This window comes from Panthera onca, chromosome E2, assembly GCF_046562875.1.
Source record: "Panthera onca isolate mPanOnc1 chromosome E2, mPanOnc1 haplotype 2, whole genome shotgun sequence".
NCBI lineage: Eukaryota > Metazoa > Chordata > Mammalia > Carnivora > Felidae > Panthera > Panthera onca.
This window is the reverse complement of record NC_138353.1, coordinates 32,734,576-32,863,700: the sequence shown is the minus strand read 5'-3', so window position 1 is coordinate 32,863,700 and position 129,125 is coordinate 32,734,576. Positions and strand designations below refer to the sequence as shown.

The 129,125-nt window shown below is 50.5% G+C and overlaps 2 protein-coding genes and 1 long non-coding RNA gene across 10 annotated transcripts; 2 read left to right on the top strand and 1 right to left on the bottom strand.

Moving 5' to 3' along the window:
• Positions 1-7,708: 7,708 nt before the first annotated feature.
• CES1 (carboxylesterase 1) lies at positions 7,709-38,737 on the top strand. The gene is given in 14 exon segments (XM_081791542.1): positions 7,709-7,842; positions 10,931-11,138; positions 14,803-14,947; positions 17,728-17,879; positions 20,263-20,416; positions 21,973-22,077; positions 23,050-23,154; positions 25,961-25,999; positions 30,441-30,581; positions 32,171-32,251; positions 32,497-32,644; positions 36,696-36,827; positions 38,035-38,107; positions 38,371-38,737. Coding segments are annotated over 14 exon segments (1,722 nt in total). The 5' UTR covers positions 7,709-7,787; the 3' UTR covers positions 38,555-38,737.
• Positions 38,738-39,551: 814 nt separating this feature from the next.
• Positions 39,552-49,670, top strand: LOC144614602 (uncharacterized). Of its 2 annotated transcripts, none has more exons than XR_013552464.2 (4): positions 39,552-41,507; positions 43,331-43,491; positions 44,721-44,824; positions 49,506-49,670. It is a non-coding gene; the product is annotated as an uncharacterized LOC144614602 (long non-coding RNA). The 2 variants fall into 2 exon arrangements; XR_014136242.1 differs by having other exon boundaries at positions 44,694-44,824.
• A 946-nt stretch (positions 49,671-50,616) lies between these two features.
• SLC6A2 (solute carrier family 6 member 2) lies at positions 50,617-109,035 on the bottom strand. 7 transcript variants are annotated; one of them, XM_060651910.3, is made up of 15 exons: positions 108,751-109,035; positions 98,238-98,562; positions 85,774-85,905; positions 83,607-83,844; positions 71,666-71,804; positions 63,804-63,938; positions 62,050-62,153; positions 60,157-60,281; positions 59,296-59,408; positions 58,039-58,167; positions 57,448-57,547; positions 55,512-55,612; positions 54,874-55,041; positions 53,383-53,454; positions 50,617-52,784 (listed from the first exon to the last, which is right to left on the bottom strand). In XM_060651910.3, the coding sequence occupies exons 2-15, from the start codon at positions 98,509-98,511 to the stop codon at positions 52,761-52,763; spliced, it is 1,854 nt and encodes a 617-aa protein (XP_060507893.2). In that variant the 5' UTR covers positions 98,512-98,562; positions 108,751-109,035; the 3' UTR covers positions 50,617-52,760. The 7 variants fall into 7 exon arrangements, with proteins under 7 accessions (XP_060507893.2, XP_060507892.2, XP_060507890.2 ...); XM_060651909.3 differs by lacking the exon at positions 108,751-109,035 and adding an exon at positions 99,610-99,859; XM_060651907.3 differs by lacking the exon at positions 108,751-109,035 and adding an exon at positions 98,978-99,574.
• Between the last annotated feature and the right edge of the window lie 20,090 nt (positions 109,036-129,125).

Here is a 129,125-nt window from a genome sequence, read left to right as displayed (position 1 = left end):
TCTCAGAGGGGACAGCCGCACCTCCATGTGCATGGGGGGGGGGGGGGGTGTATCTGCATTCCCGCTCTCACAGATACACAGTAGCTCTAAATCCAGAGGGTTTATCTACTGCTACATTTTAAATGTGTTTGTCCAGCTGGGGGGAGGGTTCCTCCTCATGCATCAGGTTTCCCTTTCTCTTCTCTAAAAGCAGTCGTCACTCCTCTGTCTACCTTCCTACTTCTAAAATGTTGACTGATGTCATTGTCTCTCCTCTTCCATTCTGTTTGTACACATGCTTGTGGACGTTATTTTTTGACCTTTTAGAAGAATATTGGGAGGGAGTGGAAATAAATGCAGCCACTGATCCTTCTTTAGTAGGAAGGGGAAAAATGCTTTTTTAAAATTTTTAAAAATGTTTTTATTTATTTTTGAGAGACAGAGAGACAGACAGAACATGAGTGGGAAAGGGGCAGAGAGAGAGGAGACACAGAATCTGAAGCAGGCTCCAGGCTCTGAGCCGTCAGCACAGATCCTGACATGGGACTTGAACCTAGAACCATGAGATCGTGACCTGAGCTGAAGTCGGATGCTTAACAGACTGAGCCACCCAGGCACCCTGGCAAGATGCTTTTTTTATTAAACAATTAAAAATAGGTATGTTTCTACATTTTTGACAGCCACACGGCATCCCATAATAGGAATACTTGATAAATTATTTAAACACTCACTATAATTGGTCATTCAAGTTATTTCACAGGTTTTACTACTGTTAGTATTACAGAGGTGAACAATTTGATGCATTCTCCTTTGGGCTCATTCATAATTATTCCTTGTTAGTGAATAACAAGAACGTGGAGATGCCCCTTTGAAGTGTTTGGATAGATTTTTCCAAATTGCCCCGAATAAAGCTTGTACTAGTTTATCACTCATAACAATGGTTCCTGTTTTTCCACACTTTTGTCAATATTTGGCACAAGCACTAACATAGTAGTGGTAGAAATCCTTGCCAGTTTGATAGTGGCAATTTGAGTGTCTGCTTTTAATTTGCATGTCTTTTTTTAAGTTTATTTATTTATTTATTTGGAGCAAGACAGAGACAGTGCAAGTGGGGGAGGAGCAGAGAGAGAAGGATAGAGAGAATCCCAAGCAGGCTCCATGCTGCCAGTGCAGAGCCTGACAGGGGGCTTGAACTCATGAAACTGCGAGATCATGACCTGAGCTGAAACCGAGAGTTGGACACTCAACCGACTGAGCCACCCAGGTGCCAATTTCCATGTCTTGATGTTCGTGTTTATTGGTATGTGGAAATGACATCTTATAGGTGTATAGCTTCAAAGGCCCTTGGAATGTAGGTGATAAGATGAAGGGGGTTGACTCACTCATCCTTCCCTCCACCACAACCTTATGTTCACACCTGATGTGCTCCTGACCTGCTTCCATACAAAAACAAGTAGGCACAGAGCAGACAATGATTTGGGGATGGGGTTACATCTCCCCACCCCTAGCTGCCAACCAGCCCATTGGGCATCCTAAAGATTTCATGGACCCCTGGACCTTCTAAAGTGAGTGCTGAAGGCCAGCCTTGGTAGATCCTGAGATTCGGGCAAACCATTGTGCAGTCCAGCATTTTGAAGAAGCTTATGTCACTATTCTTGCTGAGGCCTGTGGGAGCCCAAAGGCCAAGCTTTCTCACGCATGCAGAGAACTTAGCCTTCTCTGGAGAGCAGAACTCTCCTCCCACCCTTCTCTCATGCATGCAGAGAACTTAGCCTTCTCTGGAGAGCAGAACTCTCCTCCCACCCTTCTCTCATGCATGCAGAGAACTTAGCCTTCTCTGGAGAGCAGAACTCTCCTCCCACCCTTCTCTCATGCATGCAGAGAACTTAGCCTTCTCTGGAGAGCAGAACTCTCCTCCCACCCTTCTCTCATGCATGCAGAGAACTTAGCCTTCTCTGGAGAGCAGAACTCTCCTCCCACCCTTCTCTCATGCATGCAGAGAACTTAGCCTGCTCTGGAGAGCAGAACTCTCCTCCCACCCTTCTCTCATGCATGCAGAGAACTTAGCCTGCTCTGGAGAGCAGAACTCTCCTCCCACCCTTCTCTCATGCATGCAGAGAACTTAGCCTTCTCTGGAGAGCAGAACTCACCTCCAGCCCCTCCAGTGAATATTTAGGAGGAACCCTCTTGACCTCTCCAGTGGTTTGCCTGCTTCTGCCAGATTCTACTTTCAGAAACACCTTTTTTTCCTTGTCACTCCCAGAATTAAAGACTTTTGGTGGCTTCCTGTTGTTCAAGGTGAAATCCAGTTCTCCTTAGCTTGCCATTCAAGCCTTGTGACCTCCATTCACCCTTCTGGCCCAAATGTTCTCCTCAAGAGGCCCCCAAGTCTACCTTGCACCAGTGACCACGTGCTCTCTTCTCTGATACAACAAATCCTGTTCACCTCTTAATGCCCTCTACAATCAGAAAATCGTGGATGGTTTGGGCATTAATATATATAAACTCTAACAGAGCTCAGAGTAAGAAAACACACAAAACCCTTCTCTCACTCAAGGTCACTGTATCACCCAGATGTCTATTAATACAATCTATAATAATTTGAGTTTGCTGGACCCTTTCCAGAAGAATTTAATTCAATCTTAACTTTCTGGGGCCTCAATTTTTATGTCTTTCTGATTCACCCTTTTTCTTTTTTTACTCTTAGAAGGCTGAAGGAAACCTTTATAGCATAGCCCTAGCAAGCAAGGACTAAGTTTACAATCTTTTATTTAGAATTTAAATAAAAGAAATACACAAGCTCCTTGTTTACCAAAGTATAGTACACTTATTCCTAGAGTTATGCAAGATTACTTCAGATGGTGCACAAACTTCAAAGCATTATAAAAATTCTTTTAATGTTTATTCATTTTTGAGAGACAGAGAGACAGAGTGCAAGTGGGGGTTGGGCAGAGAGAGAGAGGGAGACACAGAATCTGAAGCAGGTTCCAGGCTGTGAGCTGTCAGCACAGAGACCAACGTGGGGCTTGAACTCACAAACCGTGAGATCATGACCTGAACTGAAGTTGGACGCTTAACTGACTGAGCCACCCAGGCATCCCCAAAGCATTATATAATGGTTATGTATTTATTTTGCTATATATTAGAAAAAAGCTCTAATATCAAATCTGTGATTTAATGGATATTAGTATCTGGCAGGAACTACCATTAAAATCTGTCTGACCTTCTTTGGCACACAACCAGACCATATTTCCTAGACTTCCTTGCAATTAGTTTGGCTGTATGGCTAAATTATTTCCAGTGGAAATTCCAGTGGGAATATTTCCAGTGGAAATTCCAGTGTCACTGTGAGTGACATTGAGGTATGCCACATTCAGGCCTGGCCCACCCACCCTGTTCACTCCTCTGTGCTTGCCCTCATTCCAGCTGCCTAGAATTGGCACCCGTAACAACATTAGAAACTATGAATTAAAGGTAGTAAAGCTGCCATGTTCTAGGTCAGGAGTTAGCAAGCTGCCCATGGGCCAAATCTAGCTGGCCACCTGTTTTTTCAATAAAGTTTTATTAAAACCCAACCATGCCCATTTGCCTAGGTATTATCTATGGCTGCTTTGGCTGCAATGGCAGATTGGACAGTTGCCACAGAGACCATATGACCCTCAACGACAAAAGTATTTACTATCTGGCCCTTTACAGAGAAACTTTGCCGACCCCCCTGCTTAGATCACTGGAGGGCAGCCACCTTGTTGACCTAAACAGCACCACATTTCTTCACATATACATGAAATAAGCCACTGAAATTCTAGGACGATCTGCTACCATAGTTTACCCTGCTCTCAGTATATTCTTACTCACAATTGTCAAGCTAGGCAGTCCCATGAGATTGCCTGATGGAGACAGCATGAATGTCAGTTGCTTGTGCCTTGTGGGATGACCATTTATGTCCATGGTGAGTGAAGCACTCCCCTCCAGAGCACACCCCCAGGCCAAAACTTCCCACAGGTGCTCTGCCTCAGTCTATCCTAGGACATATTTCTGGCTCATATTTCTTCTGGTGTTTGTCCTAGTAGGTGCTTTCCATATGTCTGTTGAGTAATTTGATGGAGAGACTGAGGGGGGGATAATTTGGAGGCCTCAGAGTTGTCTTCCCTCCTAAGACCTGCCTAAATGCTTGAGAGTTAAGGCCAGTTTCTAGGACTTTACTCTTTAGACCATCTCGCTCCACAAGAGAAACCTTAGGGAGTTTCCCACAGGAAAAGCAATAATCCCAGTCAAATGCCAATGAAACAAGAAGAACTGTATTATTTACAGAGCTAATGTGGTGCAAGGAGAGCATAAACATTAAGCAAAATTGAGTTCTGGCATGAGCCTTTGTGAACTCCAGCCTCACTTGTGCAGAATCATCGTGAGCCAGAAATGGGCTTCCAGACTGCAGCCAGACATGGCAAGGTCTGGGAATGGCTTCCTCTGTTTGTAGAATTGGCCAGTGTCACAAGCAGGCATGTGATTAAGTGGGACTGGGAGAATAATTCATCCCCACCTTTTGTATTTTGCTAAGACAGCATCCTAGAATTTTTTTATGCTAAAAACCAGGGCTGTGTTCCAGGCTGCAAAGACCAGCTGGCCAGGTCAAAAGGCATAATGACTATGCCTTAACTGGTGTGTGTGTGTGTGTGTGTGTGTGTGTGTGTGTGTGTGTGCGTGTGTTCTGCTGATTAGAAAGAGGCTTATTGTCTGCTTAGGAAGACAACCCAGATTGTCCCATGTGGATAGAGATGGGGTCCTCTTTCTTAGGGTGGTCTTTAGGACTCAGGTTTCTTTCCTGGATGAAAGGGAGGAACCCCAGCCCAGGTCAGTCTTCAGAGAAGCAATCACCTCTGGGGACTGACTCTATTGCTGTCACAATGTTCTCACCCCTATCCCCACACTGTCCTGCCACGGTGACTAGAATGAGTGAAAATTAATATCCTTTTTTGAATTTGAGTCTCCCGAAACTTCATTTCAGCTATAACCTGTGGCCTTGGCCAAGAACCCATGAGCTTCCCTGAGTGTCATGTGCTTTATGGCTGCTGGTTGCCCAATTTTCTCAGATGTCAATACTGGTCTGGCCTGGACAAGGGCAGCCTTGCCAGATGACACCAGGAAAATAGTGTCAGCCTGGAGAAGGCACGGCTGCCCGTTCAAGGCACCAGCCGGAAGACAGCTGTCCTCCACATCTGTATCCTGTCCATTGACATCTCATGTCTCCAGTTCAATGCAGGGGGATCGGGGCATGCGATTTCTGGCTGGACAGCGACTTCTCAACAGCAAGTCAGAGCCAGCAGCAAACGCCTCCGCTGCCGGGCTACCTGTCCCAAGAGCCTGTTTCCACCGGTTTCAACCTGCCATCCCTCCAGGCAGCCTAAGGGCCCAGGAGGTGTCAGCAGGGAGTCATGGGTGCTTTGAAGGGTGGAGGTAGAGACGGTTCCAGGAGAGAGAAGCTACCGGAGCTTACCCACAGGCGAGTCAAGCATGTGCTTAGGGCACCAACACAGTCAGTCTGTCAACAAGGTTTTGACACCACAGCAGAATGGTTAAGAATAGGGGCTGTAACAGGGGTGCCTGGATGGCTCAGTCCGCTGGGCATCCGACTTCAGCTCAGGTCATGATCTCATGGTCCATGGGGTCGAGCCCCGCATAGGGTTCTGTGCTGACAGCTCAGAGCCTGGAGCCTGCTTCAGATTCTGTGTCTCCCTCTCTCTCTGCCCTCCCCCACTCGTGCTCTGTCTCTCTCTGTCTCAAGAATAAATAAATGTTTTAAAAAAATTTAAAAAAAATGAATATGGGCTGTAACATTATGCAGCTTTTGTTCAACCCTCAGCTCTTCCTGTACTTGATGTTCCTTGCCCTGCTGAGCCCCGGGATATCATAGAATCAATTCACGGGGTTAATTTTGAGAACTGAGTGAGGTACAGAATACAAAACGCTCAGCGCCTCGTTTGCCACACAGAGAGCTCTCAATAAATCTCTGTCGAATGAAGTCCTGAAAGAATAGAAGTGGAAAATATGAAGTAAAAACACGATACTGCAGCCAGGAAAATGGCTGTGGTAATACAAATTAGATGTATAACCTTCCAGAACTTTTCCCACGCAAAGATCTGTTTTTACTAAAATGGGATATTAGTATGGAAATAGAATTCATAGACCATACAATTCACCTTTTCCAAAGTGTGCAGCTCAGTGTTCTTTTAGTATATTCACACCCCACCCCCCATCTAAACCCAGAACATTTCGTCACTCCACAAAAAAGCCTCCTACCCATTCTGAGTCATTCCTTATGCCCTCCCTCCTCTGCCCCTAGCACCCTCTACTCTACTTTTTGTCTCGATGGATTTACCTATTCTGGAATTTTCCTATAAATAGACTTCTATAATATGTGGCCTACTGCTGTCCAGTTCTTGTTGCAACAAGAATCCGTGGTTCCTTTCTTTTCATGGCTGAATAATATTCCATTGTATGGAGAGATCAGACTTGGTTTATCCATTCATCAGTTGAATGGTCACTCGGGTTGTTCCCGCTTTGGGGTATTACAAATAATGCTTTTCTTTGTGTCTCATTTTGTATGGATATGTTTTCAATGATCTTGGGTATACCTAGGAGTGGAATCGCTGGGGGTATGGTAACTCTACGTTCGATTTCTGAGGAACTACTCAGTTATATCCTAAAGCAGCCGCAGCTATTTCATAACCTGATTTTGCCCCTTTTGCAATAGATCATGACTGTCTGTCCTTGTGTGCCTCACTAGTTTGAGTGAATGCATGCATAATATTTCCTTAGCCAGCTGTATCAGACTGTATTTAACGAATTCCCTTTTGTTGAACATTTAATAATCCTGTGAAAGAGTCATTGAGCGTCTAACTTGTGTCCCCAGCAGATACATGACACCTTCCCAGGTATATTCAGGGCACTTTGTATCCCCCTGTTGTAGTGCTTCCACAATGTGCAGTAATCCACTCTCCCCGACACCACGGTGTCGTATCTACTCCATGGTGAGGTCCTTGAGAAGGAACATCCCTTGAATTCATCTCTGTATCCATATCACCTGGCATAGCACCAGGCTTTTGGTAAATGGAGAATAAATGAATAGATGGAATAATGACTGAATGGAAGGAAGGATGAATGCATGATTAGAGCCAGGGAGTAGGGAGAGAAAGAGTTCACTTGTGGTAAGTGCTGTCTGCCCAAAGATCTCACCTGGAGATGTAGTGAGTTCCCTGACCCTGGAGATATGTGATAGGAAGCTGAGTCACTTGGAGAGAATATTGTAAAGTCAATTTAGACATCAGAAGGGAAACCGGATGAATTTAAGGTGCTTCCAAACTTGACAGCATAGAACCCCATAGAAAAGAAGCCCAGGCAGCTAAGAGGTTTGTCGTGAGTTCCTTAGCTGAGCGGCTGTGAGGCTGGCAGTTGCTCTAGAAGTTTTCAAGTTTGTTCTGAGGACTTTGGACTAAAGCCTCTCTCTCCTTCTCTACAGGCATCCAACTGTTCATGCCTGCTTGTGAAACCCAGAGTACACTGAGGTTAGAGTCCTGCAAGGCAGAAACCCTTATATAACAGGCTGCTGGACGAGTCCGTGGCTATCTGTAATCGGAGAGGCAGTCCTGGCAGTTTGGACGAAGAGGGTAAACTGAGCGGGTGTGGCTTAGAGGCCCTGCCACTTGTGGAGCCACAGAGCGGTGGGGGCGGGAGTGGGACCAGGGGGTGGTACCCGCACAGCCTCTATAAGCGTCGTGGACACCTTGAGGCTCTGCAGCTGCAGTCCTTCCATGATGTGGCTCTTAGGTCTGGTCTTGACCTCCCTCACCACTTCCATGACTTGGGGTGAGTCCTTCTGAAACAAAATAGCGAGGGGCGTTTGGAAATTCTTGTCCAGGCACGAGGTGGGGGAGATGCATGAGGGCAAGGGTGTGTGTGGCAGGACTGGTTCCGCAGCAGCGCATGCCCTCCAGACTTGGCGCGCTTGGGACCCAGCGGGTCCCCGCCAACCTGAGACGCAGGGGAGCATGAGCACCCTGAGACTGCAGCTGTGTGCACAGGAGGGCACCCAGCTAACCTCATGCCTCATGGATGAGGGTTTCAGAGACTCCGTTTATTTTCCGCTTGATTATTTGTCTGAGTATGGCTGAATCATAGAGGGTGGCTTGGAAGAGTAGTAAGAGTACCCGTGGCTTTCTGCAAGTTGCATTAAGCCACTTTGCTTTTAGGAAAGACCTATATTGGTACCTGTTATCGTAACCCAGAGAAATCCGAAGAGGCTCTTCACTGTTCCGTTACTGTACTCACGTAGGTCTTTTCAAAAAAGAAAGAGGCCTGATGCAACTTGCAGAAAAAGAGGTGGGCGGGGGGCGGGGCGGGGGGTTGCTCTTCACTTCATGCCATTTCGACTTCGGAAAGATTTCATAGGAATGCTCTACCTTTGGCTGGCACACAGAGAGCCTGGATGGACTGTATATCCAGAGTGCATGGGTTTGAATTACTAGCTGGGTGTCCTTAGACGCCCTGCTTTAGTTTTCTGTGCCTCGGTTTCCCCCTCTCTAAAATGGGAATGACAGTACCTACCTCATTAGGCTGTTGTGAAAGGTAAAACAGGTTGTTTCTAAAAAGTGCCTGCTATGGAGAGTGCAAATAAAGGATTCCTAAATAAAGAAGTTGTTTTCAAATGTAGTGCGGTTGTAGAAAACTTGAGGTATGTTAAGGCCAACAGATCAGGAGCCAGCCGCAATAGCTGGCTACTCACAGTTCCCAGGAGGGGGAGGCATGCCACCACCATGTCGCAGGGCAAGGTGATGCTCAGGGTGGGTGGGAGGAAGAGGGAGGAGGAAGGAATTTCGGGGAATTACCGTAGTTGCCAGGGGAAGGAAGAGGTAAGACAGGATAAGCAAGTTTAGGATTGGGAAACGAACCAATTTCAGGGAGTTCTCAGGCACAAGAGCGGCTGGCTGTTGTTGGGTACCTGGCCCTGGAGTGATTAGGGCAGGATGGTAATGGCTTGGCCTGGGAGAGCCCCATAAGAAGGTGGTAGGGGTACGGGTTCTGCTTGCCCAAAGGGAAGTTGGCTCCTGTCTCTAGAATTGGCTCCCTCTGAGAGGGGCAGTGCCTCCGGGGTCAGCAAGGCCCCAGATGTCAAGCATCAGCATACACAAAATAAAACGCGAGATAACACAAGAGTGTTGCACGGGACCCCGAATGCATCTGCGCCCGTTTACAGGCAGAGAAACAGACTCAAGGGAGGGAAACGTATTTGCTCAAGGTCAACGGGAAAATCATGCTCTGGAATCTGTCTGTGGTTCATGAATTGAGAGCCAGGGCTGTGACCATCAGAACTGTGAGGGTCCAGACCTCATCTGCATTTTATCTTCATTCTGATGGGGACACGGTGAGAAAACTGGAACTGCATATAAGGGCAGAGTAAGAACCCAATTAGGAATGGATCTATCCCTTCCTGCCGGTTACCCCCTGGCAAGGCCATCCCATTTCCATCCTCAGAAAGTCCATACTGGCTGCCTCCATTTCCTCAGCTTCCTCATCTGTAAAATGGGCATATTGTAAAGATAAATGGGAAATGGACCAGAATGCACACGTGGCACATAGTGAGCGCTCAGCATACAAACATTACATCTATACTTACGTCGTACATCGAGTGCACACTGCTCCTGTTACCATAACCCTTATGCCTCTCCCTCCATCCACCCCCTTTTTCATCCTCGCCGATTGTGCTTCTGTCCACTTCATCTGTCTTGAGGATTATCACTGGATATTCTCCTATAAGACCAAACCTGGATTCTCCTTTTCTGTTCTGCCCTCACATTTTGAGGGAGAAGTTGGCCTTTGGTCTATGCCTAAAAGGGAGCAATTGGAAGGATGCCAGGCTAGAAATGGTTTCAGATGAGAAATTTACACACACAGGCTGCTTGGGGGATGGGCCGTGATCAAGAGTCTGAGCAGCCACTTGCACATGCAAATCCAGAAAGAAACCAGGACTGGGGTGGAAGCTTCAGGGAGACGGGTGCAGCTGGGTGGGGAAGAACTGCCTGCCCAACAAGGGTGGAACAGGTAGGAATCGGACCCCCAGTCTCCCCTCTGGACGACCCTGTGCAGAGCCACCAGAAAAACCCCCTTCAAGCTGATTGGGTCACTCTGGCATATTCCTAGACTGTTCACTGCCTCTCATTTACCCACTAAATGAAGGCCCAACTGTTAGGCTGGCGCTGAGGCCCTCCCAGGACTGAACCTGACTCGTTACAGGCTGCCGCCGGCTCCCCAGCGACTCCCTTCGCTCTTCCTCAGGCTGGCCTTGCATTTTGCTCTCAGAGCCTTGCCTAGGCACGTTCTCTTCTCTGCTTTATACCTTTATCCCCACTCTCCCCTCTGCTGCTTGTTGGGTCCCCCTCTCCCACTGCCAGTCTCAGCTCCAAGTTCACTGTCCCCATGATGCCACCAATCAGAAGGTCCCCCTGCCTCTTCTGACTCCTGTAGGGCCTCACTGGGACCTCTCTCAGGACACCAACCCCCTTGCTTCCCTCTGAGTGGAGTCAGGTGTGTTTATGACTCATTCTCCCTACAAGGTTCAGAGACACTGAGAGGAGGGAGTGCCTCTTGTTCATCCTCTCGGCCAGCACGCAGCTCAGCGCCTGGCTCCTAATGGATACCTGTTTCTAGAGTCTTCTAAGGGTGGAATCAAAAGGCTTGATCCTCTCAGCAGCTCTTTTTCTTGCATTTCCTTTTTACTCGATGGTATTATACCTCCAATACCACTACCAATCCAGATAGCCCCGAGTAAGGGGCTGTTTACAAAGAAGAAACTGAGGCCCAGAGGGTTTCAGTGACTCATTCAAGGTCACATGCTGAAAGCGGAAAACCCACCTGCAGTCCAGGTCAAACTTTTCCTCTCTTTCCTCTGGATGTCCAGCAGGGCACCCGTCCTCACCCCCTGTGGTGGACACCTCTCAAGGCAAAGTCCTGGGCAAGCACGTCAGCGTGGAAGGATTTGCACAGCCTGTGGCCGTCTTCCTGGGAATCCCTTTTGCCAGGCCTCCTCTTGGATCCCTGAGGTTTGCTCTACCACAGCCTGCAGAGCCATGGAACTTCGTGAAGAATACCACCTCCGACCCTCCTATGTAAGCTGGCATCTTTTCAATGGGAATGTTTGCCTCAAAGTGATACAGGAAGGAGCCAAGGCGACACCCTGAGTGGCTTTGTTCTGAAATCTCTGAGCTGTTGTAGATCCTTAAAAACCTTGCAGAACTCACAGCATTCTAGAGCCCTTTATTCAACAAACGTTTATTGAGCATGGTCTGGGTTCCTAGGATCCATGCATGAAAATTATCCCTGTGTTCGTGGCGCTTGCATTCGAGCAGGGAGAGTTAGATAGCAAACAAAAAATATGCAAGTTAATAAATTATGTACTATGTTAGAATATGATAAATGTCTTGCGAAAGAATTAGAAGTTGAGTCAGTGAGGGAGATCAGCTGTAATGATTCTGTTTATTCTCTTGTCTCGAACTTTGCTAAAATGGGGGAGCAGGGTGGGTGAAGGAGGTTTGTGGGTGGGGAGTCCTGAGGGGAGTTGACTGGGAAAGTTCTCAACTCTCAGGTGTGTCTAAGTACCTAGTCATGAGCAGAGCAGTGGTTGGTGTGTCCCAATCACCCTGACCAAAGGTGCTCAGTCGGTTAAGCATCTGACTTTGACTCAGGTCATGATCTCGAGGTTCATGAATTCAAGTCCCGCGTCGGGCTCTGTGCTAACAGCTCAGAGCCTGGAGCCTGCTTTGGATTCTGTATCTCCATGTCTCTCTGCCCCTTCCCTGCTCACTCTCTCTCTCTCTCTCTCTCTCTCTCTCAAAGATAAATAAGCATTAAAGTATTTTTAAAATGTATGCATGTTTATTTCCTGATTGCAAAGGTAATAACATACTCAGTACAGAAAAGGGAGGAAGCACAGGTAAGTAAAGGTAAGACAATGAAAATCATACACAATTCCCCCATAGAGAGAACTGCTGTTCACATTCTAGATTCTGCTTTTCTGGTCTTTTATCTATTGCATATTTTCTCCATTAAAAATAGAATCCATAAGATTCTGCACTGAATTCCAACGCGTGGGTTTCTTTTCCCCCACATCAAGAAACAATTCTCTGACACCAGCTGTGTGTCCTACAATTCAACTCATTCTTACACTGTTCTGCCCGGAGATAGTGTCAGATCCCACAGGTTAAAGACTCAGCCCACAAGACTGCTGTCTGCTTCTGATGCCAATCACAAGTAGTCCAAGCTGTCAACTGTGCTTGTGACCTTGGCTCTAAATCACAGGTTCCCATGACCCCCTTCTTGGGTTCTATTAATTTGCTAGAGTGGTCACAGATCTCGGGAAACTGGTTTATTCACTAGATTACCAGTTTATTACAAGGTTTTTAAAGAGTATGTATCAACAGTTAAACGAAGAGATCCGTGGGGTGAGGTCCCAAACAAAGGAGATTCTGTGTCCTTCTAGAGTTTGGGTTCTGGCACGGTGGCCTTAAAACATTCTGATTCAACAACTTGGGAACTCTCTGAACCCTGTCCTGTGGGTATTTTGGGGAAGGCTTTGTTACGTAGGCATGATTGATGAAACCAGTGGCCACTGGCCAGGATTCCACCTCCAGCCCCTCCTGCCTCCCCAGAGGCCAGGGGGCAGGACTGAAAGTTCCAGGCCTTTAATAAGTGTTTCATTTACCTGACAACCAGCTCCCATCTGAAGTGTGATCAAAAGTCACCTTATTAACACAACAAAAATATCTTTGCTGTTTTCTTCACAGAGGAGATGCCAGAGGTTTTAGGGAGTCTGTTCCAGAAATAGGATGGAGGCCAGATAGATATTTCTTATGATAAAAAACAATATCACCTCACACGATAAAGGTAGTTTAGATGCCTGCTTTGCTCATTTATAAATATATCATGAACATTGTTCTATGTCATTAAATATCATAGCCTAACATAGAAATAGCTACATTACATTGAATATTGAATCATACTTTATTTACCCAATCTCTTATTTGGGGTCATTAAGTTGTTTTTGATAGTATAAATAACACTCTGATGAATATCCCGCAGCTAAATCTTTATGCACACCAATGAATATTTTTGGATAAGTTCGAAGAAATGACATTTCTGAGTAAAAGAGTATGCACCTCCGGTTAAATTCCTTTCCAGAAATGTTCCAACCACACTCCTCCTATTAATATATGAACACCTCCATTCACCAGAACTTTGGCAATGCGTGGGGTTATTAAAAAATACCTTTGGGCTGTTGGATAGGCAAAATAATAATAATTATTATTATCATTATAGTTATATATAATTTTGCTATTTATTCCCCATTAATTTGAACACTAGTGACGTTGAACTCTTTTCTCTCCTTTGACGTTTGATTTTCTTCTTTTATGACTATTAAGCTCCTTGTTCTGGTGATCAGGAGAAAGTTCCCTTACGGTGGAAATTAAGAAGTCACCGTTGGGGGCCCTGATTCTGCCACTTGATAGCTATGTCATCCGAGTGCCTCACGTACCTAATTTACATACGGGGGGCAGTGATACCTGCCTTCTGGTACCTTGAGATCCAGAAGCGTTGCTTATTATGTCCTTAGAAATATAATGCACTACATAGTATAGATCTTTCCGGCTGCGTGACCTTGGGTAGTTCTCTAACCTCTCTGTGCTTCAGTTTTCTCAACTGTAAAATGGGGATAGTAATAGAGTCTATGTTATGGGCTTGTCATGGGAGGATTAAAGGGGTTAGTACATAAGGAGTGCTTAAAACAGCACCTGGCATGCTGGGAGGGCCATGAATATTACCAGTTTTAATCTATGTTGGAGCTTTAAGATCTGTTATTAGGGAAACCAATAGTGCTTGTCTGGGTTGGATAGATTCTTAGCATGTCAGGGCTGCAAGACCTTTTTTTTCTTTTTTTTTAATGTTTATTTTATGTATTTTGAGAGAGAGACAGCACAAGCAGGGGAGGGGCAGAGAGAGAGGGACAGAGGGAGTCCCAAGCAGGCTCCGTGCTGTCAGTGCAGAGCCTTAACGCGGGGCTCCAACTCACGAAGAGCGAGATCATGACCTGATCTGAAATCAAGAGTCAGACAAGCTTAACCGACTGAACCCCCCAGGCGCCCCTGCAAGGCCCTTATAGAAATCCCTTCCCTCACAGAGACCTGGCAGAGTCAAGCCAAAGCAGGCAAGGGATTCACCCTGGGTCTCCCAGAAAATTAGTGAGGGAGGCAGGACCGGAATACAGTTCTCCTGATATGGCCCCACACACATTTCACCCCTGAGCTGTTGTGGTCCTTAAATGCCTGCCATGTGAGTGACTTTGCAGGGATTATGGAAGTCTACCATGAACTAGAACATGCTCACCTGGTGGAGGACACGTTTACCTGGAACACGGAGAGCTGGGATGCTTCTGGGACTGTTTCCTCTGGCATTGAAACAGTCCTCTCCCAGGCAGTCAGCATACTGGCAGCCTCCTCTCCTTGACCCAGGGCACCTCAAAGCCTCCAGGAAGGGCAGAGGTGCTTCTCACCGTACATGGTCCTGGGAGACCTTAGTGAGCCTCAGGCCCCCTACCCAGACTCTCCCTCACCGCCTCTCCTGAGAGAGTCTCCGAACCATTCCAATGTCTCCAGCCTAGTAAGAACAGCTTTACTTACCAGCCTAAACCCACCAGCCCAAGGCCTGGCCTGAGCGCAGAAGGCATTTGCTCGGCTCCGGGTGAACCTCACAAGCTCCTCTTTCTTGTCCTCTCCCTAGGTGTTCCCAGGATGCAGTGGGAGGGCAGGTGCTCTCCGACCTCTTTACCAACAGGAAGGAAAACATTCCTCTCAAGTTTTCCGAAGACTGCCTGTACCTAAATATTTACACTCCTGCTGACTTGAGGAAGAAGAACAGGCTGCCGGTAAGCAGAAGCTTCCAGCACTGCGGGTCTTCCGGTGTAGACCAGAAGAGCGAGAAGGCAGCTTGGGTGGGGGCTGTTTCAGGGACCCCCTGCTTCCCTTACCTCCCACGGTCAGACCTCATGACCCCAAGAAACACAAGCTCGCCACACCTCAGTCTCCCCTAGTGACAGACACGGGGCCTTTGGGGGAGTTTGCTGTGCCTCTGTCATGCACATTGTGATTTTTGCCAAATTGTTTCTTGCTGATAGAAGGACAAGAATGATTACTCTTAGAGTTAAGCCACCAGCCCAATCCTTCCTTTACAAGTAGAGAAACTGAGGTCCAGAATGGGGGAGGGGAGATCACGCTGTGGGATTGGCAGGATGAGAGCATAGGCCTTCTGAGTCTCAAACCAGTGCTCCCTGGCGCAGACTGAGAAAGTGAGCCTGGGTGGCCTTTCCTCAGCACTTAACATGCTCCTCTGTCAACTTGCAGGGTCCCCTGAGAGATGTTAGGGGAAGAGCCTGGGGCAACCCATGAAGCTCTTTCTTTTGCCTCTGGCCAAATTTCTGGGATTTTATTGTAGCTAATCTCCTTCCTTGATTGTCTTTGGCACCGACCTATGACCCCATGAGTCAGCATTTCCACAATAAAAGAGGCCTAGAGGTGGGGCAGCTTCCAAACTCAAGCTGAAGCTTGGAGGAAGGTCTCCTGGAAAAGGAGGTATTCCCTGGGGTGGAGAGGCGTGGGGATGTTAGCACCCAGCCATCTCCCAGAAGCACACCTGGCATGTTGCCCTGGAGTGGGGAGACGGCATCTGTGGACTTGTGAGCGAAACTAGCACTGTATATGCTCAGCTCAGTGAGATGGGACAATGTTTCACTCACTCATTCATTCATCCATTCTGTTACGTACTCCGTGCCCTCCCATGCATAGCTACACCTGGGGGTTAAGACAAAGGAGGGACAAAAAAGCCATCACCAGACAGCCATTACTGTGGAGGATGGCTCCATCTGCGATGCTCAAACATTGACCAGCTTCTTCAGCGAGTCACTACTGACCAGCCCTTGCCTCAGCCTTCACGCAGATGACTGCAAACTCAGTCCCTCTCCGCAGAGGCGGGCAGGGATCAGAGGTGTGGGAGGAACAGAGGGAGGACCCCTACTTATGGACACAGGACTACAGGGTCTGGTCTTAAGCCTCGGTTCTGCCTTTTACTAGCAGAGAGACCTGGCTCTGCTAGTAGAATAGCGTTAGTCGCATATTCGATGACACATGTCAAGCTTTGTCTCAGTGGCTGGTGAGTGTGCAAGGCAAGTCCTCCTGAAGCATTAGTTAGAGTTGAAGGGAAGATCTTACTCCTGTCCTAACGGCCAGCCCACTGCACCAGGCTGGGGGCCACACTGCGCTGGGTGGCTCAACAGATGGACTACAGAGCCAGACTGGGTGGGTCAAGTCCTGCTTCTGCTGCTTATTAGTTGTGTGACTTCAGGCGGGTTAAATGCCTCAGTTTTCTTGCCTGTTAACGGGACAGCATTAGTCCCTACTTCATGGAATGGTACTTGGCACTTAGTGTTACAAATTCTTTTTTTTTTTAAGTTTATTATTTTTGGGGACACCTGGGTGGCTTGGTCGGTTAAGTGTCCGACTTTGGCTCAGGCCACGATCTCCCAGTCCGTGGGTTCAAGCCCCACGTCGGGCTCCGTGCTGACAGCTCAGAGCCTGGAGCCCGCTTCGGATTCCGTGTCTCCCTCTCTCTCTCTGACCCTCCCCCACTCATGCTCTGTCTCTCTCTCTCAAAAATAAATAATCATTAAAAAATTTTAAGCTTATTATTTATTTTAAGAAAGAGAGAGACAGAGAGAGAGAGACAGTGGCGGAGGGGCAGAGAGAGAGAGAGGGAGAGAGAATTCCCAAGCAGGCTCCGTGCTGCCAGTGCAGAGCCCAATGCGAGCCTTCATCTCACCAACTGTGAGATCGTGACCTGAGCCGAGGTTGGATGCTTGACTGATTGAGCCACCCAGGTGCCCACCCCCAATTTTTTTTATTAATAAAACTATTACAATATTATTTTTCAAGCACTCTTACTCCCTGGCTGTGTGAGAGCCTACATGCCAGAGCCGAGCATTATGAAGGGCCGTGTCTACCCTCATCCTCAAGGCTTATCGTGGTCCCTGGCACATAGTAGGTTCTCACATCATATCGGTCAAACTTATGACGACTTACTGGAGGAGGTGGCTTTTAGGCTGGGCTTTGGAAGATGGGTGGGATTTGGGGTTGCAGAGGAGGCAGAAGGAAGGTGTATTTGAAAGAAATCCCACTGGGGGCACGTGTGCTTCTTGAGACAGTCATTCATGTGCCAGAGCCGTTTAATTCACCGCACACGAGGTAAGTAAGATGAGGCTGAAATACAGGGCTGCGGCAGGCAGGGCGTGCAGGGCTGTGGGAACAGTCCGAACCTGAGGACAATGGGAGTGTTGGGTGTTGGGGAGAATGTGGTACTCTCAACCTCGGCTGCTCCCATGATGAAGTTCTCAGCGTGAAGAGCCTGGTGACACTGGAGCTGGGGACCCAGGAAGGGACAGCCAGGGTGTACCGAGTAGGGTGGTGGCCCAGGCCCCGGTTGGGAGCACAGAGGAAAGAGCACCTGCCTGCTCCCACTTTGCTGGGGACTAGTGGACTTCAGGGATCGGCCGCCTTGGGTCACGGTCAAGAGGTAGGCGACCAAACCAGATAACCTGTTGAGGCCCTTCCCGGCTTTGCTTCCTCTAACCGGGACGGTTGCTTCCCTCCTGTCCAGGTGATGGTGTGGATCCACGGAGGGGGTCTGATGGTGGGCGGAGCATCAACCTATAGTGGACTCTATAGACTCTAGAGTGGACTCCTCTCTGCCCATGAAAATGTGGTGGTGGTGACCATTCAGTACTGCCTGGGCATCTGGGGATACTTCAGGTAAGATACATTGGCCCCCAAAGCAAGGATGCAAGGATTCAGCTCTGATCATGTCAGCCCTCAAGGGGATCTTGGCCAGGTTCCCTAGTGAAGCATCCAAGTCCCTTCATAGTTGGGCTCTACCTATCTTCTCCTTCCCCAGCCACACGGGTCCACTTGCTTCTGAGCTTTTTGTAGGTGTATCCTCTCTACCTAGAATGCCCGTTCTACCTGATGGACTTCTTCCTTTTTTTTTTTTAATGTTTGTTTATTTTTGGGGGGGAGGGGCAGAAAGAGGGGGACAGAGGATCTGAAGCAGGCTCTGTGCTGACAGCAGAGCCTGACGTGGGGCTCGAACTCACGAACCGTGAGATCATGACCTGACCCGAGGTTGGACACCTCAACCGACCGAGCCACCCAGGCACCGGTACCTGATGAACTTCTATTCATCCTGCAAGGCCCAACCCAAATGTTACACCCTCTGAAATACTCTTCTCTTTCTCACTTGTGCTGTCCCAGCACGTTGCACACATCTATCGAGACAGCATGCGGCGGGGCACTTAGAGGCTACCACACAAGAAAGGAAGGAAGGAACGTGGTCCGGGCAGGAACTCAGTGCATCCTTGTGGGTGAAGGAAAAGGAACGGGTGTCTGGAGCTGAAGGTTGTCGGTGCATCTGACTCCAGTGGACAGCCCCCCTGGGAGGAATGTCAGACCCACTCCTCCCGTTTCCTTTTTTGGAATTTGGCCCAAATGAGTGAAGGCAAGTGTCTTCCCGATTGAGTCTCCATGGGGCAGGGACCAGCTTCCCTGCAGGACACAGTTACCTCTGTGTTACACAGTCCCTCTGACCCTGAGATGGCTGAAGGGTGGGCCGGGGGTGGGCTGCTCCCAAGAAAGACCCCCAGGGCTGGAGGAGGGCTACCCCGGGTGAGTGCTGCCTCGGGATGAATCGCCATCATTGAGACCCCTCTCCTCTCTCAGCCGTGGCCCGTCTCTCTGCTCCCCGTTACAGTCAAACCGCTATATTAGCTATTTCTGCTGCTGCGGCCCCTCCCAGTCCGCCCTCTGCCCACCCCACCCCAGTCAGGGTTCCTCTCCAAACACACCACTGCGTTCTGGCCGAGGTCACCAGTGACCCAACAGCTCTTGGGCCAACCTCGGCAGCATCCACACACGACTCTTCACACGAGACCCTCTGACCTCCATGTGTATCTCTCTGTCTGCACTGGCCCCCTGGGTGACCTCAAAGCTCCCCGTTTCAGCCCCTGCCTCTCCTTGGAAATCCAGATGTGTAAGGCATTAACTAGTACCTGCACCTGCTGTCATCTCCACTGGACGTCTGAGGGGCCCCACACTCCACGGGGACACACGTAACCCTTGACCCCCACCGCTCCTTGCTCCGCACTTTCCTACTCTCCTGACAGTGCCTCCTGTTGGCTACTGGAAGCCCCTCCTTCCACCTGCTCCAGATAGAAGACTAGCGGGCACCCTTGACTTGTCTTCTTCTTACTCCCCACATCCAGTCGGGTCGGCAAATCCTCTCGGTTCCACCTTCGGAATATATTCAGAATCCAACCACTTCTCGCCTCCGCCCTTATGGCCCCTAACCAGCCCTCTGTGTCTCTCTCTTACTTAGAGGATTGTAATAACCACCTACTTTTATAACCCTGCTGCTTGGATGCTTACGTCTAATCCAGACAGTAGCCAGAGCGATCATTGAAGACATAAATGGAACCTCGTTGTTGCCCTGAAATGGATTCCCACATTGCTAACAATGACATCAAAGGTCTTACCAAGGCCCACAGAGCCCTCTAGCTGCATGTCCGACACTCCTACTTTTGTCCACTGGACCCCAGGGCCTTTGCACTGGCTGTTTTTTCAGCCTGGCATTCCCCTTCTTTGGATATGTGCAAGGCTTATGCGCTCATCCATTCAAGTATCTACTCAAACGCTACCACCTCAAAGAGGCCTTTCTTGATCATGTGATCTGAGATAGGACCCAGCTGTTCCACTCCTGCCTTTTCCCTCACCCTGTTTTATTTTTCCTGAGAATACTTTTACTATCTGACATCATATTCTCTGTTTATCTGTTTGTGTGTGATCTGTAGTGTGAGCTCTGTATAATCAGAGATTTTGCCTGCTTCGTTGTCAGATGTGCTCCTAGCTCTTAGAACAGGGTTTTGCATGAAGTAGACACTCAGTAAATAGATCCCAGCTGAATGACTGTAGAGCCCTACAACAGAACAAGGCTACAGAAATGAAGACGGGAGACGACCCTTGTGTCAGGGTTGTGGAAGCCCAGTCTTTTACTAGAAGACTCACCTAGGGCCCCAGCCCCATTTATGGTCCTGAGAGCCCTGCCATGAAGTCTGTGCTCCCGCCTCCACCCTGTTCTTAACAGCACAGGGGACGAACACAGCCGGGGAAACTGGGGTCAGTTGGACCAGGTGGCCGCACTTCGCTGGGTCCAGGAGAACATTGCCAACTTTGGAGGGAACCCGGGTTCTGTCACTATCTTTGGAGAGTCAGCAGGAGGTATCAGCGTCTCTATTCTCGTAAGTGTTCCTGGCCTCGGTACGGCTACTGATGAGACTCCTTGGAGCCTTTTGCCCTGTTGACACCTTTCCCTACGAGATCTGGATCTAGGGCTGCCCCTACTCTGCACGGCGTTAGATGGTGGGGAGGGCTAATGGTCAAACTCTCCTTGGCCCCCGGGAGGCTCAGAGCCTAGGCTAGTGTCCTGGGTCCTCGAGAGTCTCCAGCCCCAGCCACAGCGGCGACATTCCTCCTCTTCTAACGTGGCTGAGCTCCAGCTCTCTCTCTCCTTCCTACTCATCTTAGCATTAGGATTCACTGCACTTATCCCGGAAGGTAGGGGTGAGCATGGATTATGAATAAGAGTTGGACAGCGTCACTGTTTGGCCTGAAGCCAGGTCTGCCTGTCGGGGGATGTGAGCGCCCAGAGCAGGGCAGAGGTGGAGCCAGGATGGGGGGAGTGTGTGACCAGGGGAGGGGTGGTGGAAGTGGGGACGGGAAGGGATGGGGGAGCCGTGTGGGCTCCTGGGGCCCCTGGGGGCCAGGTGTGGGGAATGAGGCTGGGGAGCCGCTGAGAGAAGCAGGGATGGAAACCAGCTGACAAAGTGCTGGGAGCCGTAAAACACCCTCCAGCCCCTTCACTGTTGAGGGTCAGCACCATTACTGTATTTTGAACGTATGTATTGGTTTCCTTGTGGAACACTCAGAAGGAAATGTTTTTATATCTTATTAAGTGGAGAAATAGGAAAAGTACAGACAAACCCAAAGAAAAAGTCATCCATAGCCCCATTACCCAGGGAAGCTCACCATGGACATTTTGACACTTACTTTTCTAGTGTTTTCCTCCATGATTCGCTTACCCTGTTTCTCTCTCTCTCTCTCTCTCTCCCTCCCTCCCTCTCTCTCTCTCTCTCTCTCTCTCATCTATCTATCTATCTATCTATCTATCTATCTATCATCTATCTCTGATTGATCTATCTATCATTTATCTACCTAAGATTTTTTAAACAAAACCCTTCCTTAGCATATCTTATAATGGAAACATTTCCCTGAACATTAAACACTCTTCCACTAATATCATTTTGTTGTAGATTCCATGGTATTCCATGGTATAGATTTGCACAGTATTCTACGGTAAGAACGGAAAATGGTTTATTCACTCAACTGCATGATACTGGAAGCTTAGGTTATTCCCAATTATATTATAAACATTATGATCACTTTTCTTAGGATAAATCCTGAGTAATGGAAATGGGGAATCAGAACTGTGTCTTTAAATAGTTCTGATTGTTTAGTTTAGATTGTTTAGATAGTTCTGATTGTTATGATCAGTGCGATCATAACACTTCCCCTTCTCCCCTCATTCTGTGCTGCTGGCTCTCTCCAGCTAAGGTTCTCTTGGAGAAACCAGTCCCAGGATCGGCCTGGGACCAGGCCTGGCCAGGCAAGGACCTGCTGTGTCTACTGAGTGCCAGGGTCTTCAAGGGAATGGGCCAGAGTAGAGCTGTGGATGGGATAGCTCTTGAAAAGCCCTCCACACAAGCAGAAACTCTCTTTCCGTCCACTCTCCTGCCAGGTGTTATCTCCACTGGCCAAGAACCTCTTCCACCGGGCCATCTCCGAGAGTGGCGTGGCCCTCACTACTGCCCTGGTCAAGAAAGACATGAAGGATGCAGCTCAGGTGGGTCACCCTGGGTCACCTGACACCCTTTGCTCTGCTCCCCTGGAGTCTTCAGGGGACTTTCCTGCCAGGGCATCCAGAGTCATGAAACTGGAAGGGCGAGGAGACGTTGCAGCCAGCCTCCCAGTTTTACCACTGAGCAAACTGGGGCGGACAGTGGAAGCAGCTTGCCAGGGACCACGAGGGATCGGGGCAGAGCTGGGATTCGAGCACGTGGCTCTGGACTGCCAGCATGGTGCTCTGTCCACTGAGCACTCTTCCCAAAGTGTGCCAAGGCGGGCTGCCAGGCCACACAGTGGGCAGCGGACTGTCCCCACGTCTCGTCTCTCAGGGTCTCAGTTCTGGTGAACCCATTAGCAGGATGTGGGCCTGGAGTGGCTCCTCCTTAAGTGCCTCATGGCTGGGGTGGGTTCCTGGAGAATTTATTCATTCACTCATTCATTCATTCATCACATAATTTGGGGATAGCCAGACATCTAACAGCCACATGAATTTTGCATTGTAATGGAGGAGACAGATTAATGATTCCATAATCACACAGATTATAAAGTCTCAGCTGATAAGAGCAATAAAACAGAGGTGTCTGATGTCATAACGTAATCCAAAAGAAGCACCTAAGCTAGTGTGTAGGGTGTAAGGCTTCCTGAAAAGACATCTGAAACCAGGCAGTGTGGTTCTGGATTCCATGCTCTTACAGCCCCCCACCCCCCGCCCCGATCCCCTGCCCTGCACTCCCTCCCTCTAGACGCTCAGCTTGGAGATCGTTACGCCCATTTTAACAGAGACAGGGGAATAAGGGCAAAGCTTGTCTAATTGGCACGACGGGACCCAGGACCCCCACCTGCTGGTCTAGAGTATTCTCTGCTCCCCCACCGCTGTCTTTAAAAATGAAGGTCGGGGTAGAACAGCTCTTTATTGATGGAGGGAAGGGACATGGCTCTTGAATTCTGCTGTTCTTTGTGATCTCTGCAGCAAATTGCTTTCTTTGCTGGGTGTAAAACCACCACCTCGGCTGTCACTGTTCGCTGCCTGCGCCAGAAGACAGAAGAGGAGCTCTTGGAGATATCGCGGAAGATGGTAGGTGTATCCGTTCTCGTGGCCACGCGAGCACCCCACCCAGGCTTCATTATTGCAGCAGTCCCCTTGACCTAGAAACCTGCCTGGGACAGTGTGTCTCCCCTCGGGAACAGTGTCAGCCTCTGGATATGAATGGGAATTTCTTTCTTTTTTTTTTCTTTATTTAATTTGAGAGAGAGAGCGCGCATGCAAGCTGGGGAGAGGGGCAGAGGGAGAGAGAGAGAATCTTAAGCAGGCCCCATGCTCATGCCGAGCCCAACTCGGGCTTGATCCCATGACCCTGGGATCATAACCTGAGCCAAAATCTAGAGTCAGATGCTCACTCGGCTGAGCCACCCAGGCACCCCTCTTTTTTTTCTTTTTTATTATGAAATATCTCAAACATTTGCAAAGTTGAAAAACAGCACAATGAACAAATTGTATCATAATCTCTCACCTCTATCAAAACTTACTATTTTCCCATTCTTGTTTCCAAATGTATTTTTAAGAAATTAAGCATTACATATTCCCAGAGATAACTACTGTTCTGAATTTTGAGGATGGGATATTAAGAACAAAGATTTTAAGGAAGGTTGTCACAATTTATCTTGCTTGATTTAGAAATTACCTAGGGGCGCCTGGGTGGCTCAGTCGGTTGAGCGTCCGACTTGAGCTCAGGTCACGATCTCGCGGTCCGCGAGTTCGAGCCCCGCGTCGGGCTCTGGGCTGACGGCTCAGAGCCTGGAGCCTGCTTCCGATTCTGTGTCTCCCTCTCTCTCTGCCCCTCCCCCGTTCATGCTCTGTCTCTCTCTGTCTCAAAAATAAATAAACGTTTAAAAAAAAATTAAAAAAAAAAAAAAGAAATTACCTCAATTATATCCCGGTGGTGGCCCAATTTTCTGGCTTTTCTGAGACTCTGCCTCCATTGTGATTCTAGAACAACCATCCATCCATCCATTCATCCATCATCTCGTTTGTCTACTCATCCACCAGTCTGTCCAATTCATCAATGTTCTTTTATCAGTTTAATATCAGTCCATCCCTAACTTTCATTCATTTCAGTCACCTCTACATTATCCAGCCAGCACGTATCTTCACTTACCATTCACGTATCATCCCAAATCAATGATCCGTCCCTCACCTAGTTGTTGTTGATCTACCCACCAATCCGTCCGATTCACCCTTACGCCATTGTATTGACCGACTCCATCCATCATCTACATCCATCCATCTATCTATCTGTCCATCCATCCGTCCCTCCCTCCATCCATCCTAGGTGTATGGAGAAGGGTAATTGGGTGGGTGTTGGAGACATTAATCAGATACAGTCCTTGCTTATGAGGATCTGTCCAAGGAGAAACACACTCATATACTTCATGGGTTAAGGGTGATGGGAGTATACAGAGAGGAAACATTCATAATAGTCAGTAGGGATGCTTCACAGAGGAGGGACATTTGAGGACTGATGGATGGCTCTGACAGTGTCGTCACAAGGACGCCCAGAAAATACAGCATAAGCCCAATGGGAACTATTCCGTCTGTGGGAGCAGGGCATGGCCCCTGGACTCTCATCTGAACCCTCAGCCTCTAAGGATATTCCCGGACCCCCCAGGGCTAGGCCTCTGGCCCTGGACTCTGTTTTATTTCCTGGCTTAACCCCAACGTCCAAAGCCTTGGGGCTTGGATCTTGGTTTCTCAGTCTCAAATAAGGTGATCAGTGCATTCAAAGAATAAAAACACAATTATTTCTGATTCCTGGAAAGAGGTAGGTTTATTTCAGCAATTCTCCATTGACTTAAGAAGACTCAGTTCATAAGGAGAGACTTGGTGATTTTGAGAAAACCCAGAGAAATAAACAGCGCATGTTATGTTTCTGAGTTGATATAGACTGTCTCCCCAAAACACACCCACACACTCCCCCCCCACCCCCCCCCCCCACACACACAGGCACACAGACATACAACTCACTGACTGGTAGGGCTACAGCCCTAATAAAGAATACCTTACTGGTCACTTGCTACATTCTAGTGAGACCTGTTAGCTACAGTGTAGCAAATATACAGCAAAAAGGAGCATGGGTTGGGGTGAATTTCAGTGAGTTTGCTTAAGTCAAGACTTTCTTATACAAGAGGAGACTCCTCTCAAAATGCCTTGAGTGGAAAAAGAAATGTGTTGTAACAAAATCTTCATGAAACTAACTGAAAACTAAACCACAGTTGAGGAATACAAGGCTTCAGGCATGGCTGGATCCAGATGCACATATGATATTATTAAGAATATACCTGCCCTATCATTCAGCTTTTTTTTTTTTTTTCTCTCAGGCAAGTTTGTTCCCTGGGGAGGTTAAAGATAGCAACAGCATCTAGACTTACATTCCTATCCATTTAGAAACTTTCACAATAATTCCAGCAAAAACTTGGGGGGTAAAGTCTATTGGAGTAACATGGGCCTGTGCCCATACCTGAACTAATCTCTATGGTCAGGGAGATGGGGCACCCCAGGTCACATACAGATGCCTGGATTTATGGAGTGAGAGTGAGGAAGAGGGAGGTCCCCCAAAGGAATACTGGGGTCATGTTGCCTAGGGAAACAAGTAGGGGAAATGGATGGAGGGCAGGCACAAACAACAGACGTTTTCTCCAGCGCCTCCCTCCCCCATCCCACGCCTACACCTGTGCCCCTGCCCAGGGGAGCCAGTGTCCTGCCCACTTCCTCTCAGTCCAGCCAAGGTGGCACCAGGAGGGAGAACCTGACACCTTTGGCTCACCTCTCATGGCTTTTGTGCTGGAAGCCTTCTCACCCACACCCTCTGCCTTTGTCTTCACAGAAATTTTTCAGTATTGATTTATATGGAGACCCCAGAGAGGTAAGGACTTTTGGTTTCTTGATTACAGGTTTCTTGACACCTTTAAGCTCTAGTCAAATAGGAATGAATGAACCCTCCCTTGTGGGCTCTTGGTAACTCCTCGTGTTTATGTTGCCGAGGCTCAGAGAGGGGCAGTGACCTGCCTGGATAATGCAGCCAGGCAGACTAGTCATGGGACTGGAACAGGTTTCCCTGATTCCCAATCCAGAGCTCCCAGTTACCAACTCTGTGTCCCTTGGCCCCAGCCTACTGCCCACTTCTTGTTTACATTTCCTGCTCCCAGAAATTCCCCTCAGGAGAGGGCTGGGACTAGAAACTTCCACCATGGGGTCGTGGAGCTAGCTGGATGAAGCGTTTCTTAAGGAGCCTTCACTGAGGAGCTCACGCCTTTCCCAGGAGGCTGCTGGGTTGATTAGCTGTCCAAGCTACACTGTTGGAGGGGCCGTCCGGAAGGGGCTGAGAATCTCAGTCCTGAGGATATACCACCCTCCTCCCAGCCACACCAGAACTCCATAGTAGCCTCCCCATCTCCTTCCTCCTCCCCTCCTACTTTCCAGCACGTTGACAGGTTCTGAGACATTATCTCTGCAACATTTACAGTCCTGTGCTCTCTGCTCTCTTTTGGGGATGGGCACCAGCACCTGCCTTCAAAGGTGTTGTGAGCATTCAGGGAGATTGGTTCATTCATTCAGCAAAGATTTAAGTAGCACTTACTGTGTGAAAGGACCTGATTTAGGAGCTGGGGAAACAGCAATAAAACAGGCAAAGCAGATACAATGCCCTTGGAGTGAGGGAAGAGTACAGTAACAGAAAAGGGTCCTTGTTATGGGGGGAAAGAAAGTGAGAAATGGGTATAGAGTTTGCTGTGGTTTGAATCTGCATAGCAGAGTTAGGGAAGTCTCAAGAAGAAGAAGGTGACATCTGGGTCAAGTTCTGGAGGCAGAGAGGAAGGCAGCTGTCAGGTAAACTGGAGGAAGAGTATCCTAGGCAGAGAGAACAGCAGCTGCAAAGGTCCTGAGGCAGGAGGCCTGTGTGGCTGGTGTGGAGGGGGTCGGAGGAGAGAACAGGCTCGAAGCTAGAAAGGAAAGGGAGGTGGGGGTGGTCCCTTTAAAGGAATTGGATTTTGATTTCAAGTGAGATGAGGAAGTGTTGGGAGCGGTTTGAACAGAGGAGTGAGTTGACCTTGGGTTTTACAAAAGGGCTCTTTGATTGCTGCATTGAAATTGAAGGTAGGGAAGGGTAGGCAGCCCCGGGAGACCGTATGGGAGGCCACTGAGCTGCAGTAGTCAAGGCCAGAGGTCATGGCAGCCTGGGCTGGGCCCATAGCAGAGGGGGTGGTGAGACAGTGGGGTGGCATCTGGGTATTTTTGAAGTCGTGGCTGGTGGGATTTGCTAATGGACAGGATATGGGGCAGAAAAGAAAGAGGGGGGTGAAGCACGCCCCTAGGATTTTGACCCGAGCCTGGGAATGCCCGAGGCCCACACAGGGCAGCCACTGGGAAGCGATCGTGTTGTTCTTGGTGTCACTTGTCAGCCTCCGTGGGACGCCACCTCCGTCAGATCATGGCCCCTCTGTCCCTCTCCTGGACTTTGATTATCTTCCACGTTTATTTCCCCCCACCCTCGTCCCCCAGTGCCGCAGACTGACCCTTGTAAACACAGGTCAGGGCATGTCACTTCCTTCTTAAAAGGCTGACCTTTCTTACAAGACGAACGCCCTCGCCCCCATGGAGTTATCCCTTCAGAACACGTCCATGTGGGGGCGCCTGGGTGGCGCAGTCGGTTAAGCGTCCGACTTCAGCCAGGTCACGATCTCACGGTCCATGAGTTCGAGCCCCGCGTCAGGCTCTGGGCTGATGGCTCGGAGCCTGGAGCCTGTTTCCGATTCTGTGTCTCCCTCTCTCTCTGCCCCTCCCCCGTTCATGCTATGTCTCTCTCTGTCCCAAAAAAAAAAAAAAAACGTTGAAAAAAAAAAAAAAGAAAAAAAAAAAAGAACACGTCCATGTGACTGCTGTGTGCCAGGCATTGTGCAAAAAGTAGGCCGCAACATCCGACCCTCCCAGGCCGTGCCCGTTCTGGATTAGGCTTTGGGCGCCGGTCCCGCTGAGCCCCTTCTGTGGCTGCCAGAAATGGCCCGTCATCTCTTCATCGGCCCTTGCAGGGCAGATGCAGTTTCCTGGAGCCACAGGGGACTGTCCAACGCCGCCTGCCCTCCGGTGGGGGGAATCAGGCACATGGTGTGTGGAGCTGGAAATACGGCTCATGGAGCTGGCGAGGGCTCCGGAGCACGGCCAGCGAGTTTTAGGAGTGATCTCTAACGTGTATCGAGCTGCCTCCGGGACCAGGTACTGTGCCGAGCATTCTGCACCGGTTCGGTCACTTAATCCCTATTCCAACCCGTCTCACAGATGACAAAACCAAAGCGCAAACAGATGAAATAACTTTCCCAAGTTACCAGCCAGTAGGTGGCAGAGCCAGGATTCAAGTCCCGATAATCTGGCTCCAAAACCCACATTCTTAATAACGACTGTGGCCAAATATGCATTATAACCATGCCCAGAGCCGGCTCCCCGGATGGTGACACGGGGGTCAGGTGCTGCTGCTGAATCTGTGCCCATGTAACTGATCTTCATCAAAGGTAAAACCTCAAATGGAGACATTTTTTTCAATACAATGCGAGCCCATCCCTGATGATTTTATTCATGCTTTTTCTCTCTAAGAAGGAATCGGGTCTCTGTTTAGGCACCTTGAGTGATGGGGGGCTCATTACCTCCTCGAAGCGAACTGTTTATCAATAGCAGCTTGTGTTTAATTAAATATAGACTGATAAGTACAATTGATTCTTATTAATTGTGAATTCTGTGTTTGTGAATTCATCTACTCTCTAAAATTAATGTGTGACCCCAAAACTGATACTCCTGACACTGCTTTTTTTAACGTTTATTTATTTTTGAGAGAGAGACAGAGCATGAACAAGGGAGGGGCAGAGAGAGAGGGAGACACAGAATCTGAAGCAGGCTCCAGGCTCTGAGCTGTCAGCACAGAGCCCGATGCGGGGCTCGAACCCACGAACTGTGAGATCATGACCCGAGCCAAAGTTGGACGCTTAACCAATGGAGCCACCCAGGCGCCCTGATATTCCTGACACTTTTTACTGTCATTCATGCACATGGAGTGGTGAGAAGGCTGAGAGACCATGTGTAGGCTCCCGTTCGAGATGCAGCAAAGCCTCTGGCTTCTTGTCTCATGTCTCATACTCTTAACACGTGTCCTTTCCACTGTCTACTCAGTGCCACGTTTTCCGCATTTTTGTGCTTTCTGTTGATGGTTTCACTGTGGCAAGTGGCCCCTCAGGCACTGTCCCGTGCTCCCGAGGGAGGGCTTGTTCCAGGCTGTGATGCGCCTTCGTGTGTTAGTTAGATCAGCTTCTTCCAGGGCGGCTGACTGTGCTGTGGGCTGTGAGTTCAGCGGCAAGGGATCAATAGGGCAGCCCATCCAGGAACAGGAAGGGGCAACTTGCCGATCTGTCTGTGAGGCGGCTTGGGAAAGCGCTAAAATAACATCTAGTATGTGATGAAAGCTGTGGGAAATCGGGCACATCCGTGGTTTTGTGAGATGACCACGGATACGAAAGCCTAACAACCCTGCCGTGAGGCTGAAGGCGAGGAAGTTCCAGGCGTGTTCCCGAGGGCCCAGGAAGATGGTGAGGCCTCAGCTGGTGTTTTATTATAAATAAATACTACATACAATTAGTTATTTGTAAGCAACGCATATTCCATCAAGGTGTCTTTAAGCACACGGAAAACAGAGTTGATGAAAATGTGACCAGATAGTTGCAGGAACCTGACGTCGTATTTCCCCATGAGCAGTGGCCCCGCATTTGCTAGTTCAGAGCCCACGGTGCCTTTAGAGAACCGAACAGCCACGGATAACAGAATTGACTCCAGAGACCCACATAGGCAAATGTAAACTGCAAATTGAGAGATATAAATTTTTACATATACGTGCGGTGTATATATATGTGTGTGTATATATATATGTATATATTTTATGTATTTATATAAAGTTATATAAAATGTATATGTTTATAGATTTTAATACTAAAATATATTTGCATATTTATATATTTATATATTTAATATATTTATATTTAATAAATTTAATGTATGCTTATATGTACATAAATGTATGGACATATGTAGAGATATGTATACATGTATTTCAGTTTGAGTGAGTTTTGCCCCCCTCAGACTTCCCACTGCTAGTTCTGCCTCTGGGGTCGCATGCACTTGGCCCTGTTTGGAGGAGCCTGAGTTCTGTGGCCACCGCCTGTGGCCGTGCAAGTGTGGGGTGCTGGCCCCCTGCTCTGACAGGTGGAGAGGGGGATATGCGTGTGGCCTTGAGAGCAGAAGCCCAGACACCATGATGCCCTCCTTCCCAGAGCCATCCCTTCCTGCCCATCGTGGTGGACGGAGTACTGTTACCAAAGATGCCTGAAGAGATTCTGGCAGAAAAGAAATTCAACTTTGTTCCCTATATCATCGGAATCAACAAGCATGAGTTTGGTTGGCTTCTTCCAAAGGTGAGAATGTGGGGTCCCCTTAGGCTCCCCTCCCCCACCCATCACATCACCCCTCCCATCTCTGCTCACAGAGGCTCCTCCTTCTCGAGGCCCCCTCTGAATCCAGGGCAGCTGTCCCCTTCACATTTCCATGGGGGGTGCATTGACATTTCCGTGGGGAAACTTCTCCAGGATGGCCCCACTGCCACCTGGGGACCCTTTTCCCCAAGCAGTCTGACTGTCTTCCAATCTAAGAATCCCACAACGTGGGTGCCGGGGGAGTCTGTAGGGATAATCACTGAGCAGATGGGCAGACCGAGACTGGGAGAGGGACGGACTCCCAGTTAAGGAGTGAGGCCTGAGCCCCTGCGGCCCGTCCACCTGGGCTGGTGCTCTCCCTGTCCCTCCATAAATCCCGCACCTGCTCTTTCTTGGTCATCTAACTGGGGGAGTCAGTGGAGCTTTCTCCCTCTGGGGTGAAAGTTCGAAAAATCAGAAGTGCTCTCCCTCTGTCAGAAATAAACACAGCCAATGCCAGGTAAAGCGGTGAGGACCGTCTTATTTAGTTCTACCCCCGCAGCAGGGAGGAGAGACCAGCGTGAGCTGAACTCAGGTCCCTGCAACAAAAGGCTGGAGCCTGGTTAAAGGCCTGAATGTGCCAAGGAAAGACACTGTGGGGGTGTGACAGGGGCACGGAGGGCGGGGGAGTCTGTCCACGGGACTAGGCCACCTCGATTTGTTAAGTGCTGTTTTTCCAGAAACAAATTTCTGTCTCTTTGCCCAGAGGCAGTGGTTTTCAGGCTGCAGCAGGGTGCCCACCAGAGTCACAGGGACTGAGAGGGAGAAAGGAGACTTAGGGGCTGAATGTCTGCATTTCAAAAGGTGGCCCTAAGGTCCTGGAGGAAACAGTTTTGGGTGGTAGATTTACATCTCAAAGGGCAGAGAAAGAATTGTAATTGCAAGCTTTCTAAAGTAGCTGCTCTAAAAGGGGGTTCAGGGACCTATCAACCTATCACCAGGTTTGGGCCAGAATAAATAATACATTCCCCTGGTGTCCAGGGGCTCGTTAAGGGGAACTGGGATAATCCTAGGGACAAAATCTTAAGCTCTGGCAGTCAAGCCAGAGTTTGGTCAAGTTCTACAGTGCAGAGGTTTGGATGGAGCACAGAAATTTCAGAGGTCACTGACGGACCAAAGCCAGAATGGCGGGATTTGATGATTCCTTGGTCATCTGAGACAGTGGGGGTATTTGTGAGGTCGGTGTTCTTTGTCTCAGAGCCCTCTACTTCAACGCTAGCCGGGCATAAATCTCTCCTGTGTGTCTCCATGTCCAGGGTGGGGATTCTTGCCTATGATTGATACACACACACACACACACACACACACACACACACACACAGTACAAGGCCCTGGGACAGCTTCTCTTCACACTTACTTTATCCTTTTGCACCTGCTTGGATATAATAAGCTTGTTTGTCTCATTGATTTTGCCCAACTCATCAAGGACCCATGTCTGTCAAGTCATGACAAAGTGACCTTTGGTTGGTTGGTGAGTGTGGTTCTTTGTGCTAATTCTTGATGATCCACACTTGTGTCACTTGTTTTAACAGCTGATGGGTTACCCACTCTCTGAAGGCAAGCTGGACCAGAAGACAGCCATGTCACTCCTGTGGAAGTCTTACCCGCTTATTGTAAGAGTCTGGGGAACCATGGGAACTGGCTGAGACCCAAGGAGGGGCAGAGGCTTGCCCCAAATAGCTGAACAATTTGATGGCAGAATGCAGACTGGGGCTGGAGGGTTCTGCCCCCACTTTTCTGCCTTTCCCACCTCACCACGCAGGGTAGTGCTGGAGAGATTTACCACTAATGCAAGCCATTCTCTGTGTCATTCACTGGGGTGGGGGCCGGGGCCACTTTTACTTGTGCTCCATTTCAGGGCATCCCTGAGGAATTGATTCCACTGGCCGCTGAGAAGTATTTAGAAGGGACAGATGACCCTGTCAAAAAGAAAGACCTGTTCTTGGACGCAATTGGAGATGTGATATTTGGTGTCCCATCTGTGACTGTGGCCCGTTACCACAGAGGTGAGTCCCACAGGTTGGGCAGGAGAGGGACACTGAACCCACCAGCTTCACTGTCGGTCCTACTCACTTCTCAGCATAGACAGATATGTGGAAACCACCAATGGTCAAGCCTCCAAGGCCAATTCCTTATGGCCGGGGGTGGAACACTGTCTAACTTTGGGTCTGCCAGAAGCCAACTCTGAGAAAAGAATCTGAATGCAAGTAGCTTATTTGGGAGGTGACCCCAGAAAACACCAGCAGAAGAATGGAGATGTGGCCCCGAAAGGAGAAGGAAACCAATCAGACTTCCCTGGACACCTGGAGCTATCGTGTCTCCAGTCACGTCTCAGGGCTATTCCGTGTGAGTGGCAAGGGGCAGAGGTATTTATTCTTTCACTCTCATGAGCCATGAGTTGAAGGCTGTTCCCAAGGGGCTGGTAATTCCCTGGAGCTCTCACCTGCCTTACATACGGGCAGTGTGGTCTCTTGGTGGCCAAAGGGACGCCGGAGGTGGGAGTCAGGCTGGCACGTCCAGAAGTTGGATATGTGGTGAGGCACCAGCAGCACCTGCCACAGGGACCCCTCCCCTGAAGTTACAGTGGTCTGTGGGGCCAGAGGGCAGGTCTTGGAAGATATGCCTTGGCAGGTTTCCAAGGTCAGAGCTAGCTGCAAACTGGTTTGTTAACTGGTAGAGCTGGGGGTAGACTGAAGCCAAGCATATAATCAGGAGGCTTGTCTAGGACCAAAAGACAAACAAAGCAATACAAACAAACAAACAAGCCCAAAACAACAACAACAACAACAAAACAAAAGAAAACCAAACCAAAATAAAACAAAAGAAATGAGCAGTGGGAGGTGTGGGGGCGGGTGTTCCAGAGACTGTCCATGTACACAGCTGGCTTCTGTCCATCCCGATGTGTGCTGACTCTACCACAGGACCTTCCTGCACTGATCCAAGGCTGTGAGGTGGATCCAGGGTTGGATAAGCTCATCTAGAAAGGATGCATCCCTTCTGGGCGTCTTTACCAGGTCCTCATAGGACCCTTCCTTCACCTGGTCTGCGAGCCAGGAAATGGTTCTCTATCTAACCATGCCGGAGGGGTTTTAAAATTCAGGACTTTCTGTGCACGATAAAAAAGCAGCTAGAGCTGACCTACCCTGTCCCCAAGCCCTCGGTATAGTGATGTGCAGAAGCCAGTTACTGTTTCTTCCTCTCGGGGATCCTGATGAAACGCTTCAGCCAGGGGCCGCCTGGGGTCAAATTTGCTCTTTCATAACCTTGGTCTTGCCTCTGGATGCATGGCATCTTCTTCTGCTTCGTCTGCTGGTCCCAGCTATACTGGACTTGTGTTTTTTATCTGGTATCCTATGACTTTGAATTCGGGGTCTTCTTGCCGGGACCACACAGATTTTTGTCAACGTTATTCTCTCATTTTGTATTTGTCTCGATCTCTTTTTGATAAACAGAAAGTTTTCCAAATATAAAATTAATATCCTACACGTGTGGAAAATTTTTAAGATATGGAAACACATGAAGAAGGAAATTAGATATTACTCTAAATTCCTCCACCTAGAAACATCTGCTATACGTTCTCTTTTAAATTTTTTTTTAACATTTATTTTTATTTTGAGACAGAGAGAGACAGAGCAGAGCAGGGAGGGGCAGAGAGAGGGAAACACAGAATCTGAAGCAGGCTCCAGGCTCTGAGCTACCAGCACAGAGCCCGACACAGGGCTCGAACTCACAGACCTTGAGATCGTGACCTGAGCCAACGTTGGACACCCAACTGACTGAGCCACCTAGGCTCCCCTGCTATACATTTTTGATATACCTTCTTTGAATAATCTTTCCATGTCTTACATATAATTTAGAAATTAATTTGATATCGTATGCCATATTTTTGTTCATAGAACACTATTTTGTGTTCAAAAACAACCACTATTTCATGGAATGATGCATCAAAATTTACTTTAGTATCCCTGTCTCATTGGATATTTAGCCTTGCTGCTTATATTTCGATGCAAGAAAAATGTATTATGCTCAGCCTTTAAAGTCAGACTTTAACCAAGTCTCTAATAATTTTCTTAGGATCGGTTATTAGAAGTGAAGTTCCCAAGTGGGGCTGTTAGAGCATTTTAAAGTTCTTGATACATGGTGTGAAATTGCCTTCCAGTGCATGCCTGGGATTTCTTAATTCTCTCGCTTGCAAAACTCAGATCAAAAAATAAAGACAATGCTGCCAATTTCACAAGCTCTTCCTTAAAAAAAAAAAAAAAAAAGGGCCATCCCCATGCTTTAATGGCAAACTTAGATTACAAAATCTGTCCTTTCTGCTCCTCCTATTCTTCTTCTGCTATTGTCCTATCATCCTAATCTGTGCCCTACTTTCCTTTGAAAACATGTGTTGTGCTTGTAGGAATTTTATACCTCCTCTTGGTTTTAGGCAGAAAGTTAAAAGAGAGAGAGAGAATTCTCTTTTGTGCCGCATGCTGGCTGCCCCAAAGGAGTTCTCTCATTCACAGAAGGTCTTCCCTCTGTGGCAAAGAGCTCCTTTCTAAAACTCCCGAGTGGTGGAGGGACGTTACAGCCCCTTCCCTCAGTGAGTTCTGCTTGACCTTGAAGCAGCTGTTTAATATGTGGATTTAAAAACCACAGAAGGGTTCCTTCTTCCAGACAACACCTCTGGCTAAATCAAGGGTGCACTGTTGGGGGGTCGAGGAGGCATTCCAATAAATTATTCTACCTCCTCATGTGGGGATGGCATATAACGTTAAATCATTTGGGGACAAATATTTAATGATATGGAGAAATGATTTTAGTATATTACAAAATGACATATACACATCATCCCATTTGTATATGCATAGAAAGATATATGCTAAAATATTAACAGAGGTGTCTTCAAGTGGTGCTAGGATTATAAGTGATCCTTTTGGTCATTTTCCTTTTTTCTGCACTTTCCAAGTTTGTTTTGGCACCCAAAGGGGAAAAAAGCTGTATCATTTCTCCTCCAGCCAGACTAGGGACCCAACCCTTCCCCATCAGTCATTCTGCTGTGGGCATTGGGGTCCATGCAAAGTGCTAGTTCCAGGCACCACCCTAGACTGGTGGCCCCCAACTTAGCCCTGAAGGGGCAGGCAGAGTGGACAGCTCTGGATAAAGCTATCTGAGGGAAAATCGACACCTCCTGGGGGCTTGGAGAGGGGGTGCTGAGAGTGGGGGCTGGGAAAGCAGAAGAAAGGCACCGTTGTCCTCCCTCAGAGCCCTCTTTCTCTCTTCTGTCACCACCCCGGGCGCAGCAGGAAGCAAGATATGAGGTGACGAGGTGATGGATCAATAGAAAATGCTGAGTTTTCGGCTTCCCCAGATACAAGAGACAGATTATGCCCTTCCCCCATGTTTGTATAAATACCTGAGCTGTCAAGCCAGCAACTAGGATTTGCTTCCCTCTTCCCTAGGAATTAGCTGACAAGCACACTGGAAACTCTCCAAACTGGGTAGAATAAAAGGCACCTGTTGGGCTGCAGATAGTCTCCAAAGGGATCAAAACCAGCCCGTTTTTCAATGAAATACAGTAGCGTAAACAGTGTGTATAGAGATGTTCTTGCGCGTGAACCCATCAGTAGGCAACAGGATCTGTGTGTAGTTGGCCCAAGGCCCCTATAATGATACTATTTTGAATGGGTTTACTCAGAATTTCAACATTTCATTCATTCAGTCTTCATTCATTGACTCATTCAACAAATATCTGACGTAAAGCCAGTTTATCACCAGTTTATCACCAGTTGATCACCGCCAATATCACCTCCTCCAACTGTGCATCTTTAAGCAAATCGCAGAGCTTTCCCAAAGCTTTGTTTCTGTGTTGTGCTGGTAACCAAGGGTTGTCTGTAGGGCCACACAATGTCCAGTACACAGTTGGCTCTCACGATGGGCAGCTATTAACGTTGCTGCTGTTGTGTACCTAGGACCCAGGTGAGCCACCAATCCCCGGAGCGCTCAGGGCCCCCTGGGTGCCATCCAGGTGCGCATCTGGGGAAATGAACTGTGCACGAATCCATGTCCTTACAGATGCCGGAGCCCCCACGTACATGTATGAGTTCCAGTATCATCCAAGCTTCTCATCAGACATGAAACCCAAGACGTTGATAGGGGACCACGGCGATGAGCTGTTCTCAGTCTTCGGGGCACCATTTTTAAAAGGTGATGGCCCTTCGGCGATGACAAATTTGGAGTTAGAAGATCTGGGTTTAAGTCTCAGTTTGGTGGCCATGGGTCAAGTTCCCCCTTGTCTCTTGACCTTACTTACCCAAATACATCGGAGCAGGGCTGAACTATGAACATTTCCAACCTTTCTCCTACCCTGACACATCTGATGGAGAAGGTATATCCAAGTGCCCCCATTCATACTCTAAGAATTCAGGCCTGGGTATCAATAAGCCACATGGCAGGTCACCTGCTCAAGCGCTAGAGGGCCCTGCTCTAGCCCTCATCATGCAGGGCCCTGCTCAAGCGCTAGAATGTCACCACTCACTTCCCACTGTGAGTGAGGGTAAGGTTAGAATTGGTGTTGACCTTGAATCGGGGCTAATGTGCACGTGTGTGTCTGTCTGTCCAACCATCTACCCACCTAAAATTCCTAACTTTCTCAACTTAATATATTTAATAATATATATAATACTTTATTATTTTTTAATGTTTATTTTTTCAGAGAGAGAGAGAGAGACAGCGTGCAAGTGAGTGAGGGAGGGGCAGACAGAGAGGGAGGCACAGAATTCGAAGCAGGCTCCAGGCTCTGAGCTGTCAGCACAGACAAGCTGAGAGATCACGACCCAAGCCACAGTTGGACGCTTAACCGACTGAGCTCCCCAGGCACCTATATAATATAATACTTTAAAGAAGACCTTTCACAAATATCTCCAATGCCTTCACTATCACCAGTTACAGATGACTTGCGTGTGACCCACCTCAGGCTGTTTGTGGCCGACACAGCAGTGCCTCTGGGCATTTCCTGCTTGGCTGATTCATTAGGGCCACTGCACATCAATGATATTTCAGGTTTTATGAGAACGTGGGTGGGTGAAGGAGAGCGAGCAAAGGCCCAGATGGGAGCAGTCCCAAGGTGGGGTCTCTGTAGTGAACATTCTGGGGGTAGCCCTGGAGACCTTGATAGGTGCGGAGAGGCGTGGCTGTCTAGGCACTGAGGAGACTGCAGCCACCCCCGAGTCCCTCATCAGCAACGCCCAAGCTTAGAGTGCACACAAATTACCCAGATCTTCTTGAAATGCAGATTTTGACACAGTCGGTCTGAAGCAAGGGCTCAAATTCTGAGTTTCTAACAAGCTGTCCCGTGCTGCTGGCCATAAACCACACTTTGAGTAGCAAAGGCTTTTTTTCTTCTTCCCCATAGGAGGTGCCTCAGAAGAGGAGATCAGACTCAGCAAGATGATGATGAAATTTTGGGCCAATTTTGCTCGGAGTGGGTGAGGCTGGTGACAGAGATGGAGCAGGGTTGGGACAGGCGGGGGTGTTTACTGGGAAAGGTAGTTCCCAGCCCTGTAACCCTGACAAGGAGCAGTGAGAATTCTCTAAAAGTGGACAGGCTGCCTAGGATTCGGTGAGCTCCCTGCCTCTGGAGGTGAAGGAGCCTCCTGGGGGAAATGAAACCAAGAAGTCCTGCAAATCTCAAAGTGTTGTTGGGTCCCCACAGTCACTTTGGGCAATTCTCATTTGATTCTGTTCCTAGGAACCCCAATGGGGAAGGACTGCCCTCTTGGCCGGCATATGACCAGAAGGAAGGGTATCTGCAGATTGGAGCCACCACTCAGCCAGCCCAGAAGCTGAAAGACAAGGAAGTGGCTTTCTGGACCGAGCTCCTGGCCAAGGGGGCAGCAAAAAAGCCACCCCACAAAGAGCACGTTGAGCTGTGAATGGGTGGCCTGGCTGGCCATGGGCCCTGGGGGAGCCCAGACTGGGGTAGTCTATAGAAGGTGTTTATGAGCCAAAGACGGATCTTATTGGAGGAGGCTGGGAATATGTCTGGTGGGGGAGGGCAAAGGCCGGGGAAGAGGAATTGTGGCCAATTTAGGGAATAAATGTTCTCTCGGAGACCACGTCAGTGTCTGTGTCTTGGGCTCAGGGAAAGAAGATGAACAGGATGGGCATGATTGTCTGGAAGGTGCCTCCGGTGGGGATGGCTTGGCCCCAGGAGCTGCCAAGGATAATTGTGCATCTGCCCCATGTCTCTGGGCCCTCAACAACTTCCAGCAACAGGATGTGGGGTGGCCAGAACGTAATGTCTCTCTTGTCCATGTGGAGCCACCAGTCTACATATGTACCTGCAGTGGTGGAGAAAGGAGGTGTCGTGGTGACCCTGTGGCACCGTCATGTGGCCCTTACTGACCCTTCCAGAGATCCGCAGTTTTTCTTCAATGTACACAGCATCCTCCCGGGCCCTTCCCTGAGGTCATCTCATCCAGCAACTTGTCTGAACCCCTCCTATAGCCTGGATCACTTCAGGATTTATCGTTAGCATATCTGTGCTGGCTGCCCATTAGAATCACCTGAACAACTTTTTAAAAAATGCCGTTGCCCAGGCCCCATCCTGATTCTAATTCCTTTGTCCGGGGGAGGGTCCTGGACTGCAGGATTTTTTTTTTTTTTTAACTCCCTATGTTTAGCTGGTGTGCGGCTAGAGTTGAGAACCACTGACCTGGTCCGTGAGTTCTTCGAGGCAGGACTCTTTGTGCGAGTCTCTATGTCTCCTGGGCCCTGCACAGTGTGTGTGCTGAATATGTGCATGGAAGGATGGCATAAGCCAGCGAATAAAGGAGAGTTCCCAGGTTCCTGAAGATTGCTAAATAAATAAATAAATAAATAATTATAGGCCTTCCCAGGCAATGAGACCAGATGGACAGGTTGATAGATGGTGGTTGGATGGAACTTTACAAAGTGAAGGTGGGCGTCAGCCTTCAGGTATCTGATGATTATACCTTTGAATCCTATAATAATAACAGTAACTAGAAGTTATTGGATATTTATTATGTGCCTTCATAATAAAGTACTTTTTATATTAATTCAGATAATCTTCACAGACACCCTTTGAGGTGAATGCTTGCTATCAACCCCATGGAAGTTAACACAAGGCCCAAGAAAACTCAACTAGTGAGCGACAGACAAGACCACGTACATAATTTGCTGTGCAATTTTATTAACAATAAAAATGACTATTTATTTAAAAATTGTTAAGAATTTCAAGATGGCGACTGCAGAGTTTTAAAGCCACCGTGAGCCTAGAGTCCTGAGTGAAGGCACAGGTCTCGCACCTATGAAGCCCATCCTGGTGACGCAGCTGGAATGTGGCCCTTAGCAGTCTGGCTCTAGAGCTGGAGCCCGTAAGTGCGAAGCAATCCTTCCTTTGTAAGCAGGACACTTCAAAACTATTCTGGGCTTGTCTTGACCTCTCCAGTTCATCGGATTCGGCCAAAGGCACCCATTTGACTGGCGGTTCTTTGCTGCCCTCTGGTGGGCGGTGTCCAGATAGCCGCACTTGCTTCCGGGAGAGATCCAGGACTGTAAGGGGGCTGAGACTCCCAACTCTGTCCCCACCGCGGTGACTACGCCTGAGCTGACACGTTCAGGGGCAGCATTCGGATTGGTCTCTTGGCGCCTCCAGAGTCCTAACCACGCAGGGGCAGCTAGGGTAGGAGCTCCTCAAGTCTTATTCCTACTTCAAACTGAGATGAAATGTTTCCTGGCCCTGGTGGTCTCCCCAGCCTCCAACAGAACGAATCCAGTTCCGGGCACCTCAGAAGTGCTCGGAAAACTCCACTCGCACAGCACTTCTCTGCAAAGCGTCTGTCCTTTGCCTCTCATCCGGGCTGATGAAAGTCCTAACTAGCCTCCCTGCCTTTTTTCCTCTGTGCTATAGAGCCAGGGTGATCCATCTGAACGGCCACCCTGGTTTTCCCTTGCTATGCACATCCTTTGCCGTCTGATTTTGCAGCTCCACTCATAAAGAGTCTGGGTTGGCCTCTTCACTGGCCTTGACAATAAAATATGGCAGAAGTGATGCTGTGCCTCAAGAGGTCTTGCACGTGTTCACACACTGTCTTGACTGCCGTGTGAACGAGCCCAGGCCAGCCTGCCCAGGAATGAGGCAGCACACAGAGGGGAGTCAACCCAGGAGAGGCTATCGAAGACCAGTCGGCCTCCAGCCGACCCACAGCTTCAGATGCTTGGGTGAGCCCAGTCAGGATCAGCTGAGGTCGGCCAGATTCGCGGACCTTCCTGGGTGGTCCACAGACCCCTCGGCCGAATACACGGCTGTTGTTTTAAGCTTTGGGCCGGTTTGTTCCACAGCAGTCACTTCCTAATACACTATGTGACACCCAAGTATGGACATCCGCTCCACTCCTATCTAAAACTTACTAATGACTCCTCATTGCCCTCTGGAAAAAAGTTCCATCTCCCTATTGCAAGTTGGGAAGGCCCTCATCTTCTAGATTTTACTTGCCTCTGCAGCCCTTCTATTTGGAAATTTCCACTGCAAATTTCTTCAGATCCTTGTGTCCCCTGTAGTCCTGTGTGCATCTGTGCTGTCACTTTTGCTATTCTCATGACCTGGAATTTTCCTCCTGACTCAGCTCAAGTATCACCTGTTGCAGGGCACTCTATGATCTCCCCAGGTGGGGTTCTGTGCATGATTTCTCTGCCAGGTTTTGAGATGGCCTTGTCCCCCTCATCTCTGTAAACCCTACCACCTACTGAGGGCCGACCATGTGCCAGATACTCGTCTCAACACTGGAGAGATAGATATTGGAGGTTGCTGTCTTCTGTCCCCAAAGTTGCTGGCCCCCTGAAAATTCATTTCAACAAATTGTGGTAAGTTTGGTGAGAGGGGTGGGTTAGGAAAGGCTTTTTAGGGGCGATACCATGAGGGACAGGTAAGAGTTGGCCAGTTTCAGAGAGATGGGGAAAGGCCCAGGGATGAGGCCCAGGGGGACAGGGTGTCCTTGGGTACACATCTGCAGCTAGTATAGGGTGACCAGAACAGAGAGGGGGAATGAAATGAGGATAGTCTGGGTTTACTTTGAAGGCACTGGGGAGACCCCAGCGGGCTAAAAATAAGCACGCAGTAGGTGCTTAATATATGTTTCCTGATCAGCACACCATCTGCCTCCTCTATCAGACTGAGAGTTTCTCAGTGACAGGGTTATTCCTTCTTTGTATAGTCCAGTTCCTCCCTGGTATGCACTAGGACCAGGTAGGGTTTTCATCAGTGAATAAATGAATGAAAGAGTAAATAAATCCACCCGAGAGATAACGATACAAAACCAAATGGATCTTTTCATCCAGACAAAAACTACTCTCTGCTCCCCTGGTTCAGGGAAGTATGGAAGGTTCGGATGGGCTCTGAGGGGGGTCTAGAGAACAAAGACCCCCATCCTCCTGGCTTCTCTCAGCCTCTGCTCTGCAGGAGGAATGTGCATTGGTGCCATCTGGCGGCCACAGCGCCCATATTCTATTTTAATCCGCTTCCTCTGTTCCTAAGGTGTGGTCAGGCCAGAGAAGGTAAGCGGGAACCTGGGATGGGCAGAAACCTTCTGTCAGCAGACACACATCCCCACCTGCTCAGCCAGCCCCAGGTCTGCCTGTCCTCACCCTGCAAGACCTCAGCCCTGAGTCCAAGAGAGTAATTGATTTCAGCCCATGGGACAGAGAAGCCCTTATCTACGGCCACTCAGACCCTGGTGCTTTCCACAAGGGCCCCCACAGTTCTCAGCAGATGATGGATTCCAGGGGTGAAGAAGCCATGGGAAAGGAGGCAATGACCAGTGTTTTCCCAATATCCTTCGTGTCTTCTTCCTAAGAGAACACTGATTTTGTCCAGAGCAGCAATGTACCCAGTTACAAATTCCAGACACCCTGATAGCTAGAAATTGCCATAATGCATGGATCTGGCCCATGAGATACAGGCAGACATCCAGGTAGGGTTCTAGGAGACCCACGCTTCTGAGTAAAGAATCACAGACACAGCTGGCCTCTGCCTTTTGCCCCTTCTCTTTATTTCCCCTCCTCCTGCCTGAAAGGTGGGCAAGATGTCTGCAGGTGAATTTGCCTGCCCCCCTCCCCCGCCACCCATGAGCATGAGAACCACATGCTATGGATGTGGATGGTGAAACGGAAAGCTACAAATAGTCCACATCCTTGACGACTTTTCTTAAGTGTCTCCACAGTCATCCCAGGCTACTGGGCATGTCTGGGCAGAGACCCTCACTAAAGTTCTTCTCTGAGAGCAGACACTTCTCTTCTTCCTGCTGAAGAACATGTCTCTCCCTGACCCATTGCCTATCTGTCACAAGAGCATGAGAAAAATCTCATTTGTTAAGGGACCATACGTAGATTCCTGTTATATTGTCATCCTAACATATAGAGGATAAGGATAGGGAACCCAAGTGGAACCTGTATCCGACATAAAGAACCAGACAGCATGGGATTAAAGTGTGTTCAGAGAAAGCATAGGTATTTTCTCCGGGAGCCAGGAACTCCAGAGAGTTCAAGATGAACTCTCTTACTGTAGTGACCTTGGGCAAGTCTTTGCTTCCTAGCACATTGGAGGCACTTAAATGCATACATATTTAAATATGTTTGTGTGTATATATACATATATAATGTGTGTATATAAATTACATATGTGTGTACAGATTACAGATTGTTTGTAACGAAGAGGGTGTTGGAACTAGTTGAGGACCATGCCCCTACCGGCTGAATCATGTTATGCCTGTATGGCCAGGGCCCAGAGACAATGGCATACCAGAGTGGCTAAGAACACAAGACTCCCAGGGTGCCTGAGTGGCTCAGTCAGGTAAGCGTCTGACTTCAGCTCAGGTCATGATCTCACGGTTCGTGGGTTCGAGCCCCACATTGGGCTCTGTGCACACAGCTCAGAGCCTGGAGCCTCCTTAGGATTCTGTGTCTCCCTCTCTCTCTGTCCCCGCCCCTCCTTGTGCTCTGTCCCTCAAAATAAATAAACATTAAAAAAATTTTTAAAAAAAGACAAACACAAGACTCCCTGGGTTCAAACCCCAGTTTCACCAACTGGTAAGTTATTTCATCTCTTTGTGTCTCAGTTTCCCCCATTTGTAAATGGAGATAATCATACTACCTCCTAGCCTCATCAGGAGAATTCAATGAGATGAAATTTGCAAAGCACCTGGAACAGTAACTGGCACTGGATAAGCCAATGTTTGGCTGATTAGATGTCAACTCAGTGCATTGGCCTTGTCCAAGGTGCTGATGTTCCTAAGGTCACAGCACCTCAGGGGATCCATGGTGTGAGACCAGGAGGGCTCCATTCTCTCTTTAACAAACCCAGGGACTCCTTGTGCCCTGTTTCCCTTCTAATTCCATAACTTCAGTGGGGCCGCTCTAAACGTAACTAATTAACAATTCTAATCTTCGCTGTGATGCTCCCTGATCTGACTCTGCGGCTCATTTAAAATGTCGGAGTAGGGGGGCGCCTGGGTGGCGCAGTCGGTTAAGCGTCCGACTTCAGCCAGGTCACGATCTCGCGGTCCGTGAGTTCGAGCCCCGCGTCAGGCTCTGGGCTGATGGCTCGGAGCCTGGAGCCTGTTTCCGATTCTGTGTCTCCCTCTCTCTCTGCCCCTCCCCCGTTCATGCTCTGTCTCTCTCTGTCCCAAAAATAAATAAAAAAAAAAAAAAAAAAAAAAAAAAAAAACGTTGAAAAAAATAAAATGTCGGAGTAGGGGCGCCTGGGTGGCGCAGTCGGTTAAGCGTCCGACTTCAGCCAGGTCACGATCTCGCGGTCCGTGAGTTCGAGCCCCGCGTCAGGCTCTGGGCTGATGGCTCGGAGCCTAGAGCCTGTTTCCGATTCTGTGTCTCCCTCTCTCTCTGACCCTCCCCCGTTCATGCTCTGTCTCTCTCTGTCCCAAAATAAATAAAAAACGTTGAAAAAAAAAAATTTTAAAATGTCGGAGTTGCCTTGCCCTTCCTTACCTGTGAGCATGCCTCAGATACCACCCACCACCCACTCTTCTCTCCTGATAGGGTGTCATTACTGTCGTGTGACTGCAGATGGCGGATCAGGGCTTAATGGCAACTACCAGGGAGCCTGGGGGGCTGTGACGCAAGAAAAGAAGTTTAGCACGGACCTGGGAATATGCTCGGGTGGACAGCAGGTAGGTGCCCCGATGTTGGGCTGACCATGGCCTTCAAGTCTGCACCAGGCTTCCTGTGGCCAGGGGCTGGGGGTGTTTCAGGCCTCTCCTCTTCTGATTCTGAGTCTGCCCATTCTCAGCTGGTACTCTGGACTGGGGCCCGAAGCTGCAGGGTGTGTGGGGTCATTCTTGGCTACAGAAACGATCCATTTGTGGCCCCTGGGTATGTCCAGGCAATGGACTTTGCTTGGGCCTTCTCAGGGGACAGAGATGGTCTTCCTTGATTTCCTGCAGCCCACCCCCTTACCTCCATGCCCTGCTGGTCTGGCCCAGCTCAGCCCCTCCCAGGCCTGAGGCCGACAGAGCCAGGAGCTGAGAAGCAGGACGCCAGAAGTCACTTAGTTGCCAGCTCTTCCAGGAGTCTCTGGTCACCACACCTCTGTCTGCTCCTCCTCTGGGCTGGAGTTGAGGTCAAGGCTGCCCGAGCTGATGCCCGGCTGGGGGAGCCTCTCCCGTGCTATCAGTCTAATGGAGGCTGACAGCAGAGGGCTTGTGGGGCAGGCGGGTCCTGCAGAAGGCTGGCTGTTGGACGCTGGCATTTCCCGAAGCTTGAACTTCCTGCCCGGGGTGGGGGGGGGAGGGTCACATGCACTGGGGCCCAGGGAGAGAGACTTGGGTTTGGCTACCCAGACCCAGTTCAAACCTCAGAGGCAGCATCTGAAGGAGGGGGACAAAGGAACAGAGACCCTGTTTTGGCTGCAGGAAAACCCAACAGTAACTGGGCTGCCTTTGAAATGGGCAGAGGTGGGGGAGGGGGAGGAGATAGACGCTCATCATGGAGCTGATCTGCCCTGAACACAAGCTATGGAGCAGACACTATCCTGAACATAATACTAACGTCTAGTCCTCCCCACGGCCCCACCAAGTGGCCACTCAGGCAGAAATCACAAACCGAAGCAGAGGAGGCTAAGGAGACTCACTCTAGTTTTTTGCCCTATTGAGTGATGGGACCAGGGTTTGGATTCAGCCACTGCGGCTCCCGGGATGTCACTCTTAAGTGCACATTGTCTTGTCTGATCCTCCGGGCATAGCTCTCTTATGCACACTTATTCCTGCCCTTCAGGTACAAGAAAGCCTCACATATCTTATTTAACTTTCTCCAGCATTCCACGGCAGGAAGTAGTAGAGATGGGATTCAAACCCAGGTCCAGTTTGCTAAAGAAACCTTTTGTTCTTTCCACCAGACCCAAGCAGACTATAAACTGCAGGCCAAATCCAGCCCCCCAAATGTTTCATAAATAAAGCTACTTTTATGCTATAATAGCAGTTCAATAGTTGTGACAGAGACTTTTACAGAAAATGTTTGCTGACCCCTGCACTAAATCTGTAGGGTGAATGAAAGGCAGCAGCAAACACCTCTGTTTATTAGTGGCTGCCTAGAAAGGTAGTCATTCACATCTTAGTGTGAATTAGTCCATAGGCCCTGTGACAGCTTCTGGAGATATCTCGTAGAGTCAAAAACAGAAAGGACTTCAAAGTATCACCTAACCGAACCCTTTCTCTCTATTGATGGGGAAACCAGTGCTTAATGTTGACTTTTCTAATGTGACTCGGTCCTAACATCAGAGTAGCTGGTCCCTAGTGGGCTCTGAAACTTTTCCATAGCCTTGACTCCTAACAATACTGACCCATCCAGATACACCTTGACTACCCTACTAGAGACTGTGTGACAAAAAATCCTCTTCAGTCCCCTGCAACGTATCCTCAACCTGAATTTCAAGTCCTCATAGCCCCACTGTCTTTTCCCACAGCTCAAGGCACCTGTTGGAACTGATCCCTCCCCCACCTCAATTTCAGAGGACACCCCGTAATGCAGAGAGCAAACACTCACCCTTCAGTGGCTGTGTGTCCCTGGGTGGGTCACTTCTCAACCCGAGCCCTCAGTTTCCTCATCTGTCCAGTGGGTACATTGTTCTTTTTGCCCCTTACCTCACCTCACAGGGTCATTGTCAGGAAAACAAATGACATGTTGGATGGTGGGATGGATTATGTCATGCTCGCTTGGTTGGGGGTGGTGACCAGAGACCAACGCCGTGTATCATCAGAAGAGGGAGGCCCCCAAAGCTTATATGCACATATACCCATGAGTCTCAAACATCTGAGACTCTGAAGGACACGTGCATTCTGTCTCCCAGAGGAGTAGACACAAACTCATCGAAGACAAAATTTGCGTTTCATTTCAAAAGGTTCTGACATTTTTCAAGTCCATCCATAAACAGTTTTAATAACTCCTGACCCATTATACAGATGGAAAAATTGAGTCCCTGAGAGAGAGATGACACATATCAGTGCTTTTGGAAAGAGATAAAAATGAAGCTACGTCCCTCCCAAAGGCTGTGATTAAATTGGGGAAAATTTAAAAGACTAGCAGTTGCCCAAAGTGAGGCTCACCGGTGAGTCTTCTCCTACCACATTTGTCAGCCTAGGGCACAGGGTGGCAGCCAGGGTCGCCAGGTGCCCCACCGTCCCCAGAAGAGCTGTCCTTTCAGCTTCTGACCCAACCTCCCTCCACTCCACCCGCAGGGCTGCAGACGCTCGTTAAATGTCAGCATGCACAAAGGGAAGGCTGGAAGCATGACTGCCTTTTGTTTGATTCACTATAATAAACCCCAACTCTGATTTCGGAGTCAAAACCAAACGGTCAGAATCATAAAACCCTCCCTGGGATGTCCGCCCAGCTGCAATTCAACAGGGCAAACCAGTCCTCACCTCGAGACCCTTGGTATGTGTGTTTACCTGTCCTACCGCTGCTGCGTGAGGTTGGGCTCGTGCTTCTCCCAAAAGAAGCTCCACGGAGGGGCCTTTAGAGTTTGTGCACCCTCTCTCCCCCGCCCCTATGTGACACCGAGTCCCCTCCATAACCTACCCAAGAGACATTGCCTGCTTGCATGTCTCCAGTGATGGGGAGCTCACCACTTCCAGCAACAGCCCATTCTCCGTTCTGGTCTAATCTTCTGGTGAGTTGTTTACCACCCATCCCTGACTGCCTTTTACATATTTAAAGACATAGACTGGATTTTTTTTGTCAATACCTCATTTATATTGATGTCACTGTGTCTGCTTGTTGACTTGCATTGAAAATCCTAATGTGAGCTCACACCTTCCCCAATAATGACAGTACTTAGCAATAAGGACCTACGCGTTAATGTATCCTTCTCCCCAGGAAAGTGTAGCAATAGATTGTGCATTGAATTCAATCGAATTCAGCCCTAGAAATGGAATGCAAAACTAGATAACTCTGTGTCACTTGGACACAGAGTTATTCATTAAAAATATGTCTTAAGAAATAAAACCAATGGAGGCTCCTGGGTGGCTCATTTAGTTAAGTGTTCAACTTTGGCTCAGGCCGTGATCTCATGGTTCATGAGTTCGAGCCCCTCATTGGGCTTCCTGCTGTCAGCCTGTCAGCACAGAGCCCGCTTTGGATCTCCTGTCCCCCACTCTCTCTGCCCCCCCCCAACTCTCATGTGCTCTATCTCTCTCTCCAAAATAAATAAACATTAAAAAAAAAAAATAGGGGCGCCTGGGTGGCGCAGTCGGTTAAGCGTCCGACTTCAGCCAGGTCACGATCTCGCGGTCTGTGAGTTTGAGCCCCGCGTCGGGCTCTGGGCTGATGGCTCGGAGCCTGGAGCCTGTTTCCGATTCTGTGTCTCCCTCTCTCTCTGCCCCTCCCCCGTTCATGCTCTGTCTCTCTCTGTCCCAAAAATAAATAAAAACCGTTGAAAAAAAAAAAAATTAAAAAAATAAATAAATAAAAACAATGTAACTACGTTAGTGGCTTCAATTTCAATCAATCAAAAAAAATAAACATACGTGTCAATCTCAGAGCTGGGATTACATATTTAACCCCCTCCAGTCTCCTGTTCCATGGGTTATAAAAAGAGTTATTTGGGTGAAAAGTGGACCACTCTGACCAGAAGCTCTTCCTTACTAGCTGGAGGCTGATCACAGACACTCCCATCTGCCTTACATAATTCATAGCATTTTACCTTCGTGACCGAGAGAACCCACTACTAGATACACGGCACAGGAAATTCTCCTTTATTATTCTGTACACTGATTTTTCCATGAAGAGAACAGCTTTTAAAATAAATCCACACCAGACACAGACACCTGCATGACATGGGAACAGTCCGTGACACAGAGAGGGCACCACTGGGACAATCCTTATTTACACAGAAGTGGAGAAACAGAGGGCTGAGGGCGGGTACCCCAAAAGCAACTTCACGTTCACCAGTGTTTCGGTGGTTTCTGACATGGCGGCAATAAATATGCTGATACCCACACAGCTGTGGATCCTGGGACTCACCGGGGCCTCACATGTTACCCTCAAGATCTTGAGCACAAATGGGTTGGATTTATTTATTTATTTTTAAATACCAAGTGTTTCTGGCACCAGTGGGAGAAATACTGGAGAAGGAGGAACTACTGAATGTCCAGAAAAATCAAAGTTCTGGAGGCCAGAAACCTGACATTTCTCTACTCAGTAGGTTATTGGCCACCAGATCATTCTGGAAAGACTCACAGTCAGCGAGGTGCTTCCCTCGTTGTAAATTTAGCACAAGTACGTTGTCGTGGAGACCGGAACATTTTTTAACTGGATGGGACCTTTGATGATCTGATCTGACCCTTGCTTTTACAGACAAAGAAGCTGAAGCCCAGAGAGATGAAGAGACCCCTCCTTAGGAACCCCGCTGGGCAGCGGTAGACCCAGATCCCTGCAGACTCTGAAAGCTGTGCTGTTTCTACGCGCTTCCTCTCTGTTCTCCATCCCCTGGCTTTCAAAGGAAGTAAACATATGAAATGAGCTCCGTGGGCTTCTTTGCTAGGAAATGACGTCTTTGGTAAGAGTGCTTCGGTCTCACATCACCAGGGCCTCCGTATGGATCATACGGCCAGAGACAGCCTCCCCCCCACCGGGCAGGGGCGCCCTCTGAGAATTAAGGCAGCTTTGGGGACCTTTACTCAGCAGGATATTGGCAAGAGTTGGCGGCTCCCTTCTCCTTTGTCTCATCTGCATCTAGAATGACGATCCACTGACGGGTGGTCGCGAAATGACTAGACATCCAGTAGATGTGAAGGCGATGGTCTTAAACGGAGAGTTTACATTTCATGGAAAATAATAATTCTTTAAAAACCCGGTAAAATAGCAAAAGTGTCATATACAGTACACAGGAACACCCTTATCTCGGGTAACCTCTGCTATCAAAAAAAGGCCACAAAAAAGAAGTCAAACGTTACTCAGGATAAAGCACATACTCCTCCTCCGTTAAGTGTGGGTGGAAGGTGAGCCCAGAAGGCCTGCCAGCACCTCCATGAGAACTTCCAAGGGCTTCCTGGGGCCCCCATTCCCCCACCCCCGGGGGGGCCCGGGCTCGGGGCCAGACCCCCCTCACCCCAAGCTCAGGAGCTGACTCCCGACACAAGGCAGCACCATGGCGTTGGTTTGGTGTTGGGTCAGCTAGCACCGCGTCTCTGATTCACCCTCGGGACAGATGTCTGGAGGCAGAAGGGCCACATGCAGATGGAAAGAGAAAACTGCAGGTTCCCTCTGAAGCGTGCCCCTGTCCTGACACACACACAGGCTCTTTCTGCTTGCCCTCGTTTCAGCCAAGTAGACTCGCCTTTCGTGCCCTGCTGTTCCCCAGAGTGACTGAGTCCATCAAAAAGGGGACAGCTGTGAACAAATGACGCCCTCTCCCCTCTTCCCTTCTTCCGATACATTGCTCTTTTGCTAGGAAACACTCCCTGGCCACTTGACTGGGTTTTGTTTATTTTTTAACGACAGCCCTGGGTGGGGTAAACCATAGTGTGCTGGGGATTTCAAAGTGCTCTGGGCTAAGAGGCACGGGATCCGACTTGAGGGTCTGACTAGATCCCTTAGGAGCTGAGAAAACTTGAACAAGAGCGGCCGAAATACTGAGCCTTGGTGTTCCCACCTGGGAAATGGGACAGAAACCAGCCGTGCAATCCTTGCTGGGAAGATGGGAGGTGACAGGGATGAAGGGACTGTGTGTAAAACGACTAGAACACCTAGGGAGGAGTTACTCTTCACGGGAGGATTTGAAGTCGCTTATGGGACCAGATGCCACCTGTGATGGGTCGCCCTTCCCTCATCTCCCTCGCCCCCACCTTATTGTTCAGCTCCGTTGGATGCCCTCAGGCCCCGCCTTCCACAGCAGTCCAAGACACCTGCCACTTGGGCTTAGCCTTTGAACTGGCCTTTTTACATAAAAATATCAAAAGTCTTCTGATTCTCCCACTTTTCTCCAAAAAATGACCCAAGGACACTGACTTAGCAGGGAAATCTCAGGACCTTCAGAGAGAAGACCACCTCCCTGCCCCATCACCCCCCCCCCCCCGCCCCCAACATAACCCTCTTCCACAAACTGCATGATTGATTGATCGGGCTCAGGGACACCCCAGTCTTATGCAAAGTACCTTCTGGATGTGAGTCTTCCTACACTCCCAGTATGAGCAGCCTATTTATTTATTTATTTATTTATGGCCCAAGATTCCTCAATAGGGGCTTCCTCAGTCACAACAAGAACCTCTGAATCTAGATTTCCAAGGAAGGCACGAGAGACTCAAACCATGAACAGAAACCCCAAACAGATGCCACCAACTTCCCAAACTACAAATCTGTTCTCTGAATGAGCTGAAACTCACCACCACTACCACCACCAGAGGGCGCCACTTGCAAATGTGTATCAGAAGTCAACCTGCAAATTCTCTAAAACCATCATCCTGCTCCTTCAGCTCAGAATATTTTCCCCTCGACTTGACTGACCAGGTTGCTACCTGCTTGGCTCCACCATGCCCTCAGATGCCAAGTTAAGACCATCAGGAGAGACAAAGGGAGTTTTCAGGGCCAACTCCCCACCACTTGAGAGCCCTGGTCCGTGCTGGGTGGGATTCCCAGGGAAGACCTTTGCAGGTGTCTGCGGACAACAGATAAACAAACAGCCTATCAGGATGCCCTTGGGCATCCACCTGTCCCTGTGAGGACGGCAGAGAATTCCATAGTACAGACACACTTCTGGCCTCGCTGGGGTCCTGTCCCAAGTCCCCCAGAAAGATCTCAGAAGCCACAGATGGGTTTCTGGGCCCCATGTGCCCGACAGACAAAGACCTGCACGTGGCCTCTATGAGCTCATCTGGTACTTCTGCAAAACCTCCTCACTGCGGCTCATCTACATTTTGCCTCGTGACATCCATGGCTCTGGACCCTCTGACCACCAGAAGCTGGAAGAATGTTCCAGAACACGCACAAATCAGATTCAGCTTAGCCAGAGTGAAAACTAACCATGAAGGATTCTTCTCACAAGCCTCCAAAGCATCTATCCAGACTGATGACCGGAACAAACCAAGCCACGCTCCCTGATCAAGGTTCAGACACCAGAATGCTGACTGGGTGGCAAGAGAGAGAGAGGATCCCCTGCCCCAGACGCAGCCGGCCTTTTTGTTTGTGTTCGGTTTTATGGTATCTGGCCAAAAGCGACATCCTCTCTCTGATTTGGCGGGCGGGATTTCTCCTGTGGCCCCAAAGTGCAAGCAAGGTAGTGGTGAATTCTGCCCGAGCTGTGGATGGAGCTCAGCTTGGGCCAGATCCCAGGGTGGGTGAGGCTTTCCCAAAACAAAAGGGGCTCGATGGAAGTCACTTTTCCTGTTCCCTCCCCTCCTCCTCCCCCTCCAGACTTTCCAATCCAAGCTCAAAGCCTCCGGGCCAGATGAACAGAAGGTGAATAAAAATGAGGTCACTAAATCATTTGTAACTGGGGAAAGAGGGGTAGGGATGGAGAGAACATCTTTCGGGAGAGGAGTCCCAAGACTGTGTCCGGGGTGGCAGCAAAGCCTTGGACCTGGACGTCGGCACGGCAGGGTCCCTCCTTGGGGCTCAGATGGCCAGCCAGTGCTGCAGCTGCAGAGGAAGATGGCAGGGTCATGATGCCAAGGCCAGAGGCGGGTGGGGACGAGAGCACCCGGGGCCCAGAAGGACAGCGGAAGCACGGGGAGGCAGAGAACACAGCCCCTCCCTCCAAAGACCCCGGAGAACGTGCAGGCTGACTCCCTAACCGTCACTTGGGCCCAGAAAGGGCGAGGAAGCCTCGCAAAGTGGCACAGCAAGTCTGAAGCAGGGGGCTCACGAGGACCCTCCCCCAGCCCCCAACCCCCAGGGTTTTAAAGTTAAAGGACTTAGGCCATCCTGTGGCTCATCCTGCGAGATAAGAGATCCCCAGCCTAGGGTGACAACTTACAGAGAGGAAATAAAGCTTCGGAAAGACTGGACGTGTGGTTTCCCAGGACCAAGGAGCAGAGGGGCAGCTGGAAGCTGGTAGAAGCAGGGGACAGGCCCCCCTCCGCCATTCCTGACACCACACCCCTGGGACGATAGCCCCACAGCTGCTCAGGGTTTTGTAGCATGTGGTATGTGCAGCCAGCATACAGTGGGGGGCAGCTAGGGCCCCCCGCCCGGAACGGTCTGGCCTCCCGCCCAGAGCGGTCCGGCCTGCACCTACTTGGAACTGCCTGACATCCCTCTGGGCCACCAGGTGATGCTCGTTCTCCGGGGTGATGCCATAGGCCAGCCTCTGTGAGAAGACGGGGAGGGGGAGGAGGCCTCAGCCGGGCCCAGGAGCACCTCCCGGCAGCCCAGACACAGGCCACCTGCATTCTGGCCCTGAAGTCCCACAAGGACAGCGTGTGAGGTCCACACAAGACACACTGTCCTTGTTTGTGGCCCGGGTCGGTTCACACGGACTCATTGGTCTAGTCCGTGTTTATGGGGTCGACTACTGTGGTCAGACACGAGGTGAGGCCCTGGGGCTGCAGAGCTCAAGGAGATGCACACGGTCTGTGCTTTGGGGAACACACAAGCACACGGGCAATTTCGAAACCACAGCTGAAGTGTTGCAGAGGACAGGCTCGGAGCACAACGAGGGCCCAGAAGATGGAGTAGCGTTGCTGGGGATCAGGGCAGGCCCTCCCTGGGGTGCAGACACAGGGCGGGGACTCGGGAAGGCATCTGGATCAATGACTGATCCCTGCAAGGTGGGACGCCCTCCCTGCTCCCACAGTGTGACAAATAAAAAGCGCAAAGCAGATCGTGGTTCTCAGGCCCAGGATGCGCTGACAGAGCACAGACCCTCCCAGTGACCGGAGGCTCCTGGATGTGGGATTTCAAGGACAGAAAACGTGTCACAAGGAGCCGGGGGAGGGGACAGAGAAGCCCGGCCTGGGACCCTCTTCCCCCAGCCTTTGTGTGGCCCGCTTCCTGATGCCCTCATTTGTCTGTCTGTCCCCTCATTAGAATGTGAGCTCTGGGGAGTTGCATCTGGTGCCCAGCGGACTGCTGGGGCCGTGTAGACTCACACCAAATAGCTGGAAAGTCAGGGCATGAAGGGATGAAGGAATGAAACTTCATCTTCCGAAGTAAGGACATTAGGAAAAGACCGTCACCATTATTTATGAAAGAAAAGGCCTATCAACGAAATAGGACAGACATAATTTCAGAGTGAGGGCACCATTCCCTCAACCTTTCTCCGTGCACATGCACACACAATGCGTACAAGTAAGAGAGGAAGGTGTCGGGTTCAGGAAGGAGGCGGGTAAAAGCTTCGATGATCAGGTCACAGTGAGCTCAGACTGGGAGAGTGGGGGCATCTGGGACACGACAGACTTGAGTGTCACCTCCTCACATAAACATCGGTAGGGACTGAGTGCAGTCAGAGCATGTGTGCACCCGACACAGACGTAACAGTGGGCAGCAAGCCTTGAACGTGTCCTCTGTGCCCGGCACTGTGCTGAGCGCTTCCTGTGTCTTCTCAAGATCCATAGCGCTATCCCCAGGGTACCAGTGTGGAAACTGGGGGCGGGGGGCAGGAAACGACTTGGCCGTGGTGGCGGCTCTGGGGTCCGTGTCCTCGTGTCTGTCCTCTCCCGTTGCATCGGGGATGACCGGGGACATCCCTCCCGTCCTCCCCCGCACCGCCTGGCGGCCCCAAGCTTACCTCCCGAAGGGAGCCCCGCGTGCTGAAGAACTTGTAGACGCTGTAGGCAGGCACCAGGACCATGGAGGACAGCGCGATGCCCCATCCAACCCAGTTGGCCCAGAGCGGGAAGATGTAGTCATCGTAGGTGAGTGGCTTGAAGTTGACGACACTCATCACCACCACAAACTGCGGGACAGCGGGCAGTGGGAAGGGACAGGAGGAGGGACGTGAAGACAGAGCAGGACAGGGAGCCACGGGGAGAGGACAGAAGAAGCGGGTGGGAGAGAGGCAGTGGAAGATCCGTGGGAAGTGAGGGGCCAGGGGACGGAGACAAGAAAGCAAGAGAAAAAGAGAAAGGAGGTAGAGAAGGAGGAAGAATTCATTCAGCAAGCAAATGATGACCAAAGGGGACAAAGGGAGCCAGAAACAGAGAAAAGGAGTGGCAAGGTGACCCTGGAGCTGGGCCGAGTGGTGGTGCACACAGCCCCCCTGGAGCCCCTGCCACGGCGGGGCTGAGTGTCCTGAGTGTCCCCTCTGCATAACCCGGGCTCTGCTCCCCAGAACCTCCACCCGCAAAGCAAAGATCCCCGCGCCCCGCCCCCCCAGCCCAGACACAGCCCCCTCTCCCCAGGAAGGCCGGGCCACACGGTACGCACCAGGAGGAAGGCGGGGCTCACGAACTTCCAGCACAGTCTCCAGTACAGGCCTGGCTTGAACCCCATCATCTGCTGGATGTCGTTGCTGAACCTGTCCACACCTGTGCACACACAAGGCAGGCTGTTACACCGGTCCCTGAGGAGCGCTGGGCCGCGCCCTGCTGCCCTCCCCTGAGAGTCAGGCTGCCCAGGGGGCAGCGGGGCAAGGCTCGGACACGCTGGCACTTAGGAGCCCCGGGCGCCGGCAGTGGCTGGCGAAGAACAGGGAAGAAGAGACACCCAGCAAGTGCCATTTGTGACAACACGGACGGACCTAGAGGTCACCATGTCCGCCACAGAGACACAAAGGCCATATGACTTTGCTTCTATGTGGAATCTAAAACACAAACCAAAGGAACAAAGTAAAAAAGAAACAAAGAAAAACACACACACATTCTTGAATACACTGGTGGTTGCTGGAGGGGAGCCAGGCGGGAAAGGGATACAACACACAGACAGAAGGGATTAAGAGGTACAAACTTCCAGTTAGAAAATAAGTAAGTGGGGCGCCTGGGTGGCGCAGTCGGTTAAGCGTCCGACTTCAGCCAGGTCACGATCTCGCGGTCCGTGAGTTCGAGCCCCGCGTCAGGCTCTGGGCTGATGGCTCGGAGCCTGGAGCCTGTTTCCGATTCTGTGTCTCCCTCTCTCTCTGCCCCTCCCCCGTTCATGCTCTGTCTCTCTCTGTCCCAAAAATAAGATAAAAAACGTTGAAAAAAAAATTAAAAAAAAAAAAAAAAAAAAGAAAATAAGTAAGTCATGAGCGCAGGGAAGATAATGAACAGTACTGTAGTGACATTGTTTGGTGACAGATGGTGACTGCACTTCTCCTGGGGAGCACTGAGTAATGGACAGGGGTGTCCAATCACCATGCCTTGCACCTGAAACTAATGTAACACTGTGTGTCGACTGTATTGCAGTTAAAAAGTTAAGAAAAACAGTATCACCTTTTATGTGCCATTCTGATTTGTTTTTCAGGGGGAACACAGTGCTCCGGGAGCAGAGGGGACTTGCTCCAGGTAACACAGCCAGGGCGGCCTGGCTCCCAAGCCTGCCACTTTGCCCTGTTCCCTGTCTTTTAGAACAGTGATGACGGGGGCGCCTGGGTGGCTCAGTGGGTTAAGCTTCCGACTTCGGCTCAGGTCGTGATCTCACGGTTCGTGAGTTCGAGCCCCGCGTCGGGCTCCATGCTGACAGCTGGGAGCCTGGAACCTGCTTCGGATTCTGTGTCTTCCTCTCTCTCTTACCCTCCCCCATCCTCTCTCTCTCTCTCTCTCTCTCTCTCTCTCTGTCTCTCTCAAAAGTAAACATTAAAAAAAAAAAAAACGAACAGTGATGAAAGAGTCCAGACTCACGTGGATTAACTCTTTGATGCGACACGTGGGGAAAAAAGAAAACAACACATTTGACAGTTTGTAATGCTTTCTCCCCATTCAGCTCCAGAATAAGGTCATCAGAGAAACAGTAAGACACTCGGTTATATCTGAATTTCAGAAAGATAACGAAAGAGATTTTGGTTTAACTCCATCCCATGCAATATTTGGGATATACTTAACAGTAAATCAATTACCAATTACTCATTGTTTATCTGAAATTCAAGTTTAACTGGGCGTCTTGTATTGTTTGCTAAATGCGGCGATCTCACTCTAGAACGAATTGCACGGCTTGGGGATCAGCAGCTCCCTGAGTCCCTTGCTAAAAGCTGGCACTGGGTGCCCCTGGGGGGCTTTGCAGCCTCCCGTTAAAAGGAATTCATGCAAAGATGAGCTGGGGGCTGGAAGACCTATTCCCTGACAAGCTACTTGCTCGACTCTGGAATCAGGCCGTGGCCGCGCTGGAAAAGGAGAGCCCCTTTGCCTCTGCGGGTGGGGGTGAGGCTTTTCCAGGGCCCTGTTCGTACCATAAAACCAGGAGACTCCGATGGCTTCCATGAGCACGGCAAACAGAATGGAGGTCCCCGCCGCAAAGGTGTCCAGCAGGGTCAGCACGTATATCCCACCCTGGGCACGGAGAGACAAAGCCTGAGGCCATCCCGGCCAGAAATGGCCACGGACCACATCCACCCCAATTCACCTGCCCCCTGTCCCGCTGGCTCAGAACCCTGTTTGAGAAGGCAGGTGACAGGGTTGTGGTTCCACTGTCTCCATGTTGCATATTTGCTTTCTACTGAAGGTCTTCTGTAGTCCCTGGGCCTGAGGGTGGGTATTTCAGCCAGCAAATGGGACAGGGCTTTCACAGGGACTTTGGCTGCCCCTCAAACAAATAAGCAGTTGAAAGAGTAGCCTGGAATTCTTCAGGCTCAGAGGCGGGAGACTGAGGACACTGGGGGGTTAGCCCCAGGGGATCGGGCTGCAGGGCTGAGGTCCCGCCTCCCTTCCCCGCTGAGCTCACCCTGGCCCTCCCCACCCCAGCTCCAAGGCTGGGGATGCCCGACTGGATTGAAATGCAGCCTCCAGAGCTCCAGGTGACCCAGGGCCCAGCCCCTCCTCACCTTGGTTATGCAGAACAGGGCCAGAAGGAAGGTTCCAAAGGTGACACCAAATGTGAAGAGTTTCCGGTGTCTCTTCAGGACCTGGAAGTCGTCCGCCAGGCCTGTGATGACGGCCTCCATGCCTCCCATCTGCATGGAGCCAGGCAGGGCGAGGAGCACGGATGAGAGACTGCCCGCACCTGGGTCCCAGGCCCCAGGTCCCTGGGACCTCCCAAAGCCCAGGAGACACGGGCACCCTGGTGGCGGCCTTGCCTTCCTCCTCATCCTCACCCCACTCTGCCTTGTCCTCAACCAAACTCAGAACTCCCAAACTATGTGGGGGAGGCTGGAAAGTTAACTCCTGTGTCCCTCTGATCACAGGTACCTGTCTCAGGTCCCACACAGTTGGCCTGAGCCGGTACTGATTAGCCCAGGAAGAGGGCAGAGGGTAAAATGCCAAACTGCTCATGCATGGAATCTACCTGCATATAAGCAGAGGGCTTTCTGGAAACAACCACCAAAAGAGCGTTTCCGGTGGCTGGAACTTGAGGCAGCGTTTTCTGACAAGGATTTTTCACGCCAGACTCTCAGAGTCGGAAAGGGTCTCATATGAGTAATAATCATGTGCTCACTCCAGTGATCCCCCAAGCCTGGGATGGCAGATAAGAGGTGCACACGCTGTCACTCTCTACCTATACGTGTCCCCTGTCCCCTCGGCAGACGGTGTTAATCAAAATCAGTATTCCTTCCTACGAGCCTGGAAGCAGCCTCAGAATCCTTCTCAACGCACTTCCCTACGCAGAGACTTCTTGCAAATTTCCGGGCATGACGTACCGAAGGTGGACACAGACATAAAGAGGTCCGTAAATCTAATCTCGCATATGGGTTAACAAAAAAGGTACTAAGAAGCTAATGAGACTCAAAGTGTTGTGTCGGCCATTGGTGATGAACTATAATGGGAAGGGTGCTTGGTTAGAGAAGAAAAGTTCCATCCGGGCCCCCTCCGAATTCAGCTCCCCTAGGTGTGAGAGGAGGGCGCCCGGCTGGCTCCGAGGAGGTCTCTTCCGATGTGAATTCTGTGATGCCATCACGTTTCTACTGGTTCTTAACCTTGGCCTAAGTCTTGCCCTTTTTTTGAGTGAGGCCTTGTCTGCATTTAATTAGGGCTTTCTGGAAACAACCGGTAACCAAGCGGGGACGTCAGGCTGAGTACTTGGGGGATGGGGAGGGTCAGGCCCAGCGTGTGTGTGGTGGGGCACCCCGAGCAGGGTCACTCACCGAGCTGTCAATTCCCAGAGCCAGAAGCATGATGAAGAACACGACAGCCCAGAATGTGGATCCCGAGAGGGTGGAAATGGCTTCTGGGTACAGGATGAAAACCAGGCCGGCTCCTGTGAGAAACACCGAGGACCTCGTCAGCGGCTGGGCCCGCTGGTCGGAGATGCCGATGGGACAGGGTAGCTGAGGCCGTCAGCCCAGCCAGCCCCGCGGAACTTGGCCAGTCACCTGAGGCAGAGCAACCAAGGGTCCGCGGGTGACAGGAGAAGCTGGATCCAGCTCGTAGGTTGTCATGGTCCCGGGGAGGTTGACCTCAAACAGCCAGGCCAGAGAGCAGCGCCTCGCCCGGGCAGCTCCAGGCTCCAGGCCGCGAGGCCCATGCCCGCACACCCTCAGGGAGCCTCCTACTCTGAAAAGTTTGTGGTCCTCGGGGTCCATTAGAGTTCCCTCCCGGGCCTCGACCTCTTTGTGGCCATAAGACTCCGAGAAACAGTAGGGAAGGCCAGTCTCCAGAGTCGGACAGCTCAGGGCTTGAACACTAGCACCACTGCTCACTAGCTGGGTGACCTTGGGCAGCTCACACAGCCTGAGTCTCAGTTTTCTCACCTGTAAAGTGGGCCGATTAACACTTTACCACCCACGGCGGTGTGAGAACTAATGAAGGGATGTCAAGCGCTCAGCTCCAAAATCGATCCTGCCTAGCCCGACTCAGGGAAGGTTCCGTTACATAAGCAGGGGCCAGGACTGCCGGGAACTCCCCACTGACAGTCTCAGCGGCAGCTGGAAGATTTGGAAGCCTCCACACCCAGCCCTCTCGTTCCCACAGCCCCCGCCCTTCGTGGGCTGCGTCCGCCCACCCACCTTCGGTGGCAACATCCTCAATGTTGACCTTGTGTTCATGGGCCATGTAACCAAGGATGGAGAAGATAGCGAACCCAGAGATGAAGCTGGTGACACAGTTGATGGTGCTGGTGAGCAGGGCGTCCCTGGGGGAGAGAAGTGCCGTTCACTCACGTCACCCGATGCCCCACCTGCTCCCTGAGCCTCGCACTGGATACGCAATGGCTGCTTCAAATGCCATCCCCCCCCCCCCCCAGTTTCCCTGCCGCCACAGGGACCCCGGCGCCCCAGCAGGTCAGGACGTGCAGGTGCAGGAGACGGACTGACAGCTTTTGGGTGAAACACGTTGGGACCAGGGGCTGGTAGCAAGCTCTTGTTGGGGAATCACATGCCCCGCCTTCCACTTCCACCAACTGTCTGTAGCTCCCCCGTGCTTCTCGACTTCAAGGCCTTCAAGAGCTTCATTAAGATGCCCCAACCTTGGGGCACCCTAGGTGGCTCAGTCGGTCAAGCATCCGACTCTTGACTTCGGCTCAAGTCATGATCTCGTGGTTTGTGGGTTCGAGGCCCGTGTCGGGCTCTGCACTGACGGTATGGAGCCGGCTTAGGATTCTCTCTGTCCCCGCCCCCGCCCCTCCCCCTGCCTGTGCTCTCTCTCTCTCTACCAAAATAAATAAATAAGCTTCAAAAAAAAGTGACCCAACCTTCCTGCCTGCCTTCCTTTCCATGATGCAGTCTTAGGACAAAACATACCAGTCGACTTGCTGGCCCACGGACACAGCGCCTCCCTGGCTTTGCTCAGGTGTCTCCCCACCACTCGTGCCCTCCACTCTGTGTCCCTCCATCACAATCCCCAGCCATCTTGCAAGGCTCACCTCACACTCCCCTCCATGCTCTTGCCGACCACCCCACTTCCCTGGCCTGCCTACAGCCTGCCCGCTGGCATGCACCCATCCCACTATGTCATGCACCAGAGGATGGTGTGCTTCTGTCTTTTAGAAAAATGTTTACTTATTTATTTTTGAGAGAGAAAGAGCTCGAGCAGGGGAGGAGCAGAGAGAGAGGGGGAGAGAGGGAACCCCAAGCAGCCTGCACTGTCAGTGCAGAGCCCGACACGGGACTCAAACTCACGCACCGTGAGATTACGACCTGAGCCGAGATTGAGAGTCGGACACTTAACTGACTGAGCCACACAGGCGTCTCTTTTATTTTTTTAATGTTTATTCATTTGAGGGGGAGAATGAGTGTGCAAGGGAGGGGCAGAGAGAGAGGGAGAGAGAGAATCCCAAGCAGGCTCCACACTGTCGGTGATGTTTAACCGACTGAGCCACCCAGGTGCCCCAGTGTGATTCTGTCTTAAGCCTTCACCGGGTGGGGGACCCAGCCCAATTTGTGCCCAAGTCCGAGACTGTCACGGCACTGGGCCCAGGGGAGGCAGTGTTAACTGCTGACCTAGAACCGAGCTAGAATGTGGAATGTGGTCTTTTGACTCTGGGGTCCTATACAGACTTCTCTGTCCACCCTGCAGTCTTACCTCTGACCCTGCCAGACCCGCACCTCCCATGTGACCAGTCCTTGCCTGTCTGGGCGTCCGGACGGTGTTGTCTGCTCTTGAAAGGCACACGGCTCCTCTGCCCCAACTACCCGTCCCCATGACCTCCCAGGTCTTGTGGCCTCACTTTTCACAGCACCCACCTTGCCTGTTGAAGAGGTGTCCCGAATTAAAATGCATTCGCTAGGACCCCCTTAGGCCATGTCAGAGGTCACCCACTCTGTAGCTCATGGAAAGTCCACCCTGCCTCATTTGACAGAGGAAGAAGAGTGGACTCGCCCCAGACCGGAACCCTCTTTCCCACCCCTGCAGGAGTCGGTCCCCAGGTCTAGAGTTTTCCAGAGCCCCAACAAGGATCTTACCTGTAGCAGTTGTTGTCAAATTTGTTGTAACTGGCAAATGCAATCAGGACTCCAAATCCAGCCCCCAAGGAAAAAAATATCTGAGTCGCCGCATCGATCCACACCTGAAACAGCAGACAAAAGCCATCACCCTCTGCTGCCTACAGAACAGCACCACCTCACTGCTCCGGGATGGCTGGCGGGCCCCAGGGATGCTCTTGAGACCTGAGGAAACGAGGTCGGAACCAGCGACGGGCAGCCACGTCACTCCCCCGAAACTTGCACAAAGCGACCTTGGAGAGAGGCCTGCGGTCCCTCTAGCAGCTCCTGCCTTCGGTGGCCACGAATGAGCTCACCCTGGAGGAACTCCCTGGTTCAGTTTGATGTCCTGACTTCCAAAGAAAGTTTATAAACTCACGGTTCTAGGCTACAATGTGGATGGAGTGAGGGCAAAGGGTATGAACATCTCAGGAGTTACAGAGACGGCATCTTCAGAAAAGAGACAGGGACTCCTACTGTCTCAAAACCAGCCCGCAGATCGCGGTGACTTCCTCGGGGGGCCAGGGGTGTTACTTATCCCATCTTTTGGGTGATGAAAGCACATGGCTGGAACCCCGGAGATCTGAGCCCCCCTCCAACTTCTAGCCCTGGTCACCTCTTGATATGCCAGTTTCCTCACCCGCACGGGGTCGGGGGGGAATTACACCCAGCTCACTCGGGCAGAGATCTGCACGCGGGTTGGACCTCCCTCACGTCTCCTAGGCTTCCCCTACTCTGCAAGCCGAAGGTGTAACAAGAGAGGCAATCTGACGGAGGAGATCGGGTCTGCTCCCTGAGACAGCATATGGGCTCAGTGTCTACGCGTCACAAAGACAAGATATTTAAACGGGTGCAGAACAAACCAAACTCCGGCTTGCTTCACAATTTACAAGACTGGTTCGGGTCTTAAGCTCTGTTATCTTTCTGACAGTGACTAAGGAAATGGGTTTCCCTCTGGGTTATTGGACTGTAACACTGTGGTGTGTTGGAGCGTTATCACTATGGGAGGTGAGTACTAAGCTGCGTCCCTCCTAAGCCTATGTGGCTCCCACCTGCCAGGATCGCTGTGGGTTCAGACAGAGTGTGAAGAAGCCTTTGGGAAGAGTGAGGGGCAATGCTGAGCTGCTGTCCCCGAGGCCGGCCTCAGGGAGGAGGGGGAAATGATCCCAGCCGCGGCTGGAAGCTGCTCAAGGCACCGGATACCTCCAACACTCTGGTCCCAGCCTCGTTCCACTGCTGCGGACTCCACTCCGCGTTCGTGTCTCTGGGTAGGACAGTGAGCTGGAGGAGGCTGTGGCAGGGTTGGGGGAGAGTCAGCGGGGTACAGAGCGCCCTGTGGCTGCAGCTGCTGCTTCTGCTGACATCATGGGATGGCAGCAGAGGCAGGGCTGGGGGCTGGAGGCGGGAATTAAGGCTGGGGTGGCTGGGGTGGGCTAGGAGGCCAGAGCAGGTGGCAGGACCCGGGACAGAGCATTGCCTCCCTTTGGAAAGTTCTGCACAGAACACCACATGGAGCCACAGAATCCCGGGCCATCACAGCTGGGAGACCAGCAGGGGCGAATCAAATGGGTGTCGGTCAGACGGAGAAGCAGCAGCAGGGAGAGGGAAGGGTCTACCCTCCACCCCAGGCTATGCCACAAGTTTATGGCAGACCTAGGACCAGGTTGCCTACGGCTGCCCACGCCGAGACCCCTCCCCAACCCTGACCCACGGGTGCGTGGTCCGTCGTCACTGACCGTGGCCTCTCTCAGGCGGTAGAAGTCGATGTGCAGGTAGGCGTTGATGCCGTTGGAGGCACCAGGCAGCGTGATGCCATGGACCAGGAGCACAAACAGCACGAGGTAGGGCAGCGTGGCCGTGATCCACACCACCTGGAGGCGGACAAGCTTGCTGTGAGAGCCGGGCTCCACCGCCACGCTGGGGGTGGGGTGGGGGTCAGGCTCTCGCCCAGGGGGCCGGCCATGCCCTCCCCACTCTTTCCTTCACGCGTGCCACAAGCCCCCTCTCGGGATGAGGCCACTCCCGCGGCTCAGGACCAAGTGGGAGAGTCCGCACACCGGGGTAGCACAGCCGTGGAGCGGGGGCAGCCGGGATGAAGACTAGGTTCTCACCCGGTGCCTCCTCTTTGATGGGCGGCCTCTACTGACCCCTTCAAGTTGCCCCAGGCAGATCTAAGCACACCCACGTCTAATGCTCTCCACCCTTGCTCCCTCCTCCCTCCTTCCCTCCTCCCTCCCTCCCTCCCTCCCTCCCGCCTCTCTCCGGCTCCTCTTTCTTCATTCAAATATCTCCTCCCAACTCACTGCCTGAGAAGGGAGATGTGGGTGAGCAGAAAGAAGGCTCTCTGGCCGTTCTTTACCTCGGGACAGATTTAGGACGACGACAAACCTCACTGTCCCTTCTCACCCCTGACTACGCATCAGAGTACTCTGGGGGAAGTTATAGTTAAAAATGTCAAAGTTCAGATCCTATCCTTGGGGTTTCTGATTTAATTGGCTTGGAGTGTGGCCTGTACTTTAGTATGTTTCATGAGTTCCCCCTCTCCCCCCGCGTGATGTCAATGTGCAGTCAAGGTTTAAAAATCACTGCCATAGGCAGGTGCAGCCATGGAGAGCCTTAGAGAAAGAAGACTGTGAAATGTGCTCAGGGCTGGGTTAGGCAGGACCCAAGAAGACCCAGCTGAAACAAAAGAGGACACATGATGTAAGAACCAGAGAGCCCCTCCTCCCCAAGCCCTGGCACTATGCAGTCCCCAGAATCTTCACACACTCCTGGGGAGAATATGGAAGCCCTGAAACATGACCACAGGTTAAGTTCTTTGCTGGCCTAGAAAGACAATGGGCTCAACGCAAAAACTGAGATATGAAAAACAAAATTCTGTTTTCCATACCGACATTGAAGGACTGGGATTTATCCTCTCTGTCTGTCTTTCCTGTTAGGCCAGGATCTCCTTGGAAGCAAAATCCCTATATTTTTCAAGTTTGTACCCCCAGCACATGGCATACATGAATGCTTAAAAAAACATTTGTTGGATAGATGGATGGATGACTGGACAGTGGTACAGATGAATGATTGGATGGGTGGATGGATGAATGGATGGATGATTGGGCAGTGGTATAGATGAATGATTGGACGGGTGGATGGTTGGATATATAGTTGGGTAGACAGTTGAGTGGTAGATGTGTGGTTAGGTAAGTGAATTATTCAGCATATGGGTGAGTAGATGGATGAGTGAGTCAGTGATAATTCTGAGGGTCAGCGGATGACCGAGTTAGTCAAAGAACAAATGAAAGAAGGAGCAAGTGAATGAACGAGCAACTGAGCAGGGAATAACTAAACGCATCAGTGGTTGGTCATGTCTTCTGAGGGAACCAGAAGAGGAATCAGCATCTTGTTTCATGTTATCCAGCCGTTCCTCCATTGTTCCCTGATTCTATGGGGGGGTGGTGGTCTTTGTGGATATAGGATTTAGGTCTCCGTTCTCTTTCAAAAGAGGACAAATTGCAAGAAACAAATAAGGAGGGAGACATGCCTTGGAAAGTGAAACCATTGCATCTGGGTGGCTCCGCATTAATCCTGGATTTATTCCCCTAAACTGGAACAAATGGGTCTAACTCCTTGGTGACAGGCACAGGAGGAGCCCTCACACATCCTTGCGTTGGTCCTAACTGCTGTGTTCCCCTACACTTCACGTCCACAGCTGCAGGCCAGGTGAGACCATACTCCACGCATCAAAAAACGTCCTTGGGTCTGACTCCAAGGCACCTCCCAGGGAATGTGCAGGCAGCACTCATTCGTCATGTCTGAGGCTCCAACATGGATTTAATTTGGAACCTATCAGGACACAAGGACCATGGGGACATGACTGAGCTGTAACCCTGACTGCAGTCAAGCATCAAGAAAGGGGAACTTCTCTTGTCCATGCATATGTATTCAAAGCGAAACCATCTGAGTCTTATTGAAAGTTCTCAGAATGGAAGGTGGTAGTGAGTTCAGCTGCCTAAAATCTTGTGTGAAAAGATCCTTGGCCGACTGCGAGCTCATACTAACATGTGCCCAGTCTGTACCCTGAGCTCTGTCATCTCTGCTCTCCAAATTTTAACTGGCAGTGCATCTCTGGCCACAAGAAGCCAGACTTGGTCCATCTGGGACCAGGAGATGAAAAGACAGACAAGCAGCCCATTGTTTGGGCCAAGTGTCCTCAGTCCCCAAGGGAGGCCGCTGCTTTCCACTGCCTCAAATCCAGCTTCTCACCCACCTTGTGGTTCTACGCATAGGGGCTAGAATTTGTCTGGCTCCAGGCTGCCAAACTCAAACCAATGGTTGATAATCACAACGAAGATCTTCGCTCTATAAAAGGAAGAACTTTCTAATGACTGGATCTCTCTAAAGAGAGAATGAGCCTCCCAGGGAGACGCCACGGTCCCTGTTATTGAAGGTGTGCAAATCTTGCCAGAGATCCAGGCATGGGGCAAAGGATTGCCTACATCAAGGGGAGGCCCATGAACCACAGACATCAGCATTGCCTGGGAACTTGTCATAAATGCAAACTCCCATCCCACCCTCACGGAGTCAGACTCTCAAGGAGACACCCAGAAATCTGGGTTTTGACAAGCCCTCCCTGTGATTCTTATGGGCACTAAAGGTTGAGAAGCACTGCTCGGGGTCACCACTGAAGTCTACTCTAACACAGAGATGAGAAATGTCCGTGCTTTGTCACCACAACACTGCACTGATTTAGCGTCTACTGATTCCGAATGTGTGACCCTCCGAACTGGGCTTTAGGGACAGTTGCACTAATAATGAAGACCTACAAGGTTCATGCGGTGAGGAGTATGTACTGATGTTACATGAGAAAACACCAGGGTATAAAAATTGTAGCACATTCATTGCTCCTATGCAAATGATATTCTCCATTATACTGGGTCCAGTCGAGTCACTAAAGCAAGCGAGGAACAGCTTGTATTGAACCATTAGCGGGAAGACTTGGGTAGAATAATGACCAGAGGGGCAGGTGCCTGGGTAGCTCAGTTGGCTAAGCGTCCAGCTCTTGGTTTTGGCTCAGGTCGTGATCCCACGGTTTGGGGGTTTGAGCCCCGCATTGGTCTCCTCACTGGCAGCACGGAGCCTGCTTGGGATTCTCTCTCTCCCTCTCTCTGCCCCTCTCTAGCTCTTGCTTTCTCTCTCTCTCCCTCTCTCTCAAAATAAATAAGTAAACTTAAAAAAATTATGACTTGAAACTTCCAAGTAACAAAATGACCTTTCTACTTAAAAATTCTAAAACTCAGGGTGCCTGGGTGGCTCGGTTGGTTAAGCATCCAACTTCAGCTCAGGTTATGATCTCGTGATTCGTGAGTTCGAGCCCGGAGTCAGGCTCTGTGCTGACAGCTCAGAGCTTACCGCCTGCTTTGGATTCTGTGTCTCCCTCTCTCCCTACCCCTCTCCACTCCCCCCGCCCCTCTCTTTCTCTCAAAAAGAAATATTAAAAATTTAAAAATTCTTAAAAATAAAAATTCTAAAACTCGGGTGGCTTTTTATTAATCGCTCCAGTTTTCTCCCCAACCCCACCACACTTTGCCAGAATTTGAGAGGTGTTCTGTCTCTTCCCGTCCACCCAAACAGCCCATAGCCTGGCAGTCCAGTGGGCAGTGAATGGTGGCCACGCCCAGCCAGTTCTGTTGTCTTGATTTATCTCCAGGCCTAGGGGAGCCCAAGATGTCTGAACACTTAGTACAATATGTAAACAGAGCAGGTGGGAGCCCGAGCCCACGCCTCCCTCCAATGCACACAGAGTCTATGGAGCCTTTAGTCCTCTGAGGTGGGGAAAGAGCACTGGAAGGGGTGCTGGGGAAGGAGACAAAGGCAGGATGAAGATCATTTATTGATCAATTTCCATCTGCCAGCGTGGTACCAAGGACCTCTCCTCCATCCTCCCAGTGGCCCTGGAGGTTGGCACAAGTATATCAGTAGAGAGCAGCATTAATTCCAGGGTCACCCAGCAGGAAACGATGGCGCCCGGACTCCAACCCAGGTGGTCTGGCCACAAAGCTATGTTGTCGATCACTCACTCCAGTGGATACATGGGACCCAGGATCAAGTCTTAGCCACGCGAGAGACTGTGGTGAAATCCTGTCCCCCTCCAGGCCTCAGCTTCCCCGTGTGTCCAAGCAGGTTGGAGTAGATGGCCTGAAGGTGCCTTCTGGTCTGACATTTAGGGGGCTCGGTGACTGGGATTATGGTTTAAGAGTCAGTTCAACTAAGGACTCATGAGATGGGGGGCGGGGGGGGGGCAGGCAGGACTCCAGGATTGTCAACAACAGTGCCCGTGCTTCCAGAGTGACTCCCTGGGGACCAACTCCCCACTCAAACCTCTGCCCTCTACCCCGAGCTGGTCAATGGGCCAAGGTCAGTGTGTGTGTGATCTGGGGCAGCCCCTCTCCCTGATTCAGACCGTGCCCTGCCCCCCACCATCATAGCTGTCCCATGGAGTCACAACTCCTCCCAGACACAGAGCCTTCACTTGCCAAGACAGGAAGTGTGAACATTTGCAACTCATTTCGGGCCATCTCTGTGGCTGTGGAAGCCTGCTAAGAACAGCTCCGTCCCGTTCCAGATGTAGTCTGGGCAGATACACGCAATGCTCTTGATTTTCTCATGAGCTAGTTTATAAAAGCAATTCAAGACGGGGCACAGGAACGTCCTGAGTGAAGCTTCCCATTCTGGAAAGCTCCCTCCCCACGGACTGCCAGGGGCCTTTTCCCTTTCAGCCACCAGAGGCCAGAACGCTGGGGGGATTTACGCAAAATGTGGGGTGGAGGGTTTCCCTAGGGCAATATCCCCCCCTCCCCGCCCCAACTCATTACACTCTGAAGGGGAGGGCTTACCTCCTTAAAGGAGGTGCGGAGGAACCGAGCGGGCTCAGCTGTGCTCTTTCTTATCATCCGGCTCCCTGCAGACAACTCACACTCTGCTCCCAGCAAGTGCTACCCTAGGTGGGGCCGGCTGTACCAACTTCGGCGATGGCTGTCGGGCACTTAACCTTGGGATGCAATGTTAGAGGCTGTGGTGGCCTCAGGCTCAGGCCAGAAGCAGTGGGAAAGATCATGCATCTTGCAATTCTGCCACCCGCAGAGGCCGGGAGAGCCCTTCTCCTGATACCCAGGAAAGGTGCAGAGAGGCTGGACAAGGCTGGCCCGGGCTTCCGCGCCTCTGTGGCTTTACTCAGGCAGTTCCTTCCACTGAAAACCCCTTCCCTCTGTCCCATCCCTACCTGCTCCTGTCCTTAGAGACCTGGGCCAAATGTCACTTTCTCGTGGTCTTTACGGCCCCTGTCAGGTTCCAAGAGCTCATTTTGATGCAGCATCTCTCACTTTTTTGACCACTCATGGTAAGAAAAAATCTTGAACACCGAGACGAAATCCACACCAACGTGTGGATCGCTAGGGCTGAAATCCAAATTCTGCAAGCCAGCCAGCTCTTCCTTTACTACGTGCAATGCACTCTGTTACGATCTAGGCCATTTTCTTGTTAAAAAACCGTGGTGACCTGCTAAATCGATATAAGGACAGCTGAAAAATCCAGTTTGTATTTCAACCAAAATGCATCTTGACTCCCGGATGTGAAGGTATCTCCACGGTACAGTAAAAAAGACAAAAAGCAAAAGCAAACAAACAAACAAAAAACCAGGACATAGAATAGCGTGCACAGTTTGCGACCGTCACTGTTTATTTAGAGGGGACACACATATGTCTCTGGATGAAGACTCAAGAAACTAGTGGGACTGGTTGACCTATGTCTGTCCGTAACACACATAAGACCATAAGCACCTGGAGAAGGAATCTGTCTGGTCTATTCTTGCATCACTAGCATCAAGCCTGGCACATAGTAGGTGTTCATAAATGCTTAGTAAGTTGTGCTGAATTCGAAAGAACACTTCATGAGACTCCCCAACTTATTTATCCACCCACCTTTCTTTCTTTCTGCCTACTTAACCTCCTTTGCTCACGAATCCTTCAATTAGTATTTATTGAAGACCTACTATGTGCCGGGTGTCGGGATGGTAGTGGTCCTAGCCTGGTTTTGCCCTACCTCGGAATTGCTCCCAGCTCCGGTCCTCATTTTATTTGGGTTCCTCCTTGGGGCAGACACTGGGTCTCCAACATGCTGATAGAAAGCTCCACGTCAAGCCTTTCTTGACAGATTTCATCCCCACTGGCTGCTGGACCCCTGCCATTATCTCTGCTCTCAATGGCATTACCAAGGACTCTAGGAATACCAGGGATACCAAGGACTCTAGGAATACCAGGGATACCAAGGACTCTAGGATACCAAGGACTCAGGAATACCCTGATGCACGCCACTTTCCATATCACTCGCCTAACGAAGCTTCTCACCAATCCCCACCTGCCTCATTATGGTAGATTGCTGCCTCGTGACCCCCAGTGAACCCACACCGGTGTCAGTCCCCTCCGTTACCGACGCTGGGCTTTCCCACAGCACTTATCTTGGCTACCGGGCCAACGGCAAGCATGATGCAAGCAGAGGCTGGAAGAGCTACTTGCACATTGGGGCTTGTCTGCTTGGAACTTGCTCTTGGAACTCGGTGCCATGCTGTCAGGAGCCCAGACCGCTTGGAGAGGCTACATGGAAACAGCCCAAGATGCTCTGGTTGACGGCTCCAGCTGGGCTCCCAGCCAGTACCAACTGCCGTCCATGAGCACGCACCATCTTGGACGCTCCAGCTCAGCCGAACCCCCAGATATGCAGCCAGGCAATATCACGTGGGGCAGCAGACCCACCGAACTGATCTCAGTCAACCGACGGGGTCATGAGACATAACAAAATGGTTACTGTACATCACGGCATCTTGGGGTGTGTCGTTACACAGCAATTGCCAATCAAAACGTGGGAAAGGGCGTTTTTCAACTACAGCCTCTTTGGTACAGTGAAGTTCCACGTGGACCCCACGGGGCCCAAACGGGGTTGTTGTTCTCATGATGCTCCCCAGGCTCAGAATCAACATGGATCATGAAGCGGATACACTCCACCCCGAGGAACTGAATACAGGGGACAGGAGGAAGGGTCACCCAGGACAAAACGCCAACTCCCGTGGCCCTCCTACGTCATTTTACCCTGTGCCCCTCTCCCCAGGAAACCTAGACCCCTGTGGGCACTCAGCACTGTGCCAGACTACACACACCGATTTTTACAGTGAAGGAAATGGTTATGTTCCAGAGAAGGATGCAAGTTTGCATCAAGTTTGGGGCCAGAATTCATGATTTATCAATCACACGTCAATAGGTTGCTTTAGGCCTTTTCTGAGCCCCTTGTGGTGTCCCATTCCCTGGTCTCTGCTATCGGGGAGCTTTGGCTTGAATGTGGGAGCCCTGACGCACCCCCCCACCTTACTGCTGGGGAGCCTTGGGCTTGGGGAAGGGGAGGGACTTGTCTGGGGTCTCCCGGTTAGCCAGCGGCAGAGCTGGGGTGGGGGCAGACCCAGGCTCTGTCCTTCTACGTCTGCCTTTTTTTTTTCACCAACCACAAAATAACTGTTGTTTTCCGGCCAACCTCCGAACTGAAAGAGAAAGAAAGGTATTACCTTTCCTGATGTCTTCACTCCTTTCCAGAGGCTAAAAAACAGGATGACGACGACGACCATCAGACACAGCAAGAGCTGCCACTGGGGCAGGCCGATGTCGTGGATCCCGCCGCTCTCATGAAGGTGCAGGACGCCACGCCTGCCCGGAGGAGGAGAGGGGACCAGGGAAGACGGTGTCGTCACACAGGGTGACCGAGGCCTTGACTACAGGCCGGCCCCCGAAAGCGCACATTGACGGAAGCCGGCCTTGGGCCGCCCCACCCCCGGCCCCTGCCCTGCATCGTTTGGGCCTGCTCGACGCCATCCTGCCCTGGGCCAGGAAACCATCTGGGGGGTCTTCCCACTCCAGGCTGTCTTTCGTAAGCAACAACAAAAATTTTCAGTGTGACAAAAATCTCTTGAGTGCCACCTGCATGCCTGGCCCTGGAGAGAAGATGGAAATAACAGGAAAAGTCCGGAGGCTGTGCTACTCGCATCTGGAGGATAGTGGCCAGGGACATTCTACAACGCACGGGACAGCCTTCACGTCCTTTCACGGGCAGGACGGCCTCCGACAACAAAGAATTGTCCAGTCCAAAGTTTTCATGTTGCTGAGTTTACGAATCCCTTGGTCCAGAAACTGAGATGACAATAAACGTTTCTCATCTAAGAGCTAAAGGCGTGCATATCCCGCGCCCTAGCAAGTCCACTCCTGGGTATTCACTCAGTAGACATGTGTACGTATGTTCACCAAATCACATGTTCTAGAATGTTCCCAACAGCATTAATCACAATAATCTCAAATTGGAGAATACTCATATATCCATCAATAGCAGCACGGATCGATCGTGATATGTTCATAAAATGGAATATTACAAAACCACCGGCTCTCTGTGGATGGGCCCCTCATGTACAATCCTACGAGAAAGAAGTGGACGCCGAACCTGAGGAAGTCAGGACTTTCTGTCTGATTCCGCTCGCACAAACTATAACGGGCCAAAGTAACCTAAGGTGTTAGAAGTCAGGAAGGGTGCAGCCAGGGTGGGGATGCAGGTACTGAACGGGAGGGGACACAGGAGGAGTTTCTGGGACGCCGGTCAGTTATGTGTCTGGGTGCTTGGGAACATGGCTGTGTTCAGCTTGTGACATTCTGGAACCGTCCCTTACTGACATGCACTCCCCTACAATATGGCATATCCTATTTTAGAGTAAGGAAAACAAATAAAATACAAATGAGGTTTGAGAATAGCGGGGTTAGAGTAAGGAAAACAAATAAAACACAGATGAGGTTTGAGAAGGGCGGGGTCTCTCACACAATCTACGGTGAAGAAACGGTAAACAGAATCGCACGCAAAATGACCGGCTGCTCACGGCTAATCAACGTCATTAGGGTCTAACCAAACGTCAAGGAAGACCAACCGATGAAACCGCAGACCGGGGAAGACAAAGAAAGCAGAATTGTTTCTGTGGAAGAGGGAACAGCTTGGTAAGGCAGAGCCATCTGCACCCCGATCATTCATTCCTTAGTGAGTGCCTGCTGTAAACAGCCTCATCCCGGGCCTCAGCAGCACAGTGCGGACTCCTTGCACCTGGTGCCTGGTGTGGGGGGCTTACAGTGTAGCAACCGAGGCAGCATTGAATGCACAGTCCCAATAAAGTGTGACAAGCATCGGGAGCGGAGGGAGCTTCAGGGGCACCCAGAACTGGTCCCTGCCTGCCCTCCACAGCACTCCACACTCAGAGGCTGCAAACTGTCAACACCCTTCAAGGCCCAGCCCCAATGTCACCTCTTCTGGGAGGCCTCCGTGATCACCCCCGGCACGGGCCTTTCAACCCTCCCAGTTCCTGCGGCTCCTGGCTCATTCCCCAGGCCATGCCTGCCCCTGAGGCGTTAGGGCTGACCGCATGCAAGGTTCTCCCAGGGTGAGAGGGTGGACGAGCCATCCTGGGTCCCGGGTCTGCAGTGCTAAGCCTGGGCCTGGCACTCAGGCCTGGTTAGCTCAGAGCAGACTGTTGGATCAGGGACACGTGCTCACCACCTCACTTGCTAAATTCAATAATCCACCTTCTAAAGCAAGAGGACCCGGGAAGGACAGAGGGTCAGCCTCCCCCGCGGCCTCACTCCACCTCTCAGCAGCTCCTCCTCCGACCTGGGGGAGTCCTCACCCTTTGACACCGTCCAGGGCAACCAGCCACTTTCCACGCGGGAACCTAACTTCCCTTTGTCTCGTCCTGCAGGGCCTTTTGCTCTTGGCCAGCGGTCCTTTCAGAAAGTGGCTGATTGATACGCGCACACCAGCGATACAGGCCAGAGGCAGCTTCGCCATCCGTCCTTCCCCACAGTAGTGCCTTCACGCAAAAGAAGGTCACACTAAAGGCAAAAGTTCACACACCCACAGTGGATAAACCGGCTGTAGTCGACCATCTCTCTGCCTGTCTGTATCTCTGTCTCTCTCTCTCTCTCTCTCCCACCCCTCCTCACCCCTCTTCCGTTCCCTCCTTTTTCTCCTCACTCCCTCCCTCCAGAAGAGAAATACGAGGTACAGAGAATGTAACCTGCAGGCCCATCAACAAAACAGGGTTCTCAACCTGCTCATGAGAATCACGCAGAGGGGCCCCTGGGGGGCTCAGTCGGTTAAGCGTCCAGACCCTTGATTTCGGCTCAGGTCGTGTTCTCACAGTTTGTGAGTTCCAGTCCCACTTGGAATTCTGTCTCTCCTCTCTCTGCCCCTCACCCACTCGTGAACTCCCTCTCTTTCTCTTGCTCTCTCTCTCTCTCTGAAAATAAATAAATAAACCTTTAAAAAAATCACACAGAGAAGCTTTGTGACAATTACTGACATCTGGGCCCCCCTCTCAACCAACTGAATTAGAACCCATGGGGAATGGGCCTGGGCACCAGCATCTTTTAAATTCTCCAGGTGATTCTACTGGGCAGCCAAAGCTGAGACCCCTTGAACAACAGGCCCCCTCAACAAACCTGAGTTACAGGTTTTCCTTAGAGGAAACGTGAGTCTTGCAGAAACTGTCTTTACTTTCCTGGCAAAATAAAATTGGCTTTCTGTGCCTAAGGGGAAGAAAAGGCTCCAGAGCAGCTTAAAAAATGCAGGCTTGGAATAGTTTGGACGCCTGGATCTCAGAGGAGCCCACAGAATCAGAGGCAGATAGATGGCCGCACTCGCTGGGAGCAGAGGCACCGGAAGATGCTACCCTGGTGGGGAAACCCGTACCCTGAGTCTGGAAACTCGGTTAGCTTATCCTTGGGCAGGAGTTTAAATCTGTGGAGGCCACCACCATTTAAATTTGTGGAGGCGTGTTTCATTCACTCATTTGATCATTTACTCATCCATTCAAGACCGATGTCTATTATTTGCAAGAACGTGAAAGCAAATAGAAGAACCTGGAACAGAACTGGGATCAGACAGACCTGGGATCCCACCCTGGCCCTGCCACCAGTGATGGGGTGGCCCGAACCCTCTCACTGATTCCGCAAACTCATTCTGCACATCTTCTGTGAGCCAGAGAGGGTTGGGGGCCCGTGACACGGCCGCAGACAAGCCACGTGGAGCTCCTACGGGGTAGCGGGCGACAAAACCCGGTGTCGACTTTTCCCCTGTTGAGCCTTGTTCCTTTTCAGCAAAATGCTCTCGTGCGGATTAAATTCCAGAATGTAGACAATGCCTAGAACTCAGGAAATGCTCAACAAATGGTAACTCTAATGATCATGATCCAGTCCCAGCCTTCCAGGAGCAGGAGTGTCCCCAAAGGAGCTAAGGAGTGCCCCCAAAATGACTGGGGAGTTAGGTTAGTCCGAGGGAGTCAGCTGGCGGGTTCCCTGAGGGGTGGCCGGTGCCTTCTCTGCAGAGTGCAGGAGGACAGGTGAGCTGAGAGGAGGTGCACAGGTGTGGCAGAAGGAGAGATGGACAGAGCGGGTGTGGGCGGGCACATGCATCTATCTGAAGTGAGCAAGTGTGAACGAATGGGCAGAGCTGTGTGGTCCACAAAGGCCCATATGTCCCCTCCCCAGATGGCCCCTATCCTTGCGGCCCCCAGGCCAGACGTCATGGCTTTAAAGGACTCACCTAGCATCAGCACCCTCCCCCCCCCCATGCAATCGGTTTTAGTGTCTGGCCCGTCCTAATCCCACCTCCTGGCCTGCTACCACCCCCGACCCTTGCTGCCCTGTCCCAGGCCAGACCCACATTCTCTCCCTTGCTGCTATAGAAGTCTCCCCATCTCCCCATGCCATGGCCCCTTAAATCCATCTGTCTGATCTGCCCTTCTAATCTGTCAGTCTCCTGCCCCTAAGTCTTCCAGGGCTCCTTATCACCTGGAACAGTGGCTCCCACTGCCTCCCCAGGGCTGTTTGGCAATGTCTGGGCTCTCGTATCTGGAGTGGAGGAGACGCTGCCCGTATCTCATGGGCAGAGGCCAGAGATGTCACCGAACATCCCAAATGCACAGGACAGCCCTGCCCCAATGTAGAATTGCCCAGCCCATAATGCTAAAAGTGCGGAGGTTAGGAAATCCTGGTCTAAAGGATAAAAACATAAACGTTTCAGAACCTGAGACTTTTCATAATTGTCCCCTGCCCAGCGTCTCCCCTGTCTCACCATACCCTGCCTTGGGCTTCTGGCCCCAGCGAGCCACTGTCACTTCTCAAGCATATGAGGCTCTGGTTGCTCTGGGCCTTAGGACTTCCTGTTCCTTTCCACCTAGAACACACTTCCCGGCCCAATTTGTCAGCCTGGCAAACTTCTCCCCTTGCTGGTCTCAACTCAAAATCATGTCCTGACTTAGTTTCCTCTCTTATGTCCTGAGAGAGAGACAGGGAGGAAGAGAGAAGGGGAGGGGAGGGAGAGGGAGGGGAGGAGGAGGGGAGGTAGGGGTGGGGAGAGGAGAAACAGCTCAAGGAAAGGGAAGGGAAAGGACAGAAAGCAGGTGGGTGCATCCAAAAATTGACAGAGAACTAGAATCAGGTCCTGAACCCACCTGACTCTTAATTCTCCTTCCTCATTGTTTCATGGGCCAAATATTGAATGGTGTCAATAACCATTTGGCCAATTTGACTATTAAAAGCATGAGAAAAAGGCACCGGACCAGCTGTACTTGTCCTGAAAGTTGCTAAAATGACGTGAGTGCGTGTCCAACCGGATGGCTGAAATGCCCCCACGCGCGTGTGAAATCCACGGTCAGGCTCGCAGGCTTTGTCTAGAGAGTTCGCCAGTGTAAAGGCCAGACTCCTGAGCTGATTCCCAGGAAAAGAAATGTGACCCCAGCCTCTCCCCAGCAGGCCCCGAGCCTCAGGGGTTTAGTACAAGTAACTTGGGTTTGTTGGACTCTTCCAGCAGTTTAATGAAAATGAATCATCGGGAAGTATCTGGTCCAGGCTTTCCAAAGTCCGCGGGCCAAACGGGCTCAGTTTCTTACTTGACATTTGAGCACAGAGGGTTGGAGCCGGGGAGGAGGGAGCGTCTCTGTCCCACCAGGAACAGGCAGGGGGTAGAAGTTTTCTGTCTCCGGAGCATGTTCACCAAGGGTGCCCTTTGGAAAGTTCCAGAGAGCGTCAGGGTTTCTTTTAGCTGCGGGTTGTCTGGCTTCAGGCCCAGAGCCTGGGGAGAATAGTGGTTTTGTTCCCTTGGATGGTTTTTCCAATCCATCAGCCTAAATGAGTACAAGATGGCAATGACCCTGGCCAGCGGGCTCTGAGGGAAGAGAAGAAACGACCTAGCCTTCCTCAGGGCTGGCACCGGGGGTCCCACTTGCTGGCTCCCCAGACTGAGACGGGGGTGACTCTCTTAAAGCAGAAACATCTAGATACCAGGGCCGTGCGCCATTAAGAAAAATCCACTTGACAGTTCATGACTTACGGACTGCAAAGCACACGACAGCAAGCTCAGGGTGAGAAAGAGGTGCGCGAAATGGGCTGCCGTCTACCTGCAGAGACGCCTGCGCTCGGGTCCCCGGCCCACGGCCCCAAGACTCTCGTCGGGCGGGAGGAGGAAGACCGGAGAAGCCTGGGTGTGGGGTGAGAGCCCTGATCCAGACGACCTGGCTTCGGATCCCAGCCCTGCCACTTGCCGAAAACCCGACCCGCCACCTTCTTATCTGCGAGAGAGGAGTCATTTCCAACCCCGCCACCTCCGAAAACGAAACGGGTCTTGGGTGGAAAGAGATCGGGGTGCCCAGCTCATGGTGCTGTGAGGCTTGTGGGGGGTGGGGGAGGCGGCGAGCTCTGCGGAGCACGGGGCTGCTAAAATACGCCCCGGATGCCGCTCCCCGCCGCGTGCCCCAAGTCCCCAGGTCCCGCACGAAGACCGGTGTCTTTGTCCACCACATTCTGCTCACATCTGAGCCGGGAGGGAGTTCAGGGCTGTAACTGAAGTGACCCGCGTCTCAAAACCCAACTGGCCTCTCTCTCTCCTGCCGGGGCAGACCTGCCGGCCGTTAGGACGTCAGAAGAGGAACCAAATAATGACTAGACTAGAGACGACCAACGCTATCGTTTTCCGTTTTAATTTACAAGGACAAGGGTTGCCCAGAGCAGAAAGGAAAGTCATGTTTTTTTCCTCTAGCACGAGATGATGAAGGGGAGAGCTTGGAACCAATTAAACGTATCAACAGCACCCTCTGTCCCGGCTCCTTTGCCACCTCCTGGTCCAAAACCACACTCATAAAGTCAGAAGGCCTAAAACTTCCATCCGCAAGCTCCCCAAAGGTTCTGGGGTTTTCTGAGGCTCCGCTCCTCAGAAGCAGAGTGAAGGAGGGGCGCCTGGGTGGCTCAGGCGGTTGGGCGTCTGATTTTGGCCCAGGTCATGATCTCGTGGTTCACGAGTTCGAGCCCCGCGTTGGGCTCTGTGCAGACGGCTCGGAGCCTAGAGCCTGCTTCGGATTCTGTGTCTCCCTCTCTCTCTCTCTCTCTCTGCCCCTCCCCTGCTCACGCTCTGTCTCTCTCACAAAAATAAATAAAACATAAAAAAATTAAAAAAATAAGTAAATAAAAGTGAAGACGGCCCCACAACAGGACACTGCTGGGATGTCAGCCTGAAGCAGGAAAAATCTTGCTCTGTCTGAGACCGAAGAGCACAGTGGTCAAGACAGTGGTTGTCACCCTCGGCTGAACAGTAGAATCACCAGAGGAGCCAAACCCCCCATGTTCTGGCTGCAACCAGACCGATGAAATCGGCGTCTCTGGGTGCAGGGTCCAGGCATCCGTATCTTTCTGGGTGGTTCTGAATCGCTGGGCTGGGAGCCTGGCTTTTCCACCCAGACTTCCTGGGTTCAAACCCATTCCAAATGTCACTTCTAAACTACATGACCCTGGACAAGTCGTTTCCTGCTTGCGCCTGTTTCCTCCTTCGTGACACGATGATAGTTCTAGACTGGCCACGGTGGTCAGGGTGAAAAGGCACTGTGCATAGTGACTGGGACATAATCTAGGCCGGACAAAGGTTAGTTGTGACTGTGGCAATGTTTCTGAGTAGTCATGGCCATTTATAATGGGTCGAATCCAATACGACCCAGAGGTTAGGACTGCAGGCTCTGGATGTCACTGTCTGGCGAGGCAGGGGCTGGGGTGGGGAGAGGGAGGGTCCCAGGGGCAAAGCAGGGGCAGGTGTTCACTCACGGCCTATAGCACAAGCTGCCTGGGCCCATTGTCCTATAAGCACAAGCTGCCTGGGCCCAAATCTTGGCTCTGTGCAGTACTGGCCGTGGGGCCCTGGGGCCCTGGGGCAGTGCTTATATTCACAGCCTCCTTGTGCGTGCACTTGGGGAGGCAGGGGGTAGTTACAGAAACCTCGTGGGGTTGGGGTGAGGCTTAAATTGAAATAACACATGCAAAGAAGTCAGCAGAAAGCTGGACACATGTGCGTGATGGGGAGGGAGACAGGGATAACACTGTTAATGCAAAACGGATGTTTGCTTTAAGCAACGGCAACGCCTCAGTCCTCGAGGGGTTTCAGATGTGCTTCAATCTGCATTTGATGACAACTTTGGACCCTCTCCCCTCCAAGTCCCACACCTATGTCATTTCGCACATGTCTGCTGGAAGCCCACAGGAAACACAGATGGTGGAGGGGACATGCAGGTCAGGGACCGGCAAGTTCTCGACACTGGCTCGTTGAGGGCAGCTCCTAGGCCCTGAGCGCCTAATTTCCCAAGCCCCAGGAGGCACAAGGCTCTCCAGAGGCCACTTTTAACCAAACTGTATCTCTTTGGCCCTCCTGCCCTGAGATGGAAGGGATGGAAACTGGCCTAGGATAAGCCCAGTCTCCAGACAATCAGGACGCATCCCCGGGGCCTTGGAGTAGAGAATCCATAGCACTGAAGGAAGCTGGTCCTCGCATTTTGTCTTTTATGAATCTGTCTTTTCTCATCCTCTGGACCAGAACTATCCAACGTGGTAGCCACGGGCCACATGTGGCTATTTAAAGGTAAATTGATGAAGATTAAATAAAATTTAAAAACTTAACTCTTCAGTCACACTGGCCATGTTTCGATGGCTCCACTGGCCACACGTGGCCCCCTCTTGAGCTGCACAGATAGAGAACATTCCTATCACCGCAGGGCAGCACTGCTCTAGACCAGGAGTCGGCGAGCCGTGGCCCCCAAGCCAAGTCCAGGCCATAGCCTGTGAGCTAAGAATGGTCTTTGTCTTTGGAAAGGATAAAATGAAACAAAGCAGAATATGCAAGAGACATACATGCTCCTCAAGGCCTCAAATATTTGCTATCTGGTTTTTACAGAGGAGCTTGTCACAGCCTACTCCAGACCCCGTACGCCTCACGAGTGAGGTCCCGGTGAGATTTCCCTGTCCCACCCCACAGCTGTAACAGGACTTCCTGCTTATCTGTGAACACTTGTGTCTCGATTGTTAAAACGGGGCTTGTCCCCGCCCGAGGAAAAAAGACAACACAAGCTGCATTCTGAAGAGCCCGACGTGCAAACATTTTCACATTAGGTGACCAAAACCAAGTTGACCTCAAGACATAAAAGGATGGAGTTGAGGGGGCGCCTGGGTGGCTCAGTCGGTTGGGTGGCCGACTTTGGCTCAGGTCATGATCTCACGGTCCGTGAGTTCGAGCCCCGCGTCGGGCTCTGTGCTGACAGCTCAGAGCCTGGAGCCTGTTTCAGATTCTGTGTCTCCCTCTCGCTGACCCTCCCCTGTTCATGCTCTGTCTCTCTCTGTCTCAAAAATAAATAAAACGTTAAAAAAAAAAATTAAAAAAAAAAAAAAAAGGATGGGGTTGAGGATGACAGGGGAACCACAAATAAACATTGACGGTTCTGGATGAAAACCACAGAGTAAAACAACTCTCCGCGAGCCCGTACAGATGTCAATGAACGACGGAGGAGATGCAAATCAAAGCCACCATGAGATATCAGAACCTCACACCTGGTAGAATGACCACCATCAAAAAAAACAAGAGGTAACAAGAGCTGGTGAGGATGTGGAGAAAAGGAACCCTCGTGCACCGTTGGCGGGAATGCAAACGGGTGCAGCCGCTGTGGGAAAGAGTATGGAGGCTCCTCAGAGAGTTACGAATACAACTGCTAGCTGATCCAGCAATTTCACGGCTGGGTATTTATCCAAAGGAAGTGGAAACACTAACTCAAAAAGATGTCTGCACCCCTGTGTTCACAGCATTATTTATAATAGCCAAGACATGGAAACAAGATATCCATGGATGCATGAATGTATAAAAACGATGGAGTGTGTGTGTGTGTGTGTGTGTGTGTGTGTGTGTGTACGGAGAGACAAAGTGTGATATACACATATGTATACACACACACGTACACACACACATACACACACAAACTACGGTGTGTTGTATATATGTATTGTGTATGTATGTACTAGAGATATATATATATACACACAACACAAAATATATATGTAATATACAATATTTTTATACTTATATAAAATTTATGTAAGTGTATATAAAATATATAATTTATCTATATACATAAAATATTCACGTGAAAAAAATGGATATCCTTCCATTTGTGATGACATGGACAGCCCTGAAGGGCGTTATGCAAAGCAAAATAAGTCAGACAGAGAAAGACAAATACCATAGGATCCCACTTATACGTGGAAACTAAAAAATTTTTTACAAAGATAAAGAAAACGAACTGGTAGTTGCCAGAGGCAGGCGGTGGGAGTGGTCAAACTGGGTGAAGGTGGTAAAAAGGTACAAACTTCCAGAAGCTATAAAATAAAGAAATCATGGGGATGTAATGTACAGCGTGGTGAGTCCAGTTAACAATCCTACTGTATATTTGAAAGTTGCTAAGAGGGCAGATCTTGAAAGTTCTCATCACAAGGAAAAAAAATTTGTAACTGTGGGTAGTGATGAATGCTAACTAAACTTATTGTAGGAATCATTTTGCAATATATACATGTGTCAAATTATTGTACACCTGAAGCTAGTATGAAGTTATACGTCAATTATATCTCAATAAAAAAATGCATCAGTAAATGATAGAATGAAGGAATAAATAGGGGGAAAGGGACAACTCTTCCTTACAAAAGAATCCCAATCAATTCATCTAGAGGGAATGATGGGAACAGAAAATCACAATTAGCAAATGCTATGATAATAATCTTTGCTGGCAAGAATCATTGAAGGATGCTGAGGATGTGGGGTAAGGATGATGAGAAACAAGATATTTACATAACCTCGAGAGGTTCCCGCAGAAGACACTTGTTAATTACAAAGGGAATAATGGTCTCTCCACACAGAAGGAAGCTGGCAGGTACCGTCTTAGCCAAGCGATCAAGGTTCCCATCCCCAGTAATAAGAGGCATCGTGTCCCTCCTGATACGGCGCACTGAGAAGGACACAGCATCATCTCTATGGTATTCTTATCAAAAATGCCTAACCTCAGTTTAATCGGGAGAAGATAGCAAACCAACCCACACTGAGGCCTAATTCACAGAATAACTGACCAGTACTCTTCAAAAGTGTCAAGGTCATGACACTCAAGGAAAGACCAGAGAACTCTCACAGACTGGGGACTAAGGGGAAGGGACAGCTAAATGCCACGTGGCACTCTGGGCTGGATCCTGGACCAGAAAAGGACGTTAGTGAGAAAACAGACGAATTCGAAAAAAGGCCTTTAGCAGGTTAGTTAACAGTATATGAACGTTAATTTTCAGATTTCAATCACTGCACTAGGGTTATATAAGGTGTCGACAGACGAGACTGAATGCAGGGTGTACAAGAGCTCTACATGTTACTTACCCAACTTTTCTGTATCTACAATGATTTCAACATAAAACGTGTCTTTTTAAAAAAGACATTCTGTCTTCTACCACCAGTCAGTGCCTTTCAGGCACACATGGTCCACATACTTCCCCCGAGCCGCACATAGCTGGCCTGCTTCTCGCTTTCTGAATTTCACCGACAACCTTCAACCTGGAAGCCCCAGAGGGACAGCAGCGCAGGTGGGCCACATGGCAGCTTCAGGACCAGTTCCATTTGGGTTCAAGCTCCAGTTCCATCAGCTGCTGGCTGAGCCCCTAGATGTTCCCTTGGTTGGCTTCATCAGTGTTCACGTCACCTCCTCAGACAAGCCCTCCCTGGCCACCCGAGCTAATGGTCCTTTCCCCCCATATACCTGGTGTTCGTTCTTTAAGAGCACCTACACTCCCTAAAATGTGTTTTATTTCCTGAAGGGCACGTCGACTCTCTAGAGAAACGTTCTTGCTTCCTTACATGTTTACTAGGGTATTTCCCCGCACCCCCACTCTCCCGGGCCAGAACACAGGGTCCTCCACTGCCCTGGCCAGGGCTGTATCCTCAGCTCCCAGCCCAGGGTCAGGCCCGTGGTGGCTTCTCAGTGCCCCCTACAAATGCCAACCGGGGTGGTTTTCCTTAGTGGTCGGCCCAGGTCCTGCCCCGCACAGGTCTCGGTGCGCCCGAGTGAATAGGACAAGGGGTCGATGACTTACTCGTAAAACTCTGCTGCCGGCGTGAACTTGTACTTGGAGTACTTGGTGTGGTTGCCCAGCACAGAGCTGTTGAGGAGCTTGGGGTCGGTGCAGTTGGGGCTGTTCCAGGCATGGCCGCAGTCGGTCCAAGGCAGCTTGAGGGTGAAGGAGGAGAAGAGGTAGTAGAGAGACCAGGCGATGATGACGTTGTAGTAGAAGCCAACGTAGATGGCGATGAGGATCACAGCGTAGCCAACTCCTGGGCGGGGGCAGAGAGGGATCAGGCGCGGGCTTCCCCGGGCCCAGCCCCAGAGCTACCTCTCTCGGGGAGCCAGCTCCAACCATGGCACGACCCAACCCCTACGCCCCTCCTTCTCTGCAGCAGGTTGTCAGAGCCTCACCTCCATGCCCTGGGAGCCCACGACCCCTTCGCCTGAGTGCTCTCTCTTGCCTCTCTTGCCCACTCCTCAGGCAGGCCAGAAGTGTCAGGACCCTAATGTCCCCAGGGAGCAGCCAGAGCATATGTACCGGAGCGTATGGAGGCACCAGAGTGTGAGTATCCCAGACCCCTCACCCCCTGGGCCGAGTAAGCGGGAGGCATGCTAACAGTCTCTCCCAGTGGGATGGGCCCCTGCTCCATGGTGGAACAGGCTTGATTGACACACCTTTTATTGGCTGACACCCTCCCCTCTGTCCCTCACAGTCTTTCCTAGAATCGACTCCCCAAATAACTCCCTCCACAAATCCTTGTCTCAGGACGTGCTTCTGGGAAACCCCAAACAAGCAGTCCCTGATTAGCGCTTCAGTCCTGGGTGTTCTCTGGGCCCTCCTTTCAACCATCTGCTCCATGCTTGGGCCAATCTCATCTTCCTGAATATGCCGGAAGCTCTTCTTGGGCTAGCCAGTTCTAGGGCTTTTGCCTACAGTAGACATTTTTTTTTTTTTTTTTTTTTTTTTTTTTGGCCTGTGCAATATTGATTAAGGGAGTAGCCTTAAGTGTTCTTAGCATGTGAGGTTTGGGTGAGGCTAATCCCTCACTTCCTTGATCTGGCTGTAGACACACGACTCAGGCCTGGCCAACCAGAGTTCTGCTTCCCCACAGCCATAGGGATTGGTTGATAGGTAAACATACGACTCAAGTTAAACCAAGGAGAGTCTTCTCTGGGATCTTTACTGATGATAAAAAGGTGTTTTCGATTTATTCTGTCACTGGTAAACTTGGTAGGATTTAATCTTGTTGTTAATGGCCGGTTTTGCTAGCACCTGAGAAGAATATGCCTGAGACGGATGCTAACACCGACTTCAGACGGGGAGAGGTGGAGAGAGATTCCAGATAATACTGTTCAAGGACCTGGATCAAGCTGTACCCGAAGCTAGCAGAAACTCTTGGACTTAACCATATCATAAGCCAAAAATTCTTTTTACATGAAAGCCACTTTGAGCAGGATTTCTGGAAGTTAAACTAAAAAGTCCTAACCAATACACATGTCTTATAAGCCTCTTACCAGCCTCTGTCTACTACACGACTGAGTAGAAGGCAGTCGGGAGACAGGTGCCAGCTGAGAAGAGGCTCATAAGGATCATACTGGCCCTCAGTGCCACCCGGGCCCAGTTCACTAAGCAGTGCTTGGGAGACACAAATTCTGATTCCATACCCTTCTCGTAGACATATGGGGGCCAAGAAATGTCAGTTGCTATGGCTATTTTTTCCCAGATGTGCTCCAAGTCCCAAATGCAAGCAGGCTTCATCACCTGTCCCAGATGTGATCGATTAGTCGTGGCTGCTGTATTCAGGACTGTGAGACAATTTCCTAGCTGAGCCCAGAAAGGTCTACGATCTATTTATCATGTCTGCCATGGGAGCAAGAGGGGAGAGTAGAGGCATGTGTTGAGTACTTCTAGCACTTTTGTAAATATTTCCCATACAGGAAACAGACACCCTCTGGTCAGTCAGCAGCGGAGGCTGGACTGGTACCCAGGCTCCCAGACTCTCTAGGCTAAGCTGGCCTTGACACACCAAGGGCTCTCCGTGTAGCTTGCAATGGTGGATGCTTTTGACCTTGCCAATACCTACGAATCCCACAAGAGAGCTGGTCTACCCCTCGGATCCCACCTTTGGAGCAGTTTCTCCAGGGGCACCAAGGAAATCTTTTGGACACTGCTTGACTCCCCTGCACCCATCCTTTACCTTTGAAAAATGGGCAGATCTTCCACACTGTGGCTGCCCCTTCTCGGTTGTACTGGCCCAGAGCCAACTCCATGTAGAACAGGGGCATCCCAGCAATGATAAGGAACAGGGTGTACGGGATCAGAAAGGCACCTGGAGGACACAGAGGCAGAGCGTGACTCCCTGGACCCCTGGCCAGCCTTGCGTCTGCCCCCTGCACCTGCTTGGATCAATGTCTACCAGAGCCTAAGTGTCCTCAGTTATCTGCTCCTTGGCCACTTCCCAAGGGGTGTTTTGTGGTAGGGAAAGAGATTTAACACAGAGCACTCAAGACAAATAATCGTAACAGTAACAGTAACAGTAATTGTTGTGGGACCAGGAAAAACCATCACTATGATAATGAGGTTGTGTGGTCAAATCAGTAAAATCTGGGTTAATCAAAGCTGAACGAGCTTGTTCCTGGAAGGATTCTTCTGGCCTTGGATACACATAGGCACACACTATGAAGCACCATGAAGACGCTTAGAGGTATAGTCTTTACCAACTTCATTTAAATGCAGAACCTTTTCTTTCATGGATCACCACTCTGGGGAATGCCAGTTGCCCCAAACCCTCCTTTTAAAGGTCAGAAAACTGACATCAGTGAGGGAGAGACAGTGCCCAAAGCCTCACACGATTGAGTTTCTAACTTTGCTTATATTTGTCTCATTTTCAGGTCACATGGGGCTTTCCCAAACACAATCTCACTGGATTATTAGTTTCACAGCTGCTCAGAGACATGATCAGACAGGGTCATTATGTCCCCCACCTCCGGGGGAAACTGAGGGCAGGGAAGGGAGTTGAATCAGGCCTGTTCTTGCTACTGGTAAGGGACAGAAGCAGGATTCACATTTAGGTCTTCGAACGCATCAGGCTCCCCCTGCTACAGGCGACTGAAGGCAAATAATCCCTAGAGCGAGCGTCTGACCAGGGAAGAAACCCACCCAGAGCATCGCAGACACCAGTGAGAGCCCCTGGCCATGGGCAGCAACTCATCCCCGAGAGAATTCCTGCTGGGATGAGACGTGTGTGAGTCTCAGAGATGATGCTCAGCGTGTCCGGCAGCCTGGGGCGAGCTTACCGGGCTCTGACGCCATTAGGTGACTCACTGGGATACGTGCCATGTCAGCCCAGGCTGCCAGCGTGACCGAAGCAAAATGCCAGCTCCTTTTCCTGACGCAGCTGGAGGTGGCCAGGCCAGATCCACACTCGTCCCCGCCTCTGGCCTTTGGCGGAGATGCAGTAGCCTTGGAAACCAAACACTCTCTGGCCCGCCCACACCAGGAAAGTGCAGAAGCCGGGAAATATTTAATGACAGTAGCAGGAGGAATATAACATCCTGTGCCGTGTTCCAGGTGCTTTCCATACAAGGTCTCCTTCGACCTTCACAGTGACCCTAAGATGCAGCGATGATTGCTATCTCCATTTTCCAGACGTGGAAACTGAGGCTCCAAGCTAGCGAGGAATTATGGCAAAGTCACGCGGCACCCCAGGTTCAAACTCACCCAGTCTCACTTACTCAGGCTGAGCCCCCACTTTCTTCCCAGGGCTGCTCCTCGGGAAGCCCAGGGATCTTAAGGACAAAGCGTGAAGTGTCGGCCCCAGTGCTCTGGGATCCAGTCCCTTCCGAAGCAAGAGAAGGACCAGCACTGTGGGCACAGGAAAGACACTAGCAGGAAGTGAGTCCCTCCTACGTATCATGTAGGCACGGGGCCCTGGACATCCGTGATCCCATCGACCCTAAGTCTGAGGTAGCAACTGCTATGCCCATTTCTCAGAGGGGGAAACTGAGGCTTGGAGAAATCCAGTGACTTGACCAAGGTCACCCAGCCAGTAAGTGATGGATCTGGGGTTTGGCCCTAGGTCTGCCTGCCTCCAGAGCTCCAGAGCCATTCCCAACATAATTTGTAGACGCCAGAATATTCTAGCTTCAGTGAGGGACGTGAGGCTGAACAGGGTCTCAGAGGGGAGGCTGTCCTGGAACTGGGGATCTGGGGCCAGCTTAGCCATCTCGTCAGTTGGGCATATATACTGGTCCAATACCCCATCCCCTGCTCCCTGCTGGACCTCTTTGAATGCCCACGTGCCACCCTCTGTCGTCCCCTCCTCATTTCTTGCTTTCAGACTCCACCTTGTCCTTCTCCCTCTCCCACACGCAGAGAGGGCCGACCTGGTACCTGAGCTCTCGTCTGTCCACGGTGCTGGCAGTAGTGGTAGTGGCGATGGAACGGACGCTGGTAATGTGACAGAGGTAGTTGGTGGTGGTGATGGTGACATTGGTGCACATCTGTTATATGATGAGCCACACACTGAGCTTTTATGTAATTCTTCATTTGCAATCATCCCTGAGACGTAATTACTGCTATTTCCACTCAACAGATGAGGAAACTGAGGCTAAGAAAGGTTAAGTTGCTTGTCCAGACTAGAATAATCTGGACATCCCTTTGAGCCCCACTCCGTCTCCCACCGCCTTGCTACTGCCCTCGGGAGACGGGAGCCAGAGAGTAGGGGAAACAGACGCATCTGACTGTTGAATAGGTCTGAAGACTGAGGTCGGTGGCCCGAGGGACGGCGGGGAAGGAAAGAGCGGGGCTCACGGCTCAGATGTTGGCACTGGCATTCCTTTCCACAGCGAAGGGAAAGAGCAACGTCAGCCAACTAACCAGGCGTCTCACTCGGGCCAATGTCCCCCACTCCAAAACTCTGGGTGGCCGGAGGTTTACAACGGGTTTACAACAGGTAGGTAAATTGCCCAGTTGGACATTCGTCTCCTCTTGTGCTTGGCTGGGAGTGCCAGCAGAGGAGATTAGGAGGGAGGATGACAGGTCTGCACAAGCCCGAGGCTCTTCTCTGTGAGCGCCTGTGATGTGAGCCCAGCCACTGCTTCAGGAGGAAACAGCCCAAGAACACTCCAGAATGATGGAGCAGCTGAGTGTGCATAAAAACCAGAAAGCTGCCCAGGGGCCAGTGCCTTATTCCGAAAGAAGACACTGACCAGCTGGCTGGGCCAAGCCCCCTTGCAGAAAGATCTGGAGGGAGCTGGAGCAGGGCTGGAGAGCCAGAAAGGGGTTTCAGGGATGCCTGAGGTCAGCCGAGGAGGCCTCGCTTAGAAACAGCCCCGCAGCAGCTCCTGGGAAACTGAGGCTGGACTGCAAACTTTCCAGAAGCTACTGCCCCGCAAGGCCCATAACCACCACATCCCCAAGGCCCTGCTACGTGGCAGTACCAGCTGCAAACCGGCCTTGCACAGGGTCTGAGAGCTGAGAACCTCAGACGCCACAGCCCACAATCCTGTCTTGATTCTGGAATGCTCTCTCTGGTTACGGAGGTCCTGGTGTACAGACCCAGAGGAGCACCCACAGGGCATATCTCCTGAGGCTCTCAGCTCCTGGCAGTCTTCACACAAATGCACGCACACAGATGCACACCCGTGCACACTCGTGACCCTTCTGCACAGTGACACACACGAACACCCGAGGAAAGACCTGTGGGCCGTAAAAGAGACTCTGACAAATGGCCTTCGGATGAATTTAGTAAGGAAAGCATCCGTCCCATCACTGCTAGCCCAGGGCACACTGCCTGCAACCTCACCATTAAAGAGGCACCGCACTGGTCAGAGAGGGGTTCTGGAATCTTCTGTACAAATGCCAAGCCCTCAGGAAGTGAAGCCCAGGGGCACCAAGTTCTGAGTGGGATGCGCTGGGGCAGATGAGGAGGGCAAATGAGAGGAGCTCAGGAAAGGGGAGGGAATGTCTACAGGGCCCTCAGCAGGAGGCAGAAGGGCGGAGGCCCACTGGGAATCCAGGGTGAGCTGGAGAGAGTATGACCAGGGAGGGGCTGCAGGAAGGAGAGCTGGGTCCCTCAGGGAACCCACTTCCCAGTCTGCTGAGGGCCAGATGCCTCCAGCTGTGCCTTCTGGCCACAGCCTGATATATCAAGAAGTGAAGACTCGTGGGACTGTTCCCTCGGTGCCCGTGGCTCAGCTGTGGATGGGCAGTGGCTGCGGCTTTCGCCAGAGTTCCAAGAAAACCTCGGTCAATGCCGAGAGTAGCCAGATTTGTGCCCTCGCCCTGAACACCCTGAAGGCATAGTAGACATAAGGGCGGGCACAAGAGAGGGTGACATCTGCATGAGAGCCGGTGCTGCTCGCGGCAGGCACGCGGGTGGGGCCGGGGGGCAAGGTGGCCCTGGCATTGGACACCGCACATGGCCACGGTTTTCCACATGACCCATCAGGCTGCACCTTTTAAATCAAACATGCTCTATCTTCGTGCCTCAACAAGTGCACGTTCATAACTGTTCTATCATAAGGTTCCGTTTTGGAGCCCTCGCCTCTGAGAGCCCTGTGCCACAACGGGGCGGTGAAGGGGGGAGCCCCACCTCAGCTCTGTCCAGGGACACGCAAGGCCTTTTGCACGTATGTATGGACTATTGCACACACATGTCTAAGCTCTGTCCACACCCCTGCAGACCACAGGCCTCTGGCCTCCCCTGGGGCCTGCGGCCTGTGCACATTACAGAAGGAATGAAGCGAGAGGCCCGTTCAGACCCAGAAGGAGGTTGGGGCGTTTGCACAGGGAATGACTGGGAACCGGTATCTGGAGTGGTGGCGGGGGTGGGGGGAGGGGGGGCAGTGTTCTCGGTGGGCAGGCCTCGGTGAGAAGGGAAAGAGGGCGGAGCAGGGCTGTCTAAAGCACAGGGCCCGGGGAAGACCCCCTGTGACACAGTATGGAATATGGATACAGTAAAACCTTGGTTTGCAAGCATAATTCATTCCAGAAACATGTGTCCAAATCCAAAGCACTTGTATATCAACGCGGATTTCCCCATAAGAAATAAGGGAAACTCAGATGATTCATTCCACAGCCCCAAAATATTCATATAAAAATGATTACAATATGGTAATAGGACGCAAAATAAGAAGGAAAATTCAAAACATAAAGAAAAATAAACAGATTAACCTGCGCTTACCTTGGAAAACCTTCGTGGCTGGTGTAAGGGAGATGGGAGAGAGGAGGGTTACTGTGTAGGATGACTTTCACTATCCCTAACAGAATCTCTGCTATCTATCGGCTCAATGGAATCTTTTTCTTTTCGCACGACTTTAACCAGGAGCTTATCCAATGACCTAGAAGGAAGCCAAGCATTCCTAAGCTTCCTCTTGTATAGAAAAGCAAAGGACTGTCCATCGGTGCTTTGAAGGGACAAAAATACACTACTGCCAGTCATGGGCACCTTCCAACGTTCTGGAAAAGTCACTGATTTCTGCCAAACACTGCGGCCTGAGACGGAGCACCTGAGCCTAGGTGTGAGAGAGAGAGAGAGAGAGAGAGAGAGAGAGAGAACGATTGGCTCTGAATCATTGGCTCCGTTGTGATCATGTGACATTCAACGTCACGTACCACTCGTATTGCAAGACATCATTGCTTTATCAAGTTAAAATTTTTTAGAAATGTGTGCCTCGTCTTGCGGAAACACTCGAAAAACAAGTTACTCGCCATCCAAGGTTTTACTATATCTGGTCTCTGCTCTGGGTTTCTGAGACAGAGCTCTTAAAAACCCCTTGTAATTTTCTCCTTCTCTTTTAATGTTTATTCATTTATTCTGAGAAAGAGAGAGAGAGAGAGACAGAGAGAGAGAGAGAGAGGCAGAGAGGGAGAGAGAACACGAACACACGAGCAGGGGAGGAGCAGAGAGAAAATCCCACGCAGGCTCCACGCCTCTGTCAGCGCACAGCCCCACACTGGGCTCCATCTCACCAAGTGTGAGACCATGACCTAAGCCCAAATCACGAGTCAGATGCCCAACCGACTGAGCAACCCAGGTGCCCCAAACCCTTGTAATTTTCTGAGTGGGGGTGATAGGAATGTCTTACACAGGGCTCCTAAGTCCCTTGGAGTTTTCTGGGTGATACGAGTATCTTTCATTCTAATGAGACAATTCCCGGTGAGCTCCTGGACGGGGGCTGGTCACCAGAAGAGCCAAGCCCTGATTAGAAGCTTGGAACTTTCGGCCCCAGGTTCCAACCTCCAGGAAAGAAAGAAGGGCTGGAGACAAATAAAGCTAATATCGATTACGCCCGCGTGATGAAGCTTCCATAAAAATCTCTGCACTACGGAACCTGGAAAACCTCCAGGCTGGTGAACATCAGCACACGCCAGGAGGGTGGCACAGCCCAACTCCATGAGGACAGAAGCTCCCGCACTCAGGACTCGTCCAGAACTTGCCCCATACACCTCCTCATTGGTATCCTTTACCATACCCTTTATAACAAACTGGAAAATGTAAGTTAGTGCTTCCCTGAGTTCTATGAGCTGCTGTGGCACATTACTGACCTGAAGAGAGGATCATGGAAACCCCTGACTTACAGCCAGGTGGTCAGAAGCACAGGTGACAGCTTGAGACCCATGGGTGGCATCTGAAGTGGGGGCAGTCTTGCGGGACTGAGTCCTTAACCTGAGGGGTCTGCCAACTCCCGGTCGCCAGTGTCAGGACTGAATTGTAGGACACCCCGCTGGGGTCTGGGGAGCCGGAGAATTGGCCAGTGCATCTCTGGTTTGCTGTGATAATTGGAGACGATGGAGGAGAAGTAACTACCTGGCGCTTAGCAGGCGCTCTGTAAACGGGAATCACATCCCACCGTCACACCGCAGAGCACGCACAGTGCAACTTTGTAAACTGGAAATCGCCAAGTTGACAAGTGCCTGTGCAGGGGACGGTGGCCGGGTCCTGCACGGAGCACAGCGCCGAAGGCCTGATGGAGGCTCACCAGCACAGGAGGACGTGGAGGAGGTCCCCCGGACCCTTCACGTCCCTATCCCGAGTGAGGCCGGTTACTCCCCCTGTGGCCGTCCCCCTTTCAGAGGTGCCCACGGCCAGCTGAGGCTCTGCTGAACCTGGCAGCCGACCTGTCCCTCTGGCCGGAACTGCTTTTTCGCCTTCCCCAAATCCCTCCCCCGCAGCCTTCACTTTCCACCTTCTTTTTGTCCTTCGCACCATGGAGAATGGAACAGATCAGTCTTGTCCAAAGCAATGCTGTGCACGCTGTGTGTCGGGCATAGGGCCACCCGCCACCCCCACCCCCAAGTCTCTGCCAGTTAAACAGCTGGCTTCACACGGCCATTTCTTTAGAGAAACACTCCACTTCTTACAATAAACGAAGCCCAGATCATTCATGTTTGTCAACACAGACTCTGCCCAGGGTAGGATATTGGAACCATGCGGTGACCACTCATGTTTCCTCCTCCGCGAGACTCATCTGCCCCTGCCCACTGGCCCCAGGATCCCTTTAACCTCAGCCCAAGTGGAGCCTCGCAGCTCTTGAGTCCTCCTGACTTTTACTGAGATTGGCCAGGAGCACGGGTGCACCCCTCTGCAGAAATGCCTGCTGCTCCGGGAGGAAGTTCCACACAAAACGAGCAGCACGGTCACTTTAGGGGCTTCCCGCTGACCTCCGGGCCTTCAATCTGAGACCCGGGAACATCCCCAGCAAGGAGAAATGCCCACTTCCTGACGGATTAACACCCCTGCTCCCTTAAGGAGGGCAAAGGGGGTTAAAAGCAGGGAGACTAGCATTGAGGCTCCCCTCCGCATGGGGCGATTCTCTCTCTGCTGTCAACTTTGCAGGGTCTGACCTGATATTTATTAAGAATTCTGGGGCTTTCCATATAGCTCCTTGAAGGTTCTGGTTTCCTATCTCCATTCTGGTCTCTTCAAAATGAACAAATAAGAGGGCGTTTGGGATGCTCAGAACTGTATTTTGGAAGGCAACACAACTCACAAAGATCAGTAGAACCTCATCCCCCTCATCTGGGATATAATACTTCCAATCACAGAACCCCAAATGACGTTAGCTTTTAAGGATGTTTACAATAGACTAAGAGTTCTCTCAAGATGGGGATTGCCTTTTGCTCATCTCCACGTTCCTGGCATATGATGAGCACATCGGAAATGTTTTCTGGTTAAATAAATGGTTCCCAGAAGGGAGTCACAGGGAAGATGCAGCTAATGAAATCCCCAGGGCCTTCCTTTACTTGCATGGTGACCTAATCCTTAGTTAGGCAGCTGGGTCTGGGACCACAGGACAGGGTGTAGCATTTATCCCCACGAAATCCCATCTTGTTGGAAACAGCTTCTCTAGATCTTTTACGGCCAGCTCAGAGCAGTGAGCCCCCTCCTGCTGATGACCCTGGATTAAAGTCTCAGCTCTAGCCCCCGATGAGCACCTCATTCCTGCAAACTCGTCAGCGGAGGGCCACGCCAGCTGGCCGGCTCATGTGTACCTGAGCCGAACCGTCAGCGTCAGGGTCAGGCTTGGCAAGCTCAGGGTGTAGACGGCCTCCTACAGCCAGGCCGGAGGTGAGGGCATTGAGTCTGCAAACCTCTGACCTCTGTACCAGCCACGCTTCACACCCAGCCTCCAGAAGTCCAGATATTTTGGCCGAGAGGGTTGCCCCCCACGGGCTGTGCATACCTGAGATGCTCAGCTTACTCAGGAAAGGAGGAGAACCCTATCCGGGACCAGAACCACATCTCACGGGACCTGGTGCGGGACTGTTAATCCCCCTTTTCCAGGTGAGGAAAGTGCAGTGGGGCGAGGCTGGACTGCCAGGACCTGGAACAAAGCCTAGGTCTTGCCTCTTGCTTTCCCGTGACCCAGATGTGCCTAATTTCCAGCCTTATTCCCCTTCCTCAGTTCTTCCTTAGAATTAGTTCTGCTCCCTCCAAAACCAGGACGCCACTGGGTCTAGCCTGCGGTTAAAAATCACCAAATGAAAACAATAATAGGCGCGGGTCCATTTATTGAACCCCCACTATGTTGCACACGTCATCACCCTGCTGATGAGAAAGTATACTCTTTCCCCTTCTCTGCAGAAGAAAACTGACGCCCAGAGAGGAGGAGTCCAAGACTACATTTCTAGGAAGTGTCAGGCTCAGATGCAAACGTGGGTCTGTCTGAACCTAGAGACCATGTGTCTGACGGCACAGGACTTGTCTCAAACTGAAGCGGCCGTTGCCAAGACCCCTTCCCTGGCAGGGAGGCAGACATGGGGACCCGGTCGATCTGCCTACGCCTCCCCGGACGTCAGCGCGGCCAGGCCCAAGACCACCACCGGTGCAGGGGGAGTATCTAGCACCCTGAAAATAGCCCCACTGCCCGGCACTCCGTTTGAGAAGGTTCCGAACCCTGGAAATTTCAAGGCATTCCCCATCGGCAGCTTCCCGTATTTGTGCGTCCCAGCAGCTGGCCTATGCGAAGATGTTCAGGCAGGCTCATCTTTCCCAGGAATTAACTCAGAAAGTATTAGCCGGGGGCCTAAACTCCTGGCACTTTTACCATTTCAAAACACCCTCCAGTATGGGCCAGCGTGAGCAGCCAGGCGCGGAGGTTACTTTGGTAAACTGGCACCAGAGGAGAACACAGGCCACGAAATAAACAGGGCGGGTGAGTCCGGGCTTAAGTGCAGAGCCGAGCCAGGTCTTTGGAGAGGGACAGGTCTTGGGGGTCACCTATGCTCACCTCCAGCTGTAGTGGGGAACTCGGGCGTAGAGACGGGCTGGGCTGTGCCCACAGAAACAGAGCTGGGATTCAAACTTGGGTCTTTTGGCTGCTTGCCAACCTGCTTGCCCATCTCAGGGGCTGACTTTAGAATTACATTTAAGAATTGATCCCCAAGGAGCAGCCAGGGGGTCTCCGCAGAGATCAAGCTCAGAAGGGGCCAGCTGAGCTCCCCCAGAGGGGTGAGGAGAAAAGGATCTGCCTTCGAGTCTGCGACGGAAATGGGAGGCTGCCTCCCTCCCCTGTGTCATCCATGGCCACCCCAGCCAGAAATGGAAATTCACTGGGACAACTTCTCCACCCCTTAGCCTGGCATTCAAGGTCTCCGGGGCCGGGCCCCAACTTGTCTCTCCGCCCTTATCGCTGATGGCTTGCCCTCCCGCCAGCCCGCACTCCTAGTCTCTGCGATGATCGCACGTGCATTCTCGAATAAAATGCCTCCTATCTTCTTCTCAAGGCTTGTCCATGCACCTCCCTTCCCTTCCTTGGGGCGGTGCTCCAAGCACAGTCCACCTCCGAATCTTTCCCAAGCAGCCCCTCTTCGGGCCTTTAGAGCGCCTGTCACCTCTCCCACCCATGTCACACGTCATCAAAATGTTGTTAAGGAAAAGCAGCAGCTACCTTTACTAAGGCCATGCTCTCTGCCTGGCTCTCCACCGGCATTATCATATCATCACGTCCTTATCCTCTGAGCTGAAAGCCATTCTTTCCATTTGACAGATGAGGACACTGAGGCTTCAGAGGCTGCCCCAAATCACACTGCCAGAAGTTGAAACCCGGGACTCCACGGCCAAGGCCCCTAACTTCTAGATTGCTGGCCCCACCCCTCCCAGCACATGCTGCCTCTCTGGGTTAGTCAGTGTTTCTGGATAGGCATTAGGTCTCTGAGGACTTGGACCATTTTCATTCATTTATTCACTCAACAGAAGTTTGTTGGGTACCTTCTATCACATTCCTAGGATCTAGACTTTACTTTGGGCATTAGAAATGGAGGAAGAAGTGACAGTCTATGCTCTCAATGTGCCCCAGTCTGTGTGGGTGACAGATACACAAAGCAATAAATGACCGAACAACGCAGGTGGGTGATATACAGGGCTAGCAGACCCAAGAGAGGGAGCTTCTGGCCAAATTTACCTACAAATTGGAACCTGTGACAAATCGGCTATGTTTGTGCCCTGAGCCCCTGGTATATCACCTTGCAGGCAGCAGGTGGTCACAATTGGTGGCAATGACCAAGTGAGCACACAGTGTCTGCGGGGCCCCAGAATATCCATCTAGCTGATGTGTGTGGCTGGCCATCTGGGATCCTTGCAGTTTCACCCAACGCTTATAACAGTGGCAGTGGCGTGGGGATGGCATATGACACTTCAGGTGACTGAAGCTCCTGGCAGGCAGGTGCGGTGATGAATCTATCTAGGTGATCCCGGCAGAGCCCAGCACTGTGCCTCACACCAGGGAGGAACTTGTAAATATTGCTGATTATTGATAGAGGCTTCTGCTGTCTGGGGACACACGGTCTCAGATGGTCACTGAGGTCATGCTGGATGGCACATCTCAGGGTCTCTCAGTCTGTCTTCCATTCATCACCTCCCCACCTGCTAAAAATACACGGAAGCTGCATCTCCTCCCTTCCTGGGTCCAAAGGGCCAGAATTCTTACACCTGACCAGAGACTCTTGAGAGGCCACAGCAGCCAAACACGGAAGAGTGTCACCTCTGGGTCACGTTTCCCATTTCTCCACCAAAGCAAGTGTCCAGAGCAAACACTGAAGCAAACAGCTGGGTCCCAGACCCTATGGGGCAGATCACAAGCTTTCCCTTTACCTGGTTCCAGGTAAGGAAACATCTGCCCTGCCTCCCTCTGAGCCCCTGGAGTCCTGAGCTACAGTTACTGCCAGGCGGGATGGCCCAGGGAATAGAGAGAAGTTTCCAGAGCTGAGCCCCCGTGTGCCAACTTCTTCCTTCCTGTCATTTTTCCAGGCTCTCTGCAGGGCACCCCTGAACTCTAGCAAATGAGCGCAGGACTGGTGTGGTTTAGGCACCCACGAGCAAAGGCCCTCAAGAAGGAGCTAGGGTCTTAGGACCTTGTGTCCTGTCCCCCCAAGCTGCTTCTTCCAGGGCTCTGCCATTTGGTTGGGCTATAGTTGGTCTCTAGACTTGCATCCCAGGCAAGTGGGTAGCATGTCACCCTGCACGGGAAAGGGGAGAGAGCCTCGCTACTTCCACTGGAGTTTTCTCCAGGCCCCTCTCCTACTCCACCCTGCATCGGAGCCAAGGACCCCAGGCGGCTGCAGGGGGCAAAGGCTTCACCTGCCTCAAGCATCGGGCCAGTTCTTGGTCCCTAATGACCCATTCCTACCTAGACTGTGCACTCTGGCCCCTCCATCAAAACAAGCACCAACATGACAGTGGAGCTCTCTGACACTAGCTTCTCTTTGTGGGTCTCAGTTCCAGAGTCTCTGTCCCCAAGAGTGCAAGGCCTCCCAAGTGCCTTCAGGGAACCCACATCCTCTCTCCCCTTCTGGCCCAGAGGTCCCTGCCCCAAGACTCAAAGTGCTGGAGTTAGGATCACTGTGTGCCTGGCTGTCACATCCTGTGCACTTCTGGCACCCCTTGCAGAGCTCTCCAAATCTTGCGAACCATCAAAAGATCACCTACATTCCTCATGCACCTATCACTGTCCAGGGGCAAGCCTCCACTTCCCCTTTCCACTGAGGACTCCAATTCTGTTTCCGTGAGCCCCGTGCAGACCCTTCTGCGCTCCAGACTCGCTCGCGTGCTTCCTCTTCTCCCGCGCATCCCAGCTCCTCCATCCCGGCCCCGGTCCTGGCCACTGCTGCGGTCAGGTAGCCTCCCAAGTCCAAACCCCAGCCCATCAGGGGGCTCACCGCCACCATTCTTGTAGCAGAGGTAGGGGAAGCGCCACACGTTGGCCAGGTCCACCGCGAAGCCGATCACTGACAGCAGGAAGTCGATCTTCTTGCCCCAGGTCTCCCGGGGCTGCTCGTCGCCATCGCGGGACGCCAGGAGACACTGGACGCCGTTGCGCTCTTTCACCACCAACAGCTCCGCGGCTTTGCGCCCTTGCACCGGCTGCTCCGGCCCCGGGTCCGCCCCGCCGTTCCCGGGCTGCACCTGCGGCTTCATCCGCGCCAGAAGCATGGGTGCGGTTGGCGAGGGGAACGTCAGCCGTACTGGGAGCGCGCCGAGGCTCTGCTTGGATAAAAGGAAAAGATGTGGTCACTAGGCCATCCCGCCCTCCATGCGCCTCCCGAGACCTCCCGGGAGCGCGGGGATAGAGCGGCCAGCGCGCGCACCGAGCGGACGCAGGGTTCCCCCAGACTCGCGCGCGTCTGTTGGTAAAATTTGGAAAGAGCGGTAGTGGCGCGGAACTGAGACGGAACTTAGAGTTGGAGACCAACCCTGCCGGCCCTGTGGGTCTGGTCCCGGACCCCACAGCGCTTCCCTCATTCGTCCGCTCCCTCTCGCCCCCAAATGGCTGGGTTGGGACACGCGGAGGCGGAGGTTTCCCAGGGCGGTGACCCTGCCCGTGCCGTTGGCTGCCCCCTGTCCCCCAGCTCGGGATCTGTGCCACCTCCGGCAGCCCCAGGAGCCTCCCGACACTTACCCCTCCGCACTTCAAAGTCGCTACCGCTCTCGCTCTGCGCACGCAGCCGGGGTCTCCGGCACACCTCGGCCGGGCGGCGCGCAGGGCGCACTCACGTGTCCGGCAGCGCCGCGGTCCCGGGTGCCCCGCCTGGCCGCGACGGGCTGTGGGGCGCCGGCCGGGGCTGGGCTCCGCCGCGTGGCGCTCGGGCGCGGCCCGAGGAGCGCGGGAGGCGCGGGGCGGCCGGCGGGGCGCGCGCTGGCTGCTTCTGGCCGCGCCGGGCGGGGGCCGGGCTGGTAATGTAGCCTGCGCCCCAGGTAACGCGCCGATTGCATTAAGCCCGCGCCGGGCCCGCTCCGTCTGGAGCCTGTTAGCGCTAATGGAGACTGACAGCGTGGCCGGGGCCGGGCAGGGGCGGGGGCGCGGCGCGGGCTCGGGGGGCGACTCGGGGACCCGGGTGCCCGCTCCCTTTCCAGCACGCACCGGCGCGCCAGGCGCAGCTCCCGGGGGCCACCGGGCTCTGGCTTCCCACCGCGGGAAGAGAGCGAGACGCCCAGAACTGGGGTCAGAGTCGCGTCTGAGAGGGGGCCGGGAGAGCAAACGACCCGAGTCAGCACGGGCTCTGTCATCTGCCGCAGGCCATTGAAACTTACCCTGCCAGAGTTTCTCCGTCAACGAAGTGGGAATGTTCTGCTCAGCGCATTGCCGCGGTCGGCAAACAGGCAAACGCGATGGCCGGCCAGTTGGCCGGCTCGGGGTTGAAAGGTCACGCCCCAACCCTTACTCCTACATCTCTGTTACGGGCAGGCTAGCCCAGATTTGCAGTTCTGACCCTCGTTCTATCGGGCTTCATTCATTTCTCCACTCATTCATTTACCCCTAACTCATTTGTTCCTATCTGTGCCTGCTATGTGCCAGGCACTGTTCTAGGCCTGCACAACTTAACTCAAAAATCCCTGCCCGGGTGGCGTTGATATCATGCCAGGGAGAGACGGGAATCAAGAAGCAAAATAAATGCACACATTCTATGGTATGTGAGGTGATATTTGCATAGGGAAAAACAGCACGGTAGGGGATGCGCAGTGCTGCGTGCGGGGAGGGTGGGGAGGCAGTTGGGTCAGGGAATCTGAGAAGGCGACGTTTAAGCAAGTAAATGGACCTGGTATTCACGGATGCATTCCCTTGTTTGTCTATTGGTTAATTGATTCATTCTTCCAACGATCACCTGCTACATGCCTGAACAGTGCTGGCTAATGGAGCTAGTTCCTGCCATCAAGGAGCTGACAGTCCAGCGTGTAAAGAGTCCATCACGACCCAGATTGGTCAGGGCCGGTTGTAACCACAGGGGTATGGAAACTGGTTGGAGCCGAGTCGGCAAGTAAGGGGTGAGCTGGTAATCCAAGAAGGCGTCACAAAAGTGACAAGACTTAAGTGGGATGGACAGGAATTTGGATAAACCCAGGCGTGCTGACCTCTCTGTCCTTTAAACATTCCAAGCTCAGACCCACCCCAGGACCTTTACACTTGCTGTTTCCTTTGCCTGAGTTGTTCAGATCTCAGTTCAGTGGTCCCTTCCTGTCCAGTCAAACCTGAAATACACCCCCACTCTCTATCATGTTGCCCTGTTTTATTCCCTTCATTACATCAGTACACAAATTTATTTGTTCATTTCTTGTATGTCTTCTCTTGGGTAGCATATGACTCCGTGAGGGGAGGAACCTTGGCTGTCGTACACACCACTGTGTTCCTAATACCTGGAACATACTAGGGCACCAATTAGTATGGAAACTGAATGGATTAATGGTAGTACATGGTGGTGCTTAGAGCATTTTCGCCAGGGGAACCAGCAGGACAAATATCCTCTGTGAAGGATGTGGAGAGAAGAGGACGGGAAATGAAGGATGGTGAGCCTGCCCTGGCCTTCTGGGGGCTGATGATGGGTAGAGGCAGAAGGTCAGGGAAAGGACTGAGCAAAGGTCTCAGGAGTGCCCGGCACCACAGGTTCCCATCCACCAAGGATGTTAATCTTCTTTGGCCCATGGACAGTCTTGACAAGCCTGTGAGGAAAGCAGGGAAGAAAACACCTTTCCATTTCTCAGGTCAGGAAACTGTGGCTCTGGGGATCCAAGGGACCTGCCTGAGGTCCCACAGGTTGGAAATGACAAAGTTGAAATGAGAACCCAGGCCTCCCGGCTCCCAGCCCCTGTCCCCTCCACCAGTTTATGGAGGGAGACACTCAGAATGTCTCTAGTGATCACGTTTCCCTCCTCTCCTTTTACCCCATGCCCCACCCAGCTGGCCCTGAACACCCACCTCTGAACACCTCAGCCTTCCCCCCGCCGTAGCACCCCCATGGAGGATCCCCATCGCCTCACTGCAAAAGCCTCCCGGCTGGCCACCTCACATCCAGTATCGGTCTGATCACCTCCCTCTTCCGTCTCCTCTTCTGTCTCCTCCGAGAGACGACACACAAAATGTGATGTAATTAACCGCGGATTGAAGGTCATTTTATTTTCTTCTTTATACTTGTCTTTGTGTGCCAACTTGTCTACAATGAGCATTTGATACTCGTGCAATCAGGAGAAGATAACCCACAGTTTCTCGAAATCCTCCAATCTTTTCGAGATAATATCGAAACACCTTTAGCAGGATGGACAAGACTCTGCCCGTCCGTTCAGGTACCCTGGATACCTTGTGCCTCTGGATTTTTAACTATGCCGTTCCTTTCTTCGTCTACCCGGAGAACTCCTATTCATCCTTCAAAACCTCAGAAGTCATGCCCACTGTAAAGCCTTTCCTGGTAACCACCTCCTTCTTTATACTGCTTTGTGTATTTGTCTCGTACAGTTATCGGTGTGATTTCCCTACTAGGGGTAAGGAAAGTGCCCAATATTTCCTGTTACACAGCTTGTGCTATGGAGATGTGTACAAAACAGAACTAGAAGAGATCTCAATCATCGGTTGGGTTTGGGTTATCGGTCGTTTATGTTGGATTCCTCCAGAAGCCTAACCTGAAACAAAGATTTGAGTTCAAGTAGTTTACTTAGGAGGCAATTCCTGGAAACACTGGTATAGGAGTGGGGAGGAGAAGCGAGAAAGGAAAAGGAACCAAGAGAGGGGACGTTAAGGGGCAGTTACAGCTGTGGGCAGCTGGTGTTTAATCCTGCTAGGGATCTCCGGGAGGCTGCGTAGAGCAGGCCCCTGTCGTCCCACTCCTGGGCAAGGAAGTTGGAGTATTTACCCATTAAGGCTGTTCCCAGGGTGCTAACTTGCCAGCATTTCCAGCCTGCCTGGCGTGTGGGCTGAACATGTTCCAGCTGCCAGGAAGAGGCTTCTAGCAGAGTCCGGGTACCGGCGGTGAGGAGCTGGTGGTGGGGTCTGCGTTGGCAGGCACGGCGTGGGCGGGGGCGCTGCAAGTGAGCCACGGGGCTGGAGGGAGGCATCCCCCCACTCATGCACACCATCAGAGGGCCAGTCAGCAAGCCCAGAGGGTTCCACCTGGTGGTTTCAGAGACTTCTGGGGGACAGCAGTGGGAACACCAGGCTGGGACTGGGCCGAAGGGGAAGGCGTCTCTCTCCATTTCTGACCCAGGCTCCCTGTGCATCTCTCCAAGAGCCACAGGGCCATGTGGCTTCTCTCCATACCCTGCATTCTGCCCTTCCAGGTGGCCTGAGGGCAAGTGGGTGGGCAGACGGCTGGAGCATTATCAGAGCTAACTTGATCTCGGGGGAGGCGTCACTTCCACTTACCATGGCACTTGGTGACACAGGCCATGGGCACAAGGCGATGGCTGGTGCTGTCAGTCCAGCTCTGGACATCTCCCGGCAGACGCCAAGACCCTGACACGCAAAGGATAGGCTGGAGGATATTTGGAAGCCAAGGGTCTGGGTACTGGAGGTGTCTCAAGAACACTGTCAGAACTTGGACCTTCATTGCACGGATGGGGGAACTAAGGCCAGAGAAGAGGAGAGGTTTGCCTGTAAATTTTCTGCTTGCCTTCCTTCCTTCCTTCCTTCCTTCCTTCCTTCCTTCCTTCCTTTTTCCCTCTTCCCTCCCTCCCTCTCTTCTCTTCTTCCTCCCTCTGTGCCCCCCACTTCCTTCCTTCCTTCCTTCCTTCCTTCCTTCCTTTTTCTTTGCCTGTTTGTTTTGTTTGGTTTTGTTTTGTCTTTTAACCAGGGGCATTAGACCTACGTCCTTGCACATGACCTGCCCTGGGGCCATTGGTCACCGGCATAACTTACATTGTATTTACAAATAGCATAAAAGTCCCCTTAATAAAAGACCCAGAGAAGCTGAAATCGGTCTCCTCCAGAACACCTCCCACCAAAGCCCCTCCGTCCTTGAGGCTTCTAACTCACCCATAGGCGGCTCAGACCTTGGAGTCTCCTCTGTTGAGCACCTACCCCAACTGGCCACATCCGGGCCCTGGCATGAAAGAGCATCCATCCGTCACTGACGTCCACGTTTACATCCTCCGCCTGAATCCAACCACAGACTGCATGTCTCTACGTGGGTGATAAAAGGCACCTGGAATTCACCGTGTCCGAAATAGAATTCTTGAGCTCCCCTTCCTGACTTTCCCACAAACATGCTCTTCCTCCTTCTCCCTCATCTCAGGTGATGACATCTTCTTCCTTCTAGGTCCTCAAGCCAAAAAACCTTGGAGTTGGCCCTGACTCCTCTTTTTCATTCTTCCACATCCAATGTTATTGCGAACTCTTTGCGTCCAAGTGGCCTCACCCCTCCCCACCTCCACGGGGACCGGGCTGCTCCAGGCCATGCCGTCTCTCACCTGGATTACGGTGCAGTCTCCGAGTGGCCTCCCTCGCTCTCCCCTTTGCCCTGAAGTTTAAGCCCTACCCCGTTGCCAGACCTTTTGGAGACGAGCTCAGATCCTGTCCCTCTATCTCCATGCTCTCATCTTACTCGGGGGGAAACCAAAGTCCTTCCAAGGGTGATGTGGATGAACAAGTAAACACATCCTTTTGTGGACTTGCCAATGCAAGCCCAGCTAAGCCCTGTGGCCCCCAAGGCGTGGGAATCAGGCAAGGACACAGGCCCTGGGCAAGAAGAGAACGGGACGGGCAGGTGGTATGGCAGAAAGAACCCCCGGGGCTGGGAGTCAGCACCCAGGGTCCCGACTCCTGCTCGGCTTGATTTCAGGCTTTGGGGTAATGGCCAAGTCCAATGACAACATGGGGATGAACCACAGGAAGAAGAAAAACAGAACAAAGGGAGGTCAGGAGAGGAGCTGGGGAGGGAGAAAAGGAAAGGAGGGGTTCAAGGCAAAGGGACTCCTTCCCTTGGGAAGAAAGGTGGTCCTCCCTCCTCTGCAAGAGCCCCTTAAGACATCCCTTGGCCTTAAGGTAGTCATGAGTTATGGCGACATGATGCTCACACCTAGTTTGCACCCATCTCCACGGCAGAGGGGATTTGTGCTCAGCTGAGCAGAATGAGCCATACATAGCCAGGTTGGCACAAGGACTTTGCACCCCTGGGGAATACCAGAGCAAGGGGGGACCCCCCCAGGAACCTTCATGCCCAGGTACCCTCCGTTAGAAGACCAGAAATGCCTTAGGTAATCTGATGAAATGTGGATTCTCCCAGAAATATGCACATACACACAGCATTTCTAACTTAGTGTGAAATGTATCACACGTGAGCAAAAGCATATAGAACAGGTATGAACAGTTTACAGTTTAAATAATATTAATGATATGAACATAGAAGAACCCACCTCCATGGGTTGAGAAGTAGAGCATTTCCATAGTCAGTTAAGCGTCTGACTTTGGCTCAGGTCATGATGTCACGGCTTGTGAGTTCGAGCCCCGTATCGGGTTCTGTGCTAATAGCTCAGAGCCTGGAGCCTGCTTGGGATTCTGTGTCTCCCTGCCCCGCTCACACCCTGTCTCTCTCACACGCACAAAAAGAAATAAACATTAAAAAAAAAAAAAAAAAAAGGAAAAAGAGCGTTTCCGGTTCCCCATCAGCCCCTGTGTGCCCCTCCTCAACAGCCCCCTTCACTGCTCTCCCCCACTCCAAGGCAACCACCACCCCTTGCTTAGCAAGTAATCATTTCTTTGTCTTTCTTTACCACCTACCGATATCTCCCCAACAATACATAGTTTCCTTTTGTCCTTCTTTGAACTTTATATACAAAGAATCACACTACAGACATTTCTGTGACTTCTTTGGCTGAATACAACATTTTTGAGATTCATCCGTGATGGAGTGAGCTGTAGTTCACTCATTCTTATTGTTGGATATATTCGTTGTATCGGAGGAAGAGTAACTAATTCATTTATTCATTCAACTGTTGAAGGACATTTGGATTATTTCCATGTGTTTAATATTTGAACAACGCTGCCCATAAACTTTGGTACAGACTACTCCTGTGCATGTGTGCATGGGTTTCTAGAGTTTCTATACTTAGCAAATCGCTGGTTTGTAGTGTATGTGTCTGTTCCGCTTTATCAAGGAATGCCAAACTATTTTCTAAGATGGTTGTACCAAATACAACTCTCTCCAGCAGAGCTATTTTTTCACTTCCAGTTTCTCACATCCTCCCCAAAGCTGGGTATTATTTACACTTTGAATTTTTGCTAGTCTTTTATTATTTTTTTTAAAAAATTTTAACATTTATTCATTTTTGAGGGACAGAGAGAGACAGAGTGTGAATGGGGGAGGGGCAGAGAGAGAGGGAGACACAGAATCTGAAGCAGGCTCCAGGCGTTAGCTGTCAGCACAGAGCCTGATCCAGGGCTCGAACCCATGAACCATGAGATCATGACCTGAGCTAAAGTCAGGTGCATAACCGACTGAGCCACCCAATCGCCCCTGAATTTTTGCCAGTCTTTTATTTTTTTTAATTAAAAAAAATTTTTTTTTAATGTTTATTTATTTCTGAGACAGAGAGAGACAGAGCATGAGTAGGGGAGGGGCAGAAAGAGAGGGAGACACAGAATCAGAAGCAGGCTCCAGGCTCCAAGCTGTCAGCACAGAGCCCGACGCGGGGCTCGAACTCACAGACCGCAAGATCATGACCTGGGCTGAAGTCGGACACTTAACGGACTGAGCCACCCAGGCGCCCCTTTGCCAGTCTTTTACATGTAGCTTTAACCTGCATCTTCCTGACTTCTAATGACGTGGAGTATCCTTTCACATGTGTATTGTCCATGTGTGTTTCTTTTTGTCCTGTAAAATGATGACGTGGTTGGTGCAATTTGCTTGTTTGTTTGTTATTTTCTATTGGCTTGTCCGTCTTTTCTTCATGATTCATAGTAGTTCTTAGTATTCTGGGTACAAATATTTGTCAGTTTTATTGCAAACATCTTTTCTTGGTTGCATTGTAAGTCTTTTTTCCCTACGTGGTAAGGAAAACCTTTATTTTCACATAAATAAAGGTTATTAATGTTAATGTAATGTTCATTTAATTTAACTTTTCTTTTGGTTTAAGTATTTATGTTTCAGTTAAGAAATCCTTCTTAGGGGGCACCTGGGTGGCTCAGTCGGTTAAACGTCCGACTTCGACTCAGGTCATGATCTCACAGTCCATGATTTCGAGCCCCGAGTCAGGCTGTGTGCTGACAGCTCAGAGCCTGGAGCCTGCTTCCAATTCTGTGTCTCTTCTCCCTCTGACCCTCCCCCGCTTGCACTCTGTCTCTCTCTCTCAAAATAAAATAAAAACATAAAAAAACCAAAATCCTTCCCTACCTGATATTTTCCTAAATTACAATTTAAAATTTGCCAGGTTTTCCCTTTATACTCCCCTTCAATAGCTTAACTAACGTTACTGCCTCGGTACAGACTTTCACTTGTAAGATGAGTGCTGGGGCCTAACGTAAAGCATGGTGACCATAGGTAACACCAGCATGTTACGTATCTGAAATTTGCTAAGACAGTAGAGCTAATGTGTTCTGACCATACCCCCAAAAAGAGAACTCTATGTGAGGTGATGGATATGTTAGTTAACTTAATTACGGCAACCGTATCACAATGTGTATGTATATCAGATGATCACATCGTACACTTTAAATACATACAATTTTACCTGTCAATTGTACCTCAATAAAGCCAGGAAAACAAACAGACGAACAGCATTGCTTTGTAATATGTTCTTGCTATCTGATGGGCCAAGATGCTTCAGTTCTCCTTCAGGAGTGTCTTGGCCGTGCTATTCCTCATGAATTTCAGAATCAGCTTGCTGATCTCCTTGAAAAATCCCACTGGAGGTTCCACTGCGATTACACTGATTGTAGAGATTGATATGGGGAGACCTGACATTTCTACAGGATTCGGTCTTTCTATCCAAGAGCACAGTGCATACCTCTGTGTATCTGTCATCTTTAATGTACAAAGCATTTTAAGCAGAGGTTAGGGGATCTTCAGATTCCCACATGCAACCCATCTCAGAATCCCTTGACATTGCCTCCTGCTAGCCTCCAGGCTCTCTTTTCTCCGTGTAATACACGTGAACCCATTCTTACAGCTACCTCTCACCCCTTCCCGGTTCATCCTTCTGGTGTCCATTCCGAAGAAACTGACCAGCTTCAGCTTCTTCTGCAGCTTGGAGATACAAGACAGTGAACTGGCTGAAAGCGTGGTTTTAGGATCCACGATGCATGAGCTCTAATCCTCGTTCCGCCCCGTACTGTCTGGGAAATCTTGGCCAAGTTCCCCTATTTCTTTTGTGTGTCTCAGTTTCTTCATCTATAAAATGGGTGAGATGGGGATGGCAACCGTACCCATCCACAGCATTGTCGAGAGGATTAAATGAATAAATACATGCAAAGCACTTAGAGCCATATACCAGCACGGCGTAACGTGTTACTTCTGTTGTTTCAAAACCTTTATTTCTTATGTCTGTGGGAGATAGGGGTCTTCTCCAGAATTTTAAATCAGGTTTATCGGACGTCACCATTCAGGCCTGGGATGGAATCACAAATATACGTTGATATGACAATGATGAGTGTGGAATTGGAATTTTTTTAGAGAAAGTTGGGAGGGTTCAAAGCCTGGATTCACCACTTGCGTGCTGGGTGCCTTTGGTTTCTGAGCCTCAGGTTTCCCACTTTTTTTTAATTTTTAATTTTTTTTTCAAGAGAGAGTGAGCGCATGAGCAGGGGGTGGGGAGTGGACAGGGAGAGACAGAGAGAGGGAGAGAGAGAGAGTCTAAGCAGGCTCCACGCTTAGCATGGAGCCCAACGCGGGGCTTGATCCCACAACCCCGGGATCGTGACCTGAGCCCAATTCAAGAGTCAGACGCTCAACTCACTGAGCCACCCAGGTGCCCCTCAGTTTTCCTGCTTGTAAAATGGGAGTAACATGGGGCACCTGGGTGGCTCAGTCTGTTAGGCGTCTGAATTGGGCTCAGGTCATCATCTCACGGTTCGTGGGTTTGAGCCCTTCGTCGGGCTCTGTGCTGACAGAAGCCTGGAGCCTGCTTCAGGTTCTGTGTCTCCCTCTCTCTCTGCCGTTTCCCTGCTCACATACACTCTCTCTCAAAAACAAATAAACATTTTATTTAAACAAATTGTTTTTAATGTTTTTATTTATTTTTGAGACAGAGAGAGACAGAACACGAGCAGGGGAGGGGCATAGAGAGAGGGAGACACAGAATCCGAAGCAGGCTCCAGGCTCCGAGCTGTCAGCACAGAGTCTGACATGGGTCTTGAACTCACGGACTGTGAGATCATGACCTGAACTGAAGTTGGACGCTCAACCGACTGAGCCACCCAGGCGCCCCAAAAACAAATAAACATTTTTAAAAAATGTTTAAATGGGGGTAACATACCTGTTCGATAAGATAACCAATGGGAAGGACTTTGATATCATTATTGGAAGAGACACATTTCTGAAGATTCCACGATGCCAGCTGCCGCCGTGTCCCCAGGGGTCACTGCTTCTTCCTAGAGGCCTTTCCCTCTCTGCCACTCTCCCAGATCCCAGATCACACTAGGCTAGCAGGCCGTGCAAAGGTGCAGATTCCTTGGTCCCATCCCAGAGATTTGGATTCAGGGGATCTGCAGCAGGGGCCTGGAATCTGCATGTTTACAGTGTGTTTAATTCCTGTTTAAAAAAATAGAATTCCGGTGTTAGTGACACGTTTCATAAACATAGTCCCAGGCGGAGAGTGGCTGCAGCAATTTCCACCTGCTTTGCTTGACCCGAGCTCCTTCTTTCTCTCGCAATGGTGCACTTTTCTTCCTTTTGCTGTGGCCGCTTAGCAAAGAGCACACAGCCACTTCCTGGCTGAGCTGTGTTTTCCCTGGGAGGGGTGAACGGGTGCCCTCTAGGGCATGCAAGTGAGAAGAGCTGCTCCGTGCTCATTGTCTGGGCCACTGTCACGGCCATAAAACACGCAGAGCAGACGCGTCGGATGGGTGAGGGGACAGAGGTGGGAACTGCACCCTCATCAAGGTGATCGTCGAGAGGCCTCAGCACGGGGTTGTTCACAATGAAGCCAAGGGCTGGGGATGTCGCCTCCAGTCTGGGCTGGTCCTGCTCTGCCTTTGTGCCCAGGAACCCGGAGGCAGTTATTGATGGCAGTGCAGGCGGTGGTCCACACTGTGTAGACCACACACAGACAACACCTGCCCGAGGCATGTCCTTATGTGAAGCCTGCCATCTCCTCCTCCCCCAAGGCGAAAGCTGAGTGGTCCTAGGGCAAGGGCAGGGGAACTAGTCAGCTGGGCTCAGGGGGTGGTTTTCTGCCCCTCTTCATGGTAAATACCATCACCATCCCCTTCCAGTTTTTTAGGAGACCGCAGACCCCCTGGTGGCCGTAGTGTGATAAGCCAGCACAGTGACACTCGACTTTCACACTGAGTGGGGCTTCAAATCCTGGCTCTGTCACCTGGTAGCTGTGTCACCTTGGGCTGATGTGTGCCTATTTCCTCTTCTACACAGTGGGGTCCATCATCATAGTTATCTCGCAGCGTAGTTGGAAGGCGCAGAAGCATCATGACTCTGAAATGCCCCCGACGTGTGCGGCATATACGAAATACACGTGGGCATTTGCTACATGTCTGGCAGGCCTTCATTGATGGAGCATTTATTGGTTGTAAGGACCACGTATGATTGCGTATACTACTCACCGTGGTTATCCCCATTTTACAGATGAGTTAATGCTGGCAGAGGTCAAATGGCTTGTCCCTGGCCGCGTGGGTAAGATGGGACAGGAAGTGGGATTTGAACCCGGATCTGGGCTGGCTCCAGGGCACCTGCTCTTAATCACTGCTCTTTCTGGTGGCTCAGCGTCTGCCTCCTGGGTCCCGGCCATCTTCATCCTCCCCGCCTCCTCACGGCCCCCTCCCCATCTCAGGAGGACCCTTCTCCCTTTGTGGCTGGGAACCTGGAGGCTGTGGCTGATGCAGTTCTGAACCTCAGCGCCTTCAGGAGCCACAGTCTTCTCCCGTCCTTTCCCCTCTGAACCAGAGTCCTTCCTCCCCAAGGCTCCCCTCCTCCCACCCCTATCCCTGACGCACCCACCCTGCCCACCACCTCTGGGACCTGCCTCGACACCACCCTGCCCCTCTCCTGCTTTCCCTCTCCTGTCTCCTCCCCTCCATCCTACCCACCTATCCAGGTCTCCCCTCTTTACGGCTGTGTCCCGCTCACTCCATTTCCCCCGTGGCTCAAGGAAGAGCCCGAGTTGCGTCGGTGGCCTTTCCCCCAGTCACTCAGGTTAGTGGCAGGACGAGCGCCCAGGCCCTGGCTCCTGACACATGGTCCAAGGCTCTTCCCACAGCCCACATCCTCTCTGTGGAGTGGTTATCAGACTGGGCACACCCTGAGGGCACAGGACATGGGACAGGGAAGCAGAGGAGGCTGGGAAAGAGGGTCCAGACTGGCCGGATCTGGGTGCTCGCAGGGTCCAAGAGAGGTCATTCCTTTCTTTTTTTGTTGGTTTTTTTTTTTTAGTTTTTTAAATAAATTTTTTTAAGTTAATTTATGTTTTTGAGAGAGAGAGGGTGCGAGCAAGGGAGGGGCAGAGAGACAAAGAGAAAGAATGCCAAACAGGCTCCGAGCTGTCAGCACAGAGCCCAACGCGGGGCTCGAACCCATGAGCTATGAGATCCTGACCTGAGCTGAAGTCAGACGCTTAACTGATTAAGCCACCCAGGCTCCCCTAGGCCATTCCTTTCCTCCTCCAAGGGACACAGACACACACCCATCAGCCCTACAAGGCACCGCTTTCCTGGTGAGGAGACAAGGTTGCGGGTTGTCACCGTGCATGGATAGCTGTGGGCTGTTGAGTTCCATTCAGCCCGGGTGCCGCCCCCCACCCCGTCCAACAGTCCAACAGAACCCACTTCTGGGTGCGTGTGTGCGGGGGGTGAGCAGAGGTGGTGGGGAGGGGACTCGTGAGGGGCGGACCCACTGGCCCGAAGGGAGGGTGTGCTGTCAGAAAGGGGAGGCTGTACTCATATTCTAGGCGGCTCAAGGGCAGGGCCGGAGCCCAAAGCGTTTGCTGTGGGGCCTCAGAGCCCGGCTCCTGGGAGCACAGGAAGGAGTTTAGCGGGCAATGTCAGGGACGGAGGAGGCCGCCTTCCGAGGCCTGAGTGACCCCTGGTTTGTGGTAAGAAATCACAGTGTGGGGCCTGTTCGCCTGACAGTTTTCCAGGCCTCCGTGAAGCTGGGGAAGGGGCCGCGGGAGGGGAGGGCAGATTCCGCCAATCATTGCTAATCAGTTTGCTGGGAATAGCCCCTCTGGTGGCTGGGGTGGGGGACAGGGCCATCCTCCAGCCCAAGTGGCGTCCAAGTACAGTTGAACGACAGCATTTTCTTCTCTGTGCGTTTACTTTTACATTTACCATCTATTTATGACCTTGAAACGGGTTTTCGATTTCTGATGGTGATATAGAGTCTCTCTCATAATTTGTGAGTTCTAACTTTATGATCTTAAAATCATGAAATATCGCAGACTTACATAAAAAGATACCCATCGTATAACAAACAGCGAGCTAGCTTAAAAAACAAAAACATTAGCCGTATGACCGATGGTCCTGTGTTCTACTCCCCAGGTGTGCCCCTGTCCTCCCTCCTACATGGCCAACCAGGTTGATTATTCTCAGGCATGAAAGTCATGAATCTATCAATGTTTTCTCTAGGTGGATGGATGGATGGATAGATAGATGGATAGATAGATAGATAGATAGATAGATAGATAGATAGATAGAGGTAGGTAGGTAGATAGAGGTAGAGATATAAAGAGATTGACAAATATAGGGATATATATGGATATATACATAGGAGATATATAAATCCCTAAAATTATAAATGTGTACTTCTAAAATTATCATATACTAACAATTGGGCCTTGACTAATACAGGTTTGTCCACACACGTCCACTAATATGCAAATGTTTTACCGTACCGTTCAGTAAATATATTTTCTCTTCCTTAGGATTTTCTTAATAACCTTTTCTTTCTCTATTTTTACTTTATTGTCAGAATATGGTATATAATACTGGTAACATACAAACTATGTGTTAATCAACTGTTTACATTGTTAGTAACAGTTCTGGTCAATAGTAGGCTATTAGTAGTTAAGTTTTGGGGGAGTCAAATTTACACATGGATTTTCGACGGAGTGGAAGGGTCAATGTCCCTAACCCCTGCATAGCTCCAGGGTCAACTGTCTTTTTTTTTTCCCCCTTTGGGTCAACCGCCTTCATGTGCGTGTGTCTATGAGGCTTAACATACAGAAAAGTGCACTAATCATAAAGGTACTTTTTACATGGTAAATACATCCACAAAATCACCATTCAGACCATTAAAAAGTATGACCAGCACCCCAGAGACTCTCCTTGTTCCCCCTCCTAGTGAACATCTACCTACTCCAGCCCCCACAAAGGTAACCACTCTCTTGACCTCTAACAGCGTGGATTAGTTTTGCTTGTCTAAACAATAGAAAGTATCGTTTTGTGCATGTTTAAAGTTGATACGAATGGCATCATTCTGCATGAATCTTTCTGCAAATGTTCTTGAGATTTTTCCATGTTGATACTTGAACTTCCTTTTAAAAACAAATGTATTTAATTAAGAGGAGTGAGTTGATTTGAAGGAAAACACCGAGGGCATACTAGGACAAGTTGAGCAGAGGGTGCCAGAACTTAGGAAACATTGGATCTAACTCCGCTATCTTCCCCTTTTACAGGTGTGAAAACTGAGGCCAGAGAAGAAGAGCCATACCCCGCCGGGCCACTCTGCAAGTTCATGTACTGCTGGGACAAGGGCCCCAGCCCCAAATGCCTGAGGCCAGAGATCTTTTCCACTACGTCATGTTGGCAAGGAACACCTCCCTCCACCCAACCCCATGGCGACAGATAGCAACTCTATTTCCTAGCCAAGGTTACTTCTTAACCTTGAACTGCAGAAACTAAGCTGTTCTCATTGAATTGTTTTAGAATGAAGCCTGGGGTGGGGGCGGTGTGGTGTTGTGGGGACAAGTCAGCTGTCCAGCTTTCAAAGTTATGACAAGTCTTCCACTCGGCAGCCCACCTCGGTGACCTATATTTTAATATGTGCTATTAGATTATTGCTAATGAGACATTTTAGGGCTAAAAGAATTATGCTCGCTGCCCGGGCTGCGGTAAAAGTACAATCGAATTAAGGGCTGAAATCGTTTAGGACTCTGCTAGACAACCTGTCCCCCAGGCTGGGCCTGAATGGAGAGATTAAGCTTTAGAAATTACACAGGAAAAATAAGTATAATTGATCTAAGGTAACTTCACTCGTCTAAATTAAATAATGTGATTGTTACAGGCAGAAAGGATCAGGATGAGGAGCCGGACGGAAAAGGCTCGCTATCTGCAAACAAAGTTATAAGTAAAAGCCCTAGGGAATTGACTTTTTCCTGACGAGCTGAACACCCTCCTTGCTGATGGCTTTGAGAGTCCGCTGGGGCATGAGCCGGCAGTGGACCCAGTCTGAGCTCAGAGAATCTGAGCTTTGGGACCCCCGAGCACCATCCTCACATCCCCTGCCTAGTACCTGGGCCCTTCCAGCTCTTCCCAGCCTCCCAAATGGGGGAGCTGACGCCACCCTATCTCCTTAGGCAGGTTGTCCAATGTCTTCACTCTTGGGTGCGAGAGATTTCTCTGCGGGTGGCTGGCCAGCTGCTTTCGTGTGGCCGGTGCCCACCCGCGTGAGTCCTGCCCCCTGGAGCACCAAAGATCAGGTCCATGCCAACCTCCCTGGAACAAGCTCTCCCCTGACCTCCCGTGCCACCATTTATCATGGCACAGTGCCAGCCTGAGACCAGTTCTCGAACGGGGCTGCAGCGTTTGCACAATGGCAGAGGACCTGGTGTTCAGGGAGCTGACTGGCTGAAGGAGAGAAGTGATATCTCCTCTCTGGCTTAAGTGTTTGCATCCCACCAACACTTCCCTCGGTTGAGAACCCTTGGTTCTACGTCATTGGGGAAGAGGGGGCGGGGTGGGCAATGTCAGTCCTGGTGCTGTTCATTCAATGGCAGATGCTGTCGGCAGGAGTCTCCCCGCTAACCGGTGAGGGCAGAGACTTCTCACCTCATCCATCTATCTCGTCCGCTCAGCCCCCTTTGCCTCCCAGAGCTCCTGTGTGTCCTACTCCTAGGCGAAGAGTGGGCTGCCTAGAAGGGGAGATTTGGGGGCTCCCAAACTCCCCCCAAATATTGCTGCATCTAATGCCTTCAAGCCCATAGTTAACCCTATTTAAAAAAAAAAATTCCAGGGCACCGGGGTGGCTCAGTCGGTTGAGCATCCGACTCTTGGTTTCAGCTCAGGTCATGATCTCACAGTTTGTGGGTTCGAGCCCCACGTCAGGCTCCGTGCTGTCCACATGGAGATTGGGATTCTCTCTCTCTCTCTCTCTCTCTGCCCCTCCCCTGATCCCTCTTTCTGTCTCTCTCTCAAAATAAACAAATAAACTTCAAAAAAAAAAAAAATTCCAGGGTGCCTGGATGGCTCGGTGGGTGGAGCAACCAACTCTTGATTTCGGCTGGGGTGGGATCAAGCCCCAAGTCAGGCTCCGTGCTGAGTGTGGGAATCTTGCTTAAGATTCTCTCTCCTCTGCCCTCCTCCCCCGTTCACACTCTCTAAATTAATTAATTAAAATCTTTTTAAAAATTCCAGTTAGTCAACATACAGTGTTGTACCAGCTTCAGGTGTACAATATAGTGATTCATCACTTCTATACATTACCCAGCGCTCATCATGATACGTGTCCTCTTAATCCCCTTCCTACCAGTTTCACCCATCCTCCCACCTACCTCCCCTCTGATAACCACCAGTTTGTTCTCTGCATTTAAGAGTCTGGGTTTGTTGGTTTGTTTGTTCGTTTGTTTTTGTCTCTTTTTTTCTTTGTTCACTTGTTCTGTTTCCTTTTTTTTAAGCAATTTTTTTTAATGTTTATTTTTGAGACAGACGGAGAGCGAGCAGGGGAGAGACAGAGAGAGGGAGACACAGAATCCGAGGCAGGCTCCAGGCTCTGAGCTGTCAGCACAGAGCCCAGCTCGGGGCTCGAACTCACATACCGCGAGATCATGACCTGAGCCGAAGTCGAACACTGAACCGACTGAGCCACCCAGGTGCCCCCATTTGTTTTGTTTCTTAAGTTCCACATATAAGTGAGATCATATGGTATTTGTCTTTTTCTGGCTGACTTATTTCTGTTAGCATTATACTCTGTAGATCCGTCCATGTTGTTGCAAATGGCAAGAACTCTCTCTTTTTTTACAGCTAAGTAACATTCCATTATGTTATACACCACATCTTCTTTATCCATTCATCTATCAATGGACACTTGGGTTCCTTCATATCTGGGCTACTGTAAATAATGCTGCAATAAACATAGGGATACATACATCTTTTCAAATCAGTGTTTTCATATTTGTTGTTTAAATAGCCAGTAGTGGAATTACTGGACCAGAGGGTAGGTCTCTTTTTAATTTATCGAGGAACCTCCATACTGTTTTCCACAGTGGCTGCCCCAGTTTTCATTCCCACCAACAGGGCATGAGGACTCATTTCTCTTTCTCTTCACATCCTCACCAGCCCCTGTTGTTTCTTGTGTTTTTAATTTTAGCCATTCTGACAGGCGCGAGGTGATATCTCATTGTGGTTTTGATTTGCATTTCCCTGATGAGGAGTGATGTTGAGCATCTTTTCATGTGTCTGTTGGCCATCTGGATGTCTGTTGGAAAAAATGCCTGTTCATGTCTTCTGACCATTTTTCATTGGATTATTTGCTTTCTTTGGTGCTGAATTGTGTCAGTTCCTTATATATTCTGGATAGTAACTTCTTAATCAGATATGTCATTTGCAAATACTTTTCCCATTCCCTACGTTGCTTGTTGATATTGTTGACTGTTTCCTTTGTGTCACTCTCCAGGTTAAAAACGAACTAGCATACGGGGGCACCTGGGTGGCTCACTTGGTTAAGTAGTTAAGCATCCGAGTTTAGCTCAGGTCATGATCTTGTGGTTTGTGGGTTCGAGCCCCACCTCGGGCTCTCTGCTGACAGTGCGGAGCCTGGGGCCTGCTCAGATTCTATGTCTCCTCTCTCTGCCCCTCCCCTGCTCGCACTCTGTCTCTCTCTCAAAAAATAAACATTAAAAAAAATAAAAAACAAACTAGAATATTTAGTACAAAGGATTTCCTCCCTCTCACCATCCTTTCTTTTTTTCTTCTCCCCCCTTCCTTCCTTCCTTCCTTCCTTCCTTCCTTCCTTCCTTCCATCCAATAGATATTTCCTGAGCAACTACTATGTGTCAGGGACAGTTCTATGACACAGGACTACAGTGGTAAACAAGATGGCTAAGGCCCCTGCTTACACTCAAGGAGGGGGAAACATCTAAAATGAATAAACAAGCAAATAAATAAGATATCAAGGCATACTGACAAGTGCTTGAAGACTACACTAGAGTGTGAGTTAATTCAGAAAGCTGGGAAGGGCCCCGGGCCAAGCAGGTACCCAGGGAAGCTTCTCCAGGGCCTCCCAAATTGAGAGATCAGAAGTTGAGATGGGCTGAGCCCTCCAGAGAGCAGGGAGGAGAGACTAAGGCAGAGAGTGCACAGGCCGGGGTTGGAGCAGACAGAACCAGCAGGAAGGGGAGGCTTCCAGAAGAGACGGTGGGTAAAGGAAGGAAAGGGTGGGCAACAGCCTGATTTTAAGGCCCCTGTTGGCCAAGGTGAGAAGGATGGTGTGTGTTAAGGAAGGCATTGGGAATGGCTGAATGGGAGAGCACATGATCGAAGTTGTATTGAAAGGGTCTGTCCGGCCGGTGCGTGCAGAGTGGGGCAGGGATCTGGTCCAATGGCTCTGGAGTCACCAGGGGAGAAGAGGGGCTGTGAACAGCTGAGACCCCTCCCGGGCAGGAGGAAGAGGGCTGGCAGGAAAGGACAGTCTGGGGACAGTTTCTGATCCTGAAAAACATAAAGAGACACCTAAGGAGTAAACAGACATGCTCTCTCCAGTTCTTTAGAGATTTGACTGTCCTGGCCCAGAAAACTGCCCACCTTGGCCCGTCCTGCTGGGAACCATCTTGGAGCCTGTCTGTGTCTTTCAAAGTGGGACAGACGGGATCAGCGTCAGGGGCCGCGGGCCTCTGAAACACCCGCTCTTCGAATGGGTCTGTGGACAGGGCAGAGCACAGATCTTGACTGCTCTTAAGTACATCTCCAAACCTCACTCTGTCAGCAAACAGGTGACTTTCAGTTTGTGGAACAGGAGAGATCTCTGTTCCTCAAAAGCCTGTGACCGAGTCCGAGAGACTCCCGTATTCATTCCTGTCTTTGAAAGCAGAAGTGCAAGCTTGAACTTGGGCAGTATAAACCTCTTTCTCTCGTGAATTCAGGAGACAACACGAATTGACTCTTGCACACCTCAGTCCTCCCCGTTGCACTTGGCACAGGGTCTACTCTTTGGGCTTCAGCTTTCCTTTCTGTATAAGGGGTGAGATGATTTCCAGTGTTCATTCCTGTCTGACGCCTATGTCCTCCCTGAAAGGGAGAGATGAGGGGTAAACTTAGGAGCAGTATAACAGGGGGCAAAGTAGACAATTCTGAATAAATCGTGGGCCCTCTGCCCATCTCACTGTGTCCCGGGGTGGGGAGCTGCCACTGACCAGGCAAGAATCCGATGAGAGGGGAGGGCCAGGGGGAGGATGGGCTGGCTGCCACAAAGGACCCGCATACCAGCGCGTAATTACATTTTCCCGACTTCTCCTGTTGTTTTGGTCACCTGAGGGCTTTGCAAAGCTTTCGTCGTTCTTTTTCCGTTGTCTGATTTTCTTTTCTCCTTTTCTTTTCATTTTTTTCCTGTTACCTTCAGACACTGATATTAGCTCAATGACTCAGCCCTTTGGCTCCTTATTAATTCCAGGCTCCTGTGTCCTATCTGCCCATTCTCCTTCCTGCTTCTCAGAAGCCCGGCTCGCACTTTGGTTCTTCGCGGGCAGCGAATGCTGTCCACGATGCCCTGCTACCTTCCTCTCTGAAGTACCGTGGGTCTGTGGATTTCCTGTGCTGACAGCTCCAAGTCCCATTGCTAGTGTAGACAGAAAATTCTGAAGTCGCTGCATATTTTCTAAAACAACAAGACCCCCAAATAAAGCAGGGCAATGGAACATCACAAGATAAGCCGCAAAATTTTTAGGATGGAGGAGACTCCAGAGTTCATCCAAAGCAGCGTGTCCTCTCCACTGTATCACCCCCTCAGCAGTGGCCATTTAACAGGTGCTTGCATGCCTCCCTTGACGGAGTGCTTACTTCTTGCAAAGGCAAACGACTGCACCTTTAGACTTCACCGACTGGTAAGGAGTCCTGTGGTCAAGCTGCCGGCCCTGGGTTCAGCCCTTAGAGCCACACGGAGGATGGTGACCCCCTCCTTCTGCACAACCACGGCAGATATTGGAGGACAGGGATAGCGAGTCTCCCTCCCCGACTCCAATGCCATTGCCACCCACCTCGGGTTCTCTCTTGTCTAGGACAAGCACCCAGCCCCAATGCCTTTAAGTCTTACAAGAGACTTGATTCCAAGTCACAACTCCTGGCCTTGCCTTTGGAATTCAGCAGCTGCCAGGGACATCACAGCTAATTGCCTAAGAGGCCACGGGGACACATTTCTTCCCCTCCCCAGTCATTGACTTTCTCGGGTTTCGTTGATCCAGTTTGTATCGATTGCATCCCGGTGAAACGCAGACACTTGCACGGTTTCACCGCCCCTGAGAGACCTGCCTGTCATCTCGAACCGGGGCCAGACCAAAACCATTTGTGATCACTCGGGAAGGTGCCCGAGGGCCACTAAAGCAGCTGTGGCATCAGCCAGCCAGTCCAGGTGAATGGCGGAAGGAGTTACCTGGGACAGGGAGCCACCAGCCAGCACCTTGTGGGCCACCTGGAGGCCGTGGAGTTGTGGCTGATGCACCTGCTACTTCGCAAATCAGGAACTCTCACACGAAACTCAGAGTCTCTGGTTTCTTCTAAAGCATCGGGAGCTCTGTCCGGCCACCCTGAGCTTGGGGGAAGGCACGATCTCTCCAGCTGAACCCAGACTCCTTACTTCTCCTCGGTCCATTCACTCCCCTTTCTGCCCACTTTTGTGCTGTGGAGAGTTTGCAGCCCCTGCCCCGGGGCACTTCTGCCTCTCCTGCCCCAGAATTTCCACCTCTTTGGCACCAGGATGGTGAAAATACAGGACAGATGCCCAGAGAATGGAGTCTTTGTTGGGGACAAAAGGTAAGGCAGAAAAGGGCACCTTGTTCTTCCCGATGGAGACCTTGGCCTGGAGGACAGAGGCCACAGCTGTCGGTCTGACCCTGGAGGACTCATCAGCCAGTCGGCCACTAGGCTCTTTCAGGTCAGGGTCCTGCCAGTCTTTCCAGGCACTGCTCTCCCCTCCTCTCTCCTCACACCCTTCACTCCCCGAAAGCTGGGCCTCCCCGTTCTTCCTCCACGCACAGGTCGGTCCCTCTGTCCGGAAACGCCCTCCTTTCCTCCTCTTTGCTTGGAGAATCCCACTTCCTTGGGACTTCATTCCAACTCCTCAGACCCCACAGCCGGGTCAGACCCCCTTGGTCTGGGTTCCAGCTGTCCCCATACCTCGAGTGACAGGCCTTACCCCACACGCCAGTGATAACCCCGGTGCCCCCTGCCAGGGGACGAGCTTGTTGAGGGCTGAGACGGGGTCTCGTTCACCGTATACCCCCTCCACCTCCGGCTGCAGGCAATGCCGTCCCCACCCTGTTTTGTTGACCGTCTGACACGGCTTTTGGGCCTGACCAGATGTTGTGCTGAACAGGAGGGAGCAAGAAGGATCCTGGGGGTGACCAGTCCCATCTGCGTGTTACCTGGTTGCCCTGACAAGGTGTGGTCACCCGCTTCTCCCGCAGAAGACGGAGGGTCTGGAGGGCTGTTGCCAAAGCTTCTTCAGCTCCATCTTTGGAAACCATCGGTTTACAAAAAAGTACCGTATTAGTTTCCTACGGCTGCCGCAGGCAACCACAGACTTTTGTTGTCTCGCTGTTCTGGAGGCTGGATGTCTCAGATTAAGGTGTGGGCAGGCTCTGGCTCCTTCTGAGGGCTCTGGGAGAGAACGCTTCCTTGCCTTTTCCAGCTTCTGGAGTTTGAAGGCAGTCCTTGACATTCCTCTGCTTGGAGCTGCGTGGCTCCAATCTCTGCCACTGTCTTCATGTGGTGTCTTTCCGTGGTTGTTTGCATCCCACTGTTTTCTTTTCTCCTAAGGACACCAGTCAGATTGGATCAGAACCCATCCTCGTATTAACTAACTGCGTGTGTCAAGACCCTATTTCCAAATAAGGTGACATTCTGCGTACCTTCTGACATTCAGAGTTAAGGCTTCAGCATGTATTTTGGGGGGGGGGGTGCATTTCAATCCGTAACAAGTACCAGAATCTCCGTCACTCCTAGCCTTTGCCGTCTCCCAGCCGATGGCCGAAGGCTGACCTCAGTGACAAAGTCAATCGAGGTATTGCCGCGAATGACCCAAGACTAACAGGGCTCCTCAGCCAACTCTGGTCCTCCCAGAGGTCCACGAAGGGGCAAACCTGGATGCTGTCTAGGTGTTTCCTCATTCCACATAGGCCGTAAGCCACGGCTGTAGCCAGGATGTCTGAGCAAGCCTGGTGCTCGAAACCAGCTGATCTGGGCAGGACGTGGCTGCGTGCCAGCACTGAGGACCCTGAGAGCAGCCATTTACTTTTGGTTCCCTAAAGAAGAGTAAATGTTGTGAGTTGTTCCGGAAGTAGGCTGGAAGCTCTCTGGTGGCCTTTCCTGATCGAGCTCAGATTCAGAACCGCAGATCTCCGGTGGTATCCTAATCGGGAGTATTATTTTTTCCTTGGCAAGACATAACCTCAGCCTCGGACTAAACCCACTCAGTTCAAATGATGTATTGACATTTGGATTCCACCCCCCCCCCCATATACGAGTTATGAAAAAAAACGAAAACGTTGATTTCTACTGGAATGGATTTATTAGTAGGTGTTGGGGATGAACAAGAAGTCATACGTGAGCTTTCCTTTAGGGGAAAAAAATTACTGGCTTGGCTCAAGCTTTAGAAAATGAGTTTGATGCCCCCCCCCCAACCCCCACCCCATAGTTTGGAATTCTGGTGCGTGTCACATACTGTTTGACAAGATTGAAAACATGCTTGTTCTGAGCAAAGCAATCTAGACTCTTTTAAAGTTGTCAGTAGGGCGTTGAGTACCCAGCACCTCGCATGTGGAATACACCCACCCCCCCCACCACCACCCATTCGATGGCACTGAGAGCCATTGCTTGACCAAATCAGGGCTCCGTCAAAGTGCCCCTTCATTCTGTTTCTCCTTGGCTGCCATTTGGAGGTGGTGAGAAGAACGAGCACCTGTCTCTCTAGGTCTCCTTGGTCTTACCTCTGCTTTTCTCGATACATCTGTAAAATGGGCGTCCCAGCGTATCAGAAGGACAGCCCTAGGTGTGAGCTCTGAGATCCTTGGGAGAAAAATATCAGATTATATCCACCTGAGTCTCCTGATTTTCCAAAGCTCAGACAGTAATGCCAGCATTCAAGGTAATACTTTCCATACGATGTTACACTTCGAGAGATTTTCTCTCTCATTCTCTCAGTCCCTGCCTCTGTCTCTCTCTTTCACATGTGTACACACACACACGCGTGCGCGCACACACACACACACACACACACACACACACACGTTTGGTCTGAACTGACTCCCTAAAGCTCCGTGATGGTATGTAGATGAAGTAATATCCCCATTTTACAGAGGAGGAAACTGAGTCCTAGCAAGCTAAGGGATGTGACAGTAAGTCAGTGAATGAACACAGCAACTGGAACCTAAGTGCCCTGAGCCTGGCATTCTTTTCTCTGCACTACAGGCCCACCCAGAAAATGGTGAGCACAAGCAAACATGCATGGAGGGTGGGATGGGAAAGGCCCGAGCCCCCAGGTGCCTCCCGGATTCCCTCCCATGCCATCACCCTCTGCAGCCTCTTCTGGCAACGAGCAGGTCTCCCCTCCCTCAGACGCGCACGGAAGCCCTGGCCCCAAGCCTGGCCATCAAGCTCTCTGGGAACAAACAAGGCCTTTCCTCCAACCCCAGAACACTCGATCTCTCCTCTTGTGCCGACCCCACCCTGGGGAGCCATGCGTCATTGCTGTCAACACACTGGGGCTGGGTGACCGCCACAGGAATTCATCCATAAACGCAGACAATGGCTGAGGAAGTGCGGGCCTTTCGTGTGGCTTGAGGGCCGCATGTGGGGGATCAGAGCCAAGGGGGCCTCCATTCCAGGTCATATTACCACTTGTACCCCTTATGTGTGGCCTCTCATGAGCCCTCTGGTCTCGTTGGCTCTCCCCAAGGGTCCTATGCGGTAGACAAAGCCACAGTTATGATTTCCTCTTAGAGATGCAGAAACTGAAGTGCAGAGAGATTGCAGTGGCTTAAGGGTGCTGCATGAGACTCAGAGCTGACCGGGGGTTAGGGGACTAGGCCAGCTTTGCCCCCAGAGCACGACCTAGCAGTGACTTCACTTCCCAGGGTCTAGCTTCCTCCTTCGCAAAAAGGGGGCTATTGCTTCGTTCGAGACACTTCTTGGGTCCAAAGAGGTAGCTTCTTTTTGACAACACTTTGAGAATTATTATGTTTTCTTAAATCACACAGGGACGCCTGGGTGGCTCGGTTGGTTAAGGGTCCGACTCTTGATTTTGGCTCAGGCCGTGATCTCACAGTGCATGAGATTGAGCTCCACATCAGGCTCCGCATTGGCCTCTCTCCCTCTCTGCTCCTCCCCACCCACCCCCCAAAATAAATAAATAAGCTTAAAAAAATCATACAGGGGCACCCGAGTGGGTGGCTCAGTTGGTTAAGCTCAGGTCACGGTCTCACGGTTCGTGAGTTTGAGCCCCGCGTCGGGAACCGTGAGATCGTGACCTGAGCTGAAGTCGGACACTTAACCAACTGAGCGCTCCGAAATAAGTATTTTTTAAAAACTAAAAAAAATCATACATAACTTTCTGGCCCCATTATTCAAATGACCTACTGAATCAGTGAATGAATGGAGGCAAAACTAAGGTATATTTGTGGCTGTTCTGAGTGAATGAGCTCCAGCTAACAACAAAATCATTCTCCTAAAATATCCTCTGAGGATCAGAGAGCCATAGAACATTCCACAAGACCAATTATCTGGTTCCTTCTCTTGTGAACCATTTGTGGATTATATTTAAACGTTCCCACAACCCTTCTCCATTTGCCAAAGTTGTTAGTAATGCCCATGACGCAGGCCTTGCAGGGTGATGGTGGGGAAAGAGGCTGTCTGCTCAGGTTTCAAGGCAGGTTGGCTTCCTGTTTACGTACAATTTAAACTAAGAGCCAGGCTGTCGCTGGGGAAGGTGACAGCACTTCTCTCTTGGGATTTCTGTGTTTTGGTTTTTCACTACGAAATTCTTCGGTTGAGAGCATTCGGTTACTAATTTGTATCTAATATCATGGCCGAATGGAGGAGGGAGCATTAGGCCTACGTGTGTGGTGATAGCTGGACGAAAAGAAAACGTGGCATGGCGAGACAAGGCCCAGACGGAAGGAGAGGGCTCAGGGTTTAGTGAACAAGGGCTGCATCCTGTTGCAGATCGGCCCGATTTTCTGGGTTCAAATAAATTAGCTGTATCAGAAGGCCCTTTTGGCTTTCCAAGCTTTTCCCTGTCCGTTTTATTGGAGCTTCGACAAGTCATGTGTCAGCCTACCTGTCTGAAAGTAACCCTGAAGGGAGTGTAAAGGGACTTCGGCGGCCCCGTCAACGCCCCTCTCGGTCGGGCCTGTGTTTACCATTCAAAGGAAATGGCTTTTTCCTGACGACTGTGTGGAGTACAGAGATGTTGCTTCCATTATTTCAGTTTAATTGGGAGCTCCTTCTAACTTAAAACCCTGACAAGCAGAGGACTGAACCCAAGAAATCTGGGAAACTGTGCAAGTTTATATTGTGAATGTTTGTCGCCGAAGAAAACTCTGTGTGTGTGTGTGTGTGTGTGTGCGTGTGTGCGTGTGCATGTGTGTGTAATAAATTTAGGGGAGGGGCTCCTGGCTGGCTCCGTGGGTGCAGTGTGTGACTCTTGATCTCCAGGTCATGAGTTCGAGCACTACATAATCCATCATTAGAAAAGGAAATATTTAAGGGGCACCTATGTGGTTCAGTTGGTTGAGCGTCCGACTCTTGATTGTGGCTCAGATCATGATCCCGGGGTCGTGGGATCAAGCCCTTGCGTCGGGCTCCATGCTCAGCGTGGAGGTGGGTGTGGTGCCTACTTAAAAAAAATTAATAAAAATAAATAAATAAAATAAATGTAGGGGAAACTTCAGGCCACTCAAGTGTCTGTCAGCAGAAGCATGGGTAAGACAATTGAGGCAAGCCTTACACTAGGACCCTACTGTGTTATAGTGTTCACCAATATAGATGAATCACAGTTACTATCTGCAAAAGAAATGGGACACCTGGAAGGCTTCATGTACTTAAAGCATGTACCTTACAATTTCATTTATACGGATTTTTAGGACGGACAGGCTAATCTGTAGTGATAGGAATCAAACTAGTAAGTCATCTCTGTGGTGATGGCGATTATTGAATGTCAAGAGATTCATAGGAATTTTTTGAGACAAGGGTATGGTTTATATGAGTGTATCCAGTTAATCTGTGCATTTCATCGTGTCTGTATTTTATTTAAAATAACTATAAAAATAATAATAAAATACATGAACAAGATTCCTTAAAGATTCAGATATCATATAATATACTTTTTTCTCTTTGCATTTCTAGGTTACGTGATAATGAATGCTCAAAAGCCTATTATTAATCATCTACCACAATTCTTTTAATCTTTATGTGTGTTTTAGATCTTCTACTTTGAATGTAGTGAATTGAATGTATTATAAATTCTTACTACTATCGAATACAAAGGAAATTAACATCGAACTCATCGGAAATGGATGTTAATAAGATGGGTAGGTTTTCTCTCTACCTCATGGTTCCTCATCAGTATTATTCCCATTTTTATTTTTATGGATGTAAGCCCTGAAGAGTTTATTTACCTGTGCAAAAGGTAGTAATGGAAGAATTTGTTATAGAAAATTATTTAGGGGCGCCTTAGTGGCTCAGTCAGTTAAGTGTCTGATTTTGGCTCAGGTCATGATCTTGTCGTCTGTGCATTCGAGCCCCACATCAGGTTCTGTGCTAACAGCTCAGAGCCTGGAGCCTGCTTCGGATTCTGTGTCTCCTTCTCTGCCCCTCCGCCACTCAGGTTCTGTCTCTCTCTGTCTCTCAAAAATGAATACATGTTAAAAAAACATTCTTTAAAGAAAATTATTTAGATTATTTTCAAGTCATTTGCCAAAAATCACATAGTATCTACTATTAAAGATTATTTGTAATGATCCACCAGCTAACAAACCGGTTGGTCCTCCTTCAATTTTATTGCAAGCAATTAATTAAAACCATTACCATTAAATACATACATAAATCAGTCAAATAACACGGTTAAGTATTTCTTATCCAATTATTTCCCCACTCTCCTTCTTAATACTTTGTCAGTATTTGAAATCGTTCCTCTGTCCCATGCCCAGAGTATTCTTATACCCCCAGAGTAAGGTGTGATTTTAAGACTTAGAATAGGTGCAAGGCACACCTTTTTTTCCTGTAAAGTGTAGGAAATGTAAATGTGGAAGACATCTCTTTGAAAGACTTGCAATGAATTTTAAAGAGGCCAGTCACCCTGGTATCTTTTTACCGCAACCAGACTAGATTTCTGCTAATTCCGTGAATAAGCCTTCCTTTCTCCTGCACGTTTTGTTGTTTCCGGAAGAAACACTCCCTCCTTCACTCTTTAGCTTCTAGTCCTCTTTTCTGGCACGGAGGGCTTCCTCCATCAATGTTAGTTATCGCTGCCCTTTGTCACTTTCCCAAAGTACCTGTTTTCGCCTGTTTTGTAACTTCATCACGCGTAGCGTTACTACCGTTTTAGTGATTTGTCTTCACAAGGCTGTGCATCCCATGAGGATGAGAACTGTTTGTTTTGTTCACCATTGTATCCTGGGATCTATACCAGGACCTGGCACTAGTTATGTGCTTAATACGTATTTATGAAATGAATCTAAATGAATGAAGAAGGTAAGGAAAGTACGGTGGAGATCTTTCACCCGTGGTCCACCTTATACTTGGATAATCTCTCTTGGTATCACTATGGCTTTACAATACGGTTTTATACCTGAGGTGGCAATTCTTCCGTCTCAAACACATGCAATTTGGGGGTTTTTATCTTCAGAACTTCTTGCTATGTGTAACTCTTTGTACTTCTAAATACATTTTACAATAAGCTTTTTAGAATCAGCTTGTCTGGTATACACACACACACCCCATGTCACAGAGGGATCTTGACGGCAATTGCTCAAATTTATAGAACTATTGGTGGAAATTTTACATGTTTATCATATCAAGTCAGCCTATAAATGTAATTATTCTTTCCACTTAGCCCTTATTTAACAGAGTTTTAATCAAATTTCATCATTTTATCCAAGTTCTTGCAAATGTATTTTAGATTTGTTTTCAGATATCTATTATTTCCTTTTATTTTTAAATTTATTTTTATTTATATATATATATATATATATATATATATTTTTTTTTTTTTTTTTGAGAGAATTGTGTGAAGTGAGAACAGCTCTGTCTTTGGTAGCTTTGAAGATGGAGATGGGCCACAAGCCAAAGAATGTCGGTGGCCTCAGATGGAAAAAAAAAAAAAAATTCTCTCCTCACGTCTCCAGAAGGAAGGAATACAGCCTTACTGACACCTGGCTTTTAGCCCAACGAGACCTGGGGACTTCCGGAATAAGATAAAAAATTTATATCATTTATGCCACTGAACTTGTGGTAATTTTATAGATGCAATAAGAAACTGATATAGTATGAATGTAATTTACTTAAAAATATTTTCTAATATTAAACCATCCTTGCATTCCTAGAATAAATCCAACTTGATCATGAATTATTTGATACATTGTTGGATTGGACTTAATAACAGAATCTATATTCATACATAAAGCAGAAAAGTTACTGATTGTTCCCTTATTGCCCTCATATCAATGTTATTTTTCTCTGTTAAAGGATGTATAATATTGGGATTATCTGTTTCTTAAAGATTTAAAACTTGTCTGGAGCACCATCTAAAGGTTCCTTGGGCGGGGTTGATTTTAGCTACTTATAAAATTTCTATAACGATTATAGAGCTAGTCAGGATTTCTCTTTAGTCAATGTCTTGATTTGGCTTTCATCCTTAATGGAATGAAATTTCATAAAGCAAAGACTGATCAGCTGGATATGATCAAAGTCAAACTCTTTTCTCTGTGAAAGACCCTGGTAAGAAGATCAAAAGACAAGCTACACGTTGGGGAAGAAATATTTGCATATCACATATCTAACAAAGAAGTATCTAGAATATATAAAGACCTCCCCAAATCCAAGAGTAAAAACAAAATAAAATAATCCAATTAAAATATGGGCACAAGAGGGGCACCTGGGTGGCTCAGTTGGTTAAGCGTCCGACTTTGGCTCAGGTCATGATCTCACGGTCTGTGAGTTCGAGCCCCGCGTCGGGCTCTGTGCTGACAGCTCAGAGCCTGGAGCCTGCTTCGGATTCTGTGTCTCCCTCTCTCTCTGCCCCTCCCCTGTTCACGCTCTGTCTCTCTCTGTCTCAAAAATAAATAAACGTTAAAAAAAATCATAATAAAAATTAAAAAAATAAAATAAAATAAAATATGGGCACAAGAGGGGCACCTGGGTGGCTCAGTCGGTTAAGCATCTAACTTCGGCTCAGGTCATGATCTTGCAGTTCGTGGGTTCTAGTCCCTCTGGGCTGAAGGCTCAGAGCCTGGGGCCTGCTTCAGACTCTGTGTCTCCCTCTCTCTCTGCCCCTCCCCCACTTGTGTTCTGTCTCTCTCTGTCTCTCAAAAATGAATAAATGTAAAAAAAAAATTAAAAAAAAAAAAAAAAGAAAAAGAAGAGTGACCACACCAAATATTACAAGGATGTGGAGAAACTAGACCACTCATCGCTGGTGTGCATGTAAAATGGTACAGCTATGGTAAATAGTTTGGCAGTTTCCAAAAAAAACCAAAAAAACAAAAAAAAAAAAAAACACAAAAAAAAACAAAAACAAAAAACCCAAAAAACCAAAAACAACAACAACAAAAAAAACAACACTCTGTGCAACACTCTGTTCCTCAGCAATTGCACCTTCAGGCATTTATCCCAGAGAAATGAAAGCTTATGTTCACACAACGCCTGCCCATAAAAGTTTATAGCCGTTTTACTCGGAAAATGATAATAAACAGGAAACTACCCAGATATCCACCAGTGGGTGAAAGGTGAGATAAACTGTGGTACATCCATGTCACGGAATAGAAAGGAACACGTTCCTGATAGAATCAGCAGCCCAAAGTTACATACTGTGCGATTCCATTGATGTAACATTCTTGAAACCACAAAGATACAGACATGGAGAAAATATGCGTGGTTGTCCGAGGCTAAGGGGAGATGGGAATGGGGGGTGGGGGGAAAGGGCCAGGTGGCTGCAAAGAGCCAAATGAGGAATTCTTACAGTGGGTGGAATATTCTGTGTCTT

Bases quoted from the DNA above. Each gene is read 5' to 3' on its own strand.
- SLC6A2 (XM_060651908.3), bottom strand. From the start codon at position 98,820: ATGAGGGAAGCGCTGTGGGGTCCGGGACCAGACCCACAGGGCCGGCAG. The intron at 60,282-62,049 runs GTAAGATCCTTG...TCTCTCCCCCAG, and splicing joins TTTGACAACAACTGCTACAG to GGACGCCCTGCTCACCAGCA. The intron at 52,785-53,382 runs GTAGGTGCAGGC...CTTCCTCTGCAG, and splicing joins GGGATGTCAGGCAGTTCCAA to CTGCAGCACTGGCTGGCCAT.